We start from the raw sequence: 106578 nt of genomic DNA, 5'->3' as shown, positions 1-106578 counted from the left end.
GGCAGGGGACACCCTGAACTGGTGGCCAGCCAATCGCAGGGCACACAGGGACAGACAACTCACTCGCTCATTCACACCTAGGGACAATTTGGACCAGCCAATTCACCTGAAATGCATGTTTTTGGAATGTGGGAGGAAACCGGAGTGCCCGGATGAAACCCACGCAAGCACGGGGAGAACATACAAACTCTGCACAGGAAGTCTGGAGCTGGATTTGAACCCAAGCAGGAGGTTCCCAAGACATGAACTGTGCCACACATGCGCTAACCACTGCGCCGCCGTGCTGCCATTATGTGTTGCTGGAAGTGTGAATTTCCCTACGGGGATGAATAAAGTATCTATCTAAAATTGCTACTTAGTTTTTTTAAGTAATTTTGAAGTGTTTTTGTAGTTGTTTTGTCATTTTAGAATGAAAGCAAAATAACAAACGAATTCCCTGATTTTAAGCACTAAAATGGTACTTAGTTTTTGAGTATTTTTGCAGTATTTCGGAGTAATATTTTGTAGCAGTGATTTTCAACCACTGTGCTGCGACACACTAGTGTGCCGTGAGAGATCGTCAGGTGTGTCACTTTTTAAAATCAAAAAATGTATAAAACATTTATGAATCATTTCTGCATATATTATGTCATTGTCAAGTGTCTGTGCTGTAAAAACTGGGGGTATTATAAATTATATTGTAATAAAAGATACTGTTCAGTGTCGTTTAATAACATTTTTTGGTTAGTGGTGTGCCGCAAAACCTTTCCAATGTAAAAAACGTGTCCTGGCTCAAAAAAGGTTGAAAAACACTGTTATGTAGTATACCTTAGAAGTATTCTTGACGTATTTCTATAGTAGTATTCTTGTAGTATTACTTTAGGTTTTGTGGTATTTCCGTAGAAGTATTTCTGTAGTAGTTTTTCTGTACCTCAGTATTTTCTCTAGTATTTCTGTAGTATTTTTTGTATATCTGGGATATATTTTAAGTATTTTCATTGGAATATTTCTGTTGTATTTTTGTAGTATTTCCATAGTATTTCTTAGTATTTCTGTAGTAGTGTTTTCGTAGTATTTTTTTTTTCTTTTCAGAATAAAACAGAATAATAATGGGTCTCGGTTTTGAGCACTAAAATAAACATTTAGTTTTGTCATAATTTTGAAATATTTTTCTATGATTATTTTTCTTATCCCTTTTTATATCAAGGACATTTGTCTATTACACCTGTTATAAATGTGAGATTACGGACAGAGCCAGAAGAAAATATTTTTTTCATTTATCGGATTATATTGGAATCCATTTTTGGGGTTTATAGTAGGTTCAATGATGTTCACGAGATTATGTGAATCATTGTAAAAGGAAAAAAAAATATATATATATATTATATATACATACCTGTACTTATATCAACATTCGATCAGTCCGTCCCTTTAGCTTGACAGACTCAGACACACCTAATATATAACTACACAGCAATTAAATCACGACGTGTTATAAAGGGAAACCAACATTTTGAAAAGGAAAGCTACTTTTGTGTTACCTATCAGCGTTAAAGGCTACCTGTTTCATATGTATCTTTAAAATGACAATTTGTTATTACTATATTATTGTCAGGTTGCCAGTAGAAAGGTTAAAATAGACACTAAAACGTCTCCCTTGTGCAGTGCTTCTCATTTTCTGTCAGAACATTTTGTTAGGGTTATAGTTGGCGATATTGGGTAGAATCAGCACAAAGTATGTGGGTTTGAGGTTGGTATTGGTGGGGGGGAAAATCATAGCCAAACATAAGTCTCACATGAAATAAGAGAAATTAAACCGCTAATACATTTGTCTTACTTGTCAGCGCTTCAAGGGAGAACCGAAATCTTTGACCTTTTTGGCACGTTTCTGCCAGGAAAAAAAACTCCAGTGTCTTATCGCCCTTATTGGGGTGTAATGTGTTAAAGTTACAGCTTAATTTGTTTGGCTACATGCTGTCTGCTGCCAAAATTTTTAACATAGCAAGCAGTCCGTGGTCTTTCAAAGTGTCTACCTCTTTGGTCACAATGACAGGATTCGGTACGCTATGTCACTCAATACTCAAACAAAATTACTAAAAAAAAAAAAATAAATTAAAAAAAAAAAAAAATTAAAAAAACTAAATATCAATCTTAGTGCTAAAAAATGACATAATGTATTATTTTGCCTTCATTCTGAATAAAAAAAATGCTACACGAATACTGCAAATGATACATCAGTGATAAGACGGAACTACATGTTCCTCCAGAATTCATTAAAAAAGAAAAAAGCAGATCCGGAATGCAAAGAAGGCCTATCGTTTGAATGAGCAGCAAGAATTTCTAAAGGTACTCTTGATTTTGTTTCATATTGACAGTAGAAATTTAATGTAAAAATTCTTAAATTAGTCGTTGAAAAATGTAAGCTGTTTTGTGTATACAAAACCAAAACAAGTTGCACTTTTAACATTTATTTTCTTTCAGAAAGGAGAGACAGGCCAGTTACACAATCAGACTTCATCATGGAAATTAAACATTTGTTCAAACCAACAACACCCATGTCGTGGCATTTATCACCTTTAACAACCTGTTCCAGGCATCACCTTTGGGTGTGACATGTTTTTTTTTAAATTGCAGTCATCTACAAAAGACTGAAATACTCTGATGTCTCGGTTAGCTCGTCCCCCTTTTTTTCAGAACTCCTCTTCTGCATTTTGAGAGCGATTCTTCTTTAGGATGCTCAGACGTGACAGCGCTTCAGCCACCGTGACTTCACCGTGGATTTTATTATCCCTGGTACGCACGTTTACAGCATTGGTCGTCTTCTCCTTCTCGCCGACCACTGCCAAAGCATGACAAGACCAACACCATTTTGATGCCAAGTTACACAGCTCTTCCAGCACATGGCCTCCACTTGGTGTCACTGAATTTGTCTCTAATGTGTTGCTAGCCAGCACAGAGCTGAGAAGGGGATGGGGGGTTCCAACTGCCTATCTGTATCTAAAATGTATGATCAACCACCAAACAAGTGACTTGAACAGATTGGCTGCAAAATAAATAAACCATTATAGTTCAATCCTGATATTTAGCATGTATTAACTACAATTCCTTATGTCAAAACAAAAACTGACGATTACCAATTAGTCAATATTCAGTTGTCGTGGGCCGTCAGGACTTACAAAGCATTTTCTGCTGGCTTAAAACATATGTGAATCTTGTGATGTTATTCATATTTCGTCCATTAATTTAATACATTTAGATAATATTAAATAATTCCAAATTGTCTGTTAACTTCCTTTTATTGCTTTCTCGCTTGTTGCACTGCTTCCAGATGGGTACTTTCATATTTAAGCATTTAATTTATCATAATTTGGCCATTACTTGTAACCAGGGTCAGAAATCTACCCGGAAGCCTTCAAAATCAGCTCTGCAGACTCTCGGGATAAAATAAGTTGATTTTAGCCAATCAGATTCCGAGTGGGCGAGTCAACGCCTGCTAGCAGGCCATGGAAAACGTCACCGGTTACACAAACCATGACCAGCTATGGGGCGGCAACGGAAGTATCACAACGAAAACGTGAAGAAAAAAATCCCTGTGTCCGCTGCCTCTGTGCATTTCTTAGATGCCCTCGAATAAACTCCTTCCTTTTTGTTTTTTTCAGGGGTTGGGCTGGCGTTTGGGCTGTATTTGAAACAGGTCCGTTTTTACTTTCACCACGTTTATGCTACAAACACAAAAAACTGTGGTGACAAGCATGAAATCACTCTTGAAATGAAAGAGAATCCACCTGGAATAATCTACATTTTCTGCCAGTAGGCTCAAATGTTTTTATTTTTGCAGATGTTTTCTGCCAAAAAGGTAATATTTGTTTTCCCTTTTGCAGAGATTTTTATTACTTAAATTATTCAGTTGGCTATTTTACAAATGATTTTTTATTTGGAGTTGGCAGAAAATAATTTCTAAAATAAGAAGAAATATATACCCACCACATAATCAGATAAACATGCTCAATTCAGTTATGTTTCTGATTCTACTAATTAAATGAGATAATGACGATTAAAATAAAACAGACTTTTCAAAACCGCAAAAGGTCATTAGGCTAAGAATGCACGTTTTTTTTCCTGCTTTTCTAATTTATCAACCATAAAACGTCTTTGAAACATTTTATCATGTACTATTATTCTATGATTTATATTTAGCATGCGTCAAGGACAGCATAATAAAAATAATAATAATTTCCTTTGTATTGTCATTCTTTGTAACAATGTACACAGAACGAAATGTCGATACACCTGACCCGTTGTAGCGAGCCGATGCAGCCGCAGCCAACAGAGGGCGCCGCCATTTTACCAATGTTATAAGTCTTAGGTATGACTCGGCCGAGGCGCGAACCAGCGACCTCCCAGTCTCAAAGCGGTCGCCCTACCATCATGTAATTCCCATTTTTCACTATTTGCATTTTCATTTGAATTCAATCAACCACTTATGCCTAAGCGGCAACTATAAAAGTCATAAAACTCCTTACCCAGGATGAAATTATATTGGGCTAGTTGAGCATTGCGAATTTTTTTATTTAGAAGGCACCCGGAATCAAGATCGGCATCAGCCATCATGCCTGCATCTATGAACTGCTTACAGACCTAAGAGGAAACAAATTTTTGGTGACATTGTTTGTTAAGATACTCCTGGTCTTTTGCTACAATTGATTGGGTAACTCGCCTCTTTAGCATACTGCTCGCAGGATTGGTTGACAGGCACGACCATCACCTGCCGTGGAGAGATCCAAAAAGGCCTGGTGGCAAGGACAAGTTTTAAATAAGTGTTAACAAAAGTCATGACTGTTCAATTTTCCTCTTTTACTGAAAAGTCACTCGCCATTTCCCTGCATAGTTTTCGGTCAAAATGGCAATCATCCTCTCCACAGAGCCCAAGATGGCACGATGGATGATAACCGGACGAGCTTTATCATCACCGTCATTTCTGTGAAAAGATGACATCTTTATTCTGAATCAAGCTATGCGACATCATCTTTAGCTAGTCAGTCTTGAGAGCAAGGCTGAGGTTGAAAATTGGGTTTCCAAGAAAATGAGGGTGCCAGCCATTTGTCAGTTACTGAAAAATTCGGTGTCAGTCGCAAATAGTAACAACAGTTACTCATGTTCCCAATCCATATGTTCATTGGTCAGGCACAGTCATAAACCACAAATAAGGCTGTAATCTTGCTAAAAGTGACACATTCGGGACTACAGAGCACACCTGATTAAAAGCCGCATACACAATTTTAAGGAAGAAATGTATCTTTGTTTGTACCGGATTTCAAACCACAGGCTTTAAAATCCATATGAATCAATTTCTTACATTAGAAAAAGGAATTAGCAGGGAAATGTCTAGTACAGAAAAGTAAAACAATGCGGGACACTTGTTTGAGGACTGTGTCAGCGGTTGTCAATCTCAATCAACTAGAGCAGCATTCAATAGGACCTAAAATTGCATTGACATATATGCAGGAGTGCGACAAAAATGATTTACAGAAATGCTTGGAATCTTCCTAATAAGTAGTGACAGCTGATTGAATGTTTTAGGTGACAAATTAACGGGTATGTTCTTTCTATTGAGTCAAAAACTAACGTCATATTAGCCTGTGATCAGTTTCAGTCTTAGTTTGTAGCTAGTGTCGGCATGCATAATGCTTTTTCTTATATAGTAGTAGCAATACTTGGTCTACTCTCTATCACTTTGTCATTTGTGCAGGAGATGGAGATCAAGATCCCTCACGTGGCACAGGAAGGCTACAGGCTGTTGTGATGTAATAGGCTTCTTAATTTTTAGTCAGTACACTACATTGAGTTTTGTTTTAAGAATGTATTTGTCACACTGGTGCAGAGGTATTCATGCCAATTTATGTAATATTGACTGTTCCGCTAGTTGATTGAGATTGACAGCTACGACAGAGTCTGCAAACAAGTGTCCTAATCGCGACCCAATGTGTAACTTTTTGTACTAGACATTTCCCTGCGATTTTGCCAAGATCGTAATCCTATTCCATAAGGGCAGATAAATCTTGTTCATCCTTTAATGCAAGTCACTAAATAGATGACGAGGCATTCGACTGCCAAGGACAGTCATAGTTACTTCCCGCCGTTTACAAGCACTTCATTGAATTTCATCTTTGACATTCAGAGCAGAAATCACATCGCGTCATCACCCGCCACGTGCCCCCGCAATGCTTTGTTTTCATTAAACAGTCAGATTACCCTGGTCCACACCAGTGATAAGCCAACTGATAGGCGTGCATCCGAAGTCACCGCCGAAATCCTTATGACCAATCATCTTGCGTAAAAGAAAAAAGAATAGCATTGCCGCATAGTATTGTAAGCCGCAGTATATAAAATGTAGAAAAAAGTAGCTGCTTGTCGTCTGGATTTTACGCTAGTGCCGGCCTGTAAAACTGTTATTAAGAAGTCATTTTCAGAAAATCATGATCTATTTGTTGGTGTTTTTAAGTAGGCGACTCACCCAACAAAGGTTAGGTCGAAGCGGATGGGAAGCTGGAAGTCCAGTTGAACTGTTGCACACTGGTGATAACGACCAATGGCATCCTTGATCTTAATGTCAATCTATAACAGAGCGCAAAGTGATAGCATGTGAATTCCTGACCAAACTTTACTGAGTGTCTTGAGAGTGAGCTGACCTTGGGCCCGTAAAAAGCACCGTCACCTGGGTTGAGTTTCCAAGGCTCACCAAACTCATTGAGGCTGTTCTCCAGTTGCTAGCAAAGACGAGTGATTTATTTAATGGCATCAAATGAACTAACAACAATGTATATATATATTTACTAGGAAACAAACCATAAATGCTAGAGAAACATTTTTTATTGCTACATCACAAATCGACTGTTTAGATACCACTGAAAATCATTTTTAATGTTTTTATGCTGCCCTAGTTATTGTAGGCTTTATGTCGCTGAAAAGTGGTAACAAACACTGTGGTTGTATAAAACATTAACAATTAGGTAAAAAATAACCCAATTTGCATCAAAATCGCATTGATGCACAAGTAGGGGTTAATTTAACCCAGGGGCTTCAAAGTCAATTAGGGTTGGGGGCCACATGGTAGAAAAAAAAATACTCCCACAGAGAGAAAAAAAAAGAGTGAGTAAAAACAGGGAGGGACAGAAAAAAGAAAAAAGGCAGGCCTGATCTAGCTTGCGGGCCGCACGTTTGACACCACAGATTTAACCCGTTTTAGGTCAAAAATGCCTTTCTAATTAAAAATACCCCTTAAAATTATGTTAACATGAAACAAAATTCGAAAAATGTCATTTTCTTAGAATTAATAATGAAAAAATTGTGCCATAATGTTGTAAACCTTTCACATCTATGTTGGTTTTTAATAAATAATGATTATAGTGAAAAAGCACCCCCGAAATGTATTTAATTTTTTTAAACCCTTAAAATTGAGTCGTCTGTTTAACTCAAAGGAAAAGTGTTTTTTGCTTTTATAAAAAAGGGGCTGGTGGTTGTATAGCACACAAAAAAAAAATGCAATTCCATAATAACTGCGTATTTCAAACAAAAAAATAGTTTTTCCTTAAACTACCAAAAATATTGTTGCTTCTTTTATGTTTAAAACAAACAAAATTGTGTCATTCTTATATAACAACCTGAAAAAATTTAGAGGTATTATAAAAATAAAAAAGCCTTAAAAATTGCAATTGAAAACAACAGCTATTGCATTTTTTTAAACCCCTAAAACATGTCATTTGTTGAACCGAATATAACATTTTGTGTAGTTTGGTATAAAACAGGCCAAAAATCATAAGAATCCAAGTAGTTACTAAGTACATTTTAGACCCAATTTCGGTTATTTTACTCACAGGTATTATAAAAGTGCAGTCTGTGCTAAAGATTCCTGACACATCAATATTGAATCAAAGCATTAACGATCCGTTAGACCTGAAGTAGCTACCTTCTCAGCTTGGTTCCACACACCAATGTCACCCAGGTACTTCTCCGGACGGGTGGACAAGTGAAGCTGGAACGAGAAGCCAAAAACGCTGTAGACACTGCGCAGGAAGTCCAGGCACCCTTTCATCTCAGACTCAATCTAAGGATAAATAAATCAAAGTGAATTTTCAGCACATTGTTTATTGCTCAAACATAGAATAGAATACCTGTTCCATGGTGCAGAAAATGTGAGCATCATCCTGCTGGAAGCGTCGCACTCTGGTCAGTCCAGTTAGCGTTCCGGATAACTCGTTGCGATGAAGGACTCCGAAGTCCGCAAACCTTAGCGGGAGCTCCCTCCAGGAGCGAGGCCTATGGCTAAACATCAAACTGGGGGCAACACACCAAACACACCAAAATAATCTAATTAAATTGCTACAAAACAAACCTACAATAAGGTAGTCTAACCAGTGTCCAGGGCAGTTCATGGGTTTGAGGGCGAAAGTGTCGTTCTCCACAGGGAAGGAGAACATGTTATCACTGTAGTGCTGCCAGTGGCCCGACGTTTCCCATAATTTGCTGTTGTAGATATTTGGAGAGGCCACTTCCTGGAAGCCTCTTCTCCAATATTCATCCTAGGAGAGTATTACACAAGTATGAAAAAGCATCTAAATTTCCACCAGTTAGTCTTCATCAATGCTTATTAAAGTTCTATTGTTCCATATAGGAAATTAAAAACTCAGTCCAGTATTGAGCGATTTGTTTTACCCAGTTTGACCGCTTTAGTTTTGGGCAATATAAAAGTAAGCCAATATTGATAGAGATAGTTGTTAAGTTATCATACATTCATTTATTAGTAATCAATCATGTATTTTTACTTTGGGACTCTAGCCTACTGACTATACCGGTGGTAAAGAGAGGGGCCAATATCCTGTTTGGCCTCCTTTTGTCTTCACAATATGTTCAAGGTGTGGCAACGTTTAAAAATGTGGGCAGGGGCCAAACAGGCTCAATTTAGCACTGTTATGATTTCCTCATATTGTTGATTTAAATGTGCTGGTCAAATATGGAAAATACGGTTTCCCAATACGACTGAACATGTAAATGTGATGCTAACTTTGTCAAGAACATCCTTTGGTCCTTGAAAAACGAATGAAAGAGTAGGTGCACATTGCTACCTCTTCTGCATGCAGAAATCAAGCTAGAGTGTCTGTTGTCTTCTCTGTTCTGGATTGAATAAGGCCAAAGGAAAAGGGCCCGGCTGCTTATAAGTCTCTACATTCCTGTTTTTACTGACCCACAAGTGTGTTGATAACCTAGGAATATCAAAAGCATTTTTTTGAGGTCCGCTACAGCCCCTTTCACATTCTGGGTTGCTGGCCCCGAACTAGTGGATTGTTCCTTTTTAATGCCCTTTTTTTTTGAGGGGCACAAATGTTGTAAAAATGCAATTTTTGGAACTTATGTTTTTGGTATTCATTTTTATTGCAGTGATTACTGTTATTAATTTACTGTATACAACCTAAAACAATGTGTCAGTTATTAGGTCTACTTGTCTTTTCTTCTAACTTATTGCCTCCCGTTCTTCATTTCATTCCTTGGGGTAAAAAAATATACACCTACGGCAACTAATGTTTTTTTTTTTTGTATTTGTAAAATTGGCTAATAATGCCTGTACAGGTCAACAAGACCCATTGATGGCATGTGTCGTGGTGGGGAACTGCCAAAGAAATGATTGAAGTCACACTCTCTCGCCGCAACAGAACCGAAGCCTTGCTCTAATGATGCTCTTCATGCGGAAGACTCTTTTGGCCTCATCTTGTGTCCTCATTTGGGCTGTGAAAGTTGTCAAGTTGTCAAGTACAAGAAATATGTCACAGGGACATGTTCCACAGACTGACATGAATCAGATCTGTTGCAGGGCAGAAACCCATTTCTAGTTTTAGTAAAAGTATACTATTGCTCAATTTTAAGAATGAAAAGGACAAGGTGTAAGAGTAAGAGAAATTCATTTAGTGTATACCAAACTTCAACTCAAACCCATTTCTTTCTGAATTTCATCTCATCTAACAATGGAAACACACAACAACAAAACACTAGAAGCTTTATTTCTTTCTTTGCTCTGTAGGTCTCCAACTGATTGCTGTGATTTAAATGTTTGTTGCAATCAAACCTCAAAATATTGTAATATATGCTGGCTGAAATAATGTTTGCAGGGTAAATAGGAATTGATTGAAGTGTTGTCCTGAGGCTATCATTTACTGAGAAACAGGTGGACTTTCTGTATTTTATGAATATTGAAATAAATCAGTGGTTTTCAATAGTTCAAATATTATTATTATTTTTTTAATATCCAGGACAACAAAGGCCAAACCTTGGGGAGTCTTAACCATCATTTAGTGCTAGGGTCTCCAGTGAACCGTTTCAAGATTATTAAATGTGATAACCGACGTGTCTCAGGGGCTATAAAATCAAATTACAATTGAAAAATATGCTTATGGAGATTATATAATATATATCTATGTATATGTATATACTGGACTGTCTCAGAAAATTAGAATATTGTGATAAAGTTCTTTATTTTCTGTAATGCAATTAAAAAAACAAAAATGTCATACATTCTGGATTCATTACACATCAACTGAACTATTTCAAGCCTTTTATTATTTGAATATTGCTGATTTTGGCTTACAGCTGAAAAAAACTCAAATATCCTATCTCAAAATATAAGAATACTTCCTCAGACCAAGTAAAAAAATAATTTTATAACAGCAAAACTAAATCAAACATTTGAAAATGTCCATTGATGCACTCAGTACTTGGTTGGGAATCCTTTTGCACGGATTACTGCATCAATCCGGCGTGGCATGGAGGCAATCAGCCTGTGGCATTGCTGAGGTGTTATTGATGCCCAGGATGCTTCAGCTCATTTGCATTTGTAGGTCTGGTGTCTTTCATCTTCTTCTTAACTATACCCCACAAATTCTCGATGGGGTTCAGGTCAGGGGAATTATCAGGCCAGTCAAGGACAGTGATGCCATGGTCAGTGCACCAGTTACTGGTGGTTTTGGCACTGTGGGCAGGTGCCAGAGCATGCTGGAAAATGAAATACTCACCTCCATAGAGCTTTTCAGCAGATGGAAGCATGTAGTGCTCTAAAACCTCTTGGTACACAGTTGCATTTACTCTGGACTTGATGAAACACAGTGGACCAACACCAGCAGCTGACATGGCTCCCCAAACCATTGCTGACTGTGGGAACTTCACACTGGATTTCAAGCAACTTGGATTTTGCTCTTCTCCAGCCTTTCTCCAGACTCTGGCGCCTTGACTTCCAAATGAAATGCAAAACTTGCTTTCGTCTGAAAAGAGGACTTTGGACCACTCTGCAACTGTCCAGTGCTTCTTCTCCATAGCCCAAGTCAGACGCTTCTTCCGTTGTCTTGAGTTCAGAAGTGGCTTGACCATGGGAATACGGCTATTGTAGCCCATTTCCCGGACACGTCTGTGAACTGTGGCTTTGAATACCTGGACTCCAGCTTCAGCCCACTGTCTTTGAAGCTCCCTCAAATTCTGGAAGCGGCTCTTCTTCACAATTTTGTTAAGGCTGCGGTCATCTCTCTTGGTTGTGCAACGTTTCCGGCCACATTTTTCCCTTCCAACAGACTTTTTGTGGATATGCTTTGAAACTGCACTCTGTGAACAGCCTGCTCTTTGAGAAATTTCTTTTTGTGTCTTACCCTCCTGATGGAGGGTATCAATGATGGTCCTCTGGACAGCAGTCAGATCAGCAGTCTTCCCCATACTTGTGATTTAGTTTACTGAACCAAGCTGAGTGTTTTTAAGGCTCAGGAAACCCTCGCAAGGTGTTTCGAGTTAATTAGATGATTCAGGTGATTAGTTGAATAGCCTACTTGTATACTTTTTCATGATATTCTAAGATTTTGAGATAGGATTTTTGAGTTTTCTTAAGCTGTAAGCCAAATTCAGCAATATTAAAATAATAAAAGGCTTGAAATAGTTCAGGTGATGTCTAATGAATCCAGAATGTATGACATAAAATAATAAAAGGCTTGAAATAGTTCAGGTGATGTCTAATGAATCCAGAATGTATGACATTTTTGTTTTTTCAATTGCATTACAGAAAATAAAGAACTTTATCACAATATTCTAATTTTCTGAGACAGTCCAGTATATCCATGAAATCTTTTTTTTGGGTGGTCAGGACAGAGTTAGGCCGCAGTTTAAAATTGACCCGCTAACAATGATTAGCGACGCCAATTCCTGACACCACATGAGGTTTGAATAGGTTTGCAATCTCAGTAGCCTAGATGGTAAGGCGCCCGCTTTGAGACTCGGAGGTCGGTGGTTCGCGCCCCGGCCGAGTCATTCCTAAGACTTAAAAAGTGGTCGGCGGCGCCCTCTGTTGGCTGCGGCTGCATCGGCTCGCTACAACGGGTCAGGTGCAATCGACATTTCGTTCTGTGTACATTGTTACACAGAATGACAATACAAGGACATTATTATTATTATTATTATTATTATAAAAGACCAAAAGATTCAGTTCTCACTCTGATATACTTGATAAGCGTGTTATAGATGTAAGCGCCACGCGGCAGGAAGAAGCAACTACCAGGACTGAGATCATGGAAAAAGAACAGCTCCTGGTCCTGAAAACAACAGAAATAAAAACGGAATTTTTTTTTAATCAAAGTCACATTCCAGATCTTAAAATGCACAAAAAAAATTATCTGACATTTGAAACAACAAAACTAGCACATTCAAGCCCTGCAACAAATATGAATTATGAAAGCATGTGGTAGTCAGAAAGGCGCTACCCTCTGTGGACCCCATGCTGGCGACCCAACTGCGCTGCTAGATGTCTAACAGCTCTTTCTGAGTGGGGAACATTTGAAAGCATAGTGACCCCTGCTGGTATGTGTCATTTTAAGTTCAAATACCACAAAGCTTCACAAAGGCTTAATTCAAACCTAGGTTAAAAAAAGACGGATCACGGCCTACTGTGATTGCCACAAATGGGGAGATTTTACTGCTTAAAGGGTCAGTGTTTTTTTTGTGTGCCTCTTAGTGGTAAAAAAAATCCTCAAAAAAAGCATATTGTTTTTTTCTCATCTCATCAGCTTCACCGCTTATCCTCAGTAGGGTCGCGGGGGTGCTGGAGCCCATCCCAGCAATCATCGGGCAGTGGACACCCTGAACTGGTTGCCAGCCAATCGCAGGGCACACAGGGACAGACAACTCGCTCGCTCATTCACACCTAGGGACAATTTGGACCGGCCAATTCACCTGAAATGCATGTTTTTGGAATGTGGGAGGAAACCGGAGTGCCCGGAGGAAATCCAGGCAAGCTCGGGGAGAACATACAAACTCCGCACAGGAAGTCTGGAGCTGGATTCGAACCAACGCAGGAGGTTCCCATGACATGAACTGTGCCGCACATGCGCTAACCACTGTGCCGCCGTGCTGCCCGATATTGTTTTTTGAATTAAAAAAAAAAACTTTCATATAAACGAGCTTTTTTTTTAAATAAATAAATAACTTTTCATTCTACATAACATGAGCCTCACCTAGAGGAAGCCGACATGATTTTCCGCCATCTTGCTGCTACGGGTACCCGAAAACAAAAAACCCAACGATTTTGGTTTCACTTCTCAAAACTGCGACATCTAGTGGTTAAATAATGCACATTATCCCTTTAAGTAAAGTCAACCCAAAGTTTTCTAAAAAGAAATACGTACATCACTTATGGGCTACAATGACTAGTCCAACCAGGGCATTTTTATCTATATAATTTTATTGAATAAGAATAAAAAGAGAAAAATCCATCTGTTTTTATTCATCTCCGGAGGTTTTCATTTTGAGGATGTCAAGTGAAGATGACATCACAGAGGCAAAAAACAATCATGGCTCGGTTTAAAAAAGGAGGGGAACTGTGATCATTATTTGAAGACAGTGTTTGCGATGACATTTTCTAAATGGCCGCCCTGAGAGCTGGATGAAAACAGTTAGATATTGCATCCAAGCTAATATTTTACAAACACATGATTCCGTGTTTAGACTAGTAGAGGCCCATAAGACATAATAAGGTTAGTAGCCAATACTTCCCCCGGGATTGCAGGGGGTTCCACCCATCCATCTCACAGCCTCTTCAAACTGCTGCCGTCAGGGAAAAGTCTCCAGTGTCAGAGCCAGAACCAGCAGGCTCAAGGACAGCTTCTTCCATCAGGCTGTCAGGACTCGAAAATCTCTCCCTTTCTTGATCCCTCCCACCCCTATGCATTCTGCCAACTCAATGCAAAAATGCTCTATTTAGATTACTATTATACTTTAGTTTTTATTCAAAACGTTTATTTAGTGTATATATATATATATATATATATATATATATATATATATATATATATATATATATATCTACATGCATACTTTTATTTTTTTCACCTTGCTGCTATTTGTTATTTGTATCTTGCCTTATTTTTTGCATGCGGGGAAAAGGGAAAGGTTTAATCTGTGCTGTATGTTGTAAAATAAAGATGAAGTTGAATTGAGTAGAGTGTTTTTTCTGCAGATTTACTTTGCCGATCTTGCGATGGTCCCTATTCTTGGCCTCTTCCTGAAAACGTTCCCACTCTTTCAGCAGCTTTGAGTCAGGGAATGATATCCCGTATATCCTCTGCAGCGTTTCCATATCTGAGCGGCCCTCCCAATAGGTGGCAGAGTTCTGAAGTAAAAGAGTACAGTATCGTGAATTGGGATGCTAAATTTGTGCATGGATTACATAATGACCTCTGTACAAAGTCTATAAAAGTTTACCTTGTAGATCTTTATGGCTTTGATCTTGCCAGTGTGCCTCACGTGAGGACCCCGACAAAGGTCTATAAGAGGCCCGCACCTATCAGGGTCTATGATTAGTTTGATAAAAACTCCAGAAGTTTATAATCTTATTTAAAACCACAAACCTGTAAACTGTAGTCGTGGGAGTGGTAACCTTCTCGTTGAGAATGCGGCACTTGAATTTGTTATACTGGAAAACAAAACATGCGGTTTGAACAGTCAAACACGTCTGCAATGCATTATTGTTCAAATTTAGAGAATTCATAAATATTCATGTGATATAATGACGTCAATTGATGACGCATGCAGGTCACGGTGGCAGTCCGCGCTCCCGTTATTGGATTTGTTTTGCAATGTCTCTCTCACCTTGAACATTTTCAGCAGTGTCTCCTTGGAAACCTCAAGCCTTTCAAAAGCTTGTTTTTCCTTAACAACCATCTTGCACAAGTTCTCGAGGTCAGCAAACTCAGAGCTGGACACGCTTCTATAACAATATTTGTTTATGATGCAAGTGTTCTCACTGTTTTAACTGAACTATCTGGAATGATCGGCAATTGAACTTACTTGGATCCATCAAGAAACATGTCGTAGTAGAAGCCGTTTTCTATGGGGGGTCCGTAACATAAACAACCACCATAAAAGCGCTCCATCGCCTCTCCGAGGATGTGAGCGCTAGAATGCCAATACACCTATGTGGAAAATATATTATCATTAGCTTTACTTGATTTATCATATATTTGTAGATTATGAGATAGGCCTCAAGCTAAATCTACCTGGCTTCGGCTAACAACCAATCACCCTCCTTCCTAGCAGAGCCATGATATGTCAATTGCTAAAGCCCTACAGTTTCTGAGGTAATTTTTTATGAGACAGCAGAGATTGATTAAATGATGGGATATTGCTTCATAACTTTAGTCTACAAACACAAAACCACCCTGTTTAGGCTAGTAGAAACCCATCCGACAAAATATATATACGCCGCTAAGAAATAGTTAATGTTAAAGTCCACTTTAAATAGGGCACTTAAAAGAAATGATTTCATTTTTTTAAAGCAGTTCCTAAATGTAGCAATATCCTATAGTCAATCCCTTAAAAAAAAATTAAAGTTATACACAAATCGTCACCCCTTGTTGAAATTGCCCTAACTAGATAGAGTATAGCTTTTCTTACCTTGCTCAAAACAGGGAATAAAAATTAATCAACTGGTCTATTGCGGGGAACGCGTCAAAATAGAATTGTCAGTTACAGAAATGTGTTCTCATGCACGCAGGGGAAACATTGATAATTATCAAAATAAAGACACATTTAAGCAAAGCTTTATAAGGCTTTTTTTATTATTATTTTGCTTAATGTGAACGCAGCATAACATCATACGTGATCAGATTGAAATTCATAATGAAAATAATGCCACTGTACTATTTCTTATTTGCATACAAATGTGGCCAGTATATAGCCGCTATTTTGTAAATATTAGCACTCTGTCTTAGTATTTGTATTAATCTTCTACGACTTGTTTATTTTGGAGTGTCACATCTCATTTCATTGTAAACAATAAGCAATATGTTTTAGTCAATTCTATTCTGTTATATTCTATTGAGAATTCACATCTAAAAGAGCATTTCAAGGATCCTGGCACACTTAAAAAACAAGAAAAAGGTCCCCTGTTCAACAATTTGAAAGAATATTAAATGGACATCAAAGGCAAAGTTTCTTGACATTAATAGAATGTTGGTCTTTTCATTTGGCTTTGGGGGGCAAATTGCAGGGTTTGCAGTTTGATGGACCGCTCAATTGAATCAATTCATGAGTCTGGTTTTTAAAGTTAGGAGAGCAGACAGAAGAACAAAGCTTGTTGGATTGACGCTAATTTCTAGCCTGAGAAAGGGGTGCAAAAAGGCCCCATTACTATACTTCTAAAAGCTTTTATTTTACTCTTTCTTACTGCTTGTGCATCCTCATTGTCAAAGCGCAAAATCTCCAACGAGCAATCCCGCTCCAGAGGTCTGTCCAAGTCCCACAGCTCCCCGCTCACTCGAGATATCACCGCGTTGTCGGCCAGACCCTGACTAGCAGACAAACCCCCCCAAAACATGATTTAAACAACCAGATTCAAGGATACTTATTTTCCATCAGAAATTTACCTGATATCACAAGCCAGTTGGTATGGGGTGGTGACCCAGGATGTGCCCTTCACCTGACGACCATCGGGCAGATTTACTGTGATGGGTTTCCCTTCTGAAGCTTTCTTTGCCTGTAGGGCCTCACTTTCCTTCTTTAAAACCTCATAGTGGTAGAGGCGCTCATTCACAAAGGCAGGCCAGGCCTTTAGCTGCTATAGTGAAATCATTTATTATGAGTGATTAAGGTAGACAGTGTCAGATTTGCACAATTCCATCTTTTTGTGAGCCAGACACCTTTACTACCCGACATTTATTGACTGTTTTTATCACCAGGGCAAAGTCTTGGACAAAAATAATTATTTAGTACCCCCTAGTGGCTTTTTGTTACCAAGATAACCAGATATTAGCGGAGCATTCGTTCTCACAATTTGTCATGAATATGAAGATAGAATAATTACCCCCTTAACGGTTCCATCCGACTGTCCTTTAGTTTGTTTTTTCTCTTTGATTTTGCCACCATTTTTAGAATCAGATGCGATTGCCTGCAGGGAAATAAGTTTGAATCATTAAACAGGAAAAACTGGAGTACATTATGAGACACATGCATTTTGAGACAATGAATCTATTTTGTTTTTATGTATTAGGTTTGTTGTTACTGTTCTTTTATCATTATGACTTGGTCACTTGTTTTCCAACGTTTCATGATAAATGAGAACATGGTTGTTTGAGATATCAAATCAAATTTAGGTACAATATTGGTAGGCTATTGTTAAATAAGGTTTTAAAAACATAAGTCATGTTTATTTGTATAGCCCTTAATCACAAAGAGTCTCAAAGGGCTGCACAGACCACGGACTATTGCAAATCACAGACTATTATTACACCATCCCCTGATCTAAAACCTACACGAGGGCAAGGAAAAACTCAAAAACCTCAAAATGAAGAAAATGAAGAAACCTAGAGAAGGGACCACACATGAGGTAATCCCCCTTCCAGGATGACCCGGGTGCAATGGATGTTGCAATAACAAATAATACACAGATATTGTCAACATAAAATATAGGTTAACTGACAGGCCTGGAGACAGTTCTCTTCCCCACAACTCTAGACAACCACAGGGGAAAAACATCTTGCATCCGTATAGAAAAATTTGAATTTATATTTCATTTCTCGACTCATGCTGTGAAATTACTTTGTTGCAAATACTCATGTCATTGCACTATTTTTCATTGAACATTCAACTTTTTTTGATGCACTTGTTTATCCAAACATTCTATGTCATCTTGTTTTTCTTTTTTTAATATGTTTTAAGAGCTGTTTATACTGGAGTGCCAGGCATTCTCTCTTTGACAATAAAAGTATGTTCCATTCTAAATGTTTTAGAGTTTCCCCCAGTCTCCCCACTGCTCAACTACTCTGCCAACGTATGTGAAAGAGTTGGCTTTAGTGAACACAGCAAAGCAGGTGGCTATTATCCATTACATTACTGAAGCTAAACACTTGCGTTAAATAATATGTACGTCGTATGTGCGTGTCGTGGATACAAAGACTGGTGATGCTGTTAAATAACTATATATAGTGCAGTATGTTGTTTGCATACGGGATAATTTTGCAATTGTGGGACGGAATTAAATATCATCTTTATAGTGTTTCTAACACCACACTTCGCAGCTTTCTATACCTTTGATTTTCAACCAGTGTGCCGGGGCACACTAGTGTGCCGTGAGACCTCGTCAAGTGTGCCGCTCGAATTTGCCCAATTTTATCTTTCCAAAAAAATCAGGCCATTATTCAGTATTTTTGTCATCTTCAGACAAGGAACTGTAATAGTCATCCATATCAGTAGGTGGCAGTAGATTTTTATATAATTTTAATATACTGATGATCTGCTCATTAGGTAACACAGTACATTTAATAACTTAATTTGTTCAACAAAGCGGTTTAAGATTGCAGTGTAAAAAATAAAAACATAAAATAAAAAAAGAGTGGTGTGCTTTATTTAAATATTATTTTATTCTTTTTATATACTAATTACCTACTTATGAGGTAGTACAGTGAAATATTTGTCATAACTTCATTTTCAAACATTTTCGACGGACGGTGTGCCTTGGAACCTTTTTATAGATAAAAGTGTACCTTGGTTCAAAAAGGGTTGAAAAACACTGTTCTATACAATTACAGGCTTGCATGAGGTAGTTTTAATGTCACTAGAAAATAGCAGTAGTTCACCCAGTCTCTCTACGGATTGATTGATTTAAAAGATGGAATTAAGGCACTGTTTAACAGTTTTGAAATCCTGTGTTTTAAAGATAGCAATATTTAATAGAAATGGTAAAGCAGACCAAGTAGGTTTTATGACATGGTCTTTTGATTTAATACCACCTTTTTAGCAACTGCTTTGCTATTCGTCTGCCCTCCTTTGACGACGTCACCCCTGGCAACCTTTCCGAATTGGCCCCCAAATTGCTCGAAACTCTTGCCCTTCTCCGACTCCGCCCGCAGACCACGGCGGAGATGGAGTAGCCGGTACTTGAGTTTCTCGTTCTCCGATCTGAGTTCCTCCAGTTGTGAAGGAACCCCTGCATCCCCCGCAGGACCCAATTCTCGGTCGATCCCTTCCCGCAAGTCAGAAATTTCGCCAGCAAGGAGCCGAATTTGCTCCTCCTGAGCTGCCAAGCGTGCTGTCAAGCATTCCGCCATCTTTAAACGACCACCGTAGTAGTGATGAAAGAAGACTTCCGGTGACGTTTTGCCCGACTGGTGCCGTTATTATTATAACAATTATTATTATATTTCAAATAGGTGAAATGCCATTTATTTAGACTCAACGACGAAATGCAACGTTAAATAATTGTATGGATTAAATTAGACAAATTGGCAATTTATATTAATCGCCTGTGGACTTTTAATTTGTCTCCCCTGAAAATGTATGTAAACATCTTATAACCTTCAATGAATGTGATTGATGTCATTTTAAATTCCTGTTTTAGATTGCAATAATTACTCAACAAAAACCACTTGTATTCACCCTAGACACCACCTCTTTGACCTGCTCCCCTTTGGCACAAAATAGCCTAAAGCAAGACTGACTGAGAATTTCTTCCCCAGACCTAAATTGATATTCATATTTCATTTATTGATTCTTATTTTTGCACAATGTTGCTGCTAATATCACTGTGCTATTTTTCAACACACTATTTTCTGATGCACCTACAACTAAGGGATTTTATACATTTGACTATAAAGGACTATAAAGTTACATTTATTTAGTTTAATGCTGTAGTTATTTACTGACTGTGCCTTTATTCGATGAGTAGTGAAAGTTCAGGGCACACTGGTAGGAAATATTGTTTACAGGAATGGCGGGAACAGGACGTAAGGCTGATAAGATAATCAGCACATCCAGACGCAGAAAAGCCCTGATGACGGAGGACGGCAGGCATTGTTTTGAGACAAGCTCTCCGTGGTTTTGAGGAACCACAGACATCGGGACGCTCGTCTCTGAGATTGTGAAGCTCACGTTGGGCTTCATTGGCATGCCCATGGGAGGAGCCGGCACACCATCTTGCGGAAAGACGTGGGCCGTGGGGAGAAAGCTAGACGACTTCAGAGAAGGCTTGCCTGAGACTCCAACGACACTAATTCGGCCGTATTCGATGGAGTTCACTTAGTTAAATTGTTTATGAAATTAAATCTGCCCCTGTGTGAGAATATCGGCTATCTTGTTCATCTTTTCCATCAAGAAACAAGCGCGCATAAATTGTTGGGTGAATGTAGGTTGTGTTTGGTTAATGGAGTCAGATAACTAATTCAAACAATTTGGTAAACAATACATTTTGATATTTAATTCCCAACACAACTAAGGCCATTCTAAAAGCACTACCCTGAAAATATTGCCTATTTATCTTAATATGTATTTTTTTTCATTAAGACTTTTATTACATGTTAGTCTTGGAGTGCCACATCTAATCTCGTTGAAAATAAGTTAGACTATCATACTTGCCAACCTTTTGACATTACGAAAGCTGTAGATTTTATCGTGCACTCTATTTTTTACAATCAAAAGACAATCCATCTTTAGAATATTAAAAAGAAAAACACATCAAGAACACGTGCTTGTTTGAAACCGCAAATGGCAAACATTTACCAAATTGGAACTCTAATGTTAAACTTGGAGTGGTTTATTTACACACAAAGACTGGAGAAGAGCAGCAAAATACTACCAGGGTGTCTTGTGTCAACATTTTTTTATTTTTGTTTGAATCTAAAAAGAGAGATATTATGTCTTTAAGGAGATAAAAACGGTAATCCAACACGTTAAGTGGTAGTGTTCACGAGTATGGATAATGGGCTTAACCAGCATGTTTTTGAGGGTGTTTAAGCACCCCTTAATTCAACATAAGCACCCCCAAAAATCTGAGCATTTTAAAACTCTCTCTTTCTTAATAAAAGACAGGATATCTTTACTATGATGAAAAATGTGGGATAAAAAAATAGTCATACAAAACAAAAATGTGAACAACACAGTGCCCGCAAATACCACTGCCTTGAAAGGGTTCAGTTCATTTGATTCCTAGCACCACTCTCATTCCCCTACCCGCTCCTCTTTCGCTCAGTTAGTGTCACTTGCAGCACAGCGGCGGAGTCTGTGGAGGCTCCGGTGTATTACAATGAGAGTATGTTATACAGAGGTTATGTTAAGTCAAGTCAAGTCATGTTTATTTGTATAGCCCTTAATCACGAAGAGTCTCAAAGGGCTGCACAGATCAAAGACTATTGCAAGCTATTATTACAAACTATCATGACACCATCCCCAATAACCCCCACCAAAATTGGATTGGGCTGTTACTAATGTAACAAAATGTTAAACAACTATTTTAACACCTTTATACCATGACTTTGTTATTATCAACATATATTAGCCCTGATTTAAAAAATGAATACAAATTAACTAGCCAGACACTCTGGCTGCTCAACACCCCCATAGCTCTTTACCTTAAATCCATACTATGTACTACGGTGTTTAATCAATGACAAAGACTTGTCTATTCATTTGTATTGTGCTGACAGCTTACTAAATATATACACGTACATATATTTCTAGTTTTCTGTTTCTTACACACGTCTTTTATTTCACTATACATATGTTGTTTTTTTATCATTAATAATATTATTTGGCAGGTGCAGTGCAGTACTAGTATTTAACAGAGGAGGCAGTGTGACAGATTCACCGAGGTTCCAAGTCACGTGATCACTGTACTACAGTGTGCGTGTCCTGTCAACTGCTATCGATGTAAACAAATCACCTTTCTCTGAATTTCTGGTTGTCATGGATTAAAACTGCATAGGTACGCTCTGATCTGTCATTTTGCAACACGGGTTGAGTCAAAACGTTACTATTCGAGTTATTGGTAGTCAATTGCTAACTGTCATGTTACGTTTATTAATTGTGGCGTTAGCTAAAGCTTCGCGATTACTTTCGGAGCCTGCAAACGCTATAATGCTTAATTGCATAGAGGAGGTTGTCTACTTCTTGCGACGCTTTTGGAGAATCTGTTGTTTTTTTAACTGTTTGATCAGCTCAACTGAACTTATGCAGAATCAATCAGTTCACTGGTTATTGCCCTTTTAGCGGTTAATAGTCAATGAATATGAGGGGATAATAATGTATGACCCAGAGGAGCAGATCCACCGTGACACACTAATATTGTTTAATGCTGTCATTTTACAGCAAAAAACTGCTGATTCAGCATGGCTTCATCCTCCAGCTTTGGGCCACCAAAACTTGCTGACTTCATCCTCACAGAGAAGCTGGGAAGTGGTACATATGCCACAGTCTACAAGGCCTACAGAAAGGTGAGACCTTGCCCCAATAGTACCTTTTCCTCTGTGTTATCTGTGGCACGAAATAAATGGCGCCTGTGGTATACCCTGCAGCACGATAGCAGAGAAGCAGTGGCTGTGAAGGTGGTCGCCAAGAAGACTCTGAACAAGGCGTCTACGGAGAACCTGCTCACAGAGATTGAAATCCTTAAGACTGTGCGTCACCCTCACATTGTCCATCTGAAAGACTTTGTGGTGAGATTACAGTCCATTCATCCACTGTGTGCAGTTGTTGATCTCAAAAAGTTGTATCCCGCAAAACATTATTTACATTTCTGTTAAACTTGGGCATACAAAATTCAACAGAACATTTCTATTCCTAACATGCACTGTTGCTGTGTTTTCTTCAGTGGGATTCAGAAAATATTTACCTGATCTTGGAATGGTGTTCCGGCGGAGACTTGTCCCGTTTTATCCGCAGTCGTCGGATCTTACCGGAGGGAATTGCCCGCCGTTTTCTGCAACAGATAGGTGACTCAGACAAACTCCTTTTATTATTCTATTTTAAATGGCTCCGTCAACAACATATAATGTATGTCACTTTCACCCGTAGCATCTGCTCTCAAATTCCTACACGACCATAATATCTCCCACTTGGATTTGAAACCGCAGAACATTTTGCTGAGTGGATCAATCCTCAAATTAGCAGGTAAGAATGGACATGTTTGACTAAAAAGATCATACTCTGTTTTTTTTTTTAAGAAAAAGCAAATAATCTCTGTCAGTGACATTTTCAATTGATCAAATTAAGGAATTTAAGCAATGTTAGAATTGTATTTATTGTCATAATTAACAACGTAGTGAACATTGTTTACAACAATGCTAGACGTGGCTCTCAAAGATAAACATATAAAAAATTTAAAAAAAAGTAAGAAATTACCGTTAAATGAGAAACAATCTAAGGATAGGCTTTAGCTACAAGGTAGCACTTGTTAACTGGCCCAAATTTTATGTGCATCAGAATAATATAATAGTGAAATAAAAATAGGGTTTTCCTCCAGAGGGTGTTTAATTAGGGGTCATAGAAAGACGGGTGAGCGAATCCATCCAGGTGGGTAAACAGGGAAACCCTATACGCGTCTATGTTTTCCAATGCACATTATCTAGTGTTTATTTTCCCTCCCCTTTTGCATTGTCCACGTATCAAAATAATTTAGGGAGTACTATCACCGGCAACGATGAGATCTGGTGTGAGCAAGCCGTGAGATTCAATTATATGCTAACATTAGCATCCATTGGAATGAAAACAGTTATAGCAATGACTACATTTCACTCATACTGTTTTTTTTAGGGTCAATACAATACAGATTATTAATAGAGGATACCAATAACCGATATTTGGAGCCAATATTAATTTGCTGTACAAGCTTGACAATTGGTGTAAGAAGCTTTTACTAATGCAACAACAAACCAAGTGTATTTGTTATAAATTCAAATAAAACTTTAATAGCTGTCTGAAACCTTTTCCAATTAGAATTTCAACACAACTAACATGACTGATCTTTTACTTAAACCAAGAATCAAAATAGGCTTCTCAACGAATCGTATAAAGATACATAAAAATTTGAATAGGTCCCCGATTTTTTTAATTTAATTTTTTACAATAAATATCATATTTTCACGACCATAAATTGTGTGGAGCGCCCTTTCGGGCAGTGCGCCCGGTGTGTGATGTTTTTCCTTGCCTGCGTGTTGCTTTCAGATCAGGTGTAATTGTGGCCTGTGCAGTCCTTTAAGACATTTTGTGATTAAGGGCCGTACAAATAAATGTGACTTGACTTGACATGTAAAGCAGCGGACATAGCTGAGGACATCATGAGGCTGCTAAAAGGTGAAGTGTGGGCATCATTGTTAAAGTGTGAGGCGTGGTCAACTGGGCGTGTATATAAGGCTAGGTTTGCACTTCAGAGCTTAATACTTAATTCTGATTTTTGGGTGAAATCCAATGTTTTTGTGAGATCGTTCACATTTCCAAATTGATGTGAGTTGCAATATCCTGTGATTTCCAGGGTTGGGTAGGGTTACTTTAACTTGATTACTTTCAATTACTTTTGGATTACTCCAACACCAAATATGCTAATAAAAGACAAAAGAAACTAAATATGAATAAAATTATGACTCACAACACTTGGTAAGCTTCCTCTCCTGGCTTTGATCTCTTTGATCTCCGGCCAAACTAACATAAAATGCGACAGAAACCAAATGAAAATAAATCCAAACAGCTTGCCAACATCATTTTTGCCATTCCATGTATTCCGTTACTCCCCGAGCCTGCACAAAATTTAGCAATTTTATTCATATTTAGTTTCTTTTGTCTTTTATTAGCATATTTGGTATTGGAGTAATCCAAAAGTAATTTAAAGTAATCAAGTTAAAGTACATGTCATGTACTTTATGTATTTACTTTTTTGTCATGTACTTTGTCATGTACCACAGTTCATGTCATGGGAACCTGTCGTGGGTTCAAATCCAGCTCCAGACTTGCTGTGCGGAGTTTGTATGTTCTCCCCGTGCTTGCGTGGGTTTCCTCCGGGCACTCCGGTTTCCTCCCACGTTCCAAAAACATGCATTTCAGGTGAATTGGCCGGTCCAAATTGTCCCTAGGTGTGAATGAGCGAATGGGTTGTCTGTCCCTGTGTGCCCTGGGATTGGCTGGCAACCAGTTCAGGGTGTCCCCTGCCCACTGCCCGGAGATGGCTGGAATGGGCTCCAGCCCCCCCGCGACCCTAATGAGGATAAGCGGTACGGCTAATGAGATGAGATGAAGTTAAAGTAACCCTTCCCAACCCTGGTGATTTCTATGTGTCTCCCGAGTTAACGCAACAAGTGTGCCGCATGCGCCGAAGAGGACACATGACATCAAACGCAATGTGTCCATTGTTTGCGGGTGTAATCACGGATCCTAACGCCGTAAAGTATCCAGGAATTTGAAAGTTTTTGGACTACCGGATGCTGAACAGAGTTCTCCCCCTCAAATTTTAAATAAATCCCAAACCTTACTTTCTCTCCATTGAATGCTTTTCGTGTTTATGTCCACCACGGTGTGTTTATTTCTACGCTACTCAGAAGAACATGGAAACAGAGCGCCGGAAGAAACTTGAAGATTAATAAATCGATGGTTCGCTAGTGGAGGAAGCTGAAAAACAAACTTTGGACAAGTAAAGAAAACGCAGATTAGCTTCCGTGGAAATAAGGCATTGTGGCGAGAGCTGGAGGAAAGACTATAGCAGTGGATCATCGAGCAAATCACAACAGTAAAGGAGCACTTTTCAGACCCTTTTGTACGTATCACAATACTTATCAAGTCAAGACAAGTCACATTTATTTGTATAGCCCTTAATCACAAGATGTCTTCAAGTACTGCACTGGTTACAAATACTTCATCCCCTGATCTTAAAACGACATGCAGGCAAGGAAAAACTCAAAACCCCAGGACAAGGTTTTTCACTGTTAGTGTCAAATCCCACTCTTGCTTACTCTGATTCTGCATTTGAATTAAATGCCAGATTTTGGCTTCGCCCAGTACATGTCACCTTGGGATGAAAAGTGTGTGCTGAGAGGCTCGCCTTTGTATATGGCTCCTGAGATGGTGTGTCAGCGCCAGTATGACTCCAGAGTGGATCTCTGGTCTGTGGGAGTCATTCTTTATGGTGAGTGTTGAGTTCATTTTAGTCAATATCTAATCAAAAATGCTATGATGTGAAATTTAAGAGGTCATTTGCAGTTTTCAGAATGCTCAATAATTACTAATTTTGCGTCATTTCACATCCAACCTCTTCCACATCTTCCAAAACTACAACTCCAACTAAGGTGAACATTATAAGAACATGCAGTTTGTAAAGAAAAATGTGTGTGGTATCCAAGCACACCTTGGGCTGCATTAGCGAAATTTCTATTATGTCTTATTTGACTGCTGTAAAACAACATGTTACTAATGTGTACAAACAAATTGTATTGATAAAGAACTCAATCTTAAACATAAATGAAACTTTAAGATAATGAAACAAAAATATTATATTAGGAATGATAAAATATCAAATTCTGCTTAATTCAATTCCAAATGTCTAGTAACAAATGTAATTTAAGAAGAGAGGTCAAGTAATCTATTTTAAGATGTAAAATGTGCTCAATGGTAAATATTTTCGCTAGTTTTAATATGATTTTTTTTTGTTATAAGGATTATTTTTGCTTATCTTAAATATCATTGTTCTTATTTTAAAAATGAATTAAAAATAAGACTTAGATCAAACCAAAGATACACCTTTGATAAGTTTTTTTAATTATTATTAAAAAAAGACAACCAAAGAATGTCAAAATCAAGGTGCAGCAACATGATTGCCAAACAGTGACAGTCATGCGGTGACTACAAATAGAACAACCCTGGCGCTAAGATAATACTTCAGTGCAAGCATTCAATAATAATCAAAATAGAACAACAATGGCTTTATAAGCATTCTTCATTGCAATATTCAGTACCCAAAATGGAACAACTCAGACATTTTAAGCATTCTTCATTGCAAGAGTTCAATGATTAACAATAGAACAACCCAGGATTTGTAAAAAATCTTCTTTGTAAGCGTTCAATTATCAAATAAGAGCTAATAAAACAACAACTTTAACAAATGTCTATTAGATTTAAAAAATCATTTTATCGGGGCCCTATCTGATTAAAGCTGTGGTTAAAATATTCTTTTAACATTAATAAATACATCTAACACATAAAATAATCAATATTTTCTGCAAAATCCAGAAAAACAGTGTTATCCTCTCTTGTGTTGCTTGCATGAATTTAGAAGCACTTTTTGGACGGGCACCCTTTGCATCAAGGTCGTATTCTGAATTGGAAGAGAAGATTCGCAGTAGCCAGCCCATTGAGGTATTTATTTATTTTTTGTTTTGGATCCGCTAGGTGGCATACTTTGCTGGATAAATGGCACATTCCACTCATAAGACTCTATTCCTCCTTCAATTTCCTTTGGGCTTTGCTCCCTTCAGTAATCATCCTATTCAGTTATTTCCTGACCTCTGCAGTTCTGATCATATTTAAGATAACCACAGTGACATTCATTAAACTCGTTTTTGGTATTGGCTTAATTTTTTGCATCCTTCTGTCTTTCTGCCTGGTCGTTCTCATGCAGTACGACATAGGCTAAGTATTCTGGTGATTTTTGGCAACAATCTCTTGACCTTTCCAATGCCTGGATTGAAAGCTACATAATAAGGTCACATTCTTGTACATCAGCTCCCTCCCGGGGCCAAGGTGTCCAAGCACTGCCGGGACCTCCTCCTGCGTCTCCTAGAGAGGAATCCTGATACTCGGATCACCTTCGCCGAGTTCTTCGCGCACCCATTTGTGGACTTAGAGCACATGCCAAGTGCAGAGAGCTTGGGAAAGGCGGTGAGAGACCAAAGAAGGGTTTGTGCCATGTTTTTGGCGGTGTCACTCCCTGTTTTCTGCTTCTTTAGAAAGAGCTGGTGTTACAGGCTGTACAGAAGGACCAAGAAGGCGAATGGTCTGTCGCACTTTCTTTGTACTGCAGTGCCTTGGAACACTTTGTCCCTGCTATTTATTGTAAGAACATATTGACATTTCCCCGATGAGAACCTTGTTACACATGTTGAAGGTATTAAAATGACCATGTCTTTTCTTTTCAAGATGAGAATGACAGACAGCGAAAAGATACGCTCAGACAAAAAGTAGGACCACTTCGATCCTAGGAGTATATTTTGAATAAATATTACTTATAATGCATCATTTAATGTATCCCTGAAGGTCCGACAGTATGCATCCAGAGCAGAAGAACTGAAGGCCTTGGTAGCCTCAGACAACAAGCTTATTTTCGAGGAGGCTTGCACCACCAGGGACATCCTCCGAGGTACAAAACGTGAAAAAAACATCCAAAAAAGATGCAATATTTCTTAAAGACTAAATTTCTATGGATTCGATGGTATTTGCCTAAGAACCTCTCAAAAAAGTCCCCCTCTCTTCTTGTTCAAAGTCAGAATTCCAACTGGCCTATGAAGCTCACCAACAACTATTCTGAAAACTTTTCTTTATTCTCCCAGAAATGTGTCGTGATCAACCACGCTTGCTGGCAGCTCTGGAAATGTCCTCTGAAGCTATTGCTAAGGTAAGAAAAACTGAAGAAAATAATACAAAGATGTTTGACAGTGATGGTTTTAAGATTCTTTCATTACTATTTTGTACCGTTCTATCAAAGCTTTAACTCATGAGTTCAAAATATCTTTGAAGGTAAAAGCTTTAAAATTGCTTCAGTTCTTGAGTTAAAAGTGTTGGTAAAGGTTAACTTTTAATCAGTGATAGCCCAGCCATAAACATTTCGAAGACACTGATGATGCATGCTAAAGCTTGCGAAATAATGCTGTGGAGAGGAAACAGACTGATTGTAGAGGTAAGATCGGGCCAAAAAAATTCAGGCCGACCCGACCCAAGTCGCGGGTATACAGGACTGTCTCAGAAAATTAGAATATTGTGATAAAGTTCTTTATTTTCTGTAATGCAATTAAAAAAACAAAAATGTCATACATTCTGGATTCATTACATATCAACTGAACTATTTCAAGCCTTTTATTATTTTAATATTGCTGAATTTGGCTTACAGCTTAAGAAAACTCGAAATATTAGAGTATCATGAAAAAGTATACAAGTAGGCTATTCAACTAATCACCTGAATCATCTAAATAACTCGAAACACCTTGCGAGGGTTTCCTGAGCCTTAAAAACACTCAGCTTGGTTCAGTAAACTAAATCACAAGTATGGGGAAGACTGCTGATCTGACTGCTGTCCAGAGGACCATCATTGATACCCTCCATCAGAAGGGTAAGACACAAAAAGAAATTTCTCAAAGAGCAGGCTGTTCACAGATTGCAGTTTCAAAGCATATCCACAAAAAGTCTGTTGGAAGGGGAAAATGTGGCCGTAAACGCTGCACAACCAAGAGAGACCGCAGCCTTAACAAAATTGTGAAGAAGAGCCGCTTCCAGAATTTGGGGGAGCTTCAAAGACAGTGGGCTGAAGCTGGAGTCCAGGTATCAAAAGCCACAGTTCACAGACGTGTCCGGGAAATGGGCTACAATAGCCGTATTCCCATGGTCAAGCCACTTCTGAACTCAAGACAACGGAAGAAGCGTCTGACTTGGGCTATGGAGAAGAAGCACTGGACAGTTGCAGAGTGGTCCAAAGTCCTCTTTTCAGACGAAAGCAAGTTTTGCATTTCATTTGGAAGTCAAGGCGCCAGAGTCTGGAGAAAGGCTGGAGAAGAGCAAAATCCAAGTTGCTTGAAATCCAGTGTGAAGTTCCCACAGTCAGCAATGGTTTGGGGAGCCATGTCAGCTGCTGGTGTTGGTCCACTGTGTTTCATCTAGTCCAGAGTAAATGCAACTGTGTACCAAGAGATTTTAGAGCACTACATGCTTCCATCTGCTGAAAAGCTCTATGGAGATGAGGATTTCATTTTCCAGCATGATCTGGCACCGGCCCACAGTGCCAAAACCACCAGTAACTGGTGCACTGACCATGGCATCACTGTCCTTGATTGGCCTGCTAATTCCCCTGACCTGAACCCCATCGAGAATTTGTGGGGTATAGTTAAGAAGAAGATGAAAGACACCAGACCTACAAATGCAAATGAGCTGAAGGCCGCTATCGAAGCATCCTGGGCATCAATAACACCTCAGCAATGCCACAGGCTGATTGCCTCCATGCCACGCCGGATTGATGCAGTAATCCGTGCAAAAGGATTCCCAACCAAGTACTGAGTGCATCAGTGGACATTTTCAAATGTTTGATTTAGTTTTGCTGTTATAAAATTATTTTTTTACTTGGTCTGAGGAAGTATTCTAATATTTTGAGATAGGATTTTTGAGTTTTTTTCAGCTGTAAGCCAAAATCAGCAATATTCAAATAATAAAAGGCTTGAAATAGTTCAGTTGATGTGTAATAAATCCAGAATGTATGACATTTTTGTTTTTTTAATTGCATTACAGAAAATAAAGAACTTTATCACAATATTCTAATTTTCTGAGACAGTCCTGTATAAACCCAAGCCCACCCAAATAGCTGCTTCAGTACTTGAGTGAACACTTTAAATCTGATTCAACTCTTTCAAATCAAGACTTAAACTCGTGATTTAAAGGTTTTAAAGTCAAAGCTCTAAAGTGGCTTCAGTCCTTCAGTTAAGTGTTGTTAAGGTAAAAATGTAAAACTGCCTAAATGATTGAGTTATAGCTTTAAATCTGCTTCAACTTTTTCAAATCATAAATTAAGCTCTTTAAGATCATGCTTTAAAGGTGCTTTATTTTTTCCAATCCGGAGTTGAAGCAGCTTTAAGGCTTACTTTAAGCGTTTTAGTGTCTAACAAAACTGTTAAAATGCCTACTGGTAAAATTGAGGTTTGATTAAGGAAGGTCAATGTTGATATACTTTTTTTAATTACATCCAATATTCCCTCTAAGCTGCGCGCGTGCGCAATCGCGCACTGCTCGCACATTCTCAGCGCACAAGAAAATCTAGCCAGCGCAATGTTCCCTCTAAACTGCGTGTGTGCGCAATTGCGCACTACCCAGAGCTTTTCCGCGCACAAGAAAATCTAGCCAAGCTCACAAAAATAAGGGCTCGAAATTGCTAATTAAGAAGCAAATTAAGTCAAAGTTACAGTGCATGAAGGTAAAAATACACAGGTTGAGGAGAACAAAGTTGAGTAAAGTCAGTAGAGTTTTTCGAGAACCGGCTTCTTCGGCTCTGCTCACTAAAAAGGACCGGCTCTTTCGGGTCCCAAGCGGCTCATGTTGTTTGTGCTTCTTTAATCCCTACGTGACCAAATATTATGTAAAATTGTGCACAAAATGACTTAAAGGAAGAGGGACAAATAGAACAAAAAAGGAAAACAAATACCAAAATGAAAAAGTAGAGAAAAGCTGAGAAAAAAAGAAACAAAAGGAAGAGAATAAAGATGGAAAAATTCAGTAAAAAGCCAGAAAAAAAGAAAAGAAAGAAACAAAGGAAAAAAGTAAACTGAGAACAAAAAGACAAAAGTAACAGCTAGGAAAAAATAAACACAATGAGATTTTTTAAAGGAATTAGAAAAAATGGAAAAAAACAGGGGGAAAAGAAAAAAAGGTTTGTGTTGCATTCAAATAATTTCCAATTATACCAAGGTCAATCTTGTTGCCAACATTGTACTTCCACTAAAAAATGTGATTAAATACAGTTCTGTATCGTGAAACCGGCTAAATAAGACCCCCAAAATGTTAGTATTATGCGACAAAAGATACCAGGAAAAAAAAAAAATGGAAATCTTGTGAAAGAATTGTTGTAAAAACAAATGACGTTTGTAGGCCGTACAACCTTTGCAATAATACATTATTCAATTCAATCAAAAGTGATTTTTTTTTTGCATTGCCGGAAACTCAGCAAAATGTAACTTGATGTCAAGTTTTGGACATGTTTGATAATGACTTAGTTGCCACACTTGGGATTGCTGTTGCTCACTGTTGTTTCAAGCGTTGCTCACCGACTTTGTGTGGAAAATTAGAGGGAACATTGATTACATCATTAACATGATTATAACAAATATCTTTTAAATTTTATTTTGTTGTTCGTATTCCTTATTTTTATTGATTAATCCAATTTGAACTCATTTAGCTTTGCCAGGAAAAATATCCAATATATTAAAGCCTACACTTGGGTTTTAAAAAAATATGCAGGGAACCTTAAATACAAAGTTATACTATTGCTGTTTAAGATTTCGTGTCAACCTATGGTTGTACTTTGTGCCGTAGGAGCAAAGTGGAATCGATGATAATGAGGCGTTGGATGATTACCAGAATTGCTTAGGAGAACTCCTATTGGCGCTTGCAGGTACAGAGTAAACTCCTTTGAGTCTCCTCCATGTTCCACCTTATCCGATCCCAAATTTCTTAACCAAGCAAGTACCGTATTTTCCTGACTATAGGGCGCAACTTAAAATTTTTTCCAGAAGTTTTAAAATAACCCTTATAAACCGGAAAATACGATACATAAAATTGGAAATGCATAATTATGACTTTCTACTAAATACAGTAAACATATATGGAATATTTAGTTAATTGTAGTCATTGTTTATAATAATTATGTTTTATGAAATAAGTTTTTAAAAAAATTGCTGATGTTTCTTTTGATGTAACCTGAATTCTCAAAGTAGTTCAAATTTAATTTGCCTTATAGTCTTGTGCGCCTCCTATATGTGAATTTCCTGGCGGGGATGAATAAAGTATCTATCTATCTATATGAAAAATGTGTCAGAGAATACCGCTTCAGTTGGTTTTGGCGCCCTATATTCTATTGCACCTTATAGTCCAGAAAATATGGTATTTAAAGCACAGCAAGGTTTGATAAGAAAGCATTCCACTGCTTTATAGAATTTATCCTTTATTATAAGCCTTATAACTTCCAATGCACACTGCTCTCATTGCCCGAAAAGGAGGCAAGGTGAGCGAGTTGGCGAGTCCGTCAAACAAACACAGAAGGCCATTCACGAACGGCGTGCCCTCGCATGAGGCGATGAGCTCATATGCCCTCATTGGTGAGCTTTCCTACCACGGAGGCGTTTTGGAGCAGAGATGATGGGATGCAGCGTGTGCCAGGGCCCCCGCGTGCGCTACGGGAGCCCCGCCATCTGCTTCCCATTTAGGGCTCATTGCAAACACACAAGACGCTTTATCTTCCGCTGATGGGAGTTAGAAGAGGCCAGCTAACCAACATTCGCTCTTCCCAATCAACGTGCTTTTAAAGGAGGTTTAACCACACGCGGATCAACCGCTGATTTCCATGTTCAAACCATGATGGAATGCTCAACGTTGGACATTGTCAGAACTGTACTAAACCTTGCATGCGTATCGGGAAATACATTTTACATGATAAATTATTGGTTATTTTTACTGCCCTTCGAAAATGCATCTATTTTTTTATAATTTGGTTAAAGCTGTAACTTATCTGATGGTGAAAATCTTGAGGCCTATCAACCGTGGACATTTTAAAAAATCTAAATCAAATATCAGCTCCACTCTTTTTTGGGACATTTTAATTGCAAAGTCAAGTTTGAGTGTAGCATAGTTTCCCAATATTATGTCTTTATTGTTTTGTCCCTTCCACTTCTACTTTTACACAATTTTTTTTACTTTTTGGGGGAAAGTGAAAAAAATAAATGTTTAAATGAGCAGAATAATTTAGACCAGATCGATTTTTCAAACTTTATTTAACTTTTTTTCCAGTAGAATAAGAATAGTAATACTTAAATGAGATAAAGTATCTCCCGGGGGAAATAGATTTTATTGACATTTTAAAGGTGAGTTGCGTAGTCCTTAAAAACTTGTATTCTTTCTGTATTGAGTATGTGTTAACATTGCTCAACTAAGTTCAAAGAGCCTTTATTTTTGCTTTTATCTTACTTTTAGTTTTACCCTCCGTGTTCCAGCCATGGAGTGCATTACTCTGGAGGAAAGGAGACGGGTTGGAGGACAGTGATATCATGTCCACGCTTGTGGTTTTCTTTTATTCTAGGATGAAAATGTTGAAAGTAAGACAAGGACTGTTTCTAATACAGTTCAAATGTCAACCCAATCTCCCCACAACATAAAAAGTTTATTTAAACGCATCTTCGAAGTTCATATACTTGCACGCACAACAAGATGAACTTCACTGAGGCTGCAGTGATGATTTCAACCAGAAGACGGCGTCAGCAAGTAGAATATTTAAGTTACGGACACCACTTTTAAGTGCAAACTCTACTCAAATTTATCTCCTGAAATTAGCTAATACTTCTAGCTTTATCATAAATTTTGGACTTCTTTTTCTAGTTTGAAAAAAAATGTTTTATTTTAGTTATACTTACATTTTATACTGTTGTTTTTCTAGTAGAAGAAAATTTTTTCCTTATCACATCTTCTTACTTGATCGTACAGACATCTGTCAAGGCTGTAATATTAGCAAGATACTTGTTGAGAAAAAACAATTGTACATGGAAAATATGGGCCTGGTTAATTTCTGGCAACAATGGGGTTGACTAATTAACAATAGTGCTCATTATTTGCTCTCTTTTGCTTGATTTAGCAGAGCCGCAGGGCCGCCGACGGGAGCTGCTCCATAACGAGGTGAGCCTATTTTGGCACCGAACACATTTCTAACACCCACAAACAATTTGGATAGTGGTTCCTAACCTGGAATTGATTGAACCCTTGGGGGTCGGTGAGTCAGTTTCAGGGGTTTGGTGGAGCCTCTGGCATTGCGATCAAGACACACCAACTCAATATGTCTATCTGCAATGACATGCCCCGCTTGGCAATCATTGGCTGCACATGATTACGTGATATTGCTTGGCCAATCAGTGTTGCACATTATTTGGCACACTCTGAATTGAACCATATTGTGAATCTCATTGTAGTACATCGTGTAATTAATTCATGTTTTAATCCGTACTTATTATTATGTCAAACAAAAAAAAGAAAGAAGTCGGACATATACATAGAATATAACTTCCTAAACGTTTCCCTTTTTGAAAACTGTGTTAAATAGAAGATGTGTTTGAGGTTAGTGACATTTCTGTACATGTGGCCCTGAAACAACCCATTGCCATGCACTTAGATAAGCTTAGGAAGTCTTTCGAAGGATACTTCCCTGCACAAGAATAGTATCCAGCATTGGTGAGACAACCATTCACACTGGACGCTAGGGTAGCAGAAGTCAGTGATAAATACTTTCACTAAATCAATGAAATTCAGCTGAACCAGGTTTAGTAGCAACTCTTCAGAACAACACACTTAACCTTTCGGTGTCAACAAATGGAAACGTATAATTTTATCGCTTAGAAAGCACAGGAGTTTTTCTTACCATTTGTTACAACATATCTTTGCGAGCATAGAAATAAAAAACTGTGACCATGCTGTTTAAATTACATAAGAGTAGCACTTGCCAAGGTGAAGCCACACATGTCCCATCTGTCCATAGAACACTTTTCCAGAACTGAGTTTTTTTTTCTTTACAATGCCTGTCTACTTTGGGGACTGACAAATGACTTGCATCTAGTGGTGGAACACTCTAATTTCAAGTATTTTCTTTATTGTAAACCTAAGAGACAGATACTCCCAATTCCTGGAGAGTTTTCTTGACTTTAGCCTGTTGGTTGTATCTCTTTGGGGTCACCAGTTTCTGTGGTGGTTCTTGAGCAAGCACAGCCTGGTGGCACCCATCCCTATACAGGCCAACATATGTTTCCACCCAGTCTTGAACCGGGGACCTATCGCGTGTTAGGTGAATGTGAAAACCACTTCAGTAGATGTTGTAAAGGGATTTTTCTCTACCATGGAGAGTATTCAGTGATCCTCTTTCTCTGTTTTGAATTGCCAAACTCACCAGTGCATTCCTTTTTTCGTAGAATGTTCCAAACTGATGATTAGGCTTCTCTAATAATTTCTGCTATCTCTTTTATAGATGTTTTTCATTTTTTTGTGTCTCAGGATCTTCTGCTTTGAGAGCTCCTTTGTACGCATGATGTGTGTTCATAATAAAAGCTTCTAAATGTAAAACCACACACCTAAAATCAACTCGAGACCTTTTCACTTCCTAATTGATCACAGTTTAACAAGGGAGGAGCTTTCTGAGTCAATCACAGCCCCCTGAGTCAATCACAGCCCCCTGAGTCAATTGCCCAATTACTTTTAGTCCCCTGATAAAGGGGTTTCTAAGAGTGTAAAGGGCTATGATCCTAAACCCCTATACTGATTTGGACCTGGAAAATCTCAAATTTCAGCTTAGATTGTACACTTTAAGCACGTACTAAATGGTAAATGGTCTGCATTTATATAGCGCTTTTCAAGTCAATGAAGACCTCCCAAAGCGCTTTACAATCTGCTTTACACTTACCCATTCACACACAGACTCACACACCAATAGCGGCCATGCAGCCATGCTTATTGGGGGCACATTCAGCGTCTGGCCCAAGGACACTTCGACATATAACACGGAGGAGCCGGTTACAAACCTGCGATCTCTTGATCCCAAGACGAGCGCTTTACCTCCTGAGCTGTCGCCCTATAAAATATGTTATATTTCAGAATGTGGTTATTTGAACAGTTAAAATAACAGAACTTGTGTCACTGTATAAATATGTTTGGGCCTAACTGTTTGAAACTGGTCGGGTTAGGTTGCTCTAACACGATTAAGAACCACGGAATTAAGAAAATGACACCAAGAGCACTCTGACTGGCTGGCAACCTTTTCAGGGTGTCTCCTTCCTTTTGCCCGAAGATGGCTAGAATGGGCTCCAGTACCCCCGCGACCCTAGTGATGATAAGCGATGCAGAAAATGTATGGATGGGTTGAGGAGCAGAAAGCAAAAAAAAAACAGTGGTTAAAGGCTAATTAGACGCGCCAGATTTCTACTTTTATGTCAAAGCATGGAAACAACCAAAAGCTCTTCAGCTCCTTTCTTTCTTCATCTGTGGCCCCTCTACCCGAGCCTAAACGCACATGTGTCCCCCCTTGAAATGTTTTCCCAATTTCCCTCTGCGAGCCAGTTTGGCACTGCACTTTCTTAAGCTCTGAGGTCTCACCAGAGAGTTAGAAAAAATAATAGCGCACATTCCACACTGCTGCAGCAGAGACTCAGACATCCTGTCTTGTACTGCCGAGTGCAGGTCAGAAAAACACTGTACGCTACCCATAATGCAACAGAATGCCAGCTTTCATTATTTCCGCAGTGTATATTCACACCCCTTTAATATCCTGCCTGGGGGGTAAGTCGGATTCTCTGGCTTGTACTACTTTGGATTGATTTGTGACTTGTTATATTCTCTGTGACGTTCTGTTTTACTCAAATAATAACTTATTTGCCGCTTTTGAGTGCTAAAGAATTAATAGATTACCATATTTTTTCATGTATAACGCGCACCCCTACTTTTTGATTAAAAATCGTATAAAATTTTCTTTGACTTTTGCTTGTAAATGACAAGCGTTGTTAAATATGAGCGGCCATTAATAAAATCATTCATTGACAACGTGAACTATGCTCACAAAAGCAACATAAAATTTACGATGTATTTATTTAATGTCCATTAAAGTTCGATTCATCATCAGCTACACCAAAGTGTTGTTTTTCTTGCCGTGCTTTTTCGCATTTATTTATATCTTTCAGTACGACTTTCTGTTTTCTCCATTCTCTAACATTCTTCTATGATACAGTGAGTACAAATAGTGTGACAATAAGATAAAATTGAATTCCTTTTCTTATGTCCTCTTTATCACTGTTTGGATTCGGAGCTCCTATTGCCACGACACGGGTTCGATTCCCACTGCATCCAGTGTTTTGCGGTCCCCAATAGTTTTTCACTGATCAATCATTCACTGCTATAGACTGCTATCGATTTCATAGATTACCATTTTTGTCCATGTATAACGTGCACTCGTCTATAACGTGCAACCCTAATTCTTTATTGAAAAAAGTGTATAAAATTTTGTGTCACTTTTTCACTGTCTGATTCATCATCAGATACACACAAAAGTTGTTTTCCTCGTCATGCTTTTTTGCGTTTTTTATATCTCTCAGGACGACTTTCTGTTTTTTCCATTCTCTAACATTTGAAACTGGTACTGTGAGCGAAAAATACAAAATAGATGAAAAAAAAAGTTGAATGCCTTTTCTTATGTCAACTATATAGGTTGTCGCGGAACGGTACCGGGCCGTCGGTCGTTTGGTAATGGGCCGCACAGTAAGAAAAATATGTTTTTACCCTTGGTTCCCATCCACCTAGATCCCTCGTGGTCAAGTGGGAGCACAGTAGACTAAGGGTTATTGCTGTTATTATTATTATTATCATTATTATTTCTAATATTGTTCGGTTAACGGGCCAAGAGAAAACTGTCAGATATTAAATTGGTCCATGGCACAAAAAGGTTTGCTGACCACTGATCTATGTTACTGGTGGTCTAGTGGTTTTGATTTGGTGCTTTCACCATCCTGACCCGGGTTTGATACCTGTTGCCTCCAATGTTTTGCGATTGTGATCGGCGATAGTTTTTGACTGATAAAACATTGTACAAATATGGTAATCTACCACTGTAAACCCTCGTGCATAACGCACACCCAAAGTTTGAGTTTTTTTTTTTTAAATGTGCGTTATACAATACGGAAGGATCTTTAATGAATTAAGCAAGGGATACGTTAAAGACTCTGACAAGCTCATTCTGTTTTCAATATTGGACACCTGCAAAGGAGATTGTCTAGGTTGCCAGTTTTTTGTTTTGACAGTTATTGCGCACTGTTGTTCGTTGTTTTGACGATTATGAACTGTTTTCATCATTGTCACTATTGGCCAATATTGTTGCTGTTCTTCCATATCCACACCCTTTAGGGTGGATCTGCTTTCGTAGCCTAGACAATTTAATGAGAAGAAAAGGCCTTCGGAAAGATCTTTAGAACAGGTTGGAGTCTCTTTTCTAAGATTTGGGCTCTCTTTCTGTTCCCCTTACAAGTTCAAAATCCATTGATGTATTCTCTCCTTATTTTGGGTCTCGACTCAACTTGGTACTTACAAGATATATTGGGATTCCATTAAAGAATCCCTAACCAATTGGATAGAAGACTGCTACTAAAACAGCTTTTTAATTAGTTAAATACTCATTTGCATGTAATCTTTTTTTTCTAGATCAAAAGTCTCATGAGCCGAGCTGAGTACCTCAAGAAGAACATCAAGGTGAGAATTTATTTTAGATCACATTTATCTTATGTGACACGGTGTCCTAATTGTTAACATGTCTGCCTGAGCAAGACTGTGAAAAAATGCTCATCCTATTGTTTTGTGATTTCTTAAAAATATATTTTTAGTAAAATGAACAATATTTGAAATAAGTAAGATAGTTTTAATATTTTATGTATTTTTATTTTGTAGTTTATGGGGGGGAATACAAATAAGTACTATTCAGGGACATTTAGTAAATTTGATTTCATATCTTTTTTTTTTAAATATTTTGCAATTCATTGTTGTTCAAAATCCACTATTTAATCACTTTATTGTTCTGTTGTGAGAATATTTTACTAAGTCTAGTGAATCTGTAAATTTTCAAGAGGTTGGGTTTCCCTACTTCAAACAAGTAAAACTTCAACTTGGACACAAGGCATCCTGGAGGTTGTTGGAAATTTAGAAAGTGAACCATTGGAGTGTTTAAAACTATTGGGTTTTTAATGTGCTCTTAATGTGAACTATTACAGAGCATATTTTGTCTGCCATATTATTTTTGCTTAAAAAACTATACTATAGAGCTCTTTTTTGTAGGACTACAAGCAACTATTTAACCTTGGTGTGATCCAATTCTTTTTGAAGGTTGCAGTGTTCATATATGTTCAACAAAATTTTGTAATTTTATTTATACTCTTTCTTTTTCTTTCATTAGCATACTTTGTATTGTAGTAATCCCAAAGTAATCAAATGTACATCCGGTTACAATACTTCAATGTTATAGAATTCGTATGATGTTACTGTTTACAATTTTTACCGGGTAACGACTAACTGTATCGGATTACAGTAATCACCCAACCCTGCTTAGAATGTAAATATGGTCTTTAGACAAAAGTTCCCGTGGTAATGTTCTGATGCTGTTCCCTTCTTCTAACAACAAAATGTCTTTCTATGTTATCTTATTCCTTCAGAATAACGTCTACTAATAATTCTGAATCATAAATGTGAGACTTTTATTTGTTCCAGATGCAGGAGACTCACAGGGATGCCTCGCTGGAACGGGAGGCCCTGACGGACTCTCTTAGAAGCTGTGAGAATATTTGTAAAATCATCCGTCTTACATGGCGAATGTTTACCTTTCGGAATGGAAATGAAATGACCTTTACACTATATTCTCAAGCTCAATTTTACTTTTTTATGTATTTACTCCTCAGCAGAGGTGGGTAATTATTTGGAGTGAAGGGCCACTTCGGGTTAAAAAATTTGGCCTAGAGACCTATCCAATATTTATCCATCCATCCATTATCTGCACCGCTTATCCTCAGTAGGGTCGCGGGGGTGCTGGAGCCCATCCCAGCTATCTTCGGGCAGTGGGCAGGGGACACCCTGAACTGGTTGCCAGCCAGTCGCAGGGCACACAGGGACAGACAAATCGCTCGCTCTTCCACACCTAGGGACAATCAACATTTATGTTTTTGGAATGTGGGAGGAAACCGGAGTGCCGGGAGGAAACCCATGCATGCACGGGGAGAAAATGCAAACTCCACACAGGAAGGTTTGATCTCATAACCTCAGAACTGTGCCGCACACGCGCTAACCTCTACGCTGCCGTGCTGCCCTCCAATATTTATATTTATGAAAAAATATACATGCTGACATCTACATTAAGGATAGACCGAAATGGGTATTTCAGGGCCGATACCGAGTATTGATACTAAAAGGAAGCTGATAACCGATATTTGGAGACTTTATTAATTTGCTGTAAAATCTTAAAAATTAGCCTGAACATTTTTGTCCTAATGCAAAGTATGAAGGACGCTAGGATTGGAATTGTATTTGGAATTGTATTTTTTGTATTATTTTTGTAGTATTTCCATTGTTTAATCTTTATAGTATATCTTTAATATGTTTGGAGTATTTCCAAAGTATAATTTTGTAGTATATCTGTAGTATTTTCATACTATTTCTGTAAAATTTCTCTCATATTACTGTAGTTGTATTTTTGTAGTATTTGTGCCATAATTTATCTGTAGGTGTATTTTTCTAGTATTTCTGCAGTCAGACTTTTATAGTATTTCATTAGTATTTTTGTCGTTTTACTAAACTTTTATTTTGTAGTTATTTGTAGTATTTCTCGAGTAGTATTGTTGTAGTATTTCTGTTGTATTTCCTATTTTAAATAGTATAACTGTATTGTATCTTTCAATTATTACCATAGTATAATATTTGTGGTCTATCTGTAGTAGTTTTGTAGTATCACAATAGTTGTATTTTTGTAGCATTTCGGTCGTAATATTCTTGTCGTAGTACTTTTGTATTATAGTTTTACTGCCGTGATATTTTTGTAGTATTTCTTTAAAAGTATCTTTGAAGTATTTCCATTGTAGTATTTTTGTAGAATTTCTGTAATGTTTCCATAATAGTATATTTTCAATATTTATTAAGTATTTTTTTTTAATATTACTGTAGTTTTATTATCGTAGTATTTTTGTTGGAAGATTTCTGTTGTAGTATTTATGTATATTCGTGTTCCTGTAGTAGTATTTTTATGTATTTCTAGGGTATTTTTTTCTTTTCACAATAATGGAAAATAATGTATTGGGTCCTTGTTTTTAAGCACTAAATTTGCAATTTAGTTTCGTAGTAATTTAGTAGTATTTTTGTAGTATTTTGTTGTAGACAAACAAAGCGACAATGGGGACAAGGTTGGCACCAACAAAAAAAAAAAAACTTTTTTAAATAGTATTATATATATTATTTATATATATATACCAGTGTATACATATTGTCATTATACTTTCTCCATTTTTGTTTAGCGGGCCAGAGGAAAAAGCCTGACAGGCGGGCATGTGGCCCGCGGGCCGTATTTTGCCCACCCCAGTTCTACAACTGTGAAAAATGCGCAATTAGTAGCGATATTCCTGATCTAGATTTTAACCGAGATAGGCCTTCTCGCAATGCTTTGACTTTAGGGGATTCCTAAAGCCCGGACAATATCCTGTGCTTAGCGAGAAATTCCTGCGGACTTATAGATTTTTTTTTGTGCGGTTCACTGGAGAGGCGGCTTGTACATGGCTCCAGCTTATTCCCGCTGAAGTTATTTTAATAAAAACCACACGCTGACATAGAGCTGAAAGGCAACCGCTGCATGTTGTTGCCTTGCTAGGAGCGTGCCCGAACATATAGCCCATACGCTCCAAATTATGGTTTCATGCTCAAAAATAGTACTGAAAGGCTGTGAAACTTTGGTACTTTAACATATTCCGTTCTGGTGTTCGACCACCGATTTGTTCCGGTACCGAACCCTCTTTTTCCATGATATTAATTTTTATACATTCCTCCTCATTTCAAAAACGAGTACCAAAACAAGTATAGTTATTTAAATGTGTAGATAACGTTGAAACATAGTTAAAAGAAAAACAGTTTCAAAGCATTTAGTGTACCTTTTAAACCGCAGATTGATGGCGGGCACTCGGATACCATTTTCATATATCGCGATCATTTCCTTCTTTAATCGGAATCATTGGTTTCACTGTTTTCCTCTTTTTCTTCCTTTATGTTTCACTTTCTTGGGATGATGATGTACGATGGGTAAAAAGGCAATAAAACACACTAAATCACAATATATAATGACTCAAAAATTACAATCGGTAAAAATGTGAATTAAGATAAGTTAGTTTATAAAGGATAAGTGCCTTCTTCGAATTTCTCTTCATTGTCTGAGCTACCAATAAGAAAAAATGAAATAAACTATATTCAGCCAGGGGTTTTAAACTCAATTTACTTGGGGGGGTGGTATCTTAGGTCTGGTTGAGGTTGGGCCAAATCTGGCTCCCGCAACTAAAGCTCTAATAAAAACGTTCAATGTTCTCAAATATATTTTCTGGAAAAATTTATGTAAAAGTAAATCAATTAATAAGTAATAGATGAGTCCATAATTTGTTTGAGCTTACATTAAAGGGACTGTGTGTATTATTTGACCACTGTAGCAGGAAGATGGCGATCAATAAGGTCAGCTCCCTTTAGGTGAGGCTCATGTGATGTAAAACTAATACGTTTCTTGGCCTATACGTATTTAAAAAAAAATGCACAATTATATAAATATTCATGTATTTCATCCGATTATTTAAATACATATTATTTTTTTTAATGCATGGAATTTTTTATTACCACTGTAAGGCACAAAATTATACACAATGTCCATTGGAAGCTCTAACTCAAGAATTTAAGCAGCTTTATAGATTTTACTTTACAGCACTTTTCACTCTTGATTTGATAAATTCCCTAACTTTGAGTACTTAAAAAGGCACTCTTATACCATATTTCATGTATATTTGCTTAGTTTTTCAAGTTTTTTTTAGTTTTTCTTTTATCATTCAGTTTTTCTACCAGTAGGAGGCACTAAATATTAGACACTTCCCTTTAAACTTTCATATTTAGGCGGGGTCCGGCCTCAAATTTTCATTTGCCCCCCGGGTTGCAAGTTTGTAACTACAGTTTCAGCTTATTACATATATCTATTGATTTGGTGCTCAATCTAAACCAGAGACCGGACTCAAAAATACCTGTGCTTAAAATCTTACTTGGCATGATCACCTTAGACATAATACCGTTATAGCAGTTTAGAAATGCTATAATCTTTCATTTTGTGTGTTAAATTCAAGTCAAATAATATAATTGAGGCCTTTGCGTTTTCTCCTTTTTAATTCTAAAGGGCCTTCCTCTGACTCTTAAATGCTTTTATTTAAACACTGCAGACAAATGTAATGATAAAGAAATAATACAACCCGAGCACTCTAATCCCTAATTGATTGCAGTTTTTGGGGAACAGAATCCCCCGTGTTATGTAAAAATCCACGAAGAACCCCATTTTTAACATGCGTTCTGCCGACCCCTGCTCACAACTATAGTCAACCCGAGATAACGGATCACAGCAGTACAAGTTCTGTTCATTGTAGTCGGGAGGATTGGGAAGAAATAGCCGCAATGCAAATCACAATTTTTTACTCTCGGCCGTCACTCTTATCAATAGTCGACTGGGGATAATGGATTCCAGCCAAAACAGTGCAGTTCATCTTAGGTGAGCCACAATGGCACGTTTCAACGACCTGAACAGAAAATAGGGCTCTGCCGACCCAGCTCTCACTAATTTCATGAAATTTGATTTCATTCAGCATTTTGTTTTAGGCCGGCCAGAACAGCATGCCTCCTGACAGAAGTGTATTATGCCTGTCCCTGCTTGTAGCAATACTTCTACTCTATAGCATATGAATAATCTAAACTGCTTATGTGTAATAACCTGTGAAGCCCTTTGAGACTCTTTGTGATTAAGGGCTATACAAATAAAAATGACTTGACTTGACTTGCCTAAAAGTGGTTAGCGCGTCTGCGTTATAGTTCTGATGTCATGGGTTTTAATCCACCTACCAACCTTTCTCTGTGGAGTATGCATGTTCTCCCCGTGCTTGTGTGGGTTTCTTCTGGGCACTTTCGTTACCTCCCTCATTCCAAAAACATGCCTGTCAGAATAATTGGCCAGTCTGAATTGTCCCTAGGTGGGAGTTGGCGAGTGAATGGTCTGTCTGTGTGCCCTGCGACTCGCCGGCAACCAGTTTAGGGTGTCCCCTGCTCACTGCCCCAATGATAGCTGGGACGGGCTCTAGCACCCGAGACCCTACTGAAGATAAGAGGTGCAGATGATATATAGATGGATGAATGGGCTGTGGCAGCATAAGTGCAGTTTATTTTAGATGAAAATACAGTAACAGTAAAAAAGAGCCGCCAGGACCGACAAAAGTGTACTCTGGCGGTCCATGCTTGCATCACAAGCAATCAGGGGTTCATGGATTCCAACTTGCAAAATATATTTCAGGTTCCGAAAATACATAGCGCAAAGTTGTGACTGATTGCTTTGATAATAATACAACACAAATTGGCACAACTATTGTGAAATAATAACATACTTGATCTCTTTTTTTTCTTTTCTTTACAGCTTGCTGCCTGCAGTAAACCCAAAATCCACAAAAGGAAACAGGTTGGGTCGGACTCGACGGTCATATGGAGTCAAAACGTACCCCCCTCCCTCCAAAAAGAAGCTCTATGCTCCATGCCAAATCAAATATGCATCACCACCTCACTTTACTCACTTTTGGGTTTGGCCTTGCCACAAGCGGCCAAAGTTTTGGTTGTTTCTGTAAGTGAACTTGGATGAAGAGAGCGCAATGTTAATGACTGCAGTGCATTTATTTTTTATCTCAGACTTTGTTGCTGTTCCAGAGTTGGGCGAGTTTACTTCATATAAATCTGGATTTACACTTCATGGTTCAAGTCATGGAATATTATTTATTTTTATTTTTGTCTAACCATGTGATGACAGTGTAAAGTGTGAACGCATATTCAATGTGCATTTGAAGAAGAAGAAAACAAACACACACAGTTTTGGTATTTGTCCATTCGAGAACCATATTAATACATCACAAAAGAAACATTGCCATTTAAGACCAGGGGTGGGCAAACCTTTTGAGTGTCAGGCCGCATTGGGTTTAAAAAAAATATGTTATTGATTTGATTTTTTAATCCAATACCTTGGCAATGAATTAGGAAAGTCATCCAATTTCCTCATACTTATTTATCAATAGATATACACGCAGACTTGAACATATACATATATTTTTTCTATGTGTTTATGATTAAACACTTCATTAAATTGGTTATGAAAATCTTTTATTAAAGAAAGTAATACAATATGGTCCCTAAGCATTCAATTTGATAATAAGCATTAATATGAAAAGGTTATTTTTTTTGCATGGTATTTGATAAATATTTTAATTTAAAAAAAAATAACATTTGAAGAAAATGCAAATGATAAAAGAAAAAAATACTTCAAAGAAATGTCAGTTTTGCTTTTTATTTTTATTTTTAGTACAGTTATACTTTTTATATATTTTGATTTGGCTGGCCGGATTCAAAAGCTTGGCGTGCAGTGTGTAGTCCGTGGGCCATAGTTTGCCCACCCCTGTTTTAGACTAGTAAATATGTATATTATAGAGGTAACCAACACTAAGTTAATATTTTTATGGTTACTACGTTCAGAAATATTGTAAATAGACGTAAATTATAACAAACCTCTTCGACCTGCAGTGTAAATTGCTTCTGTTATGACAGTTTTCTTTGCTAACATTTAGCATGATCAATTTGTAATCAGATGCTTCTGTGCTGCATAATTTACTGAATGCAATGCTTGAAAGATCATTCTTTTTACACTGTTGTAACTTCTTTTTGACACTGCTGTGAAAAATTTGAAGGGATGGAAACCAAAAAGAACTTGAGTCACAAATGAAAAAAATGTGCCTATTGTGTGTACCGGACCGATTGTTTTGTAGTCTCTGCGAATGTTGAAATGCTGTGAAACCTTGAAGGTCAAAAACAGTTCTAACGCTGGACTTGTAATTTGTTTTTCCTTTTCAAAATGTAGAATTTACAATCTTATTGAATAATAAAAGAGAAGATCAACTCTACAGAAAATCAGATGTCATTTTTGTCATCCTCTTAATTTAAGTCAGGTTATTCTAAGTCAGCTTCCGGGGTTGTTTTGCACAAACTGACTTTATAATGTTTAGCGTGCAGCACCACAGTGCGGAGGTTCAGGGTTCAGGTCCAGCTAACGCATCCTCCCTGTGTAGAGTTTGCATGTTCTCCCCCTCCTTGCGTGGGTTTCCTCCGGGCACTCCGGTTTCCTCCCACAATCCAAAAACATACATGGCAGACTGGGAGGTCCGGGTTCGCGCCCCGGCCGAGTCATTCCTAAGACTTAAAAAGTGGTCGGCGGCGCCCTCTCTTGGCTGCGGCTGCATCGGGTCAGGTGCAATCGACATTTCGTTCTGTGTACATTGTTACACAGAATGACAATACAAGGAAATTATTATTATTATTATTATTATTAATTGGCCGGTTCAAATAGTTCCTGTGTGTGAATGAGCGAGTGAATGGTTGTCTGTCTCTGTGTGCCCTGCAACCGGGGTAGGGTGTCCCCTGCCCACTGCCCGAAGATGGCTGGGATGGGCTACAGCACCCCAGCGACCCTACTGAGGATATATGATGCAGATAATGGATGGATGAATTGAACCTTATAATGTAGTTGTTCAGTAAAAAGAAATACTAATCGTTTAATTTGCTGATACTGGGGTAGTCTCAAAATATGTTTCAGTCATTTGATCATTAATTGCACATTGTTTTTATGGTTTTTTTGTGACTAAAAAAACCTGCAACCAAAGGGGTAATTTTCTTTCTAAATACATAAAATAATTTCAAAGGTTCCAATACTTTGACAGAGTAAAAATAGTTTTTCTTTTTGTTTTTTTCTTCAAAAAGTCCACATAAAAGTGATTATTTTGTCATTGGGTCAGTTTACTAAACAACCAACATGGTTTACTTTTTATCTTAAATAACGAAAAATTATGAATATTTTTTCTTAAAACAATTTATTTTATACTATTATATTCTTTAAAAAGTAATTAATTTGTTCTTCTTTTTTCAAAACTAGCAATAAAACGTGTTTATTTGTAACTGTCATTCTGTAAAAAAAAATGCAGAATTTATGTTTAATACAACATCCACCAAAGTGTTATTTTATTTCCAAAGCCCCACAAAGAATTTGCTGATTTCGTCCAAAAATAAAAACACTATGACATAATTTATATCATGACGGTAAAAGGTCTTCTTTTCATTTTTTAATTTCTTGATCATGTTTTTTTTAAATTTCCCAAATCTGCTTTTTTTCAGTCCAAAACACCCCAAAATTTAAAAAATATATATTTTTAGATTAAAAAAATAAAACACTAACCAAAAAGGTAATTTAGTTCCAAATCAGAGGTAAGGCCTATAAAATCAAATCCGACGCAGGCCCGCAGGTATTAAAACCAGACACCAGCCTGAACTCAACCAATTAACTTAATTTGGAGGACTAAGCCAGAAGCAAACCCCAAATTTCACATTTTATTTGTGAGGACTCGGAAGGAAGAGAAGTGATTTATAAAAACAGATTAAAGCTTGTCTTTTTTAACAAAATGTAAGATAAACTAGACGGTTTAAACATTTACACATTTTATATTTCTGTGTCTGCAGAGGTTACATTTACCAACAATTTTCCATTGTTGACAGTGCACTTTAAGAGTCTGACCTCACGCTCGGCTTGATCCGAACGCGATGATTGAAATTCAGATCGAGCTTGGGCTTAAGACCTTACCACTGCTCCTAATACCAACGAAAAACACAATTTTTTTTTAAAGAAATCCTATAACTTGACTGAAAAAGTCTTCTTTTGTATTTTTATTTGTTCAAAAAAATCACAACAATTTTGACCCAGAAAGTTTAAGAAAATATATATATATCAATTTTGACCCCACGTCATTTAAGCGATCATGTTATGGGTCTAATATTCCCTGTGAAAGAATCTGACAGTTGAAAACTCTCACCAAAGTTTGTTTTATGGAATTGTGCTGCAGTTGGCCGTGCAGTCATTCCCACTCACCCCTCTCCTCCTTCGCACGCCTACACTGCGGCTGAACCGCAGGCTGGCCACGTCCTCTTCACTGGTGGACGCCATTCCCACCGCCGTGAAAGAAGAGCCGAAGAGGTGCGGCCCGGCCCCTGTTTGCTCAAGGGTTCCAGGTTTGGCGGGTCCCCCGGTTTGTGTGTCTGTGTGTGCAGTTGTGAAAACCCAACCGAAACACATTGGACTCGAACAAGAAACTTCAGGCTGATAATTCGTCCAGGCACGCTGGTTAACTTTTAGCAGGACCGTAATTTCACAACTACAGGATGCACATAAAAGTATAAGATTTTCTTCAAAATGTGTTGTATGCCTCTGATGACCCTTTTCATGTGTTCATGGTGGACAGCAAAAGCAACCATGACAGAAGAATATAACCACGACTTTTAATGAAGGTAATTTCTTGCTTTGCGGCGTACTGTGCGAAAAGATAAGGTCCTAAGCACAATAGTGTCAGAACCAGAACAGATGGTAAACCCAACTCGTAACGTTTCACTACAAACTTTATTCCGGAAGCTGAGAAGTCAGGTATGGGAAAGCAAGCGCCAGCAATCCGGCGATCGTTGGGCAGTAGGAGCAGGGAGCTCACAGTATCGGAGCATGGTCGGAAGGCAGGAACGAGTTGAGTAGCCGGGACGGGCGATCGGAGCGTGGTCGATGGGCAGAAACGAGTCAAGTAGCCGGAATGGGAGATCACAGCATGGTCGGTAGGCAAAAACGAGTTGAGTAGCCGGGTCGGGAGATCAGAGCTTGGTCGGTGGGCAAACACAGGTCGGGTAGCCCGGGCGGGAGATTGGAGCATGGTCGAAGGAAGGAAAAAGTCAGGGAGCCAGAGACGATTGGGAAGCCAGGGGCAGACGAGCAGGATACAGGTAAGGACGGGACGGATGGGAGCCAGAGTCAAATAGTGCTTGCCTTGCATGTGCGGAGGTTCGCTGACGGACTGACAAGGAGTGAATGGAAGCGTTGAGTTTAAACAGGAGGGGACCCAATCAGGCAACAGGCAGCAGCTGGCACCAGATGAGCGGGCATAGGTAAGGGCAATCGGTAATTGTGACAAATATGGTTCTTGATTACATCCCTTTTGATGAAAACAGAAGACGGTAATGGATATCTGCAATCAATCCCTCGTGGACGGGCTGACTTCAGAGTACTCCAAGGATTTGCAGCGAGCATTTTTTCACAAGATACGTTTTAGGTATTTCCAAGCAATTTTATGTTCGATAGATACAAGTCACGTCAATGACACTCAATGGAGCTACAAATAAGTTAGCTAGTGCTACTGCAGCTAAAACATAATGCTCAAATTTATGGTCATGACTGTAAATGAGAAACAATTTTAACAGCGTTCATTAACAGTCGATTTAAAGTTTGATGGCACCCTAGATAAAACATGTTAGCATATACAGCTAATGTTAATGTCTTACCTTTGCCTTGTTGAGATACCTCCTCCTGTCATCACAGAAATGTAAAAGTAACTGCTAGGCATCCAGACTTTTAGAAGGTTTTAGATTGGTCTTTGTCCGTGAATACACTGGTCCAACAATTGCTTAGACTTTCGTTTTGGTAAAAGTTTTTATTTTTTTATTTTCTAGAGACGGATTGTGTCTACCGCTTTTGCCTTAGTGTGTGTTAACTACAGTAAAAGACTGCGTCTCCTGGTACGGTGCACCTTATGGTCCTGAAAACCCAGTGTTTCAATTTTAAGGTGGGAAAAAAAGGTAGAAATATATTTCATGAGAACACCTTCCCTGCTTTTTGATAATCAAGATGCTTATGGCAAATGTGAGATGACACTTTGTGTTCTTTTGTAACAGCATTGTTTTTTGCCTCGGAACTCTCCCGTGGATGCTATTTTCGACCAGTGCCTTTCTTTCAGTGAAGTCATGAACAGTGACCTTAACTGGGCTGCTTTGCTGCCTCAGGTCCAGTACAACTTGCCGTCACCGACAGAAAAAATAATTCTGGTGTTAACCAGAAAACCCTGAAGGAGTACATCAGTTCATGCCTTTAAACTCAAGACCTCTTAGATCATACAGCAGAACACCAATCCGAAATCCACTCCTGAGTGGCTTAAAATAACTAAATAAAGGTTCTGGCGTGGGTAATTCTGGATTTAAATCAAATTGAAATGCTGTTGTGTGACCTTAGATGGGCAGTTAATGCTAGAAAACCATCCAATAGGGCAGATTTGAATAAATTTTGCAAAAATTGCAACGAAGAGTGGGCCAAAAGTCTTTGTCTGATATTAAAATAAGTTTGAAGATCTGTAATTTTCTTTGAGTGACAAATGTGTAAAAAAAAATTTAAAGCAGGAAGGGGCCAATGCTTTTACACAGCAGTGTATTTATTAAAGATTTAAAAAAGCCCAACGTGGAAATAAAATGGCAGATTGAAGCTGTCGCCTCCTGAAGGCGTTTTGTCAACAGCAATGCTGGAAAAGTCGAGTCGGCAGCTATCGTCATCATCAGGAACAGCTGGATGGCGTCCACAAAATGGGAGGAGAAAGCCCGGAAGATCTGGCGAGACATAGTAAAGACATTTTATAATGATATGATTCATACTCGAGACTGGGTAACAAACAGAGACGCCGAAAAAGTGAATGTTTCACATGTGGACCGCAGTTAGGAAAGCTGAGGCTTGCAGTTTTTTACTTTGTTCTTTCCTTTGCACTTCCCTTTTGCAAGCCTGAGAGTTTTATTGGAGTTGACAGCTTCGCACTACGGTAACCTCAAGTGGTCATAAAAGCTTGTGTAAACAGGCTGACTTGTTTACACCAATTCAAAAAGATCATAGATTTGACTTTATACGTAACTGATAATGTAGAAAAAAATAAATTTTCATTTAGTTCAATTACTACTTAGAAATCTATATATTTCACAACAGAACAGAAAATACCTTTCAGACATGGAGCCTACTAAACCTAGCAACCACATATTAATTGTAAAAATTATTCTGTTTTTATAGGCCTGCATATCAAGAATTCAATTTCTTTAAACTGTTTTCATATTTCAAGTAGCAAGTTATTTAATTCAATTTTGATACCCCATGTTCTATTCAACCACATTTAAGCTAATACAATCCATATAAATGTATTCATAGAATTTATTCTTTTTTATTTTCTAATTCCAAATTTAATGACATGTGACGAGTAACTGCGGTCAAGGTTAAAATTACCAACACAGGCCTAGTGCGCCCTCTTGTGGTTTAGTGTAAGAATAACGTGTGAAGTGATATACAGTACCGGTAATATAATTTTAAAACTTACTGATATAATGATGTGGTAATAATTTCACAGATTAGTTTTACCGGAGTAAAAGTCGCACCCTGGTTCAAACTACAACGAAAAGTACAACTTATACTCCGAAAAATATGGTAAGTGAAGTAAAACTACTCACTTATTTTCTAATAATACTTCAAAGTGGGTCCGTTGAATTTTGTGTGTTCAATATCTGCTAATCAGCAATAATTTCAGTGGATAGTGATAAACCGGGTATGACAAAAATGAAGCAGAGTTGATTAAACAATACAATAGAATATCAGTTGGCTAGTCACACCAAGTTCAACTTAAAAAGAAAAGTATTTGTTGTCCTTGGAGGGTTGTCAAGACAAACTTGGTCGATGCGTGTTTTGAAACTACGAGTGGCCCAATATGAGTCTTTGTTCCCAGCTGGACTTGAAGAATTGCAAACATATGCAAGAGAACATTCAAATTTGTTCAAAGATGCCCGGGAGTGGCCTGGCTAATTGTGGGAAACGAAACCAAGTCTCGACCTGGTAACAGAGAGTTCTCTCCCTTCATCTAAGATGAAGAACGATTCCGGAAAACGCATCGGCAAGGAATCGCTCGGGGGTCGAAACTCCGCGTTTAGGCATCCGGCCAGACTTTGTTCTCGTTTTAATGGCGCCCACTGGGAAGATTACTCCCATATTGGATTAGAGAATCCTGCAAAAACTGTTGGGCAAGCCTGCTTTCCGGGTAGGGTTAGTGGAATAAACTATTCAGAATAATGGAAATTCTATGTACAGATTTATAGTGATTTAAAGACTGGAAATACAATAAAGTGGCCCCACTCAAAATGTTATTTATCATCATTATTTACTGCCTACCATTTTCTGAAGACGAGCAGCCAGCTTACACCGTGTGAAGGATTTTCCAAGACACACAAAATGTTATCCAGCATTACTTAAACACACGATTCAACAGAATAAAAAATAGATTGTACTTTTGTTATAAATAGATCTCAAATCTAGAAACGCACCGACAACATCCTATCACTGAAAAGAGTTACCATGAATTATGGACTACAAACCGATATTTTTCCCTATATTTTAGCTTCCGTTGCTTTAAATACGGTGTAGCTCATCTTTTTTTTTTGTTTGCGAGGGCAGATGGTCGCAAGGGTGACAGTGGTGACTTCAGACTTATGCCGGGCTCTTCCCGCGGATCTCCTCAGCTGTAGTGCCCATGGGAATCCCGTGTCGACGCGCCTAGCAGGTGGCTCAGAACTGGTGCGGACCAGAAAGAAAATCCTCATCTTTTAGTGTAAATACTTAAGAAAATGGTAACCATACAATTACGCATACTAAACACTAAACAACCCATCTGGAAACATTTCTTCCATGTTTTTGCAAACATTCATTTAATTTACAACAGGAGCAAAACGTAAGGCCTGGCAGTAGCCCATGATGGGAAAGCAGCTGCCCTTCTTTAGAGAAGTGCTGAGTCGGTTCTTTCACTTCCACAATCAAAAAAAAAAGGATGGTTGAGGAAGCAGCGAGGGTTAAGGAGGTCTTTGTGTTTGGGAGAGGGCCAGCATCTCCACGAAGGCCGATGAGCCAGCCCTTTGTCGCCTTTCTCTTTGAATTTGCAGTCGCCGTACTCTTCACGGCCCAAATAACATCAATAAAATAATACTAAAACACAGTTAAACTCACAAAAATAACATACATTTGTTTTTAATAATTTACAACCAATTACAGTCTTTTGAACCTAAATTCATAATGCATTAATAAAAAAAGCTCTGATCGTTGATATTACCAGGCCAAATTGGCCTTGGGCACCTTTTAAATATGTTCGATCCATCTGGAAATCTGAAAGATATGTTTTCTCATGGGTCACACTAAACTCAGGCCTTCACTTGTTTTATGATGGAAATTTTCCCTATACTGTATATAAGGACCACCCTACACTTTGCAAAAAATGAATATATACCTGAGATGAAATTGGGCTCACATTAAAACAAAATGTGACGGACGGTGTACTTCACTTGCTGAACATTTTACTGAAACTTGATTTGTTAAAGCACAGGTGTCCATTATGCTCAGATCTTCAACGGATTCAGATACGAAAATTAACATGGCAAATTGTGATATTCATATGAGAGAGAGAGATATCTATCTATCTATCTATCTATCTATCTATCTATCTATCTATCTATCTATCTATCTATCTATCTATCTGTCTGTCTGTCTGTCTGTCTGTCTGTCTGTCTGTCTGTCTGTCTGTCTGTCTGTCTGTCTGTCTGTCTGTCTGTCTATCTATCTAAATATAGATTTATCCATCTCTCTCTCTCTCTCTCTCTCTCTCTCTCTCTCTCTCTCTCTCTCTCTCTATATATATATATATATATATATATATATATATATATATATATATATATATATATATATATATATATATATATACATACACAGAGAGAGAGAGAGAGAGAGAAAATGTATGCTAAAAAAAGAGAAAAAAAGAAAGCAGAAATACTGTATCTGCAAAAGTGGGACACTTTTTAATCCTTTATTTTTTTCAATACGTCTTCGCTGTTGTTTATTTTTAAACGTGTAGACGGGTACCATTTGAATCTATGTTTGCAAACCTTTTGTGACACCTGACTTTGTCAGGCCGTCGAGGTTTGGGCAGGGGGCAAGCACGCCCCCTCGCACCGACACCATAGAGCAGGTCGGTCGTTGACTGCGGCTGGATGGTTATCATGAATGGAACATTGTACCCCTGAGAGACAAGAGCCTCCTAAATCCAGAGTCCCTCCCTTTTTGGCCCTGGCCTATGGAAGGTGGGGGTTGGGACGGGATCGCGGGTGACGGCGGGGTAAGAAAAGCTTGTCTCTGAGAAATGCTGAATTCAGATCATTTTGTAAATTGACTTATGGTGAAGCGATATGGAACCCTTGGCCCCCTTTTTGTCCAGCCCCCTTGTACAACGCTCAACTCGCACATTCGCCCCAGGAGCTGCCCTCCCCGTGTTTGTTTTGATTTGACTCCCAGAAAATGGGGGAAAGGGACGGGGGCTGCCGTCTTGGAGGAATTTAAGATGCATGGTGCTGGTCAAAAGTATTGGACTCAAGACAATAATCTGGGGGAAAAAGCAAAAAAAGGAGGGGGCTTTAAGGGGGGGAGGTTGTATTTCAAGTACTTTTGTCCAGTGTTGCATGGACTTTCAGGAGGTTGGAATGGGTTTTCTGTGTGTTATTAATCCAAGACAAATTTTTCTAAGGCTGTAACGATTTCAACTACTTTGTGATTTTGTAAACATTTTATTACAGAACTCACAAATGAAAAGGTCAACGTTTTTCTTCTTCACCGTGTTTGTTTACATCCAGGATTGACATGGTAAACCGGTCAAAATAAGCTGAGAGATGAGCAGTTCCTTCAGAGTTATTATTACTGAATATCCTGGGCACAAATAAGCGACAGAAAATGGCTGTGATAATTAACCTTTGCAAAGACTAAGATGACTGACAATCACTTTTGATACTAGAAGGGCAATTTGTTAGCCAAAATGAAACAAAAATAAAATGCTAAAGTGGAAATTCGCTAATCAAAAGTCTTTGTCCATACAGATTCTGACATTTATGATATGATGACACCCACGTTTTCAAGGCCACTTCTTGTTACAAGATCAAACACAACTAAGATAACGGGAGAATCTGTATAATTATGACTGAATAAATGAAGTTCCAAATGACTCAAACATTTGATGTAAATGAACTATACAAAAACGACTAAATATAGGCAATGACATATTTCAATTTTACAAACGGCATCCAGTCATCCATCCATCCGTTATCTGCACCACTTATCCTCAGTAGGGGCGCTGGAGCCCATCCCAGCTATCTTCGGGCAGTGGGCAGGGGACACCCTGAACTGGTTGCCAGCCAGTTGTAGGGCGGCATACAGTCATTTCCACTTACACTATTAATTTAAAAACTGGTCTACCTACAGATCGTTTCGACCACAATTATTTAGCGGATAACTACAAGTACAGACACTGCCCTACATACGAACGAGATCAGTTCCAGACGATCGTTAGTAGGTTGAATTTGTTCGAATGTTTATTCACTGCTTTATTTTGTTGGGAATTTATGTGTAAGGTTTATGTAAGTATGTTTAAGGCTTAGATAAGTAACCTGTATGTTTTTTTACTAAAAAATAAACATTTCATAAAATTATATGCTCTACAAAGTAAATAAAGTTTAACTTACTTTTGGAAGATGAGCTTCAAGAGTTAGGTGACTCCTCTGCCATAAAGAGTGGCCCAAAAAATTGCGATCCAAGCATTTTCTCAAGAGCATCAAGCTTCCATATTCCACTTTCATTTTAAATGAAACGGCTCGCCTCTTCTTTACACTTTTCACCAACCATATTGAATGGATGCATGAGATATTAAACAAGAAAAATGTCAAAGTTCTTAGCACGCTGGAGATACAGTATAGAATGTTTACACGCGAACTAGGAAGAGGAAGCGTATTTCTTCTTTGGTGTGGATGCTGGGTGACCTCTCACAGCGCTACACGCCGGTAGTGGGGGAAAGAAGCACTACAGTAATGTCCTGCACTCGGAAAATGGTGCACACAATACAAAATCTAACTTACAGCAATGTCCAGATATTTTTCGACTTACGAAAAAAATGTTCGCATCTACCGTTTTTAGTAAGTAGGGGAGAGTCTGTATTAGTTCTTTTTCCCCAAAAAAAATATTACTTGATATAAATAATAAAATTAATGAAATAATTTTCCCTACTTATTAGAATTGTTTTCTTACATAACCTTTAAAATAAATCATAATGGATGTCAAATATTATTAAAAGACTACATTTAACTGCTAGTGGAATGAGAACTAGAAATATGACTATTATACATGCTTACAAAGAAGCATAAAAAGCTAAAATAAATACGATTTAATACAACAAGGTTAAAAAGAAGTCATTTTTACAGGTTGAAAACCCTGGGATAAATTCTCTTTCCTAAACTACCGTTACCAAATGTTCTTCCCTATTTCATATAGGGCTCCACTAAAAGCAAATTAAAACAGTATTTGCACCAGAGTACTTGTGTCAAGCCAACTTGTTAACACCTTGTTTAATGTGTAAATGTTGCGGTGAGTTCTTTACACTTCCTTTGGGTCAACAACTTCAAATAAATAACCATTGAGTTGAAAAACAAATTCAGTAAATATTCCACACCGACCTCGACTTTAATCCTTGACTATCATATGGATTTTCATGTGAAAATACATTTTTAAAAAGGCATTTGGTTTTACTTATTTAACATTTTATTTAAAAAAAACACACCAGTTAAAAAAATGGTAAAATACACTTGATTATTACACTTCTTTCATGTCATATAATCATATCATTCTGAAAATCATATTTACATATTTTCTTCTTCATTACTTCATAATTTAACATTTAACATAAAAGAACTTCATGATGGCGCAATTTACAATCTCATGGCTTTTAAGTATCAGGCTTCTGATAGCATTTCTTCATTCGGACGGAAAGTCTTTTAAAGGGACAGTGTGTGTTATGAAGTGTCCGGGAGCGGTAAAAAGAACTTAATTAAAAAAATAAAATAAAAATATTAAGAAAAATATTAAGCCCCCCAAAAAATGAAACTATCATATAAAGGTGCATTTTTCTAAATATTCATAGGTCGGGAAATTTGAATTTATTCAGCATAATATGAAATAATTGTCAGCTATCTCGCTTCCACGGGTACCCAAATGCAAAAACCTTGCGAAAGGCTGGGCAAAATAATGAGAAGAAAGATATTATGGTTTGGTCACTTTAAGTATCCGTAGTTTGCATTTTTCATGGTACTTTTCATCGGTCGTTTTTCGTTGCACTACACAATACAGCAACATCTAGTGGTCAAATAATAAACACTGTCCCTTTAAGGTACTTATCCTTGCATAATAACTTGAACAATGGGGGGATTTCATTTTTTTATGACCGTGGATTTGGCGCAAAATGGGACCGGAGGCAGCAAAGGTGAAGAAGCAAAACAATGTAGAGTCAACATACAGTAAAAGAGTTGGCGGTAATAAAAATGGATCGGGTGGGTGGACATTTAACACCATGAACTTAAGGGGTAGAAGAACCAAGGATTTTTTGACAGGAAACGTGCTATAACACAATCGCATAGAGAAGTTGGTGTGAGCAGGAAAGGAAGAAGGCCAAGGGGCAGAATAGGGGTGTGCAGGGGGGATTTGAGGGTCTCGGGCACAAAAGTTGAGTGGAGTGCAGTTCTCCAGTTAATTTAAGTACTTGATCCCGTCCCCCAGCAAATATTTGAAGTGTGATTACCGCGACAAAAGTGAGAGTGTAAACAAGCCAGGACGGGGCCGAGTCTCGGTGTTTGTCCAAGCGTCTCAATAAAGCGCTCCCAAGTAGCAAATGACAACAAAAGCAAACAAATGTAAGCCACACGCGACTAGAAGATTGCAATTACGATTGTTTGAGCTCGGGAAAAAAAAAATCTGGGAAGCCTTGATGATGCTAAAGTTCGCCAATGGCAAGGAGGTCAAGGTGAAGGTTCTGTAAATATTCAGGGTCCTTCTTAATCCGCTCTGTTTAGGATCAAGAGGAGTCTGTAAAAAAAAGGCAATAGATGATTTTTACCCCTTAATCCAGTTTCATCTGTTGGAAGGATTGTTTGGAGTCCGGTTTAGAGAAGAGGTATGAAATATGAAGCCTTAAGACAGGGTGTCCAACGTAAGGCCTGCGGGTGAAAGATAGCCCCCTATGAAGACCTGAGTAGGCCACAGACCTGTTATTAAAATAACTCACCAGTCATTATGATTTTCTAGGAAAATTGATTTATAACCTATTTTTACCATGCTTTCTGATTGCAACATCCTTTGCTGTCTGGTAATCCTGGAAGGGGGATACCACATGTGCGGTCCCTTATCAATGTTTCTTCATTTTCCTCATGTTGAGGTTTTTTGAGTTTTTCCCTGCCCTCATGTTGGTTCCAGATCAGGGGATGGTGTAATAATAGTCTGAAAAAAATAGTCTGTGTAATAATCTGTGAAGCCTTTTGAGATTCTTTGTGATTAAGGGCTATACAAATAAAAATGTCTTGACTTGATCATTACAACCTGATTACAACATAATAGTCACATAATAACAATGTAGTATTAAACTAATAACTTATTTTAGAATTTCAAATTGGTAGCACATTGCGCTAATCAGTAACAAAGAAGTAGCTATTGGCTTAAAAATATTAGTGAACCCTGCTTTTGGAATGGGGTCCTGGATTTTGTCTTTTGAAATTTTGGGGGCTACAAATCAATTTGTGTCTTTCACATGTCCAAGTTTCAAGTTTGTATTTAGACATAAGGTTGGGCTACAACCAGACTAGGGTACTCGTCAAGATCCAAAAAAGAAATTCTAAAACACGGGTAGGCAACCTCGGTCCTTGAAGACAACAGTCCTGCAAGTGTTTTTCTTCCAAGACAGGTGATTCAGATCACCAGAATAGTTCTCAAGCTCCTTCAGAGCTTGCTAATGAAGTGATCATTTATATCTACAAAGAAGAGACTGTGTTTGCCCACCCCTGCACCTGCTGTAGAAGATAAGTGGTCTTTTTTTGATAGAACACAAACTTTATCGACCACAGGATATTCAAACCAGTGAAGCTTGAAGTTAATGTTGATTTAGTGTAGAGGACTGCTGTTACTTCCATTGTAGAAGGAAATATCCTTAACCTTGAATAAGTCTAAAGTGTATGTTCTTGAAGATTTCTGTGATATAATATTTCAGTAAAAGGTTGGTCATTTCATGATATAAAAATCCTCCCGATGAAGAAGACAAAGTCACTTGACAGTACTGTACTTGAAGGTTTTTTTTCTATGTATATTTTTTTCCAAATGCCAAACTCTCAAATAGAGAAGTCCTCAAATTGCCCTCATGATTTGCAGATTTCTACACAATCTCTTAGTGCAGAGGACAGTTTGGAAATGTATCCTTAACTGTAAAGACTTCTTTAGTTTTCAGAACAATCTCAAATGCAAGAATCCAAAGTGTGACAGAGATTACCTAAAACTGATAGCCGAAATCACTGTTGAGTAGAAACATAACCCAAAGTAGCGGATTTGTAGGTTTCCAAGTAACTGAATCCAGTTGCTGGAGATTAGCTTCCTCAACAGTGAAGAAATCCAGTTGTTCTGAGTTCACTCAAGGTTCTAAAGACCATCTCAAACGATCCAAAGTGTTGACAGCAAGGGTGAAAGCCAGCATCACCTCTTCCAAGCGCAATGACTTCAAAAGCCTCTCTATCTAGTCCAGGAGCTCATGGGTCTCCCCTGATAAAAAAATCCAACAGTCTTACAACCAACTACATCCCAGATGGAGAAACAAGACCATCCCGACTATGGTCGACCTCTTGGGAGCTGCAGAACGGTCGCTAAAGACATCTTCCCTCTCTTGTCTGGCGTCGTAGTCCTCATCTTCGTACACGTCGTCCACCTCCGGCTGGTCCGAGATGACGCTGTGGTGGTCCCCTATCGAGCAGAGCTTGCTCATGTTCTCCTTGACCACCTCGCAGAAGGGCCTCCCTTCTCCGTCGCAGACGCAGTTATTGAGCAACGCCCCGTCAGGGATGTACAGCATCTGCTGAATGGTGGCCTTGCACTTAGCCGAGCACTTGCGTCCGTTGAAGAGCTGTCCACAATAGGACAGGTAGGCTTCCAGGGACGCGTGGCAGTGGCTGTCCTCCACGCAACGTCTCCGGGCCTCCATGCAGCCGATTCCCCCGCCTCCGTCGTCCAGGTACCGGCGCGGCAGGCAAGGTTCTATGGCTCGCTTGGTCCCCAGACACTCGGCGTCCTGAGCGCATTCGCAGCTCTCCAGGTCCGGCCCGCTCCGGGTCCGGTTGAGGCGGATCAGCGCGTTGATGCAGTGGCTGGGGCACTGCCGCCTGGTGCCCCGCAGGTTGCCCTCACAGGCAGCCTGGTACTGGCCGTAGGCGAGCTCGCACTCAGGTTCGGCGTGGCAACGCAGGATGGCCTGCCAGCAGATGAGACGCGCGTCCAAGGCCACCAGCACCCACGGGAGCAGTGCCAACGCGCAGCACCAACATCTCATGCTTAGGAGTTAACTCAAACCCTTCTTCCTGCAGCACATGGTCAAAACCTCTCAGGCGATAAAGCGGACAAAAATACCTCGCAGAGTCCCGGAAAACACGTCATGAAGTCACCACGCGTGGGTGCAAAAGCAGAGTGCATGAACTCACGCTCCAGCTCAAGTTCGCTGCTTCCAGGTTTCACATCTGCGATGCGTTCACACACTGACTGATGCAAAAAAACTTTTTTTTTTTTAAAAACTCTAAAAGTATCCAACGTTTTCCGCTGTGTGCGAGTATCCTTTGTCCTTCGCGCGCTCTGCCTTGTGCTGTTATGCTTCGCGCTCCACCGAGCTTCCCTCACAACACCCCTCCCCCAAGAAAGAAAAGTTTTTTACATGCACCCCCCTCCTTCACTCCTCTCTCTCTTTCTCTCCCACTCACACAACACACTCACACACTTCTCCCCCCTCGAAGCTCATTGGTCGCCATTGACTAGCCGCTCTGTGCGCAAATCCTCTCCTGTATAGTCCCATGAGAGCCCTAAGAGCAATGATAGGCTTGGAACGGGTGCCAAACGAGAACCCATGCACATTGGGCACGTTACTTTAAAAAGTAATTATAGTTTTTTTACTACTCAAAAATAACAGAGTTACTTTATAGTAAAAGTAACTAGTTACCAATGAAAGTAACTATTATATTCATACCTGTCAACCTGTACGTTTTTGCAGCACAAAGTATGTTTATTATGCATTTTAAGACGTGTAAGACGTACAAGAATATCTGCACGGAAAAATGCAAATTTGTCAATTATGGGTACCATCCGGTAAACACAGACTATCACGAAACGGCAAATCAATTAAGTCTAACGAGTTCGCCGCGGTAGCCTCTATCTCGGTATGATTTTTTTCGTTGCAAACGAAGCGAGCGGTTTGATGCTACTGTGCACATGCGTCTGCCGCCTGGGGATTTTCCATCATGCATCATTGCGAAAAAAAAATGGTGTAAGATTATTTTGTATTTTGTAAGGTAAAATACAACAGTTTGTACGGGCATGGAGCCGTGGAGGTTGACAGGTATGTAAATTAGAAGTTATTTTCTGAGCTGTATTTTGAGTCAATTGAATAGAAAAGAACAGACAGGTAAGTGTGTTATAGAACCTCGTAATATTTGTTGCACCTCTTTAGCAACATTTTTATCTACACTTGAAATTCCAATAAGAATAAACAGTAAACAATATGATAAAATAACAATGAGCAGCAAACAATACAAAGTGCCTTCTATGCTTCAAGTAATTTGTTCTCAACAAAAGTCTATTGTAAAAAATATTATATTGAGTTACACTCTATAGGAGGGGTGTCAAACTCATTTTACCTCGGGGGCTACACTATAAAACAAGCATTCCGTCGGGGGCCGGACTAGTAGATTAAAGAGAAAGAAAAAGAGAGACAAAGAAATAAGAGAAAGAGGGAGGGGTAAGGAGAGAGGGGGGACAAAGAAAGAAAAAGAGAGAGAATGAGAGAGCGTGAGAAACAAAAGATAAAAAGTCGTGAGAGAGGGGGAAAGAAAGGGAGAGGAAGAAAGAAATCCAAAGAGAAATAGAAAGACAGAAGGAGAGAAAAGAGAAAAGAAAGCTGCAAAAGGTATGAAAAGAGTAAGAGAAAAGAGAGAAAATGAAAAAAGGAAGTTAGAGCAAAAGAGGTTAAAAGACACAGAGAGAGAAAGAGACAAAGAGCAACAAAGGAAGAAAAAAAGAGAGACACAGAGAGTGAAAGAGATGGAGATCGAGTGGGAGAAAAGGGCTGGAAAAGAAAGAGTGAGAGAAAGAGCAAGAGAGAGAGAGATAAATACAAGTACAGTGTCTTTGTGAGAGGCACCTGGCTTTGGCAACATCAAGTTGACATATTTCAACCTGCAGCTTGTTTTTCTCTTGCGTTTCTCTGAGTGTTGTCTCACGGGCCGGATTCAATCCCTTAGCGGACCTGATCTGGCCCGCAGGCCGCCTGTTTGACACCGGTGCTCTATAGAATAAATCACAACAGACAACTGCTCAAGTAGACATGTGTACTTCAAGTATTTTCACAAAACGAAAGTAAAGACCCATCCATTTTTTTGCACGGAATTACTTACAAAGTCGGGGAGAAGACAAAAAGTATAAAAAAACAAACAAAAGAAAAAAATGCAGTTACAAAGCTAAAAGAGTGAAAAAATGTCACGGTTGCCATGGTGCCCAATTGGCCCCATCGGTGTGGCGCCAGCTTGACTTCCCTCCTAATTGAGCTCAGTTCTTTCACTCGGTGGCAGTAGCTCAGGAGGTAGAGCGCTCAACTTGGGATCAAGGGATCCCAGTTCGAATCCCAGCTCGTCTGTGTTACATGTCGAAGTGTCCTTGGGTAAGACACTGAACCCCTAATACCCCCAATAAGCAGGTTAGCGCCTTACATGGCTGCAAGGCCGCTATTGGGAAAGGTGGAGCACATTGTAAAGCGCTTTGGGAAGTCATTGACTTGAAAAGCGCTATATAAATGCAGATCATTTCATTTCATTTCACTCGCCTATTTGTCAGTCCGTCAACTAACCTCTGCACCCTCAAGACATGGGTTTTGACTCTATCTGTTATGGTTCCCGTCTATTTTGTCCTATTAAATATCGATCTCCAGTTTCGTTCCCGGCTATTTTGTTCTGTTTGTTATCGATCTCCATTGTCTGGTATCGATCCCGTCTAGTTTGTCCTGTTTAATTTTGATCTCCAGTGTCCGGTATGGTTTACGTCTATCTCGTCCTGCTTGTTATCGGACTACAGTCTACAGTCTATCCTTTTTGTCCTGTCCTGTCCGGTATCAACCCCATCTGTCCGATATCTGCTTGTGCAATTGGTATCGAACTCGGCGGCTTCTGGCTTCCTGTCATTCCACGCCAGTCTACTGCCTTACGTCTTCTGCCCAACGGTCGCCGAATCACTGGCGTTTTGGGTTGACGTGCATGACTGCCCCATTTCCCGTAAAATAAAGCTTGTGTGAGAAACGTCACGCATCTGGGTCCTCATCCTGCTCCGGTTCTTGACAAAAAAGAATCGAAAAGCATAAGCTTTACATTTTTTAATTCACAAATTAGCACAGAAAAAAACAGGAAAACATTTAAAATATCTACAAACAAAGTCATCTAGTGTTGAAATACAGTTTTTTGAAGCCCACGCATGAATGGAAAACAAGAGTTACGGTTGTCACTGGCTAGCTAATGCTAAAACTAGATGGCGACGCTAACTAAAAAGGCTTTTGGGAAACTCAGCCGAAAGCTAAGCTAAGCAGCAGTAAGGGGTTTTCAAAACTAAATTGTGACATAGTGTATTTTTAATCGTATAATGACTTTATAATTTTAAATGTAGACAAAATAAGTTTTTGTTGGCAGAATTTATATACTCAACACCTTTAAGCATCAAGCTATTCTAACAATGATGATGTCACAAGGAGAAAGAGAGCAGTGCTTGATTCCACGATCCGATGATCGTCGGAGACGGGTAGCTGTTGGCAGGAAAGCGGAAGTGGCACTTCCGTGTCGTGGGCGGCAGGAAAGCTGGTCGATAGCCGGGACGGGGGAGCAGGGGCGGTAACGAGTCCAGAAAAAAGGGCGGCAACAGGTATCAGGCAGGAAACAGGGTAAAACAGGTCGATGGCCGGGACAGAAGAGCAGGGCAGAAACGGGTCCAGAAACAGGTCGGCAACAGGTATCAGGCAGGAAAAAACAGGGCAGGAGATTGTCGGAAGGTACAGAGCTTGCCTAGCTGAAAGCGTAGGTTTGCAGGACGGTCTGACAGCTTCATCTTGGAAGCCGGGGGTTTAAAACGGGTCAGGGAAACAATCAGCGGCCAGGGCTATTGGCGCCAATGGGGCATTCGCAGGTGCCCCGAATCAGCAATCATGACAGATGATGGCATTTCGTCAGCTCATAAATTCAACACCAGAAAAATGTTTGAAGGGACATTGTAACTTAATTAGTGCTCCCAAGTGACAAAACACACTTTATCTGTTAAAAAACATTATTCATCTAAATAATAAGCAAAAATACATGAACTACAGTGTCATAGAAACATACCTTTTAAAATACCCATAGTCCGAAAAATTTGTATTTATTGTTTGTTTGTGTGTTTGGTTTTGGCTTTTTATTCAGGCACAGCACGATAAACATAAGGCTTCCCCAGTTGGAGCAGAAATAATGATATACCGTCTTGCTGGTACAGGTACTACACTTTAGAACATGGGTGGGCAGACAATACACTGACATCAACATGAAATTTAGGTAACAATAGAATACCCGGTTGACAGCTTCCTGGGGTCAACATCATTCATAAGCTATTGAATACAAGTGTTTTAAGCCTAGATTCAAACACTTAGTGAATGTATTCGTCTCATCTAATGTCTCGAATGTACTGTATAAAATGACAAGATAACATGTCAGATTAAATGGACTAAATACAAAACAGATTGCATTTCACGATAATGGCATCGTTGAGGGTCTTCGCATTGGGTTCGCTCTAATTGTCTCCCTTCCCTCCCATCGCTGTCACACATTCCTCAGACTTGTAGAATGCTATTTTCTGGCCTGTTTCACCGCCATTGTGTCCGATTGGCCATGCGTCGTCCCAGCGTCTCCCCACAAGGGGGTTTGTTCACCAAGCACATCCGTCAATGGGCATGGCCTTCTGCGGCAATATAATTTACAGCTCACCCTTTTCACACTGCACTTGAAAACTAGCAATAGCTCAGACTTTACTACCCATTCATATGCTGATTACCTAGATTTTTGGGGGGGATGGGGGTACATTTTCACGTGTCTGCCATAGCCTGGCTGTGTGTACAAAATGGATGCCAGGTTCAAGAGTGCAAACAGACTGATCAACAGTCTTGGGTTTGTGTTATTATGATAAAAAAAAAAAAAAAATTAAAAGGAAAAACCCTCTGCACATTTGTCAATTTCCCATAAAGTAGATTGGAGCAAATATTGACCATTGTACATACAAAGCAAAGTACTGTGGGGCAAATAAGTATTTGGTCAAACACTAAACATTAATTGTACAAATCCTGCCACTGGAAAATATTAGAGAGGCCTGTAATTGTCAACATGACAGACCGAATTTGGGGGGAAAAAAGAGAAAATCCCCTTTGTTTGATATTTAAAGAATTTATTTTCAAACTAGAGTGAAAAATAATCCTACAAACAAGCATTTTTTTGCTCTCAAAGAGTTCTAACTTCTTCTAACATGGTCTTAAGAGGCCTCACTCTGTACCTGTGTTAAAGAGACCTCCTTTAACTCATTATCGGTATGAAAGACACCTGTCCACAGCCTCTGTCAGTCACACCTCAAACTCCACAATGGCCAAGACCAAAGAGCTGTCGTAGGATACCAGGGACAAAATTGTAGACCTATACCAGGCTGGGACATGCAATAGGTAAGGGGCCGGTCACACAGACATTTGCGGCTGAATCACGGCCAGAAATTTCTGCCTTTGAGGCGGACGCTATAGGACGCATTGAGATCGCCATTCAGACGAGATTCAGCGGTGCTTAACACGAGGTCGGAAATTCGCGCGCGGGCGGCAGCGCGAATCTATTTGGCGCTGCCCAATTCTTCAGAGCACACAGCCTTTCACGAGCGTATTGAGGCTGAACCACGGCCAGAAATTTCTGGCCGTGAAACAGATGCTGTTGGGCGCTGTTGGACGTTTTGAGACCGCAATATAGACGAGATAGAGCAGTGCTTTACTCGCGGTCGGAAATTTTCACGTGGTTGGCCGCGCTCAAAACTTTTGAGCTGCTCAAAAGTTTGAGCACGTGTTTAAACCGCGTGCCGCACACGTGGTCAACACGAGGAAATGACGCGGAAATGACGCGGAAATGACGCGGAACGACGTGCTCTGGCCGCGGCCAGGGCGTGCTTACACATGGGTAGGACGGGAAATTTCAGCGGGTAATCGTGGGTGGAGCATGGTAATAGCATGTTCTGCGCCTGTATCGTGGTGTTATTACGTGAAATTAGCGTGTTACGCGTGTGACAGTCAAACGCCTTTCTCCTCGTATAAACAGCGCGAATGCCGAGCACACGTCAGTTGTGCTCGTGACGTCAAGGGGGTGAACATGGATCCCCGTCAGCGTAGTTTCTCTTCATTTCGAATAAATCTTTCGGTGCATTCGCCATGATCGTAGCAAGGCTTTAATGCTAGGACCTTAGCTCGGCCTTTGATTTGGCTTTATGTGTATCTGAACAGGATCGCAGCGAGGCTTTAGGGCTAGGACCTTAGCTTGGCCTATTGGCTGAGAGTAAGTGTCCCGGCTCCTAGGCTTTGTAGCGTATAATGAACTGACCGATAATGGATAATGATTAACGAAGATAGAACAATAACCCTTAAAAACCCCAAAACCCCTTTTAGCTGAGAGTAAGAGTCACGGCTCCTAAGCTTTGTTGCGTATTATGAACTGATCGATAATGGATAATGAATAAAGAAGATACACCAATAACCCTTAAACCCCCCACCGCATTTTCCATCCCGGGCAACCACGGGCAAAAAAAAACGCAAAATTTTAGCCGTGATTCAGCCGCAAATGGCTGTGTGACCGGCCCCTAAAATGCTTGGTGTAGAACTGTGGGAACAAATATTAGAAAATGGAAGACACACAAGTGCAACAATAATCTCCCTCGATCGTAGTATCAAAATAATAACATGAACAATGAGTAAAGATCCCAGAACACCATGAAGGTAACTAGTGAATGACCTACAGAGAGCTGGGACCACAGTAACAAAGGATACCATCAGATAGATAGATAGATAGATAGATAGATAGATAGATAGATAGATAGATAGATAGATAGATAGATAGATAGATAGATAGATACTTTGTTCATCCCCGAAGGGAAATTCACATTTCCAGCAGCATGCCCGAGCTGAGAACAATCGAGAACAATCGAAAATAACACGGGAGCTGCTGGAGTGGCTGCCATTCGTGACGGCGCCGGAAGAAAAGATTCAATTTGAATCATGTACAAACAAACAAACAAACAATTGAATCATGTACAAACAAACAAACAAACAAAATATTCATGTTTCAATAAGTGGAGTGTTAATAAAATGGGGGGAAAATAATTTCTGATACTGATATAACCAGGTAAAACTAATTTTAAGTTACCTGTCCAAATGACACAATGCACCGCCAGGGACTCAAATCCTTTACTGCCAGATGTGTCCCCCTGCTAAAACCAGTGCACGTCCAGGCCCGTCTACGGTTTGCTGGAGAGCATTTTGATGGTCCAGAAGAGGTGTTAAATAATACACTCTGTCCCTTTAAATCACCCTTTTCTGAGAGATTTACACTCTCTAGAATTGCAATTCTTGTTTTTGGGTCCCCCTGTTGTGTATTTGTGGAAATGCATCTCAGCTTTGAAATGATCACAAAACATGTAATATTTTTAAGTCATTAGAAAACACAAATAATTTTCTTACGCTTGGCTCAACACTACTCAATGAGACACAGACATGGAACATTATCCAAAAATATGTTTATTGCAGTCAAAACTCCCATCAGAGACAGAATGAGACAGAAATATTTGATGGGAAAACATAGTGCACTCGAACAGAGAACGATAAGCACATCTCGAGGCTTATGGCTTCGTTTCCCCTATTATTGATGTCATTAACATTATTACAGCTGTTTTATTCCTGTAAATACTTTCTAGTAGCTGTATTCAAACGTCTTATTGCTACTTTGTCATGTATACAGTAATTCAGGAACATCTACGGATCTATCACCATCACGTGACAAGAACCACAGCGATTAGAATTTCCTCAGTATCTGTAATCAATTCAATGAAAAAAAATATTGAGACACACCCCTTGCTAGTTTTTAAAACTATACCGGACCTCTCTGTTGTTTTCAATTCATTGAGTCCAAAGAAAAACTTCCAACAGTCCCAACACCTTTGTCCATAAAGCGCTGTTACACAATGCAGTTAGATCACATCACATTTGTTTTTTTAAACAAACACACAGAAGCACACAGCAAATGACAAAAAAAGGCGGAAAACAAATTTGGCAAAAACAAAGCAATACAGGTTAGCAAGGTGAGTAGCACTTTGGCAATGAGGTTACCCATGTTGATTAAAACATTATTCTTGATATTTTGTTACTGTTACTGTATTGATTGAAGGTTAATATTAATTCGAGATCCACTTTTTGGAAACTTGCTGAACTCATTTTTGTTAAGCCTATGGTAGGATTTATATCAGGGATCACCAACTTTTTTGAAGCTGACAGCTACATTTTTGTTACTTATTGGCGCGAAGTTTGCATTTATAGAATAACAACTTAGCATGTCATACTATGTTGTTACTGTGTTACAATTATATCATTACCATGTTGTAATGTTTAGAAGTAGGGTTAAAATGGGATCAGTCACCCAATAAAACATCTGCCTTGTACAACGACATCGAGTGATTTACCCAAACGGTATGAATTTTAGACTACATTTGATGGGAATTTTTGAAAAAAGGATCATGTAAGAATCTAATGAGTTAGAAAACGGATTTCCAAGAAACTCTCAATGACTTATTACCGGTGAGCTATTTTCATAACCAGACTGCGAGCTATTTAGATGTTCTTAAGGGCTACTTTGGCCCCGGGGAACCACGTTGGTGACCCCTGACTTACATTATTGGCATTATTTATGTGTAATTCTGTGAGTCCACATTCATAATAAGTTCCCTCGATTGCAAAGTGGTACAGAGAAGCTCAAATAGTCATCGCTACACAGAAAATACACGAACAACAACACCACAATCGGACCCTCCCGACGACATCATTAGGTGGCGTTAGCATTAGCGCTACACGGTTCACGAGGACACCATCCGACTTGACAACAGCTAATCCACTGGCACGAAACGGCAACGCACAACGATCCCGGTGCAAACACGACATAAACATCGGCGTTTTTAGGACACTAATATTCGCACGAGTCACACTTTGGCCTCTGAAAGCGTTCAGCGTATTTTTTTTAGCAGCTTTTAACGTATTTATATTGTATTTATGACGACACTTCCATATGCAGCACAAAGACAGGCTCTAATGAAGGCTCAGGAAAAAGTAAAAGAGCTACGTCAAGAAGTATCCTATTGCACGCGATATTCCAAGTCTTTAATGACACATGGCTTCTGTAATAAGACTTCAATTATTCTTCCCAAAAAATAAACTATTGAAGAAATAACGGTACAAAGGCTCATCAATGTAGCTTCCAGGTACTAACATTTGATAAAGTGGTAATTCATGTTTTGTGCTTATCTTATGCTTGTCCCTACAGTCCCCCAAAATATATTCATATTATGAGGGTGGTTTTCAGCTGACTCAGCAGCTCATTAGGTAGAATGAGTATTTCCATCATAATATTTGGAATTCTCTGAGTTTAGCAGGAAATAGGAAATATTTTCCCAACACAAAATAATAACTTATCAAAGGAAGAGCTTCTGGGAAAGGAGGAAGGCGCCTTTGTTGACACTAGACAGTGTCGATTTAAAATGTTGGTATTATACATCTGGTCGGTAGGTTGGTTTGGGCACCATTTCCTGTGGTGTGTCTTGGGCAAGTACAGCCTGGTGGCGCCCATCCCTCTCCAGGCCAACAAATGTTTCCACCCAATATTGAACCAGGGACCTGTGCTAACCACTGCACTATGGAATCACCATCATATATCCAATGGTGCTAAGTAGTGTTTCGTATCTCTACTAGTGCTGAAAAGTGTTTTATACCATGTTTTTCAGTAATTCTCAAGTTCTATATTTACGACTCAGCGTATGGCTATGTAGTTATTATTGTTAGGGATGTAACAATGATTGCAATATCAAAATATTAAAATTGCTACAAATGTCGTCCAGCTCTTCTGGAGGCTATTTAATTATCCATCCATCCATTTTCTGCACTGATTATCCTTGCGGGGATGCTGGACCCCATCCCAGCTGTCTTCAGGCAGTGGGCAGGTGACACCTTGAACTGGTTGCCAGCCAGTCGCAGGGCACACTGAGACAGACAACTCACTCGCTAAGTCACACCTAGGGACAATTTGGACCGGCCAATAAACCTGACATGCACGTTTTTGGAATTTGGGAGGAAACCAGAGTTCCTGAAGGAAACACTCACAAGCATGGAGAGGACATGCAAACTCAACACGGGTAGGCTGCAGTTGCTGGAATTAGACCACACAGCCCCGTGCCGCCTGCAACTTATTAATGCAGCTTTGTTATTTTCGTAATATTGTCAAGAAATGTTTGCCAGTTTTGGCATTGACGGAGGGAATGTATCCCCATCAGTATCAGGAAATCATTGTTTTGTCCCACCAGTATTATGTGATCACACAAAAAATGGCAAGACCAAACCTACGCCCTTGATTCAAATTACATCGACTATAATTCAATTTTGCTGCCGTTTTTATGATAAAGATGCAGTGTGTATTCTGTATAGCACTATCTAGATACTCTATACAACACGCTACATTGGGTATTAACACGTCACATTGGGTATTTGTGTATTGTATTCTTTTTGCTTTATTATTTTTTTGTTCTTCAGCGCAGGATGCTGCTGGAAATGTGAATTTCCCTGCGGGGATGAATAAAGTATCTATCTATCTATCTATCTATCTATCTATCTATCTATCTATCTATCTATCTATCTATCTATCTATCTATCTATCTATCTATCTATCTATCTATCTATCTATCTATCTATCTATCTATCTATCTATCTATCTATCTATCTATCTATCTATCTATCTATCTATCTATCTATCTATCTATCTATCTATCTATCTCTATCTAGCTATCTAGCTATTTATCTATCTATCTATCTAGCTATTTATCTAGCTATATTGCTATCTATCTATCTATCTATCTAGCTATCTAGCTAATTATTTTTAGTCAGAGTTTTTAATTATTCTAAATGTTTTTTTTAATATTTGACAGCATCGAATTGTTTGCTTTTATGACAAAAACCTAATCACAATGTCGCAATTGTGATATTTTATTTTTCCCGTGATGTTCACTTCCAAGCCCTCTAAAATGGATCATTGGCTCAGTCAGGATATATATTTTAAAGGAAAACATAGATTGTGTTAAAAAACACGAATGAAAAACTTTTGTGTTTGTGCTCAAATATAATACAGTATATTCAAACCGTTTTATAACCCATGAGCATTAGAGACAATGACTTTGATTAAGGGATGTGAACAAAAACACCCTATACTTCCTCCTTCCCAGAAGCTCTGCCTTACACCAAATCTTCTCTGTCCGACATCACATGAGGCTGCAGTTTTCCGTCTGCTTCTTCAGGTCTTCCAGGGTGGCCTGGGCCTTGTCCTTTAGCTGGTCCATGTCCACATTCTGCAGGTTGGACAGCTGGCCCAGCACCGATTGCTTGTGCGCCTCCTCCTGGTTGTCCTCGGCGATCATCTTGGCCAGCTCTGTGGGCAGGACCACGTCATCGCCCGCCTGCTGGATCTGGGTCTCGTCCAGCTCATTCTGATTGAGGGAAATTCAAAATATACACGTGAATAAAATAATTGACCCAAAATTGGAAAGTTTGTACAGTATTTGTACAGTATTCTATAGCTGCAGCCCTTTGAGACTATACATATATATGTATGTATGTATGTATGTATATATATATATATATATATATATATATATATATACATATAAAAAATCAAAGATAACAAAATTACCTTTGGGAGTCTGTACTTGTCCCGGAAATGACTCCTGACGGTAGCTCGCTCAGCTTTCTTCTGTGCAAAATTCGCCTCTCGCTCTTGTCTGCAACAACAACAAAAGCATGGTTTTGTCATCCGTCTCACTACAAGAAATGGGAAAAACGCCGTTATGTAACAGAGTAAACTAATTAATTACTTTGTCCGCTGACATAAGGCTGTTATTGTTACTGACAGCATTTCAGTACTTTGACTACACACCTGACACTGTTTCCATCGGCGCGTTTTTTTTCGCTCTTTCCCGAGTTGTTAACATCTCATCTTTTTGGATCATGTCACCATTCAAAATAACGTCTACCATATAGTTAGATGGCAATTACGAATACGGTACTTACTAATGCACCGAAAGAAATGGGGAATTGTTAAATGGTCTGCATTTATATAGCCCATTTCTAGTCAATGAAGACCTCTCAAAACACTTTACAATGTGCTTCACACACTAAACCTATAGCAGCATCAGCTATGCAAGGCAACTACCTGCTATCGGGGGCATTAATGGTTGAGTTTCTTGAACAAGGACACTTGGACATGTAACACGGAGGAGTTGGGTATTGAACCCTCGACCTCTTGATCCCAAGACAAGCGCTCTACCTCCTGAGCTAATGCCGCCCAGTGAATGCTGCAACCGACTCTTTAGTTCCGCAAACGAAACAGTTTATAATAATTAATTAAATAATTTGTTTGAGTAACGTTTGTGCTAGGGTGACAATTTTCGGCACAACACCGGACACTCACTAATCAAGAGCTGGTTCCCTTTGAGATGCTATCTTTCTCTTGTGATTTGGTAAGAATGCATTTTTTTCAGGGATTCTGTGCTATTGACTTTTAATTTGTTATGTATAAAAAGGTTAAAGTTGTTTTGTATTTTATCGTTTTCTTCGTAGGTTAATAAATAATTGAAATTATGTGTCCTGTGTTTTTTTAGTGTTCACATTTAAGTATTAGTTTGCTTAATTTTCACCAATTTAATTCATTCATAATAATACATAATACATGTTAACATATAGACTAAAAAACAAAAACAACCTAAAAAGCCATTTGAGAGCCGAAAAAGCCAGGTCTTTTGAGTGAACCGAGCTGGAAATAATAATAATAATTAATAATTTCCTTTGTATTGTCATTCTTTGTAACAATGTACACAGAACGAAATGTCGATACACCTGACCCGTTGTAGCGAGTCGATGCAGCCGCAGCCAGAGGGCGCCGCCATTATACCAATTAGGTATGTCTCGGTCGAGGCGCGAACCAGCGACCTCCCAGTCTCAAAGCGGGCACACTCCCATCTAGGCTACTGAGCTGGTAAATCAGGTTCTCTAAAAATAGTCAGAATTCCGATCTCTACGACAGACCATTCAAGTTAGATTTCATTTTTTAAACTCAATTTATATTGTTTACAGCTAATTGTTAATTACTATAGCGTTTACTGTTTCTTTTTGTTCATCTTCAAGCGTAGGATAAATATGTTCCTGGTGAGATGCAATAAATATTACAAGATTCTGTAACACAACTGTCTGGTCTTCTCGATTCAACTGGCTTGAATACAGTTCAGAAAATTTCAAATTCTTTGACACACAATAACCTCTTTTTAAAATAACGTAAATAGTTACTTTTTCTGGTAACTACTTACTTTTACTGTAGAGTAACTCAGTTACTCAGTTTCTTTTTGGAAGAAGCACGGCGGCGCAGTGGTTAGAACGTGTGCGGCACAGCTCTGAGGTCATGAGATCGAACCTCCTGTGTGGAGTTTGCATGTTCTCCCCGTGCTTGCGTGGATTTCCTCCGGGCACTCCAATTTCCTCCCACATCCCAAACACATGCATGTCAGGTTAATTGGCCGGTCCAAATTGTCCCTAGGTGTGCATGAGCGAGTGAATTGTCTGTCTCTATGTGCCCTGCGACTGGCTGGCAACCGGTTCAGGGTGTCCCCTACCCACTGCCCGAGGACAGCTGGGATGGGCTCCAGCACCCCCGCGACCCTACTGAGGATAAGCGGTGCAGATAATGGATGGATGGATGGTATATAGATAGATAGATAGATAGATAGATAGATAGATAGATAGATAGATATCAAGATAGATAGATAGATAGATATAAATATAGGTAGATGGATATATTTAACTTTGCTTTGGCACATGAACTGCCAATAACATAAATGTACGATATTATTGACCCAATTTCTTCATATAATTAAATATGATACGTATATTTTTAACTTTAATTGTGGGTTGCCTATTGGCTAACTAACATCTGCTTGCTAGATCCTCAAGTTATCCGTATTAGGAAACAAACTAAAAAAATAAAATTAATGTTCTGTTTATTATACTGGACTGATTTCATGTGTCGGAATGGAGCATTTTGAGTACGTTTCTACAAACCTAGGTAGGCTGAGCATTGTTTCAATATTCCACTTTTCTGTCTTTGGTTTTGTTCCAAATCTTCTTTCTACACCTTATTAGCATAACAGTACGAAATGTAAGACGAATTTTTCCAATCACGCAAAATACACAAGTAAAAAGACATTCCACAGCACTGAGTGGTTTCAGTCAGCAGAGGACGCTACTCTGCCGAATCCAAACCTATGCAAGATTTTCTTCACGCCCCAGTTGGCTCTCAGGCCCCCCACCCCTCATCACAATTGCTTAATTTGCTGTGAGGCCTTAGCGAGACACGGCAAGTCAACAAAGCTGACATAATGTCGGGCAGATGTGGTGTGTGAGCTCGAAAAAACACAATACGGAGAACAGAAACACGCGGCGGGGGAATTGCCGCCGCTCGCCTGCGAGGATAACATCCTCTGAAAGCGATGCGCCCAGTGTGTCAGAGTGAGGCCATCTCTTTTTAAAGTTTTCCTTTTTGCCCCCAAAGAGAAGGACTGTAACATTAGACCTGCGCAGGTGAAATACCAACTACGAGGTTAGCCGTCTTGTCAAGGCCGCCACGCGACACCCGGCCGGGACGGCGGACTGACAAATTGTCGAGTTCTTGGAAGCGCTAAACGCGATTTTTCTGGTGTTTGGCACCCAGGGCTTATAAATCACTCGGCTGAAACGTCACATGGCAAAGGCCTGGGTGAGACTGATCTTGTGCACCCGTCGAGGGTTTCGTCGACGGCAGACATTTTAGACGAGCGTGATTTGCTGTTGAATAAAATAAATGAAAATATCATTCATACTAAGCAAGGACTTAGATAGGATCTATACTATTGCCCTGGGATCGCTAATATCCTTTCTTTTTAAAAGCACTATCGTAATCTTGTTATGGCTCCTTACCATTTATTGACCAAGTATCATAGAGGCCACTTTTGTTATTTTGTCCATAAAAGAGTGATTACTTTTGGACAACCCAAACCTTTAATATCTGGCAATGTCTACCATTCCTATGTGTTAAGAAAATGTAATAACAGTTTAAAATGAAAAACAAAACAAAAAACAGTCTTGGATTTTTCAGGATTGTAATAAAGTGGAGACTGGAACTGAACATGTACAATTTATTGACAACAGAAACTGGAAGTATGAACTGTTATTAATACATACAAAAAGGTTTTTGAGTCTTGCTCTCTCAGTGTTAATATATTTGACTGGATATTGGGTGACGGCTCTGACCTCTACAATACAGAGGAGGATGGTGTTCAGCAGTATCCATTTTAAAATATAGGCATGTATTAGTCTTGAAAGAAGCTAACTAATGAAAAGGTAGGCACATTGAAATATTAAAAATAATTATGTACAAAAACGACAAAAATATCAGGGGATAAAAACAAAAAGTGTTGAATAGAATAATAACAGATAAATGATCCACCACTTCTTTGCCCTTTTGACTGTCAAAACTAATACATTGTTGTTCAAATAATTCTTTTTTTTATATCAAAGATAACATAAATACTTTACTTACTCTGGTTGAGATTAATCTGCAGACAAACATGTTTCTTCATCTAACCCTCTACTACCAATGCCTGAGAGATTATAAATTGTGGGAAGTTGCTGCCACCTTGTGGGTGTTTTGGAGAACCACTATGATCTTATTTCACTAAAATCAAGGGTTTTAATCAAAGCCTGTCTTTTCTTTATTCAGGAAGCGTTTGATCTTTCTTTTAGCCCAGCGGTAATTTAAATAGCACTTGTCAAACTGGAATTGTGGCGCTCCTGTGGTAATTAAGGAGTTAAGATCATTGCCATGGTTCGGTGCCTGCAGTCTCACCCCTTCTTCAAGAGATGGCAGCATCAACCCATTTTCCCATCTCACTTTAACTACCCTGTTTAGATGCTCTGAATCAACACATTAGCCAACCCTACCACAGGGATCTGTAACCTTTTTGACCAAAAACCAAAAGGAGCAACATATTTTGAATGTTTTTTAGAGAAAAACACACTATATAATTTAGGACTAATTTCAACAAAACAGCCAGACAAAAGCTAATTCTTTTGCGCATCTCTTTTGACTGTGTGACGTTTAATGGTTTAATAGAATTTATTAAACAATGATCATGCCAGAGCCTATGCCCCATATCATTATAAATGTATCCCTTTAAAATGTTCCCCCTCCCACAGTTATTAAGAGTGTTGAAGCTCATTTAGACCGTGATTTTTGTCCTAAATAATGGTTTAAAATCAAGGTGAAGCAGAGCTCTTTTGTAAAAATGTCAGAAAATACTGCAAACCAGAAGGATAACGACATATTTAGAGAGAGAGAGAAGTAAGTGTTTGTGCTATGTGTGCATGGCTCCACACATCTCTACCACTCACCCAATCAGGTTACTCTTGGTGCTTTGCTGGCATTCATGGGTGTTTGTAGTTTGTTCTATGTGTTTTCATCATACAGTGGCTCAACAGTGAACTTCCATTGTATGAGCTTCCATATGAAGGATTCTTTAGCAAAGTACAGGCAAACGGGTTCTGTTGGTGTGACACCATGACTGTAAACTGTAGTAAAACTGTGCCATAGATATACGTGACCAAACCAATCATTTTTTCAGCGCTGTCTTGGCATCGCATGGTCTAAAATCGTCACACTCCAAGACTACAAGCGTTGCTTCTCAAGACTTTCTTCATCAATTCCCTCCTTGTTCCAAGACCTACTTCATCAACCATCTTCATATCGTTTCTCCGGCGCCGTCACGAATGGCAGCCACTCCAGCAGCTCCCGTGTTATTTTCGATTGTTCTCAGTTATTTTCGATTGTTCTCAGCTTAGGGATGCTGCTGGAAAAGTGAATTTCCCTTCGGGGATGAATAAAGTATCTATCTATCTATCTATCTATCTATCTATCTATCTATCTATCTATCTATCTATCTATCTATCTATCTATCTATCTATCTATCTATCTATCTATCTATCTATCTATCTATCTATCTAAAGACACTCCCAAATCTTCTTTTCAAGACATTTGCCACCCTACAGCCACCTTCTCAAGTTTCCCCAGAAAAATTTCAAATTTTCCGAGCAGTATTTTGAGGCAGTTGAATGGGAAAAAAGAACGGACAGGTAGTTGTGTTATAAAACCCTTTAAGATTTGTTGCACCTCACCAGCACAGATTTATCCTTCACTTGAAGTGCAACAACAAAAAACAGTAAACGATATAATAAAATAACAATCAGCAGTAAACAATATAAAGTGCTTTCAGTACTTCAAGTAATTTGTTCACAACAAAAGTCAATTGTAAGAAAATATATATTGAATTTCACTCTATAGAATAAATCACTATCTCTAGTGAGTCAACTGCTCACGTAGACATGTGCTACTGTACTTCAAGTATTTTCACACAAAAAAGTAAACATCCATCTATTTAATTCGCTGCTTATACACACTAGAGTCGCAGCGGTGCCGAAGCCCATCCCAGCCAACTTCAAGCAGTGGGCAGGAAACACCCTGAACCAATTACCAGCCAGTCGCTGGGAGGCTGCGGTAGCTGAAATTGAACCTTGGGTATCCGCACTGAGGGTCTGCGCGCAAACAGCCCCCCTGTGCAGAGTTTGCATGTTCTTCCCTGGTTTCCTCCAGGTACTCTGATTTCCTCCCTCATTCCAAAAAATAAGCATGTTAGGTTAATTGGACGGTCCAAATTGTCCCTAGGTGTGAATGAGCGTCTTCGTTTTGTCTGTACGTTGCCAGGGAATTCTTTATACGGAAGCTCATTAAACAATGTATGTTCACTGTTGAGACACTTTATGATGAAAACCCACAGCACAAACTTTAAACACACAAAACCTCCAGCCAAGCACGCTGAGCAATTTGATTGGGTGGGCAAAGCTATGCACACAGCCAAGCTTTCACTTCTCTCTGCCCAATGCCGTCTGCACCAAAGGTAAATACATAGGCATCATTGTTTGCAGTATTTTGTTACATTTTTACAAAATAACTCTGCTTGCACCTTGTTTTGAATACATTAATCATGAAAAAAAATGAAGGTCGAAATGAGCCTCAACAAACTTAAGTAACTGCGGGAGGGGGGCGAGTTTAAAGTCGTCTACAGTATTTGTTGATATGGGACATTAATCTGTGGTCTGTGCAGCCCTTTGAGACTCTTTGTGATTAAGGGCGTCACAAATAAACATGACTTGAATTGACATCCGCTCTGTCATTATTCCTATCATATACATTTTATCAACTCATCTAATGCCAAACAGTAAAATAAAATTTGATCTTCTCTGTACAGCGGGTTGGGCAGTTTTTCTGGATTTTTTTCTCAAAATATATGGTATGGCTCTCTCCCAAAAACAAACTCTAATTTATTATGGCTCTTTGGGTCTAAACAGTTCCCCTGCTCCCCTGCTGTATCCTGTATCTCCTCGACTTTGGGGTTAATCTATTCTAAAACCACTGTATTACGTGAATTTTACACATTTTACACCAACTCCGGCTAACCTGCTAAAAAAGCGTCATGTAAATGGGGTTATTTCTCCAGGACATTACAGTTTTATTTTCTGTCCCTGTAACGAAAAAGCAACGATCCAAATATAGCTGGACCCATCCATATATATTGTAAGTCCATAATTCTGGCAAGTTTTGTATGAGCACTACTTGTAAACAGACATGACACAGCAATGGAGCCCATTTTTGGAGCAAGGGCAATCCAGCATGATTCTTTGTTGATTTTGTTGGGTCACTTGAATTGAATCCTTTTTGGATTATTGTCCAAAGTTAAATGCGGAAATGTTTGCATATTGAGGTCACTCATGTTCGCCCCCGCCAATCCGATTGCTCCCAAACAGTATTCGCACAGTGTTAATCGTTTCACTCTACTCATAATAACGATTCATTTGGATTTCTCCAATCAGCGACCAGGAAACAGAACTCAGTCCTCTGATTGGGTTGAGTGTGCTTGCGCTCATAGTGACGCTGAAATTCTGTGACGTACACAAAAACCTACTGAACTAACTGGGAAAAAAACTATTACAAAAATACGAGTGATGCATCGAGGAGGCGGAGGTTTAACTGCGATATGGTGGGGGAACACTGGAATTCACTCTCTGACTTTTCCCTTGAAATATCTTCCTTTAACCTACGCTAGTATGCAAATATGCTTGCCATCAGCAGTAGCCTCATCTTTACAGCTCAGGATAGAAGCTATGTTACTGTCTTAGCACTAACTAGGTCCTAGCTAGGTTAGTTTTTTTTTCACCTTCCAAGTTTAAAAAAATCCTTTGTTTGCTTTCTGGCACAAGCTTACCTAGCCAAATATTACCATCTCTATTATTACTCATCTCATCTCATCAGCAACACCGCTTATCCTCAGTAGGGTTGCGGGGGTGCTGGAGCCCATCCCAGCAATCATCGGGCAGTGGGCAGGGGACACCCTGAACTGGTTGCCAGCGTATCGCAGGGCACACGGGGACAGACAAATCACTTGCTCATTCACACTTAGGGACAATTTGGACCGGCCAATTCTCCTGAAATGCATGTTTTTGGAATGTGGGAGGAAACCGGAGTGCCCGGAGGAAACCCACGCAAGCACGGGGAGAACATACAAACTCCGCACAGGATGTCTGGAGCTAGATTTGAACCCACGCAGGAGGTTCCCAAGACATGACCTGTGCCGCACATGCGCTAACCACTGCACCGCCGTGCTGCCCCTCTATTATTACTGTCCATCTTAAATTCTTGTACATGCATGTAGCTTTGATGAATCGACAGAAATAAGAAAAATAATGCTATGTTCTCAAATTCCACTTCGACAGCAATGATCAGTGATGCGTTCTGACTCTAGAGAATTGTGAATGGGTGTTTGTTTTCACCGGTTTTAACTGAAGCTCAGCATTTTCTACTTTTTTTCTTTGCCATTTGACCTTCTTTGTCCGGAGTGTTGAGGTACATGATACCAAAGTTAGCATCATCGATCAATAGCCACTTAACTCCATTTAAAGATGACCTTGCGTTCATTGACCTTGATGCCAAAAGAACACAAACATTATGTAAGGTGCAATTGTACATACACAAAAATTGTGTTCTCCATCATCATTTTTTAGTTTTTGTTTTGTTTATTTTGCTGCTGATTTTGAACTCCCTGCCCTTTTCTTACCCAATGTATCACTGCTGGTTTTAGATCCCCTGCCATTTTTTTCTTTTTTCTATCATCTGATCGGATCCCATTTTTCTTCTCGTTCTACATATTTTGTCCTCATTTGTTTTTAGGTAACATGTTAAACGTGTGTTTATTTAACGATTCAGTTGGAGTAAAACGAACAATATGCTTATTTCATATTTACTTTTAATTTATTATTATTTTTAGACAAATATAATGATTTTTGTTTTTCTTATTATTGATTTAGTACTTTAGTGCGTTTGAATCTGTCTTTTAATTCATTTGTATAACTACAAATATCTAGCTGTGTTCACAATTTTTGGGGATCCTCACAGTATTCTCAAAATTTTTATTACTTTCATGCACATTACTATTCTTCTTTTTTCTCATTTTTAATTTACTTTCGGGCTATTTAATCCAATCATTAGCCCCGGGTTTTGGCCTTTACCCCCCAATAACATTCTCTTTTCTTGCTCATTAAACTATTTTGGGGCAGTTTTACACTCGTTAACCCATGTTATCCTTCGGGGGAGGGGGTGTTGGGATTTGCGGCATGTAGTAGCCCATGTATTTTTTTCTGTACCATTTATCTTTGCCATCGTGATAAATGATGTAGAGAGCCACAATTTGTCATTTCCCACATGACCTTGTGTATGATGTCCCCCAGCAAGCCAACACAGCACGTAATGTATTTATAGACACCACATCCATCCCCATGCACTTGTTCGTTCGTGTTCATCTACTTATTACACGCACCAGTGCAACCTCTTTCAACATTAATTTATTAGGACTGTGGTCCCTGCGTATGCACATGACTCCAAACACGAATCTTGGTGTGTGTGATAAGTGAGGATGCAAAGAAAAGCAAAGTTCAGAATATGTTTTAAAAGCTCGTACGCGCTTGGGTGGCTGTATTTTTTACCGTGCGTAAAAGGGCGCGTCTATCGCTCCTATTTTTTCGCACGATGCAAGCGAGACAATTCATCTCCCCCCAAAAAAACTATTATCCTTCATGAGTTTCTACCCTCATTCGGCGTCCCGACTTACTTCTCTTCCTCTAACTGTTGCTGATACTGCTCGAACTCCTCCTGGGTCATCCCTTGCGCTGCCGCATCCGTCTTCTCCGCTTCGGGTTTCTCCTCCGTCAGACCGCCAGTCAAATTCTTCAGCTGCCCCCCCACCACGTGCTTCACCATGAAAGCCATTTGTCTCTCTCAGCACCTTCTTTGGGGGGAAGTGGAGAAAGTAATGCAAGGTGGTGCAACCCCCCCAAAAAGACACGCGTAAGCAACTAAAACAAAAAACACCACCGCCGTGGTTGAGGGGGGAAGCAAGGAACGACTAGAACCGATTCCCCGCTGAATAGTGCGTGCAATCAGATCAGAGGATGTGGTAGATGAGGAGGTGGACGCTGCACGACAAGCCGCGCGGTTGTGAGTCAACAAGTTTGGCGCTTGAGTCCAACCAATGGCGTGGCTGCCGCTCCATCAGCCCTCCTCCCTCCCTGCGAGATGCTCGAGCACCGAGACGGTGCGAGGGTTCGACAGACTCCCGGTCGATTCGTTGGACAGGACCGGCGGACACAACCTTGGACATTGCGTGCAAGCGGTCACACAGTACAATCGTCTTCAGACAATCGCTTGGTCACATATATCAACAGGAAAATCTCAAAATAAAATGAAAATAGCAAACCTTATACTAATAAAGAAACATTGAAACAAACACATCTTCCTTCACAAACCACAGACTAGTATTTTTGCTTCCTCGGTTCTCTAAAATATTAGAAAAACTTTAAAAAAACAGAATGGACAAATGTATGGATAAGCATAAATTACTTAACGAAGGTCTATATGGTTTTATGGCAAACAGATCAACAAGAATGGCCGTTAATGCGGCAGAATAAATTACCAATAGTATAGAAAAGAAAGGACATGCAGATGGGATATTTTTTGTCTTAAAAAAATAATTTGAAACCATTAATCAGACCGATATGGCATCAGGGAAGTGGCTTTAGGGATGGAAGTTATTTGGCTAGAAGGCAACAATATGTAAAAATGTTAGAGTTGACATCTGGATACTTGGACATCTGTTGTGGAGTACCTCAGGGTTCGGTCCTGGGTCCAAAGCTATTCAATAGTGTATTAACGATTAAGTTAATGTTTCAAAACTATCAAAATGACAAAAACATTTATCATTCAAATTATGATTATATCAATCTAGTAACAAATATTAATAGTGGATTATTACATCTAAAAAATGTATGCTTGTAAATAAATTACCTTTAAATTTAAATAACATTAAAGTGATATTCTTCAGTAAATACAAGGCAAATCCAAACGTGGCGGTGAAAATGGATGGCATTGCCATAGACACTGTATGAGAAATTACACTTTCAGGAGTTACAATAGAGCATAAAATAAACTGACAAACACACATCAGACACATAAAAATTAAGGTATCTACAGTGTTCATTTTACCTCTGAAAAGTGATGTGTCCCAGGAAATCGCATGCTCAAAAAATCTATGGGTCCCAACAGAGATCTATGGGTCCCCAAAATTTAGTATTATCGCGGTTGAAATTGTAAATCGGCGACAAATATATAATATAAATCTATATATTCATTCAGTTTTAATTATCACAGTTTATTGGTAATACAAATCAGTCATCACTTCAAGATTTTTCAGTTCACAACAATATTGTACATTATACAAAATATTATTGCTGAAATAATTATATGAATCTATATTTTCATTCAGTTTTAATCATCACAGTTAATTGGTAATACAAAGCAGTTATCACTTCAGATTTTTCAGTTCACAATACTGTATTGTACACTATACAAAATAATATTGCTGAAATATTCATATATTCATGCAGTTTTAATCATCACAGTTAATTGGTAATACCAAGCAGTTATCACTTCAAAATTTTCAGTTCATATATTTTTCGTGGTTTGCTGTCCCGCCATAGTTGTAATGCCTTCTCAAAGTCCAATCCATTATCATCCTCCTCATTGCGCAACCAGGAAAATAGTTTAGTCCATTTTGGCAGAAAAGTCCTTTTCTTGCCAGTATTCTTTTGTTTATTTTTTTTCGTCGAATCGTTCGCTTCAAAACACGTGTTTTCCTTGCCTTCGCGGTATTCTGAAGAATTTCTCCGCCGTTTTTTTGTGCCGGAATTATTGCCGTTGTTACCACTTTCTGTGTTTCGAATCATTAACGACACTGAAGAAATTAGCACCTAATACCAATTGTTTTTTCGGAGGCATATTTCTCTTTCACTTGACAACCGCCACAACAATGACGTTATCTCGAAGCAACGAGAGCTCGTTTGCCGAGATCGGCGGGAGACCAAAAAAAACCATGGCAGATGGCTGATCTGCCTGACAAAAAGTTTGGAGTGCGCAAATCTTTGTTAAAAAAAAAAGTAATCGGGTAATAATGACAATTTGGTGTCAAAAACGTTGCGTCCCGGGGACGCACGTTGATTTGATCCAATACGCGCGTCCCCAGCAAAAATGATGCGTCTAGGACTCAGGGACGCGGGCAAACGAGAACACTGTATCTATAATCATTTCAACTATTAATAAAGCTAAGTTCTTTTTCAACTATAATGCATTGTATTTAATATTTAGTTCTCTATTTTTCTATAGTTAATGTACTGTGCAGAAGTCTTGGGGCATTAATTGCAAATTTGACTCCATCCCTTTTTATACTCCAAAAACATGCAATAAGAATTATATACAAGGTAGGATACCGTAATAACACCAGTTTTTTTATGTCTGCAGTCAAAATTATTGAACTAGTGGAGTTTATTACTTCACAACTACTATTTAAAGTGAAGAAAGTTGTACTGCCAGAGAACATGCAAAAATTATTCACACGAACGGAAGGAAGTTATAACTTGAGGGGAGTAACTTTAAGATCCAACTAGTGAGAGCCACTACTTTCATAATTACATTGCTGTCACTATTATAGTAAGCAAATGTATTACAATTTTGATCTATATTTATAAACAAAACAATGAGGTTAATAAATATTTTGGTGATGATGGTGAAAACTAGACAAAAAATATATAGATGGAGATACAATTACATAGATAAAACGTTCAATAAGAACACAAAAGAGTTTGGGACCTTTCATCTCTCGTGTTTTGTCTTTAACGCATAAATTAGGATACTTGGCAATGGGTGGTCCTGCTGCCTGAGGGAGCCCCCCTTCTATTAGCAGGTTCAAATACACACAGCACAAAACAGTCAGTTATCACCATGAGCACCAATGAGAATTTTTGTTATAATGATTGATTTGCTTATAATTTAGTACGATGAAAATATATGGAGACAGCAATGATGACGATGATGGTTAAAGTTGTCATAATGATTGTGATGATAATGATGATGATGGGTCTGTGCATCCACAGAACCTATGTGAATATGTATATTCATGAGGTCTTTGTTATATATAAATACACAGTAGATCTAGCTGAAGGACACAATTATTAAGGAAGTCAAAGGGTAGATTTAAATAAGCATATGCTTCTTCCTATTCCTTTTTGAACATGTTACGTTAACATTATATTTGTTTTTGACATGTTTTGTTTTTGTTTTTCTTATGCTTCATATAAAGTAGCACATTTTAGTGTTTAGTGTTTTTAGTGTGAATCTGAGACTGCTGATTTTTTTCTGTGCATCTGTGCGTGCATGTGTGTGCATTTGTACACATCATTATATACACGGCAACGTCATAGAACTTTGGCCATTTTCGCTTATTTTTGACTCCTAGCACACACAAGTAGTCAGGTAACCAGAAGTGGTAAAAAGCAGATGTAGCAGTGTGATACCTCAAGACTCTATGCTTATCAACTCAGCGTTTAGAGAACAAAAAGGAAAAAAGAAAAAAGCACATAAGAATTGATGGGACTGAGGTGGTGGGTCTGGCATGCATAAGTCTGGAGACATTGACAATTTGACTGTTCAGGATACGCAGCGAACGTGTTGAGCCTGAAAATAGGATCAGCGTTTCAGAAAAGCCTTCAGGTGACATCTAGAAAGTTTGATAGGCTGTGGACCAACCATGTGAGCACGATCCTCTCTGAAGCAGCATCGTGACACCGTGTCTGCCCTACTTACCTTCCATCGTCACGCAACGCGTCTGCTTGTTTTCAGTGTCGAAGGCACGACTGCTGTCTACCTCCAAGACGTTCCGCAAATCGGCAAAACATTTACATGAAAAAGAATCATCTAACATTAATTAATACTTAAATGATCACAGAATGGCGTGACAGCTCAGACTGTGAGTTGCTAGCTAAGTGTTTAAAATCGCTAGAATTTTATGTTCACCGTCACAGAAACATTTTTTCTTATTTACAATCTAAACAAAACAAAAATTATCTCATCTAGCAAATGATAGATAATATTTTCAACATCTTTTAAAACATAACTTTAAAAAACATCTACCAGCTCATAGCAGAGTTACTTTAGTTTATTTTAGGTATGAAGTGAAGTCAAGTCATGTTTATTTGTATATCCCTTTATCACAAGGAGTCTCAAAGGGCTGCACAGACCACTGATCATTGCAATCTACAGACTATTATTACACCATCCCCTGACCTAAAACCTACAAGAGGGCAAGGAAAAACTAAAAACTTTTAAATGAGGCAACCTTGAAACCCACCTATTAAAAGACTGGTTCAAAAGACAATGATTAAATGTTAAAGAGATTTCAATGTATGTCTTATTCCATCTGAAAAAATCATTTGGGTCATTTTCTGACAACCGATTTTGGATTAAATTCTGTCTTTGTTTGAGGGGAACGAACTAAATCCAATATTTTTGACCAAATCAAGTCTGAAATAGACCAAAATCCAACTACAAGCACGGGGAGAACATGCAAACTCCACACAGGATCGTTCGATCTCATGACCTCAGAACTGTGCCGCACACGTGCTAACCACTGTGCTGCCGTGCTGCCAGGACTTTAGAATAATTTGTTTTAATAACACACAAAAAACTTATTTTTATGTTTTGGCACTCAGGTATAATGCTTCTTTAAACATATTTTTATATTATGGCACCGTATACCAGACAAACGTGTATGACGAATTTCAGCCCAGTTTCCATCGATTCATGGAGCGAATGTCTTTGACACAGATTTGGAAGTCACTGCAATCCCAAACTCAAGTCATTTGTATTGAAATTTTAAGGACGGTCGTCCTCGACCACTGTCACAAGTACGGCAGTTTGACATTGAGAATCCTTCCGGCCCAATTGGGTTTCCGGCAGCAGCTGCGTTCGTCAAAAGCGTGCAAAAGCGCGGCATCGGCGGCGTAACGAAAGGCTCCCGGATGAGCGCAAGAACAACACTACTCCCAGAATCTAAAAATAGATGCGTGTCAAGGCCCCCGCAGCCTCCTGCTCCGCTTTGGTCGTCTTTTTACTGCCTGTTTCCCCCTTTTGACTGACGTCTGCGTGCACGCTGATCATCAGTATTATAGAATCCGACGGGCGCCCGACAACATGACGATAGCAGCCCTGTGCCAGGGATGATGACGGAAACTGCAATCTTTCGGAGGCTTAGGTTAAATACGTCATTACAGAATGACGAAAAAAAAGGGCTTCGGAATCCATAATTAAATGTCAGGCTTTAAATTAGACTACTAGGAATACATTCTTACTCCGTCGGCAGAAATAAAGTTTGTTCATTTTATGTGCATGCATGTCAGTTCTCTCTCCCAAAAATGAGAAAAATCATTCTCAAAATAAGTAACATTTTAATATGTAGCAAACAGTAGTTTTAACAGTGTCTGAAACTCATGACCAAAAGTTACCGGAGACCAGGGCAGACAACTCTGAAAAGTTGCCTGCCCAGCGATAAAGTTGCCTGCCCAATTTTTCACAACTTGAAACACAATAAGAAGACTAATCGCAAAAAAACAAAAACATTGTTGCAAAGTATTAAGGATTGATAATCAGAATATATAACAGAACAACGCTTTAAATTTAAGTTTATTATAAATCTACTTATAACATTCATTGCATGTATATGACATCGCTGTTTTCCATCTCCCATCAGTATGTATTTACTCATCTTCATTCATCAATGTTTGCGTTGCGTCGTCTGCTACAAGCCACGTGAGCTGCACTTTCCATGATGATCTTAATGTACGTTCACGTTTTGTAGCGTCATACATTTTGTTAGCTTCTTTTGAATCTTTCTTCTGGGGATGAGGTTTTGGCTTGATTCCTAACCACTTATCCATTTTTCTTGTGTTCTCTGTGCGTCGACTTTGGAAATTTTTTTATATAGAAGTAGTGGAAATATTTTAAGAAATTCTATGATAAACTGCCAATGTAGAAAAAAATACTTGAACAAAAAAAAAACCTCTTCTACAAATCGAAACCCTATCCATTATCTGCACAACTTATCCTCAGTAGGGTCGTAGGGTGCTGGGCAGTGGGCAGGGGAGACCATGAACTTCTTGCCAGCCAGTCGCAGGGCACACAGAGACAGACAACTCACTCGCTCATTCAGACCTAGGGACAATTTGGACCTGCCAATTAACCTTACATGCATGTTTTGGGAACGTGGAGGAAACCCACATAGGCACGACGAGAACATGCAAACTCCACAAGGGGGAGGCTGCAGTAGCTGGATTTGAACCCTAAACTCCTGCACCGTAGGGCTGCGCACTAACTACCCAGCCGTCGTGCCTCTCCAAATCGAAACCATTTAGCTTATTTTACCAGAAAAAAACAATTAAAAATAGCTCAGAATTTAAAATAACATCTCAACAGAAAATAGATTATTTTAGTCATTATGGTAAATATTTCAGGAAATGTTGATAAAAGCTGTCAAGATACTAACTTCCACAAAATGAGCCCATTCTTCTTATTTTAACACAATTTTTTTTAAATATTCTAAAATTCAAAAACATCTATCCAGCAAATAGTGGAAAATTTCAATCATTTAAAAAAAGTAAAAAAAAACACTTAAAATGGGCAAATCTACCTTATACTAATTGAAACCAGTTTTCCTATTTTACTTAAAAAATAAACATTAAATATTTTAAAATATCTTAAAATTAGACAAATCCTTCTTATCACAAGCCAAATATTTTGATGATATAATTTATTTTTTTGCAATTTAAAAAAAATCCTATCTTTCATACACAAAACATTTTGAAATATTTTGAATCTACTGATCAAATTTGAAAATGATCTTTAAAATGATACCATAATCAAAGCTTTATGTTAAACCATTTCAAAGATATGGCCCTTTGAATTACGGCCTTCGATACACTTTTCTTTGTTGAAAAACTTGAGAAAATCCTATTTAAAGTTTTCTCTGCTTTTTTAGTGTGATGGTATTCAAATGTTTTTACAGTTTAAAGGACAGTCTAATTTTTAAGTTTGTTTTTGACACATAAGAATTACACTAGACTGAAATACATTTTAGTAAATATTTACTGAAATACAAATTGAAATAATTTTAATATTGTTTTCTAAAATCGAATTATTGAACTTTAATCGCAGTTTTTTGTTACGTTCCCTCTTTATGTGGATTATGAAACTCCGGAAAGGTGTTTTTGAACGTCAAATCTTTTAAAATAGGGAATTTTTTATTATTTTCCAGTTTTTTTTCTCAGTTGTCGGCCTGTAGCTAAAAATAGAATGTTAATACTTGCAACTCATTTCGGCAGAGCGGGTCACAAATGATTACCATGAACATTTTCTGCCAATGGGGTTAGAAAATATTTTTTGCAATGTAAAAATAATTGTATTATTTGGTGCAAAGTTTTGCTTATTTTAAGTGTACGTTTTCATAAGATACCTACCATACATTTAACTTGTTTTTCCCATACTAAAAACAAAATAAATTGGTGACTTTGGAAGATGACTAATAACTGTGATTGAATATATTATACATCCAATTCTTAAAATGTAATTGAGAAAAAAAAAATCGATGTGAAACAATTTTCCTTATTTAAGTCAAGTCAAGTTTATTTGTGACGCCCTTTATCACAAGGAATCTCAAAGGGCTGCACAGACCACAGACTATTGCAAACTACAGATTATTATTACACCATCCCTCGATCTAAAACCTACATGAGGGCAAGGAAAAATTCAAAAACCTCAACATGAGGAAAATGAAAAAAAACTTTGAGAAGGGGCCGCACATCCTTTTCAGGATGAACAGGCTGCAATGGATGTTGCAATAACAAACAACACACAGAAATTGTCAACATGAAATATAGGTTATTTCTAAGCTATAGAATATAAGTGTGTTTTAAGCCTGTGTTTAAACAGATCCACTGAGGTTGCAGATCGAATCTCAGGGGGTGAAGTATTCCACAGCACCGGGGCCCGAATGGAGAACGCTCTCGAACCTGCGGATCTCTTCTTGGCTCTTAGGATCTCCACTAGACCAACATTTTCAGAGTGAAGGCTCCAGACCGGAACATATGTGGGAAATTAAATCTCAAAAATATTAGTGAGCAGTCCATGATCTTGTATACTCCCAACAGAACCTTAAAATCACATCTTAAGCTAACAGGGGGACAATGCAGGTTAGAATTTGCGTAATGTAGTCAAACTTTAGGGATGAATTTCCTTTATTTTTCAGACGAGCAAGTAAAAAAGTACTAAAAAAAGAAAATTTACAGTTAAAATTTGCAATATTTATGCAAATGTTCTATGTTTGGCAGACGGCAGCTCTTTGGTTGGCGCGCAGCCCCACAGTGCAGTGGTTCAGGGTTCAAGCCCAGTTACCGCAACCTCCCCGTAGGGATAGAAAAACTAGTAACAAAAAACGTAGTCCATTAAAAGATAAATCTGAGGAAAAGGTCTTACAGAAGCAGCAAGGTGTAGAGGGCTTTCTTGAGAGCAGTGTGGATAGGCATGGACATCAGACAATCCCATAAATAAAGTCAGTCAAAGCTGTCCCTAAACACACGCACTTAAGCACACACGCACACACTAGAGTTCTAATGAGCACCAGGTCTGCCCAATTAGTTGTAATGGTGCACAGGAACCTCACATAAATGGGTAAAAAACATATACAAAAATATACAAAGGTTCTTCTCAAAAAAGTTAACACATTGTGGCAAAGCTCATTATTTTCTGTAATGTACTGATTAACATTAGACATTCTTATATTTTAAATTCATTGCACACCGACTGAAATATTTTAGGTCTTTTATTGTTATAGTATGAATAATTATGGCATACGGCTCATGAAAACCCAAAATTGTTATCTTAAAAAAATACATTATGAAAACGTGTTCTAAATGAGCTACTGTCCTAATCATTTGGGTCAATGAATTAACTCTACACACCAGCAATTGATTCCTGAGGCTGTTTAAAACTCCAATTCTGGTTCTTTACTCAAAACCGCAATCATGGGTAAGACCGCTGACCTGAAATCTCTGAGCGAGTAGGCTGTTCCCAGAGTGCTGTCTCAAGGCACCTCAGTGGGAAGTCTGTGGGAGAAAGAAAGTGTGACAGGAAATGCTGCACAACCAGAAGAGGTGACCGGATCCTGCGGAAAATTGTGGAGAACGGCCGGTTCCAGACCTTGGGGGCCCTGAGGAAGCAGTGTCCTGAGTCCGGAGTAGAAGCATTCAGAGCCACAGTGCACAGGCGTGTGCAGGTAATGGGTTATATGTGCCGCATTACCCAGGTCAAGCCCCTTTTGAACCTGAAACAGGCAGAATCGGCTGACCTGGGCGACAGAGAAGCAACACTGGACTGTTGCTCAGTGGAGAAAAGTACTGTTTTCGGATAAAAGACAATTTTGCATGTCCTTCATAAATCAAGGTCCAGAGTCAGGAGGAAGTCTGGGGATAAGGAAATACCAAAATGTCTGAAGTCTAGTGTCAAGTACCCACCAGTCTGGGATGGTCTGGGGCATTATGTCAGCTACTGGTGTTGGTGCACCAGGTTTTATCAAGGGCAGGGTCAATGCAGCTTGCTATCAGAAGATTATGGAGCACTTCATGCTTCCATCTGATGAAAAGCTTTATGGAGATGAAGATTTTATTTTTCAGCACGGCCTGGCACCTGTTCACAGTGCCAAAACCACTCGTAATTGGTTGACTGACCATGGTGTAACTGTGCCAACCTCCTGAGCTGAACCACCTAGAGAATCTGTGGGATAATGTGAAGAGGAAATTGAGAGATACCAGATCTAACACTGTAAATGAGCTCAAGGCTGCTGTTGAAGCATCCTGGCCCTCCATAACACTTCAGCAGTGCCACAGGCTGATTGCCTCCTCGTCACGCCACATTGAAACAGTCATTTCTGCAAAAGGGCCAATTATTGAGTGCATAACTGAACATACAAAACTCAATTCCAATGAAGTTGGGAAAGTGTGTTAATTGCAAATAAAAATTGATCCAAGTAAATTGCAAATTCTTTTCAACCCATATTTAAATGAATGCACAGCAAAGACAACATATTTATTGTCTTCACTCATAAACTTTATTGTTTTGGGAGAAAATCATCAACTCTGTAATTTGATGACAGCAACACGTGCCAAAATAGTTGGGACAGGTGTCAATAACTACTCAGAAAGTGGATGAATGGAAATCAACCAACTATTTGCAGGTGAACAGATGAATTAGGAACAGGTGAGAGTTGTTACTGGGTATAAAAAAGGGAGACCCGAACAAGCTAAGTCATTCACATGCAAGGATGGGGCGAGGTTCACCTCTTTGTGAACAACTGCGTGAGCAAATTGTTGAACAGTTTAAAAACAACATTCCTCAAAGTACAATTGCAAGGAATTTAGGGATATCATCATCTACAGTCCATAATATTGTGAAAAGGTTCAGGGAATCTGGAGAAATCACTGTGCGTAAACGGCATGGCCGTAAACCATTATTGAATGCCCGTGACCTCCGAGCCCTCAAGCGGCACTGCATTAAGAACCGACATCAATGTGTAAAGGACATCACCACATGGGCTCAGGAACACTTTGGAAAACCACTGTCAGTCAATACAGTTCGACGCTATATCCGTAAGTGTGGGTTAAAACTTTATGTTGCAAAGCGTAAGCCATTCATCAACAACATCCAGAAACGCCGCAGGGTTCTCTGGGCCCGAGCCCATCTAAAATGGACTGATACAAAGTGGAAAAGTGTTCTGTGGTCTGATGAGTCAGTTTTCCAAATTGTGTTTGGAAATTGTGGACGTCGTGTCCTCCGGTCCAAAGAAGAACAGAACCACCCAGACTGTTATGCACGCAAAGTGCAAAAGCCAGCATCTGTGATGGTATGGGGGTGCATGAGTGGCCAAGGAATGGGTAACCTGCACATCTGTGAAGGCACCATTAATGCAGAAAAGTACATTCAGGTTTTGGAACAAAGTATGTTGCCATCCAAACAGAATCTTTACCATGGGCGCCCTTGCTTCTTCCAGCAGGATAATGCCAAGCCACACACTGCACGTCTCACGACAGCGTGGCTTCGTAGTAAGAGGGTGCGGGTGCTTGACTGGCCTGCCTGCAGTCCTGACCTGTCTCCCATTGAAAATGTGTGGCGCATTATAAAGCGCAGAATAAGACAAAGGAGACCCCGGACTGTTGAACAGCTGAAGCTGTACATAAAGCAAGAATGGGAAAGGATTCCACTATCAACGATTCAACAACTAGTCTCCTCACTTCCTAAACGTTTATTGAGTGTTATTAAAAGGAAAGGTGATGTAACACAATGGTGAAGAAGCCCCTTTCCCAACTACTTTGGCACTTGTTGCAATTATAAAATTCTAAGTTTATCATTATTTGCTTATGGAAATAAAGTTTATGAGTTTGAACATGGATAATCTTGTCTTTGTGGTGTATTCATTTAAATATGGGTTAGAAAAGGTTTGCAAGTCATTCTATTCTAATTTTACTGACATTTTAAACTTTTTCCCAACTTCAATGGAATTGACTTTTGTAATTATTTGGAAGTTGACGTTTGTTTTAAACTAAAAATACCTTTTTTTCATTGGTCAGATGAAATATGCTCGTTATTTGAGAGAGAGGGATTTGTGTTTTTTCCTTACTATTTTTTCCCAAATCAACAATATTAAAACAATAAAAGACTTGAACTACTTCAATTCTGTGTAATAAATCTAAAATATATGACATTCTTGGGGGCCCATATATATATATATATATATATATATATATATATATATATATATATATATATATATATATATATATATATATAAATATATATATAACCTAGAACTCAAAATGTAGTTCTGAATAAGAGAAACATTAGAATTAAAACATATCACAAAAGGCTCTGGCCAACTCTGAAGTGAAATTCTCGTCCGTCTCCCAACAAAAGTTGCTAATCCGGGGAGTTGCCATGGAAACATCTAAAGGAGCCACTCTCCTCCTAACAAGCCAGCGTGCATCCGCAACGATTTCGAAGCCATCCAAATGTCACAGTTTACTTTAAACCCACCAAATGATGACAGATACTCCACCGTTTTGTCACCGCTATTAGATCTCTGAAGCACCTTTGTTTTTGTTTTGTTTGTGGGGATCTTAAAAGCAAAAAAAGTCAGATATGCTGGTCTTACCTTCACGCCAGCATCTTTTGAAGGTGTGGAAATAATCTTCTAGATTCTCGAAGACCAGTCAGGGTTTTTTTCAAGTCAGTATAAACAGGGAAGAAAACACTCAGAGGATGCACTGAGCAGCTGCCTCTCGTGATGCCACATCTCACACTTCCCCCAATCAGGCTTCTATTGATAGCAGGAAGCATCAGAAAGCCTCATTAGAAGAGATTATGGAGATGATTATCTGAAATCATTTACCTTATACTGGCTCTAAGGGATGCTAACATACATTTCTTTACCTGCAAAGTGACCAAAAACCTATTTGAAGTCCACCTATTGAAACATAATGCCAATTTTGATGCTATGTTATTGCGCCTCATACTCGTGAGTTGAAAAATATTCCTCGATCTATTATGCCCGATCGCATATTGCTGCAAGTGGGAACCGGCAGAGTGATTTGTTTGTAAAGGTTGGTGGCTTTTTTACTCCTCTGTCCATCAAAAACTATGATGCACTCATGTGGCTACAATCCATTATCCCTAATCCTATGTTACAGCAAGCGTGTAATAGCAAAGGGCCTTTTTGCCAAGTAGTGTGCCAGTTTGGCTCGCCAAAAGTGAAATGCACAACCGCACTATTGTCGGGCCTGGCAGCTCTTTTTTTGTAATTACTGTATTTCCGCCTAAAATGAGATGCACTTGTGTGGCCGCGATCCATTATCCCAAGTGTAGACTGGCAGAAGGCACTTTTGTCGGAAGTTGAGGCATTGGTCTGCCTAAATTGAAATGCACTGTTTTGGCCGTGATACTTTATCCGCAGTCAACTATTGCTTAGAGGCCGAGAGAGAAAATTTGTGTCATGTCCAGTGTTTCCTCTAAGCTGCGCGCGTGCGCAATTGCGCACTGCTCGCACATTATCAGCGCACAAGAAAATCTAGTCAGCGCACAAAAATGAGGGCTCAAAATTACTAATTAAGAAGCGACTTAAGTCAAAGTTACAGTGCAGAAAGGTAAAAATACACGGGTTCCCCTGACGTTGTGTTCTAAATGCGGTATTTTGAAGTCAGTGTCGAACGAAGTTGAAAAGTAAAGTTAGTAGAGTTTGTCGGGAACCGGCTTCTTCGGCTCGGCTCACTAAAAGAAACCGGCTCTTTTGGTTCCTAAACGGCTCTTCAGGTTGTTTTTGCTTCTTTAATCTCAAGATGACCAAATATTATGTAAAACTATGCACAAAGTGACTTAAAAGAAGGGGGGAATAGAACAAAAAAGAAAAAAATACCAAAATGAAAAAGTAGTGAAAAGCTGGGAGAGAAAGAAACAAAAGGAAGAGAAAAAAAAGAAGGAAAAATTTTGAAAAAAGCCAGAAAAAAAGAAAAGAAAGAAACGTAGGAAAAAAGTAAATGGAGAACAAAAAGAAAAAAGTAACAGCTCGGAAAAAATAAACACAATGAGACTTCTTTTAAAGGAATTTTAAAAAAAGTAGAAAAAAAACACAGAAAAAGAAGAAAAAGATTGTGTTGCATTCAAATAATTTCCAATTGTATCAAGTGAATCTTGATGCCAACATTGTACTTCCACTGAAAAATGTACAGTTCTGTATCTTGCAACAGACTAAATAAGCCCCCAAAAATGTTAATATTATGCGATAAAAATCAGGAAAAAAAAAGAAATGGATATCTTGTGAAAGAATTGTAAGAACAAACGACGCTTGTAGGCCGTACAACCTTTGCAATAATACATGAGTCAATTCATTCAAAAGAGAACAATAATTTTGCATTGCCGAAAATTCAGCAAAATGTAACTTGATGTCAAGTTTTGGACATGTTTGATAATTATTTATCTTGCCACACTTGGGATTATGGTTGCTCACTGTTGTTTCAAGCGTTGCTTACCGACTTTGTGTGAACGCTCAGACCCGTGTAAAATTAGAGGGAACCTTGTTCATGTCTTTTTCCCGTTCTTTCCACATGAAATAAACAGCACCTCTGCGACCGTGATCCAGTATCCCCAGTCTATTATTGCCACAAGCGGGGACACACAGGTTATAATGAGCGAGATGGAGACCACTTGACGGATTTTCCTATATCGTGGGGATTCTGATCCCCATTAACTGCGATGAACAAGGGATTACAGTACAAATAAATTTATTTTTGCGTGGGAATTGATTCACAATAAACTATAAACTAGACATTGTTTCTACTGAATTCTGAGAAAATAAATACTGATCCAGAGTTGATAAAGCTGCGGTAACCAACCTTTTGAAGCCGAGTGCTCCCTTTTTCTTACTTTTTGATATGTATTTCCAAAATATCAACTTTATCATGTTTATACAGTACTATGCTGTTACCATGTTATTTCCTGGTTGTAATTTTTAAAAGTAGGGTAGAAATAGGCGCAGGCAACCCCTAAAACACCACTAAATCACAATGACTCATCACTGGTGAACTCAGATAGTCCAAGAGGACTACTTGGGAACCACATTGGTGACTCCTGTACTTAAGTGTTCTAGTAAGCCTCCTTCCACCAGAGGGCCACAAACGGCTTTTGTAAGGGGCACAGGTGTGTCCAATCCCTACACACCTGTCCCTCATCATCTTAGCCCTTTATATATGACTTTTTGCCAGTTTTTTTGTGATTTTGTGGGTTTTTCTTTTGCGATTTTACTCTTTGCATTTTCCATTTTCAGTTTCAGTCTTTTTTCCTGATTTATACTTTTTTTTTAGGTTTTGTTTTGTTGGGGCATTTCATTATTTTGTGAATCCATGTTTGTTTGCTACGTGGTACCTTATTTTGTTATTAAATACGATCTCTCTTCTTGAGCACCCCTGCCTTCAGTTCCTGCTTCCCCCACATAGGTACACCCTAAAAAACAATTCCATTAGCTACTCATTTCGATAATAAAATAGTGACAGTGAGAAATATTGTTGTTAGTATGTGAACTTGTTGTGAACTATTTCAAATCCCTCGTGACAGCAATAGGTCACACCAAACACGGCGTGTGATTTACCCACAATCCATTGTATGCAGGGACAGCTCTTGATCCGCTTCGATATTAGCATTTTAGCACGCTACTAGGGGCTAGAAGGCTAAACTAAGCTCCAAGGCTTTAAAGATCAAATGCAATAGCATGTCTTTATTCATCTATCCTCCAACCATCCATATACTCTTTCCACTTCCTCCACCTTGCCGTCGTTCCCCCTCTCTCTTTATTTCCCATCCTTGCATTTACTTCCCCGCCCATATCATCTCTCCTTCAATCTGTACTCCACCCTTGCCACTTCCTCCTGCTGCATGTACTCATTAATCCTCTCTTCCTTCTGAATTCCAGCATCCCCTCATGTCACATTCTTCATCTCCTTCACTCCCCTCCATCCTTGGATTCCTGTCTTCATCCCTCAATATATACCCCCCCATCCAACCTCTCCCGTCCGTCCCTAGGGCTCTTTGGAATGAAACATGGAGTCACAAAGGCTCTGTGCAGGCTGAGCTTATATGGAATTAGCTGAGCAGAAAATTCCTTTTCATGACGACATGCAAACAACCTGCTAATCTCAGTCATACGAGGAAGAGCAGCAGCAGGATGAGAAGGATTGTGGCGATGATATTTGACGACACAGACCACTTGCGAATATGCGAATCGACATTTATTATGCCACTTGATGGATTCAGGCGTATTTAACGTTGTGTCCGGTTTTGCTAATTGTCAAATATTCTTTAAAATAACATTTAGCAGCCTGAGTATGCTTATTATCATAAGTGGACGGCAATTCGACTGTAGTTGGTTTGTGGTGGGTCCTGCGGCTAGTATGAACGTCGGTCCTATGGTGGCTAACATTAGCGTCACTCTAACTGAGCAGCTAGCTTATTAGCCATTGTCAGTTGCTGATGGTAGTTTTAATTGTGCCTGATGCCTCCGACGATCTGCACTTAGGCAAAATAAAGGCAGATGTCTATTAATAGCACAGAGATAGGAAAACAAACACACGCTTGGTCTCTGTGCTGGCTGTATCCAGACGAGTCAGGATACACAATGTCTCTGACCGCCAGGACCGATGCTTGTCACGCATGATTAACAGCATGGAAGCACGCAAAGATGACATGATTTACCCTGTGCAAACCTTAATAATCATCATTAGGAACTATATATCATGCGTTTAAACTTTGATTCAACACCCTAATCTGCGCTTCAGTAATAGATGGCAATATTTTTCAAAATATGGAATGTGATTTAAATACACCCACCTTGTTTTAGAACAGTAAGTTGGTCAAAGATTTTATACAGTTATCACATCGTTACTCATTTGGTACTCATCATACATTAAAAGGGGCTCCATTCTCCTTTTTGCAGTGCAGAAAGGTAAAAATACACGGGTTCCCCTGACGTTGTGTCCTTAATGCGGTATTTTGAAGTCAATGTCGAACGAAGTTGAAAAGTAAAGTTAGTAGAGTTTGTCGGCTTCTTCTGACTTTTTCCTCGTGAAGTCAGAAGGGTAGTATTACTATGGACTTCATTCGTTCCTGATGTCACAAGACATGCTTCTCCTATATGCGTAAATCAAGCTTGAGCATCTGTTGTCTTTGTTGTTTCCTGGATAGAGATAGGCCCATGGAAAAGAGCCTGGCCGCCTACCTTTCTCTGCAATGGCTCTGTTCTGACTGATGTTAGTGCGTAGATTCCATGATAATTAAAGAAAATAACATCTATGTTTGAAACCTTATTTCAAAACCCTAACCGTGACCTCAATCAATATTTTTAACCAGGGCTGGACGAACCTTTAGATTGGCAGGCCACATTGGGGTAAACAATTTTGCAGAAGGCCCAGGAAGGAAGAATTGTTGATTTAATGTCTTTCTATCTACCAATACAGTCAGCAAATCAATACCTCCGCAATACAAGAAAAAAGATAATGTATCCAATTTGTCTCATATTGTTGAACAATTTATTTGCAGTTATGTACAGTTTATAGTTCACTTTTTTATCTATACATAGACCGTTTAATCATATTGGCTTTGAAACACTAACTTATGTCCCTTTTTAAGAACTTAATTCAAACATATGCATTGTAAGACAAACTTAACAGGGCAAGTTTGGATTTTTGTTTCATAAAATTTGATAGTTATCCTTACGGGTAAAGGACAATATAGCCAGTTTTTTGAATATTGAGGACACAAGGGATAAGAGTGGCATCAAATCAACACATTTTTACTAGGATTACCTTTTTTTTTTTTACCATTTTATATATATCATCATCATGTTTTTAATATTTGAAGGCGAGATTAAAAAAACCTGATGGGCTGTACGTGGCCAACTGGCAGAGTTTGCTCACGACGATTTTGAACCGGTTTTAAGTCTCTTGGCAGAAACTCTCTTACTTGTTCATTGCTGGTAACCCTATCTCAGTTCCAAACCCTATTTTTCAACTGGTAGCGACTGCTAGTTGTTCTACTCAGCAGCAGCATAAGCTTCCCTTCCGAAACCTTTTTGTATTTGATGAAGTCAAGCAGTTCTGACCTCCTCGGTGGGCTCATTAGACGTCGGTAATGATTTGAAATTTCCCACACTGCATTGCTTCACGTTCTCGCACTACATCTTGTCATCTGTTTTTCCAGCCGGAGGTGCGCCTCCAAGCCGAAGCTCCATCTGTGTCTACTTCAGTCATCGGCGCACAAAAAACACACACACGCTTGCCAACACCTCCAGCACTTTGAGCCCATCTCAGCACATGCGTAGCGTTACGTAAGCCTGACCCCGTGTTTGTAAACAGCACAACTTCCTTGATGAGGCCTGATGCCACAGTCATCACCTCACACTACCCACAGCACCTGCGAAAATGATATAGGGTTTAGAATAAGGGTTTTCGGTCAAGTCAAATTTATTTGTATAGCCCTTAATCACAAAATGTCCCAAAGGACTGCACAGGTTACTATTACACCATCCCCTGATCTTCAACCAACATACTGGCATGGAAAAAATCAAAGCCTCAGCACGAGGAAAATAAAAAACCTTGAGAAGGGGCCTTACAAGTTGTTCTCCCCCTTCCAGGATGACCAGGGTGCAATAGATTTAGTATTGGGTAACAGTTCACAGAGCATGGTGAACATCAATAAAAGAAAACAAAGGTAATATGTTGAAATTTGTCCAGAAAGTGCATGACACCAACGACACCTCAAGCCTGTAAAATAGTTCAAAAAGTCCATGACAACAACGACGCAGTTTACCATCTCTGCCGGCCGGTCGATGCAGGCGTTGACATGCTTCAGGTCCAGATGCTGGTCCGCTGACTCATCTCGAATCGTCCTTCTCCCTCATTTTACCACCAGCCAGGAAGTTGGAAAATGACAGGAAAGGAAAGTATGAGGTGGGCATCCATCATAAGCTTTTGAATAGAAGTCGGTCTTAGGTCTGGATTTCAAAACTTTCACTGAGGTTGCATATATTATCTATGGAGGCAGAGCATTCCACAGCACCCGCGGCCCGCACAGAGAACGCTCTTGAGCCTGCAGACTTCTTCTTGGCTCTAGGAGTCACAAGTAAAAAACATTTGTATGTTACTAAGAGAACCTTAAAGTCACTTGTTAAGCGCACTGGGAGCCAGTGCAAGTTAGCTAATGTAGGAGTGAAATACGCAAACTGGGCAGCGCGGTGGATGAGTGGTTAGCGCGTCTGTGGCACAGTTCTGAGGTCATGAGATCGAACTTTCTTGTGTGGAGTTCGCATGTTCTCCCCTTGCTTGCGTGTGTTTCCCTGCGGGCACTCCGGTTTGAAGTTTGGAGTTAAAATTGGTTGGGATTGAATTAGGATTTCTAACAAGAGTTTTCCGTTTCAAACAAAAGTTTGGGGTTTAAATTAGGGTTTCAAACAAGGGTTCTGAGTGCAAATTAGGGTTTCAAACAACGATTTTGGGTTCGAAAAAAGGTTTCTAACAATGGTACTGGGTAAAAAATAATGTTTCAAACAAGGGTTAAGGGTTCAGTGAAGGTTTCAATATATGGTTCAGGGTACAAATTAGGATTTCAAAGAAGGGTTCTATGTTGGAATAAGGGTTTGAGACAATGGTCCTGGGTTGGAATTGAGTTTTTTTAAAAAGAGGTCTGGGTTTAAATTACAGTTTCAAACAAATTCATGTCAACTTGAACCGGCTATAACACTTCACTCGCAATTGACTTAAATTAAACTGGAAAAAAAATAAGACACTGTTGACTACAACTGATATTGGACTACAACTGAGATTGAATTTAAAAATGGCTGCTAAAATTACCACAAATCAGACCTTATATAACACCAAATGTTCTGCTAAATGTTTCCAGTCAACCTCACGTGGCACCAAGAGCCCAAACTCTGACGAAATCCACTGAAAATGTCTCATTATGCTCGGTTGACTCCAGCCTTTGCCTCCCCCAGGGCAAGAATGTCATCTCCAATCCCTGCTGGAGTCTCGGCATTACCTTCCCACCTCAGTTCGCCCGGCCTCCTTTCGCTCAGCAAATACAATTAAGTCGGCTCAGTGGGAGCGTCTCGCCGTTTTGGTCGCGGCTCGGGTCCAAAGTGAGGTGAGCTGGCTGGCCGTCAAATCTCCCCTGCTTGGACTGAATTGACAAGATGCCCACACATGTTAACTTTACTCCTCACGAACACACAATGGCAGCAAGGCCGGCTCATTTTTGGGCAGCATTGAAAACAATTGCATCAAAGATAATGGCTATATGGACAAGTTCAACTCATTATGTATATTACTAGGGCTGCAACTAACAACTATTTCAATAGTCGACTAGTCACTGACTATTATAACGATTAGTAGAATAATCATATAATTATTGTTTTTCTTCTTTAATTCGGCATGAAGTTGATTTGATTATGTTGCAAATGATGACAAAATAAGAAAACTAGGTAAAGTGTAAAATACATATTTTATTGAACATACTGCCACAAACATTTGGCACAGTGCTCAGTCTGTAGAAACATAAATCCATCAAAAAACCCTGTCCATTAGCACCAGTAGAACAGTAAAAAAGCAAATATTATTTGTATTTTATGAAGTACATTCAGTGGTCTGTAACAAAAGAAATAGGAAATTCTCAAGGGTTTGAAATCAAAAGGTTTTAACAACTGACATTTATTGTTTTTAACGTTTCAACAAATGACGTATGTTCTTCGGACTGCATGCAATTAATGTCAAATCCATTTGTCAAGCTCAGTCTGGCATAATGCTTAAGCTCTTTTATTGCAGAATATATATATGCGAAAATGAACAATGCGGGTCATCAAAACCGTATTGGCTTGAATGTTAATTGAAAGTTACCGAGGCGAGTCAGAATCCGTTTTGTTCTATTGCCCAACGTGCTTTCTGTTTAAATGTTCGTGCATCGCCGAGCTACTGCCATGATACACAAGGTCTGCTTTGCAAACTTAACAGGTATTTTTTTTTTTGCCCTATGCAGGCTAAAATACTCCCAAACCTTTTAAGATATTGTACACGTATTTGATGTTGACACAATTATTCCTGTATGTTGTTGCTCGAGGCTGAGACGCCATTGCGTATGAGCAACCCTCAGCAGGAATTATAATCATTTCTGATGCTTCACTCTGTTAGAAAAATCCGCCTGGGAACAATAGTCAACAATAAAATTTATTATCGATTTCTGTCATCAAAACTGACCTTTCGTTGCAGCCCTAATTCTAACTATTTATTCCATATGGATGCTATTAATGGAATCATTGGTGAAAAATCCTAGTATACAATATTCAGTAATAAGAGTGTACAGTGCCATGGTAATGGATATATAAAATCAATAACAATAACAATAACACTCCTGTCAACAAAATCAGAAGCTATCAGTGGGAAAAAGGTGTTATAATTGCTTTTTTTTTTTTTTTACACTTTATACAATGAATATCACGAAAAAACGGCAGCCGTCTGCGATGATTGACAGGAAGGCTTTTCACAGTCTATTATCGCACTAAATATCTGACGAAATGTCCCTAACAACTCTGCCTTCCATAAAGAACAGTCGTCACCCCTCTCTTTTTTCCTGCTTCTGGTGACTCACGTTTGACTGATTCAGAACTTTACGTATGAGCTATTGGTACTGGTGCAGTCTGAACGGAGTGGCGTAGGTCTCGTGACGCAAAAGGCTTCTCGAGCCTGCACAGACAACGAAATTGCTGCGTGGTGCCCTTACGTAAAACCATTAAAGTGGATGGCGGTCACACATGTTATAACATACATGCTCAGGCACGCTCATAACAACATTTGTCCTTGAAATGTGTTGCTTTTGTTGGTGACACATTCATGTTCAATGTGTATGTGAAAGATATCACTTGCTGTGGCCTATGAAAAAAAATCACAAGTCCAACATTCATTTTAGTCAAATAATGTCAAATAAATAAAATGAGAATGAGTAATCAAAATGAATATAAAATAGATAAATGAATACAAATACAAACACATTGATTGAATGGAACAGGACTGGGCAAACTTTGCCGGTCGGGGGCCGCGTTGGGTTGAAAAATAATTTATTGTTTGTTTTTTTATTGATGCACTACAGATGCGATAGATTGGCAATACACAAGTGAAAAAGATCCAATTCTTCTAATTTGGTAGAGTCACGGTTGCCAATTGGCCCGGCCCGTTTGGCGCCAGCTGCGCCTTGTTGACTGATTGGCTTCCCTCCTATTTAAGCTCAGTGCTCTCACTCACCCTTTTTCAGTCCGTCAACGAACCTCTGCACCCGCAAGACGTGTGTTTTGACTCTGTCCGGTTTTCTGCTTGTGTATCCTGCCTGGTATCGTTCCCATCTATTTTGTCCTGTTTGGTATCGATCTCCAGTGTCTGGTATCGTTCCCGTCTATTTTGTCCTGTTTTATATTGATCTCCAGTGTCTGGCATCGTTCCCGTCTATCTCTTTCTGCTTGTTATCGGACTCCAGTCTCCAGTGTCTGGTATCGATCCCGTCTGTCTCGCCCTGCCCGTTACCTTGCTACAAACTCCAGTATCGGGTATCATCCCTGTCTATCTCCTGCTGTGTGATATCGTAGTCCAGTCTCCAGTATCTAGTATCTATCCCGTCAGTCTCGTCCTGTCTGATATCTGTCTCCAGTCTCCTGAATCTGATATCAATCCTGTCTGTCCCGTCCTGTCCGGTATCGACCCCGATCTCGTCGGCCTCTGGCTTCCTGTTGTTCCACGTCAGACTGCTGCCTTATTTCTTCCGCCCAGCGATCGCTTGATCACTGGCGTTTTTGTTAACGTGCATGGCTGCCCCATTTCCCGTAAAATAAAGCTTGTGTGAGAAACGTTATGCATCTGGGTCCTCCTCCTGCTCTGGTTCTGACAGCTAGATTGTGACATCGTGCTCATTCCCGTGTGTTTTTTTGTTTTTATTTCTATTTGTTAGTGTAGCATGAAAATGGTGAAAGTAAGTAGAGGCCTTCTTCAAGTACAGTCCAAACGCAAACCTGAACCTCAGGAAAGATGAAAAAGGAAGAGTTTGTTAAAGCACGGTTTAGAAATGCACATGAATGTACGCACATCATAAATGAGCTGGCATAGGCTGCAATGATGACACAATGTACTCAATACACAAAGGGACAATGGAGACAAGAATGGATACACAAATATATATTTTCTCAACCATTATACATATTACCCGGGTATTTGTCTAATTTTTCTTTGGCGGCCCGGATTAAGAAACCTTACAGGCCTGATTTAAATACAAATGTTTCCTAGCATTTTGCACCCCCTAACCCATGTCATCAAGTGCAACGAGGACACCCAATTATGAAAATTTATTTTGGAGTTACGCAACAAGGCCAAACGTGCCACGGCGCTAATAGCTGCTGTTCTTACTCAAGCGGTAATGTTGACAGATCAAAAAGCCTAAAAAGGGGACAGCGGCCATTTAAGCACTGATGCGTTACGTCGGCAACTGAACATGAAAACACCGAAAAAGAATGTTTACTGTTCGTCTGAGATGTGTGCGCTGATGGGTAACAGGCTAGCACATATGCTATCCTGAGGCATGATGTTAGAACTCGAAAACAGATAAGAAGAAAAACTACTTGTGGGAGTTATAACTAAAAAATAACAGCCTTTTTTTCTTGCCTTACCTCCCGTAGCTGTTTGCAATTGTTTTTCATCATTAACACCACCAAGCACTCATTTGGGTCTTCCACAACCCCCACTGTCTCTTCTGGTCCATTGGTTCACAGGACTGCTGGGCTTAGCTCAGAGGGGATCTCAGCTAGGCTACAATGCAGGAATATGCTTTTATTTACACTCTGTTTGTATTTTTGGTGAACTC

General features: G+C 39.0%; 4 protein-coding genes across 6 annotated transcripts; 1 reads left to right on the top strand and 3 right to left on the bottom strand.

The window, feature by feature from the left end:
* Nucleotides 1–2431: 2431 nt before the first annotated feature.
* Nucleotides 2432–19633, bottom strand: tars3 (threonyl-tRNA synthetase 3). Of its 2 annotated transcripts, none has more exons than XM_088334014.1 (19): nucleotides 19281–19633; nucleotides 17357–17440; nucleotides 16920–17110; nucleotides 16721–16844; nucleotides 15343–15467; nucleotides 15145–15262; nucleotides 14904–14968; nucleotides 14758–14836; nucleotides 14519–14665; nucleotides 12495–12593; nucleotides 8392–8558; nucleotides 8151–8313; nucleotides 7946–8083; nucleotides 6669–6746; nucleotides 6494–6594; nucleotides 4853–4957; nucleotides 4697–4769; nucleotides 4503–4617; nucleotides 2432–2818 (listed from the first exon to the last, which is right to left on the bottom strand). In XM_088334014.1, exons 1-19 carry the CDS (start codon nucleotides 19596–19598, stop codon nucleotides 2670–2672), a joined length of 2439 nt encoding a protein of 812 aa, XP_088190140.1. In that variant the 5' UTR covers nucleotides 19599–19633; the 3' UTR covers nucleotides 2432–2669. The 2 variants fall into 2 exon arrangements, with proteins under 2 accessions (XP_088190140.1, XP_088190141.1); XM_088334015.1 differs by having other exon boundaries at nucleotides 16920–17107.
* Nucleotides 19634–22129: 2496 nt separating this feature from the next.
* ulk3 (unc-51 like kinase 3) lies at nucleotides 22130–47019 on the top strand. 2 transcript variants are annotated; one of them, XM_088334012.1, is made up of 17 exons: nucleotides 22130–22246; nucleotides 22630–22754; nucleotides 22836–22976; nucleotides 23132–23252; nucleotides 23335–23430; nucleotides 26288–26431; nucleotides 27575–27657; nucleotides 28024–28179; nucleotides 28248–28353; nucleotides 28438–28478; nucleotides 28555–28657; nucleotides 28848–28912; nucleotides 32584–32662; nucleotides 34895–34932; nucleotides 39481–39528; nucleotides 40537–40600; nucleotides 45503–47019. In XM_088334012.1, the coding sequence occupies exons 2-17, from the start codon at nucleotides 22650–22652 to the stop codon at nucleotides 45517–45519; spliced, it is 1407 nt and encodes a 468-aa protein (XP_088190138.1). In that variant the 5' UTR covers nucleotides 22130–22246; nucleotides 22630–22649; the 3' UTR covers nucleotides 45520–47019. The 2 variants fall into 2 exon arrangements, with proteins under 2 accessions (XP_088190138.1, XP_088190137.1); XM_088334011.1 differs by having other exon boundaries at nucleotides 34892–34932.
* Nucleotides 47020–51450: 4431 nt separating this feature from the next.
* LOC148367190 (growth arrest-specific protein 1) lies at nucleotides 51451–61764 on the bottom strand. Its single transcript, XM_088334010.1, has 2 exons — nucleotides 60390–61764; nucleotides 51451–51579 (listed from the first exon to the last, which is right to left on the bottom strand). Exon 1 carries the CDS (start codon nucleotides 61434–61436, stop codon nucleotides 60678–60680), a length of 759 nt encoding a protein of 252 aa, XP_088190136.1. The 5' UTR covers nucleotides 61437–61764; the 3' UTR covers nucleotides 51451–51579; nucleotides 60390–60677.
* A 7181-nt stretch (nucleotides 61765–68945) lies between these two features.
* On the bottom strand, nucleotides 68946–83184 carry cplx3b (complexin 3b). Its single transcript, XM_088334009.1, has 3 exons — nucleotides 82772–83184; nucleotides 73165–73252; nucleotides 68946–72961 (listed from the first exon to the last, which is right to left on the bottom strand). The coding sequence occupies exons 1-3, from the start codon at nucleotides 82927–82929 to the stop codon at nucleotides 72737–72739; spliced, it is 471 nt and encodes a 156-aa protein (XP_088190135.1). The 5' UTR covers nucleotides 82930–83184; the 3' UTR covers nucleotides 68946–72736.
* Nucleotides 83185–106578: the final 23394 nt, after the last annotated feature.

Source organism: Urocampus carinirostris, chromosome 4 (genome assembly GCF_059441175.1).
Source record: "Urocampus carinirostris isolate Australia breed hairy pipefish chromosome 4, RoL_Ucar_1.0, whole genome shotgun sequence".
In the NCBI taxonomy this organism is placed as follows: Eukaryota; Metazoa; Chordata; class Actinopteri; order Syngnathiformes; family Syngnathidae; genus Urocampus; species Urocampus carinirostris.
The sequence above is the reverse complement of the archived record's forward strand: the minus strand, read 5'-3'. Positions and strand labels throughout refer to the sequence as shown.

Excerpts from the sequence above, each read along its gene's own strand:
- tars3 (XM_088334014.1), bottom strand. The coding sequence starts at position 19,598 with ATGGCGGAATGCTTGACAGCACGCTTGGCAGCTCAGGAGGAGCAAATT. Across the intron at positions 15,468-16,720 it reads ACAATGAGGATGCACAAGCA|GTGTATTGGCATTCTAGCGC; the intron begins GTAAGAAAGAGT and ends TTTTCCACATAG. Across the intron at positions 15,263-15,342 it reads ATGTTTCTTGATGGATCCAA|AAGCGTGTCCAGCTCTGAGT; the intron begins GTAAGTTCAATT and ends ATATTGTTATAG.
- ulk3 (XM_088334011.1), top strand. The coding sequence starts at position 22,650 with ATGGCTTCATCCTCCAGCTTTGGGCCACCAAAACTTGCTGACTTCATC. Across the intron at positions 28,354-28,437 it reads CTTTGTCCCTGCTATTTATT|ATGAGAATGACAGACAGCGA; the intron begins GTAAGAACATAT and ends TTTCTTTTCAAG. Across the intron at positions 28,658-28,847 it reads CACCAGGGACATCCTCCGAG|AAATGTGTCGTGATCAACCA; the intron begins GTACAAAACGTG and ends TTATTCTCCCAG.
- LOC148367190 (XM_088334010.1), bottom strand. The coding sequence starts at position 61,436 with ATGAGATGTTGGTGCTGCGCGTTGGCACTGCTCCCGTGGGTGCTGGTG.
- cplx3b (XM_088334009.1), bottom strand. The coding sequence starts at position 82,929 with ATGGCTTTCATGGTGAAGCACGTGGTGGGGGGGCAGCTGAAGAATTTG. Across the intron at positions 73,253-82,771 it reads CAACAGTTAGAGGAAGAGAA|ACAAGAGCGAGAGGCGAATT; the intron begins GTAAGTCGGGAC and ends TTGTTGTTGCAG. Across the intron at positions 72,962-73,164 it reads ACAAGTACAGACTCCCAAAG|AATGAGCTGGACGAGACCCA; the intron begins GTAATTTTGTTA and ends TCCCTCAATCAG.